At 59.1% G+C, this 132,857-nt stretch overlaps 12 protein-coding genes across 19 annotated transcripts; 4 read left to right on the plus strand and 8 right to left on the minus strand.

Annotated features, from left to right (window-relative positions):
• Window positions 1-844: 844 nt before the first annotated feature.
• Window positions 845-7,492, minus strand: ZPBP2 (zona pellucida binding protein 2). Of its 2 annotated transcripts, none has more exons than XM_074926957.1 (8): window positions 7,423-7,492; window positions 6,632-6,712; window positions 5,954-6,079; window positions 5,226-5,387; window positions 4,138-4,356; window positions 2,912-2,997; window positions 1,809-1,986; window positions 845-1,309 (listed from the first exon to the last, which is right to left on the minus strand). In XM_074926957.1, exons 1-8 carry the CDS (start codon window positions 7,490-7,492, stop codon window positions 1,212-1,214), a joined length of 1,020 nt encoding a protein of 339 aa, XP_074783058.1. In that variant the 3' UTR covers window positions 845-1,211. The 2 variants fall into 2 exon arrangements, with proteins under 2 accessions (XP_074783058.1, XP_074783057.1); XM_074926956.1 differs by having other exon boundaries at window positions 7,408-7,492.
• A 5,215-nt stretch (window positions 7,493-12,707) lies between these two features.
• IKZF3 (IKAROS family zinc finger 3) lies at window positions 12,708-49,700 on the plus strand. The gene is made up of 8 exons (XM_074926559.1): window positions 12,708-12,774; window positions 17,915-17,968; window positions 19,196-19,306; window positions 32,246-32,506; window positions 33,184-33,351; window positions 34,995-35,111; window positions 41,431-41,547; window positions 47,593-49,700. The coding sequence occupies exons 1-8, from the start codon at window positions 12,768-12,770 to the stop codon at window positions 48,294-48,296; spliced, it is 1,539 nt and encodes a 512-aa protein (XP_074782660.1). The 5' UTR covers window positions 12,708-12,767; the 3' UTR covers window positions 48,297-49,700.
• Window positions 49,701-53,816: 4,116 nt separating this feature from the next.
• Window positions 53,817-57,804, minus strand: LOC141970233 (retinol dehydrogenase 8-like). The gene is made up of 6 exons (XM_074926676.1): window positions 57,697-57,804; window positions 57,445-57,606; window positions 56,765-56,944; window positions 56,591-56,684; window positions 56,315-56,498; window positions 53,817-55,602 (listed from the first exon to the last, which is right to left on the minus strand). Exons 1-6 carry the CDS (start codon window positions 57,791-57,793, stop codon window positions 55,363-55,365), a joined length of 957 nt encoding a protein of 318 aa, XP_074782777.1. The 5' UTR covers window positions 57,794-57,804; the 3' UTR covers window positions 53,817-55,362.
• Window positions 57,805-58,760: 956 nt separating this feature from the next.
• GRB7 (growth factor receptor bound protein 7) lies at window positions 58,761-65,215 on the minus strand. Its single transcript, XM_074926710.1, has 15 exons — window positions 65,189-65,215; window positions 62,291-62,444; window positions 61,988-62,129; window positions 61,748-61,904; window positions 61,544-61,665; window positions 61,350-61,427; window positions 60,969-61,106; window positions 60,782-60,892; window positions 60,573-60,671; window positions 60,014-60,094; window positions 59,817-59,933; window positions 59,674-59,734; window positions 59,479-59,566; window positions 59,016-59,109; window positions 58,761-58,948 (listed from the first exon to the last, which is right to left on the minus strand). The coding sequence occupies exons 2-15, from the start codon at window positions 62,434-62,436 to the stop codon at window positions 58,802-58,804; spliced, it is 1,581 nt and encodes a 526-aa protein (XP_074782811.1). The 5' UTR covers window positions 62,437-62,444; window positions 65,189-65,215; the 3' UTR covers window positions 58,761-58,801.
• A 1,381-nt stretch (window positions 65,216-66,596) lies between these two features.
• On the plus strand, window positions 66,597-69,187 carry MIEN1 (migration and invasion enhancer 1). Its single transcript, XM_074926798.1, has 4 exons — window positions 66,597-66,713; window positions 67,352-67,449; window positions 67,793-67,869; window positions 68,287-69,187. The coding sequence occupies exons 1-4, from the start codon at window positions 66,640-66,642 to the stop codon at window positions 68,368-68,370; spliced, it is 333 nt and encodes a 110-aa protein (XP_074782899.1). The 5' UTR covers window positions 66,597-66,639; the 3' UTR covers window positions 68,371-69,187.
• Window positions 69,188-69,354: 167 nt separating this feature from the next.
• Window positions 69,355-79,788, minus strand: ERBB2 (erb-b2 receptor tyrosine kinase 2). Of its 2 annotated transcripts, XM_074926556.1 has the most exons (27): window positions 79,646-79,788; window positions 76,733-76,884; window positions 76,453-76,639; window positions 76,130-76,267; window positions 75,920-75,988; window positions 75,199-75,311; window positions 74,939-75,080; window positions 74,744-74,860; window positions 74,399-74,525; window positions 74,225-74,298; window positions 74,056-74,146; window positions 73,721-73,920; window positions 73,494-73,626; window positions 73,285-73,375; window positions 73,038-73,198; window positions 72,912-72,959; window positions 72,638-72,776; window positions 72,424-72,546; window positions 72,230-72,328; window positions 71,944-72,129; window positions 71,706-71,861; window positions 71,534-71,609; window positions 71,302-71,448; window positions 71,111-71,208; window positions 70,859-71,029; window positions 70,399-70,672; window positions 69,355-70,308 (listed from the first exon to the last, which is right to left on the minus strand). In XM_074926556.1, the coding sequence occupies exons 1-27, from the start codon at window positions 79,731-79,733 to the stop codon at window positions 69,965-69,967; spliced, it is 3,744 nt and encodes a 1,247-aa protein (XP_074782657.1). In that variant the 5' UTR covers window positions 79,734-79,788; the 3' UTR covers window positions 69,355-69,964. The 2 variants fall into 2 exon arrangements, with proteins under 2 accessions (XP_074782657.1, XP_074782658.1); XM_074926557.1 differs by lacking the exon at window positions 79,646-79,788 and having other exon boundaries at window positions 76,733-77,319.
• A 1,468-nt stretch (window positions 79,789-81,256) lies between these two features.
• On the plus strand, window positions 81,257-84,523 carry PGAP3 (post-GPI attachment to proteins phospholipase 3). 5 transcript variants are annotated; one of them, XM_074926579.1, is made up of 8 exons: window positions 81,257-81,480; window positions 82,296-82,393; window positions 82,467-82,619; window positions 83,027-83,089; window positions 83,245-83,306; window positions 83,413-83,549; window positions 83,685-83,889; window positions 84,332-84,523. In XM_074926579.1, the coding sequence occupies exons 1-8, from the start codon at window positions 81,282-81,284 to the stop codon at window positions 84,393-84,395; spliced, it is 981 nt and encodes a 326-aa protein (XP_074782680.1). In that variant the 5' UTR covers window positions 81,257-81,281; the 3' UTR covers window positions 84,396-84,523. The 5 variants fall into 5 exon arrangements, with proteins under 5 accessions (XP_074782680.1, XP_074782681.1, XP_074782682.1 ...); XM_074926580.1 differs by lacking the exon at window positions 83,027-83,089; XM_074926581.1 differs by lacking the exon at window positions 82,467-82,619.
• An 877-nt stretch (window positions 84,524-85,400) lies between these two features.
• On the minus strand, window positions 85,401-88,163 carry PNMT (phenylethanolamine N-methyltransferase). The gene is made up of 3 exons (XM_074926603.1): window positions 86,983-88,163; window positions 86,567-86,774; window positions 85,401-85,886 (listed from the first exon to the last, which is right to left on the minus strand). Exons 1-3 carry the CDS (start codon window positions 87,674-87,676, stop codon window positions 85,451-85,453), a joined length of 1,338 nt encoding a protein of 445 aa, XP_074782704.1. The 5' UTR covers window positions 87,677-88,163; the 3' UTR covers window positions 85,401-85,450.
• Window positions 88,164-88,538: 375 nt separating this feature from the next.
• Window positions 88,539-89,757, minus strand: TCAP (titin-cap). Its single transcript, XM_074926604.1, has 2 exons — window positions 89,576-89,757; window positions 88,539-88,932 (listed from the first exon to the last, which is right to left on the minus strand). The coding sequence occupies exons 1-2, from the start codon at window positions 89,722-89,724 to the stop codon at window positions 88,677-88,679; spliced, it is 405 nt and encodes a 134-aa protein (XP_074782705.1). The 5' UTR covers window positions 89,725-89,757; the 3' UTR covers window positions 88,539-88,676.
• A 1,091-nt stretch (window positions 89,758-90,848) lies between these two features.
• STARD3 (StAR related lipid transfer domain containing 3) lies at window positions 90,849-110,779 on the minus strand. Of its 2 annotated transcripts, none has more exons than XM_074926701.1 (15): window positions 110,704-110,779; window positions 104,929-105,208; window positions 101,968-102,045; window positions 101,606-101,683; window positions 101,461-101,514; window positions 101,241-101,358; window positions 100,068-100,166; window positions 99,353-99,408; window positions 98,476-98,568; window positions 97,114-97,176; window positions 95,983-96,078; window positions 95,365-95,444; window positions 94,853-94,957; window positions 93,388-93,481; window positions 90,849-91,596 (listed from the first exon to the last, which is right to left on the minus strand). In XM_074926701.1, the coding sequence occupies exons 2-15, from the start codon at window positions 105,142-105,144 to the stop codon at window positions 91,492-91,494; spliced, it is 1,335 nt and encodes a 444-aa protein (XP_074782802.1). In that variant the 5' UTR covers window positions 105,145-105,208; window positions 110,704-110,779; the 3' UTR covers window positions 90,849-91,491. The 2 variants fall into 2 exon arrangements, with proteins under 2 accessions (XP_074782802.1, XP_074782801.1); XM_074926700.1 differs by having other exon boundaries at window positions 101,944-102,045.
• A 356-nt stretch (window positions 110,780-111,135) lies between these two features.
• PPP1R1B (protein phosphatase 1 regulatory inhibitor subunit 1B) lies at window positions 111,136-115,090 on the minus strand. The gene is made up of 8 exons (XM_074926858.1): window positions 114,905-115,090; window positions 113,913-113,973; window positions 113,310-113,332; window positions 112,753-112,822; window positions 112,448-112,576; window positions 111,874-111,942; window positions 111,608-111,757; window positions 111,136-111,506 (listed from the first exon to the last, which is right to left on the minus strand). The coding sequence occupies exons 1-8, from the start codon at window positions 114,983-114,985 to the stop codon at window positions 111,418-111,420; spliced, it is 672 nt and encodes a 223-aa protein (XP_074782959.1). The 5' UTR covers window positions 114,986-115,090; the 3' UTR covers window positions 111,136-111,417.
• An 11,860-nt stretch (window positions 115,091-126,950) lies between these two features.
• NEUROD2 (neuronal differentiation 2) lies at window positions 126,951-129,935 on the plus strand. Its single transcript, XM_074926731.1, has 2 exons — window positions 126,951-127,494; window positions 128,760-129,935. The coding sequence occupies exon 2, from the start codon at window positions 128,765-128,767 to the stop codon at window positions 129,836-129,838; it is 1,074 nt and encodes a 357-aa protein (XP_074782832.1). The 5' UTR covers window positions 126,951-127,494; window positions 128,760-128,764; the 3' UTR covers window positions 129,839-129,935.
• Window positions 129,936-132,857: the final 2,922 nt, after the last annotated feature.

The raw sequence follows: 132,857 nt of genomic DNA on the forward strand, positions 1-132,857 counted from the left end.
GTCAAAGCCCCTGTCCCGGGAGCTCCCTGGCAGGCTGCCGGCTCTGGCGGGCTCACACAGCGCCTGCTCGGCACCTTACGGGGCTGCGGAGAAGTCAGGGTGACTTGGGAAGCTCTGGAATGCGGTCAAATAATCTTTGCTAAGAGTGTTTTGTGAGCAAACCGCCGCAGATCCAGCAGCTACTCCTCAAAAGCTGATGGGAGCGAGTCTCTTCTGGGAAGCAAACTTTCCCATTATCTCAGTGCTTTGGCAATTTGTGTCTTGACTTGTTACTCATCCGGTGAACTTGGTGGGAATTTGCAGCTGGTGTAAGAGGATCATCTGCTCGCACAGGCCAGCACCTGGGGCCAGCAGAGCTCTGCCACGAGGACGGGATGCAGCTGAAGGAGCGGGCGGAGGAGGCTCCGCAGCCGCTGCGCTTCCCCCGGGACGCACCCGCTTCCTTCTGGGGAGCAGCGGACAAGAAGAGATCCGTAAAAGCCGGGTCCGTAATTCTCCTGACTGCTGGACTGCAGAATTATTTATTAACCCTCTCTCTTGTCTCGGAGACCCGATTCCCTCTCAGCTCTGCTGGGGCCTGCTCGTCCGCAGAGCTCCCGCTGGCGGAGCAGCGGGGAAAGCCCTGAGCGGGTCCGTGTCCGTGAACGAGTGCGTTGTACAACATTGCACGGGGCAGGCTGGAGCACTTGGGACAGAGGAAGAAACGGGGCAAAACAAAGAGAAGGGCATTTAGTCTTTTGAAATCACAAAGATTAAATGCTTCTATTAATATCTGCTAGAAATTGCTGGTAGAGGTTCTGGTGTGTCGTTGTGGCACAGGGTTCCACCACAGCTGTCTGCCGCCTTCCCTGATCTGTTTGTGGCTCCTTTAGGTTCTCTGAGCAAACTGCAGCACAAAGCTGTGGCCTGTCTGGTGTCACCACCAAGAAACAGCCCCTTTGCACTAAGAGCCATGTGACAAACTTCCCTTTTTTTTTTTTTTTTATTGAGTTACTTCACCTTGCGTGAACGCTTCATTTTATGCATCATTTTTACAGTCTAAGTGGTCCCTGAATACAGAAACTCTGGGGTGCACGAGTGATGACGTTTTGTGATTGTTCGAAATTGAATGTAGGATTCCACAGCTGGCAGCTAAAAGTGAATAAAACATCACAAACCCGGTAAGGCTTTGGCAGCTGCTCCTCGGTTTTCCAGTTCCTGTCAGCAGTTTATTAGCAAGATCTCGCTCCGTACTTCTTGACTCGAGGCCTTGTACAGATCCGGCAGGTCACGTCGCTGTTCGGGCTGTAAGTTCCGGGAGCACAAACCACTGCAAAGGGAGCACAGTCGGTGTCTCAGGCAGCTGCCCTCTGGCTCGGGGTGTCGGGCAGCACCACGCGCCCTCCCCACGCTGCGGGTGAGCCCTGGGCCGCCCCCACTGGCCCAGCCTGCCCCTCGCTCAGCACCCGAGCACAAGACGGGCACTGGGTGCTGCAGGCAAAAGAGCTTTTAAAACAGCAGGGTGCTTTCTAGCAGTGCTGCTGTTCAAGTAACTGTTTGTTATTTGCTCTACATCCTGAGCAGAGTCACTCACCAGTGACCTGGAAGACAGAAACCCGCTTCACTGCTTCCACTTGCTCTGTCTGGAAATAGTTACACCCACAAACGTGTTTTATTTTTTTTTTTTTTAAATCTACGACGTGAATGTCTTTCCAAAAGATGAATGGAAATACCGTTGCTTTTGACACTGATATTTACCAAATACCCTTCAGAGAAACCCACGATCAGAGCTAATAAGCTCTACTTAAATCAATATATTTGGAATTTACCGCAGCAACTGGCGCAGTTCTTGTGGGTGAGATCGTTTTTCCCAAAACCGGGCCGACAGCTGTCAATGGGGGTGACTGAGAAACTGTTCTCCACGTAGTGTATGGTAGGAGGAGTTTGAAACTCGTGCTTCAAAGCATACGCCTGCTTGCTGAAAAACTCTCCGATTCGATCTTTTGCCTAAAATTCAGAAATGTTGGAAGGATAAGAAATAGCCAGTTGTTTTTTCTTGATTTAAAAATATCAGTATTTCAGATGTTTAATATATTGTTCGTGGTCCTGACTTCTGCCCCCCCTGACCAGGCCCCACTCGCAGCCTGGCAGCATTTATGGACAGCCAGAAGCCAGGGAGAGCAGATCTCAGAGACCAGCCGGAGTAGATTGACTTTAAATTGTATTTCATTTACCAAATCGTCAATCAAATATTTAAATTAGAGAATTGGAAGTTCAGTATACTAATATAAATACTCATGTTTATCATTCTTTAGTCTAAGAAGTAAATATAAAAGACATGAGCTGGATTTATCTTTTTTTTAAAACTGTATCAATTTGTATTTTAAAATACTAATGTTTGTCATTATTCTAAGAAGTAAGAATAAAAGAAATGAGCCTGATTTTTTTTTTTTTTTAAGCTGGATCAATTTGTCTTTTAAGATACTCATGTTTATCATTATTCTAAGAAGTAAGAATAAAAGAAATGAGCCTGATTTTTTTTTTTTTAAGCTGGATCAATTTGTCTTTTAAAATACTAATGTTTGTCATTATTCTAAGAAGTAAGAATAAAAGAAATGAGCCTGATTTTTTTTTTTTTAAGCTGGATCAATTTGTCTTTTAAAATACTAATGTTTGTCATTATTCTAAGAAGTAAGAATAAAAGAAATGAGCCTGATTTTTTTTTTTTTTTTTAAACTGGATCAATTTGTCTTTTAAACCCAGTTTTCCATCCTGAGCTGAATTATTTGAAATCCCTGCATTGTCATTTACAATGATACTAATCCCATAAAATCTGGGTGAAGCTGGGTTACCCCCAGCAGGCTCTGCAGATGCTGAGGCAGAGGTTTGTGATAATCACACAGGGAAGACACGAGGGTGGCTGACACAGAACCTCTTGAACTCGCGCGTTTGTCACGTCTTCGCAATCGTGAGGAACCTGGTGGCAAACTTCTCCCCATCCTGGTGCAAAAGGATTGACTGTGGGTGGGGGAAAAAAGAGACATGTCCATGTGTTGAAGAATATATTACCATGAAAAATACCTCAAGCTGCTATCTTCAGGTTCATTTCAGAAAACATCAACAAATAAAACGCATCGCTGCTTTTAGCATCTTACAGTGCTCACTTCCTCCTGTCGTACTCTCTTAATTTTGCCTCTCATTTGTGAAGAATTGTGATTTTTCTTTTTTCTTTCACCTTCTGCGGTTGTGATCACGTTTTGAAACAGTTCTTTTTGTTGGGAGCATTTGAATGTTGAAGAAAGAGTGACGCGAGAACAGGGGGAAAACCAGATTCGGTCCCGGTGCGTTTTGTCCAGTTACTTAAATTGTTTTGTTCTAGTAAGAGTCAGAGGGCAGCCAACAAAATAATGGAGGGGAAAATATGCCGACAGGAAGGATTCCAGAAAGGGCTGAAGTTTTATGTAAACTTGAAACTTTTGGCTCCTCAGTTTGTTCTGAATGTTTCTTGACTTTACTGAGGGGGGAAATGGCCACAAAGCTGTTCCATAACCTGTCGGATGGTCCCTCTTGGCACAGGACAAGAACAGATACAGGAGAGAATGTGGGCAAAGCACGATGGAATAACTTCCTTTCCTCAGTGATAAAACATCTCTAAATTAGGGCAGCCATCGGGGTTGATTTAACCTGTTCTGCAAGGCGATACGGCCACAGCAGTATTACCATAAGGGAACTGTGAGGCTTTTGCTTTTAACTCTGTGCAGTTTCCTAGAACCGAGTGAAACCACAGAGGTCACAGACTTGTTTAAAAAAGCAAATAATGAAAAAAAAAATACGCGACCGTTTTCCTTTTACAATTACGTTAGTGAAAAAAATGATGGCATCTTATCAGCTATCTGCTTCCAACAAGCCTTTCCAACCGCACACCTTGAAAAGTAACATTCCTTGCTAAGGCTGTAAGCACAGCACTACAAATTCAAAGTATAAACTGCATTTTAGCTCCATCTGTGGGCTAGTAAGAAAAAATACAGGGACTCTGAAAGAAAGCAGGGAAACTTCTGCAGGTATACTCGACTCCAGTGTATTTCAGGTGTTTATAGCACTTTCAGGTTGTTTATAAAAATAAATGATCCCTCCCAAACAAACAGGGAAATGTGTTACCTTGAAAACTAACAAATAGTTGGTGCGCGAGGCCTTGTTTTGGTCTCTTGAAGGAATGGCATTTGTAGGACGACTCTGTGATGTGACAGGTCAGGTCAGAGATGATGTTATTTACGATTTTCTTTAGTTCCTCGAAGAACTGGCTGTTAGCTGGGAGCTCACATCGCTTTGTAGTGTAGCGAACAAATACCTGATATGCGTGGTCAGCTTCCCTGTAGGCTTTAAGAAAACAGTTTGTGAGAGTTCTGCGGTGCAATCACAGATTGAATCTTATACAGAACCTTATCGCCTGTATCAGTGTACTTTGTATCTGAAATAGGGGCTCTTATTCAAAAGTAAACAAATAAATAAAGCTTACTCATTAACCCTAACGGGACAACTTTGTCCTTGCCAGAGCTGACGCAAATAGTAAAATACATTTTAGTTTTAAACGTGCAGGAATTCATGTGCTCATGTTACAAGGCTCCTCTCCCAAATATCAAACAAAAAAGGGGGCAAATAGTAAAATAACAGAACTGGCACGTCCACAAAGTGTGTAACTGAAATGGGTTGGGAATATGCAAAAATATTCTGTGCAATTGTGGTGTAGGAGTGAATGTTTTTTTAAATTTTAGAAGTCAGTGTTTCTCACGCGGTTTTGGAATGTTATTTTGTGGGTGGGGAGGTGGCACCGGTGAATGGGGGTTACAAAGGGGGGCAGAAGGCTCGAGCCATCGGGGCAGGGTCTGCTCCTGCCCCAGGGATACGTGTGGTTTGGTGATCTCACGGGACCCTGCTCGGACATGAGCTTCCTTTTCAGATCTTGGATGTCACTGGAATTGTTGTACTTCACTTTGTTCTTTACTAAGGGCAGAGATCATTTTATCCTTTGAGTGGCCATATATTCTTCGTAGAGGTTATTTAAAACTTTTTCCAAAACTGGGAGAGGGGAGGTGTGTTTGTATAAACAGAAAAAAAATTATTTTCTGTTCTGGCATAAGATGTTAACGATTTCTTTGAATCAAGCCTTGCAACAAACATGCACTTCACAAACCCACCAAGCTGCAAAGGCTACGTGTGTTACCTTACTAGCAAGTGAGCAGTCTTACCATATACCATGAATTTATACACCTCAACCACTTCTCTTTCTTCTTGTGTCATAGTTTCTATGATTTTGTGAGAAAGCGTGCAAGTGTAGGCTCCAGACATAGACTCCTTAAAACCCAGCACCATCAGCTTTCCTGTTTCTGTAAGATTCACATACATTTGCCCTAGAATAGAAACAGGAAATACTTGATTACTGGAAATGTTCTGTTTCTGATGCTCTGCTCATTTAGAACACTGGAAGGTGAGATCTTGCTCTTGTACATAATGACACTGATTCATGTTAGACTGAAACAGTCTAAAATTGATGACCTTTAGGACTTATTGCGAGTTTCCTTCTATCTCAAGCATTTGAAAATTTTAGAGGGAGAAGAGAAACATAGTCTAATGTCAGAGCTTGTGGAAAAACTTGACAAAGGACCAAGTGACTATTTGGACCCACCATCCGATTGAGGGTGGCATCAGCAGAAAGAAGGAAAATATGTGATTTCATGTACAGTAATCTACTTAGCCATTTGTGGTTGACTTTTTCCCTTGTAAACAGAAAACAGAAACTATTTCTCTATCTCAGCATATTTTCCTGATTGCCTCCCCCCCCCACCCTGAGGGAGAGGCTGTTTCAAAGAAGTTTGTGAAGAAGTGCTGGAAAAAGCTTATTCTGTTAGTGAGTGGGGGAAGAACGGCTAAGGCAGGCAGAGTGGAAATCCTCCGTAGTCTGAGTAAAGTGACTAACCTTCTAAATTTCTTCCATCTGGACCAATCCACAAATACTTGGGATCTATTACTTCTGCTTGAGAACGAGGCAGATCCATACATACGAGAAACGGGCTATTTGTAAACACCTTGACATACACACTAACTGCAAGACAAGAGAGTAAGGTAAATGACGTGAAATGCTCATATTGGGCGAAATCACCAAAATACTCATTTCAAAAATATATTTAAAGATTATTTCTCATGTTTGGACTTGAAAAGTGCGAGGTTAATATTTTTATCTCCAGTTGCTCGTATTAATATCATGGAACTGTCCACAGCGTGGCTGGTGCTGACTGTGCGTAGGAGGTGCTCGAGTCCCACACAAACCACCTCGCAGGGTCACAAAAAGCACCAGATTTTGAGCCTGTTGCCGACTAGGATCTTCACTGAGATGTTAAATTTTCATAAGTGCGAGCACCGTGGGACAAATGGATTTCTAAAGCCACCCCCCTTGTTTCTGTATGCCATCAGGATCGTATTCTGGTCTCCAGCATTGTGTTTAGTCGAGCCTGGTTGTGGCACTCGCCTGTGTAGCAGTGTCTACCTAATGATCACTGTGCTTAAAACTCCATTTTAATAGTAAGACATAGATAGTTAGGTAGATAGATAGATAGATAGATAGATAGATAGATAGATAGATAAAAGACAAGTTTACCTTCATGTCTGGTGTCACCGTAAATATAATTCTTTTCAATTAAATCAATATAAAGTTGCTTTTCCTGAGGTATGGCTCTCACTGTAGGGAGAAGGACTTAGAATTATTACAGAGAGAAAGCTAATTGTGTGATTGTTAACTATGAATTTTGTTCTAGAGAATTTGTCTCTTGCCTTACTTTTTCTTCCTCCCCACACCCTTTTCTTAAAAAAAGGGCTCCCACTTGTTGCTGACTTGCCAGTTTTTGTTGCTTTAGTGCCCACGTTGCAAATCTGCCTTGATATACCAGGTTCCAAACTAGCTGAGCCTTTCTCTTTACAAAAAGCCCAACAAGTAGTTATAAAATCTAACTAGAATAAGCTAAGGCTCTTCACAGTGACCCCAAGGACAAGTAGGACGGGGACAACATGGTGACCGTGGGAGGGTATCGAGTCTTCAAGCATCTGTGAGCCTCTGCCTTTTGGGAAAGAGTGGGCAGATGTCTTGGCACGAGGCGCCTGTTAGGAGAGATGTGAAAATCACGAGAATTCGTGGTGACTTTGTCAGGCCGTGGCGGCGGACGGGCTAGCCCCGCCTGGCCGCGGCTCAAGGCTGCTGCTGGCCTCACACCTTCCCACCCTGAGGGGCTCCATCGTCCCCTGCCGAAGGGGGGTCCCGCGAAGGCCACCCGGCAGCGCCCCGTCCCTCGGCGGCCCGAGCCCACCGCCGCCTCCCGCGGGGCCCGTGGCTCGGGGGGGCACCCACGGCCGCGGCCCCGCCGCTCCCTCCTTCTCTACCTCCAGCCAGGGCGCCCAGGCCCGCCGCCACCGCCGCCACCAGCCCCAGGAGGGCCCCCGGCGCCCTCCCGCCGCCCCCGGCCATGCCGCCGCACCGCCCTCCCCGCCTCCGCCGCCAACGGCCGCCAACCGCCCTCCCGGGGCGGGGGGGCAGCAACGGCGCGGCCCGCCCGCCGCCTCCCGCCCTTTTCCTCCCTCGGCGGGGGCGGGCGGCCTCTCCCCGGCCCCGCCGCGGCGCGGGGGGCAGCAGGGGGGTCCCTCCCCAGCTCCTCGCTCGGCCGCCTCGTTTCTTCCTCGCCCACACGCCGCGCTTCTTAAAAAAAAAGTTATTTTGGGTGGTTTTTGGGCTGCAGAGGCCTGCAAGGCCCGCGGGCCGCTGGCCTAGCGGAGGGCGGCCCCGCGCCCCGGGGGTGCCCGCGCTGTCGCGCCTCAGCCTCATGCTTGAGAAACTCCCGCGTCGCTCTTCCACAGCGCGTAGTGACATTTATTTTTGACTCTCAGGTGGCGTTTCCAGCTGCGTGGGCAAAGGGGAGGAAACTCCGGGGGGAGGAAGGAATGGCTTCAGGCCCGGGCTGTGGTCTGGGCGCGCTGAGCCCGGCCCGTGACCGCCCGGCCTGGCGGCTCCTGGCCCACGGTTGGAGGCAACCGGGAGGTTCTGCACATCGCCGTGTTCCTCAGCTGCAGGTTTCTGGAGCCGAGTCATTACGGGACATGTACTTTCAGCTTAAAAAAACCACCCCATTCCTGCCACTTGCTGTGAGAAAGACTGAAAATAAGAGCTGGGCATATCCTGTTGGCTCAAAAATCTGACTGCCACATTATTCGTTCGAGTACTCAGTGGTTTTTAAGTCAGTTACGTGTTTTGGAAGACTGGCTTACAGCTTTTAAACTCTTGAAAGTAGAAATATTTTGTTTCTAGAGCGAGTGTTTTAAAAATACTCAGGAAACAGCTGAACAGGGAGAGAGGAGGGTACTTGCATTTGACCACACGCATGAGAGACTCAAGATCAGGAACTGGGGTCAAGCCTTTGGTAATTTGCTAAATCGAATTTATCGTGCAGCCTCAGACCATGACAGTGTCCAAAAATGATAACAGTGATAGTATTTGCATAACAAATACGGAACCAGCCATCACAGGAATGATAGTTATTTTTGTAGACAGCTGTAAAAGTTTAATTCAATGCTTCCATGTAAAAAAAGCACTTAAGTTATGAGTTTCCTTTAATAAAGCCTACCAAAAAAGTAAGTGTGAAAAAGAAGTATCAAATTACTGATGGAAAATACTTTTACTCAAGCCTGGTGGCGTTTTGAAGTAGTGTCCCTCTCATTTCATGTCTTGCAAAACTCATTGCTCTACTAAATGTGTGCACTGCCTCACTATTTCACTTCTCTCTCTTTGCAGGGAAGCTGCCGCATTTTCTTCTGCCTTAGACCAAGATACTAACTCTCAAGTGGTTGGTTAAGGTATAAAAACTGTGTCAGGGTTTTCATTTTTAATTTCCTTGAGCTGCTGAACAATTCATAATTAGGACCACCTCAAAAGATCCAGCGTTCCCATGTGTTGAAAGTTCTCAGTTTTACTCAAAGTTAACATTTCGCGCTTATGCTGTATAGGCAAAATGATTCAGTTTTTAACGTGTCTGCTATAAACTAGTCATATTTCAGTCTGAACATCCTCTGTTCCTAAGGATGTTTATAGCCTATTGCCATGTAACTGCCCTACACAACCCATCCGTCCCCAGCTCGCTAATTCTTATAAAACAGTATCTTGACTTTAAAGTTTTGTCTGCAGTTTTGAATCTTTATAAACTTAGGCTCCTGGTCTGTGTTTTCAGTCAGATGACTCATTCCTTTTCAAGCCTATAATATTTCTAAGTTACAGACTGATAAATTGTCATGACAGATTTGTAAGATCATGAGAAAAAAAAATAAAAGCTGGTTATCTTTAAGAACAGGGTAACGGTGGGAAGAGGACCAAGTGTGAAGTCATGTATTTATGAATTGCTAGGTGTTTTTGCTAACAGTTAGAAGCTCAGTAGGAAATGGTAAAAGAGGAAAAATATCTATTGTAAACTTGGGCATGGTGTGAGTAGATATTATAAAGGCAAATATTTTATTCTAGGTGATGCGTAGAGAGATTTTCAGCAGAGGGTCACGTGAATGAGATGTGCGAAGCTCTGGAGAGATGCTGCCTGGGATGAAGGACACAAGTTTTGTCTCTGATCTTCAAGACGGGTGATCTAAAGCAGGGATAACGAAAAGGAGGGCCACGATGAACATAGTGGCATTTTTTATAGGCTGGAAAACGCAGGCTCTTTTGATTTTTGCCCTCGACATAAAAGCAGAGAGAAGACATGATTGTATCTGATGGTAAGTGTGAGGGAAAGTAAAGATTTAAATTGGAACAAATCTGGCAGTAAGGGATGGTCATGAATAATCCTGGGATGGAAAACAGAGGTTTCTGATCGTCACACAGTAGGTTCCAGGGCTTCCTTAAAGTTCATAGGGGTGAGAAGCCTTCCTAATTATTAAATGGTTCTGGAAGGGGAACACGGATTGTCTGGAATAACAGAGAATTAGGCTTGATTATCCCAGATATCCTTTTTTTTTTTTTTTTTTGACATTGTATTTCCAGAATCTTTTTCCAAGTCATGGAAAAGCATCAATTTAAGAAGCAGTCGTTGACACAACACAGAAAGTAAGTAGGTGAATCATGTTTTTATGTTGTCTTGTTATCACACACCCGAGCCATGGTAATTCGCACTTGCTGGCTTTGGTTTTACGTCCAAGTGACCAGGTCAGATCACAGTTTCATTTGCCACTTGGTTAACTTGTAAATTCACAGGTTACATGAGTATTATTACTGATTTCTGGACCTCTTTGCGGAAAATAAAAATGCATTATGCCTCAGTCAGTCTTCTTACCCCAAAGCATTCATTTATCAGTTTTAAAATACAGCCGAGTTGCAGGGCCTAAAAACCCCAACCCAAAGCCAAAGCACAATGTGATGAAATAAGTCTAAAACTGTAATAAACGGGTGCAGCACTAACCCCAAGAGTCTAGAAATGCACCTGCCCTCATCATGCTGACGATGATCAGCATCCTGGGTTGTTGTTTTTGTCTCTCTGGCTCATCGGAGTTTGGAGCTGCAAACACGGACTGTGTTGATGTCAAAGCGTGCCAGGTACGGGCTGTTCTGTATCTTCTGCACATCCTGCAGGTACAGATGTTCTGCGCTGATCTGAGATCTAGGCCAGCTATTACCTTTTTAGGCCTTTCCTTGGTAAATAGCTCTGAGTTTTGGGTGAAGCAAAATGCCATGACTAGTGCTTAGCTTGCACATCAAGTCAAGGCTGCGCTGGTCTGGCAGTGCTCACGCTTCCTCATGAATCATAGAAGGTCGGAAGGGACCTGTAAAGGTCATCTGGTGCCACCCCCCTGCCGTGGGCAGGGACATCCTGCACGAGGTCAGGCTGCTCAAAGCCATCACCAAGCCCTGAGTGAGCCTCCTTTCCAAAGTCTGTACTAGATGTACAAAAAACATTATTTAACAATTCTCTGAGTGCTGTGGAATTTATATTTTAATTTATTAAACAATTGCATACCTTGATTTTCTTCCAAATAGCAATGCTATTTGTGTTAATATTAAGGAAAACAGCTAACAAGTATTATTTTATCTCAGCCACTTAATGTACAGTCCGAGAAGTGCAATCTGTTAACGAATAATGCAAAGAAAGCAGCATTTGTTTAACAGTTGAGGCTGCCTTAGCATGTTTACGTGATGTGTAAACAGAGCCAGGACAAACTGCACACAAAAGAAATGATGCAGAAAAGTTACTCTTTCCCGTGCGTGGGCATCACAGAGCACAACTGCCACACCAGTTCTAATAAAGGCTTGGGCTACTCGGCTCTGCAGTGTAAAATAAAATGAGTCAGAAGTCTGCCAACGCAAAAGAGCTCCGTGTCACCCTGCTAAACTCTCCGCATGAATAGCTGGTGTCCCTTGGGTGACCTAGCCCAAGCTGTCGCAAGCTTTTTGACGCTATTTTAGTGCTTGCTGTGGACTTTAAAGGAGAAGGGCTCCCTAAAATGCCCGCTGGTAGTTCTGACGGGCCCGCGGCGGGTTACGGACCCATTTATCTTACTGGTGACTCTTTTGCAGACGGGGCTGGCAAACGGCTTCCAGGGGACATGGAACGTGCTGCTGCTCAGAGCCACGGGCTGCGGGGAAGAGTTGAGCTGGTTTGAGACGTGGTGGGCAGCGGGGACCGGGGCTGTCGTTGCCCACCTGCCTTGGCCTTGACCGTGGGAGCCTGTCTGAGCCCCCCGGGTGGGGTTACTCCCCTGGAGCTGCTCCCCGTGGTCCCGTTCCTGACCGTATCCCTGCCTAAGGACCTGCCACGGCTGCTTTACCAGTGGAGCCGCCTCTGATAGTGGGGAAAGAACTTCTCTCCCACGCCTGGAGAGGCTGTGGCTGCCCCCTCCCCGGGAGGGTCCAAGGCCAGGCTGGACGGGGCTTTGGGCAACCTGGGCTGGTGGAAGGTGGCCCTGCCCGGGGCAGGGGGGTGGCACTGGATGATCTTTAAGGTCCCTTCCAACCCAAACCATGCTGCAATTCTGTGATGTTCAGGACCTGTTTCAGCCGTTGGCTCTGCCCTGAGCACCCTCTGTGTGTGGCCATGCGACAGGCAGCTGTGCCCAACAAGGGATTCAGGCCATGGCGCGGGGCTGAAACGATCATCTGCAAGGTCCCTTCCAACCCAAACCTTCCTCAGGTTCTAAGGCCAGAGGGATGTTTTCTTTAAAGAAAGATGCTGGGGGAACGGGGGGGCTCCCGGCTCTGCCTCTCTGGGGTTCCCCACCCTCCCCGCTGCCCCCCAGCCGGCCGGGCCCTGCCCATCGCCCCTGGGCTCCCGGGGCTCGGCCGGTGGCACCCGCCCGCTCTGGGGACGCTCTTCCTGCCCCGATGCCATGTGTCCTGCCAGCTCGGCCGGGGCCCCCCCAAACACCCTCAGTGCCCTCAACCCCCGACCCCCCCGCCCCAAAAAAAAACCCCAAACCCTGTGCCCTCAGCCACCCCCAGCCCCGCCGCCTCCCTCCCGCGGGGGCCACCGCTGTCCCCGCCGAGTAGCTGTCGCTTAGCACGGGTGGCGAGCTCCCCGGCGGGCAGGTCGCCGGGCCGGGGGGCTAGCAGCGGGTCGGCTCCGCTCGCCGCCGCCCGGCGCCGCTCGCCGCCCGCCCAGCGCCGCCGGGCCGGGCCGGATGTGGCGATGGGGCGGGCGGGAGGGCGAGGCGGGCGACCTGAGGCGACAGTCCCCGAGCCCGGGCGGGCAGGTGGAGCCGGGAGCCGCCGCCGGAGCATGGAAGGTGAGAGACGGCCCCGCTCCGTCCCCGGGCCGGGGAGCGGGGCGGGGGGGGCAGAAGGCGCTGCCGGTGCCCGGCCCTCCCGCAGAGCCCGCACCGTGCTCCGCCTCCCGTTGGCTTCCAAGCGGCTCCTTCAGCTGCTCCTAAGGCGAGGAGGTGCGGGCTCTGGGGAGAGCTCTCCTCGCCTGTTGCAATTCAACAGGAAACGAACGGGGCTTTTTTCCCCCTGGCTATTGCACTTCAGCGGCACCTCCACGCGAATGATGCGCCTGGGGTTTAGAGCCCGCTTTACCTGCTGCTCGTACTCTGGGTTTGAACGAATTAAAGGGCGTGCTGGTTTCTCTTCGCTTGTAAAACCTGCGTGTAACTTTCAGAGCCAGCAAAAACCCAGGGGCGAGTTAAATTTGGGCTGCAGCATAACTCGCTTTTGGAGAAAAAGCGAATTACCGGTGCTCCTAAGGAGCCTGGCAGAGAAGCATTGCAGAGCATCGCTTGGTTGAGTTATTTCAGAGCTGGCTTTTCCTATCTCAACTCGTCGTTTTAAGGGCTTGAGCTTAGATTCTGCTGCGCCTCAGTGACTTGAGGTTTTTGGTTAAGTTAGATGCAGTTGTCTGTTTTAAAAGCACGTTCTCCTTTGCTAAAGGCTTTTAAAATGTTTTGTGTTTAAATAATTACTCTCATAGAATCTGACTGAATCGAGATTATCACTGCTTGAGAGACAAACTAAAGGTTTGAAAGAATGGGTCTGGCGGTGGTTCGGCAGTTTAAAATGCAGCCTCATTTCACTGATCAGGTCGGGTCCCCCGAGTGTCTTTTGTGGGAGAAGAAAGTTCTTTAGGTAGGTCGGTATAGTCTCTGCTTAGAAAATGTGCAAGTTTCTGCCATTACAAGAGAGATTATTTAAGAAGCTTCTTGTTTGTGTTCCTGTTTCTTGTACGCTTAAAGTTAACATGCAAATAATCCTTCATGTGTGTGGGGATTATGAGGATCGGTTCCTGCGCCCGGTGTTGGGGATGGGGTCGATGTGGAGGTGTTATACTGTGTTAGCTCTGGATACGGTAACTGTCTCTGTTTCCGTGGGTCTTGGGAAAATCGTGGTTCCACTGGAGTCAATGGGAAGTTTGCCACTGGGGACAAAGGGGTGACACTTCTGTCCTGGATTTTCTGTGCTCAGCGTGAGGAGGCTCGCTACGGTCACTGCCCGGAGGACGGGCACTGGCACGAGTAGGGGCTTGAGAGCTGGGTTCTAGGAAGCCAGAATCCACAATCTTTACTGGGTTGTGTCTCTCCACAATTGGTTTGTTTTTTGCAAAGTTCACGAGAACTGGCCTCATGCTGTCATTTCCATTTGCTGTACTGGGATGAACACGCTGAACGACTGGAAGATATTCTGCTGCTTTTAGAAGGTTTTGTGCTACAATATGAGAAAAATGTTATCCTTAGTTACACGCTGCTGATCAGGATTTCTTCCCAACGTGACATGTGCACTTCAAATGCCTGGGTCATTTCAGACATTACATGGCACTTAAGAGCAGCAAAATGTTAGAGACCCTGCAAAGAGCTTGTGTGGTCCAGGTACCTTCTTCAGAAAGCCACTGAGACTGTAAATGCTGAAAGTGGCCGTTCAGTGGGGAAATGAGATGGGCTTTCCCTCTTTAATAGTACAGTGCGGCGGGTTGGGGGTGAAAGATGTGCTGGGGTGAGAGAGGTTGGCTGCTGTGCATAGCCCCTGCTGCAGGTGTTTAGGGATAAGGCTGTGGGGGTCAGCCCACAGGGTAGGGACCAAGGTTGCTGTGTGGTTTATTTTGGCCTGCTGGTGTTTCTTAAGACAGCACAAAGACAAGGAAACAAGCTGGGTCTCCTCCATATGCTGTGCGAGAAGGAGGACTAAGAGCATATGGGATTTAAAAAGATGTCCCCTTCACAGCGCTGTTGGGTTGAAAACTGCAGCTGGCAGTAAAAAGGCAACGTTCTGGTTTTCACTTTGGAGGCAAACAGGTGAGATGATAACAATTCAAGACGTTCCTCCCGTTCTGCTGGCTACAGCTGTATGGATGGTAGAAGGGTGTTACTGTTAGTATTTGAAAAACATCCATTTTAGGAGGGGTTAAAATACAGGTAGGCTGTTTTGTTGCTTCTGTTAACGGGTCAAATACCAGCATAAAGTATTCATACAGTTAAAATGCCGTAGCACTTTTTTAGCAAGCGATTTGAATATTTTTGTTCACTTTGGCTATTGGCGTAGAACACAGGATGGCCAAGGATTGGTTTCAAAAGCACATGAATTTTACTTCTCCTTTGTAAATGAACATCGTGCGTCAGCTGCAACACACACCAGCCAAGCGTCTCCCTCCCATGCGCCCTAGTCAGTGCATCCCTTTGAAGCTTGGGAAGACTTAACGTGTTCTGTAAGTGATTTCCCACATTGTGCTTTTCTGAACGTTAGGTAGAAATAAGGTCTTATTTGTACAGAATTGGGGATGGAAGCTTCCTAGACCTTCTCCTTCTCGCACACTTACGTGAGACAGCGAAAGATCTGGCTTAAAACATTTTGCTTGGGAAAGAGACCTGAGGGTTAAATATTAAGAGACTGCTAAGGCTGTAAGAAGCTGCTTGAGACTAATATCATAAACCAGGTACTGATGAGCGGATGTTGGAGGCTTGAAAGTGGGATATTTCTCAACAGAAAAGAAACGTTATGTGGTGTGGCGTTGTTCTTATCTCTTCGGGAGGGTTGTACTGCCCAGCAGACTGTCCCATCACAGACAGGAGCCTGTTAGGCTCAACAAAACGTAAATAAATAGGCAGAGACCATCTCAACGTTAAGCAGAGGGGCAGGTGGGGCCGTGGCGTGGCTCAGGCAGGGCCGCTCGGGCACCGAGCCCTGGTGCCGCGGTTCAGGGGTGCTCCGGACAGGGCCTGGCTCTTGGGGGGCTGCCTGGCGCCCCGTAGGCAGAAGCTCGTGCTGATGCCGTTTGCCCACTCAGCCAGAGCAGCGTGTGCACCCTGAGGGGAGTGATGGCCTGGGGAACCCGGTGGTTTCTGAACCACTTCAGTTCTACAGGAATACATGCAGAATCATCTGACTTGAAGCCTCCGTGTAGGGGCTCTAATTCTTCATTTCAAGACCTCCTGGCAACCCAGGGGAAGGCGGAATTGCTGCAGTTTCCCAGCCACAGCGCTCCCCCCACCCAGCAGGCACCCTTTTTCCTTAATCCTGGGGCTTTGACCAGTTCAGAGCTTCATCACCTAAATGGGGCGACTACACAGCATTTCTGAATGCAATTAGAACTGGATTCAAGTATTACAGAATAACGGGGATTTCATTGTCTTGCCCAAAGCCTAATTATTTGCACAATTACAAGGGTTTGTGTAATTTAAGTATCTATATTATTGCAATGTAAAATTCAAATCAATACTAGAGAGAATTTTGTTCATGTACCGTGTATTTACTGATGTTTCCCCGTCATTATTCGCAGTATAATAAATCGGTCCGTTTGCTTCTTTACACCTCACTTTTCCCGGTATGATAAAATGAAACAAAGACAAATGAAGAGCTGTAACTATGGAGTTCCTTGATCTTGTTTATTTATTTTAAAAATTTTTAGTGAATCTTTGAACTTTTTGTCGTTTAATTCTGTGACTGTGCCACAAGACAACATTCTTAGCTCTAATAAAAGATACTTTTTTTTTAAAAAAAAAGAGCTTGCATTCGGGCTAAATTTGCATGAAAGGTTAGGAGCTCTGATTTAATTTTAGGATACATTTCATAAGTGCTATTAGCTTAACAACTTGTCTCCAGTCAGGAGTTACACCCTGAAGAGCTCAGACCAGGGCTGGATGGCTTGAATCATTAATAGTGGTGTTGTTTTTTTTTTTTTTTTTTTTTCTTGCTGCTCTTTGGTAATTGCTAGCGAAGAGTGATGGGAGCTACATGCATAATGTAACTCTGAGACCCATTATTGAGGAATGGGAGCTGAATGCTCTCGTTTAGGAAACAATCGAACCAAACATTTAAAAAACCCTTTGCTGGATAGTTCTATTGTTGCTTTGTTTCTTCTTTGAGTTTGCCTTTATTTTTGCTGGATGCGTCAGCCCCATCCTCTGTTCATGCAGTTTTTTTGGATAGCCTCATCTGATAGGAGCCTTCCTCCCTGTAGAGTTAACAGAGCTTTGTACTTTGGCGTTGCGGAGACCACAGAAATGTTCCATGTGCAGTGGTGGTAAGAGAGATAATTATGGGGTAAATGTCACTCGTGGTTAACACCTCATGGCCACGGCATCTGTATTTCTGTTATGTAACTGCCAGGAATGAATTTTACGAGCCTTGGAGCTATTCGTTTTTATGTGCAAAGATGATAAAAGATTTTTTTGGTATGTGAAAAAAAGAGGAAAAAAGTTTAGAGGAAAAAAAGGAGGAAGGAAGCAGGTAGCTGTGACACTTAAGGAAACCAGCCCTCATATCAGTGAAATAAATCTGAAGGCAGCAAGGCACCGAGCAAAGCCTCCCTGGGACAGGTCGGGGCTGTGCCTCCAGCTAAACTCGCCAGCCCTGGCGTGGGAGATGTAAATCCCTGCAGTTTATATTGTCCCAGAGCTCTGCTGAGAGCTCAGCACTTTGGAAACCAAGGCCACGTTTGTAGTCCTTTAAAATTTTTTTTAAAACTCCTGACATTTGTTCCATATCAGAATTTCTAACTGGGAATTAGACTTGCATTCCCATGAAAACCAAGCAGAGCTTGTGAAGAGAATAGTGTTTTCCCTTTGTATTGGAAAAGGCATGTAAAAATACCTTGTACTTTGTGCTTTAGGAAAATTCACTTCATATAGAGTTACTGCCACTATGCTGTGCTCACAGGGTGCAAAATGAGATGTTAAATCGAAAGTGTAAGTTACTCTGTTCTGTAATTTTTTTGAGTTAGAAAATAATACTTAATCCCTTTCGTGGGCACGTGCCAGCACTCGGGATATAAAGAAGTTGTACAGTGAAACATAACAATTATTTGGTATGTATTTCCTTGAAAATTTTGCTTTTTCAATTTTGCTTTCGGTCAAGAAAATGGGAATTTGTAAGATTGTAATAACTGTGTCATGAATGGTTCTAAATATTAAGCAACTCAGACTGCTTTTCTGTCTTTTGCAGATTCACAGGCAGGTATGGACCTAAGTAATTCTCAGGAACAGCCCATGGCTACAGGTACTGTGCTGTGCGAGTCCTTTCACCCTCGCTTGAAAATTTTAAATTTAAATGGAGAAAAAGATGTGAACTGCAGCTTGTTTAGATTCCCAGGACGTGGAATAGCACAGTCACAAAGATGGGCGTTAAAGGCAAAAAGCAAATTCTAGAATTGAAATAAAACTGTGGAAGTTCAATATATCATTGGGAAATTATACTAAAGGGAAAAAAAGACTATAGTAGGAAATGTTCTCAGAAGAAAGCTGGAAGTTTTGATTAAGGAAGCAAGAATAATGTGATTCTTTTGGTTGACTGCATTTCTGAAAATAGAAAACAAACCTCTTGTGTGAGTTGGACAAGGGTTTTACTTTGCTGTTAATAAAAAAAAAATTTATTTTTTTTTTTTTCCAGATCCAATGTAATATTTAGCTTGAGGACTGGATTTTTTACCATGCAACTGTTAATAAGTTAAACAATTTTAACAGCAATTTCACAGTGTTGCTGTGAACTTTTAAAAATTCACAGGATTGTTGATAGAAAACAGTTTTTTAAACAAAATACTGATCTGCAATTTCCAGAAATATGCATGATACTGAGTTAGGCTGTATTATGGATTTTATGAAAAGAGGCTTTATTTGAAAAACTTCACCCAAATAAATTTCACCATAGCTAAAAATCTGGCTTTATTTCAGAGAAGAGGGGCTTGGATTTCTGGGACATGCTGCTGCCCTAGTGATCAGCAGAAAACCTGACAACGATGTTTAAAGACTTATGTGAAAAAAGCAGAGGAGTGCAACTGGGTTCAAAGAGGCTTCCGATTAAACGTGCTCGAGCACTTTCCTGGCCTGGGGCCAGAATGATTAATATTTTGCCCAAATGAACGGAGTAGAGCTGTGATTCCTTTTCCCTGCTCTGAAGAGTCTGCTTGCTTACCTGCTAGCACCAGTTGTCAGAGTACATGTGATCCAGAGAGTTACATATACTGGAATTTATTCCTGTTTTGTTGTCGTTCAGAACAACCTCCAGAACAGTTAAATCTGAGCAAAAACTTAAGCCTTGGTTAAAGGTGTGTGCTCTGTGTGAGAGTTTGAAGGTCACTTTGGGAAGCAAATCCATTCAACCAAACTGCAAGTCACGCATCCACAGGAAGGACATTGTGAGCAATAACTGGGAGCGTGCGGATACTTTGAGGTAATCACCTGGAAATATTCTTGGAGCGTAACGTTAATTCTTGTGGGTTTTTTTCAGAAGGACAGGAGGTTTTGACAGACTGTAATCTGAACAAATCCCAGGAAATGGAAAGTATGGATAATGCGGAAGATATGAAGGAACACAATCAGTCTAATGAAGAAGCAGGAGGTAAAGTGGAGATTGAATTCTGGAAAATAATAGTGATATTGTTTTTTTATTAATCTGATTATGCTATGGCAGTGATTAGAAAGCTTTTTCTGGATCATGGCTCTGGTTTGCCTGCATGTCTGTAAAAGGAATAACGATGCCGCTACAGTTTAGAGCGTTTAAACATGCTCTAGAGGAGGAGCAACTGTTTTCCATCAGAGAACCTCACGTGTATTTTTATAAAGGTCACTTTTACAGATCTGTGAAACAAGGCTAGCAGGATAAAAAAGCATGTGCATATGGTGAGCTCTTTTAATGTGTGTTGTAGCATGCAAATTCTTAAAAGTAGTTTGCATATGACCGACGCCTGTCAGGACTGCACTTTTTACTGATGTTGTTAAGCTACTCTGGTATCTGAAAAATAACTTGGTAATTTTTTTATTATTTTTTTTTTTAAAGAAAAGACAAGGTACCTCAAATTCATAGCACAACTCTGCCCAGTAGAATTTAAAACTGTAGCGGTAATCCTCTAAACTGTGGGTGAACTGAAGGTTGGTCAGTTTACCTGGTTTATTGTTTAATTTGAACAGTAAACCCTTCCTATACAACTCGGAAAGAAGACACAGGTATGAATAAAATAACCAATATCTACTACTGTGGTGTTTAAGAGGTCCTACATAAATGCGTAGTTTTCTGTTTCTTTAAAAACCACTCGGCCCTCTTCACTTAATCGATAAAAGGAGCCGCTCCTGGACTCAGCAATCCTACAGGCCACAGAGCTCGGGATCCGTATGGGTGTAGATGACAGATGCAGAGCAAGAGACTCTGAATTTCTCCCTTGATGTAGAAGCTCATAAACAGAAATCACGGCGTTAATAGACATTCCTGCTGGTGAGCTGAGCGTGTTCATTTATGCCAGTTCTCAACCACAAACAGTGAAAAATGCTGCCTGGTAGAGGATGTGGTATACAGACACTGGGGAAAAGGCATGTATTGTTTTATCAGTTTCGTGTTGCCTTTCAAGTACAGCATGTCCATGGCAGTACAGGAGTGTCAAGACAAATTATGTCTGTGGCTTTGGTTAGGAGTTTTGAGGTAGCTTTTACGTATCGCATGAATCAAGTAAATCACTAAAGAATTGTCTCTGGTTTGGTTGCCCAAGTAGCCTTGGTTGTTCCCTGTAGCATAAATGGGATTACTTTATTTTGGATTGAAATGGAATGTTCAGAGGTTAAATTTTTGCATTATTAAAGATTAAGCTTTTTCTATTGATTAACAAAGTACCAGTCAACATAAAACACTGAAGGGAGCCCTGCACTAGCAAAAGAGTCCGTGAGGAGGGTGAAATGCATCTTCCGTGGGTCTCTGCAGCACTGGTGTCCAGAACTCCGCTGGTGTCTGGCCTTTCTTGGCAGTAATGGCGAGAGAGCACGCAGGTTTTCTGACCAAATTTGGGTGTCTGACTTAGTATGAAATGCCTTGTGTCCCCAGAGCAGCAGCTTCTGAGCAGGACTCCATTTATAGCCAGTGAGAGTAGCTTAGTATGGACGTCTGCGGTGTAGAGTCAGCCTTGGGCAGGTGAGTTCTGCTCTGCTTCCTCTCAAAAGAGCAGTTGAATGGTTTTATCCCCAGAACACGGAAGGCTCGAGCCTTTTCTACATCCAAGGCATCCGATCTCTCTCTCGGGTCCCACAGCACATACACTACTCGCAGCCGGAGTCCAGCTGTCTGCCCACCCCACACGCAGCAGCCCCTTGTGCCCGGGCTCCCCGGGCTCCCTGCCCTTCGCTCCTCCCAGTCCCCGAGCTGTGCAGACAGGAAGCCAGGCCAGGGTTTCTTTCACAAGCCCCTCACTACTGACCAGCCAAGAGGAATTGTCTCTTCTCCCCACCCGCCCGTTCCAGGAGCCTTGTCTCCACCGCTTCACGTGCAAGGGCCTGGCATCGAGGCTCTTTCCCTTTCCTTGCCTGTCCTGTGTCCTGCAGCCTCGGTTCCATTTCTCAGGCTCTTCTCCAGACATCTGAGGCAGGTGCAACTTAAACACTTGTGAGAGAATGTTTATATACAGCTTTTCTATACCACTCATTTTTCATATTGCTGCTGATCCCTTAAAGTCTCAGTACAATTTGTTCTGGAATGCATATTCAGAAAATTTACATCTCAAAGATATTGCTATAAATATCAATAAAACATCATTTCGCTCCGATAGACTCCCTTACCATTACAGTGTTCATTCATTATAGAGTGAGTATGAACCTACTCAGTACCATTCCTTGATTCTCGCTGTAGGGATAAAGACATGATTGCTAGGAGCAAGCTGTTTTAAATGCACAAAAAAAGATACCTACGGTATCTCCGTGTAGAATGGCACAAAATAAAATATATATGGTGTTTACTTCTTCGCTTCACATGCAGTTCTCTACAGTCATTCTGATACCGGAAGCACAACAAATCTTAAATATTTAAGCATGCTGTGCTAGTACTCTAGGCTGTGCAGATATCAGTAGGTGCATTTCAATTTCCCCCTGACAACTTTCTTCCAGTTCAGTTGGTGTTGGATACTAAAATGCAGAAATAATCGGCTTTCCTGTCATGCCTACTGTATAAATTGCAGGTCAACAGTAGCAGCTACCGTTAGTCACTGAGCAGCCCTTGCGGGCCCGTAACTCTCTGTCTTCCTTCTAGATAAGTGAAACCACGTTCTGACAGTGCTGCCCTGGTGGGAGTGTTATCGTTCGGGGATCACTAGCCCTGGTAAAAATGAATATATAGTATTCTCCAGAATCACAGAATAAAAAGACCGTCAGTGTCCGTGATGGCTCTTGGGAAATGGATTATGTCCTGCCTACACCTGAAAAGTCTGTTTAAAATAATAATTAAAAAGCTTTATTTGGCACTTTTCTGGGTGTGATCACTAATACCTTCGTTGCATATCGAATTTAAAGAGAAGCAATGAAAAAACGTTTGTGTGTTTGTCAGAAATGTTAATCGTGGTATTCGTGATCCACCCCTTTTGTGAGCGAGCAATTCCACTTCAGTAGCTTCACCATTCGTTGCTGGTGGCAGCCTGCATCACAAAAAACTCTCCTTTTAATCCTGAACCCCTGCATGATCCATGCCCACAGGGTTTGTTCCACCTCCTGAAGGCCATGGTAAGAACATGGGGCCACTGACTCATAGGGAGAGATCAGGCATTTGATAGCCAGCTTTCCACTGCCTTACTGTGTCTGTACCATGTTTTTCTTGGGTACAATTATGTCTGGTTTTTCCACGTTTCGTCAACCATAGTAAGTAGTTTCTTGGACCATACATTTGTGAATTTTGCATTACGAATGGCTGACGCTCTAAATACGTTGTGGGGACTTACTCTGGGGATTTGAACAGGAGTTGGAGCCTCGTCAAATCTAGAAGTTGTGCATCTAATTTGGTGGAGTCCTTTGTGCTAGGTCTGCAGGAGGTGGTGCGGTGATCTTTCAAAAGGCTACAGAAATTTTGTGAAGGAACTCAATGCATAGAGCTGAAACGTCATAATCGGTGCTCGTCGGGTATAAGAAAATCCACTTTTTCAGCAAACAGTTCCCTATTTGTATTTCGAGGACGTGCCAACACCCTGGCTGACGCATTGTTCCTTCTGCCTGTGTCATAACTGACGAAGGTGAGATGCCACTCCATGAAGTTCTCCTAGCATACACCCCTTTTGAAAGGGCTTCAGCTAGGATGATTGTTAAGTATAGGACAAACAATTAGGCGGAAGGCTATAGTGATATGTTAATTAAAAGCTTGATGGAGAACGAGGGGAAAAAAAAAAAAAAAAAAAAGAAAAGCCCTTTTTTTGCCTCAGGGGAATGGAAGCTGCATGCTGTGGTGCACACGGTGTACGCTTGCCTGCAACCATAAAAATACGCTGTTCCCATGGTGCTTCCTGTATCTGGTCTGAAAAGAGACAAGCAATGAGACAGACTGGGGAGGAAGCACTTAATTTCCCTTGTTTCTTTACGTGCCCCCAACACTCTTACCTTTGGTGGCCAAAGTTGAAGCATCCTTAATTTAAAAATTAAATTTAAAAAGCCACGTTCTTCCCTATGGGAGTCCCAGGCAAGCACAAGTGTTTAATTATGTCTTAATTCCCTCCTCTGTTGAAGGCAGATAACTTTTTGGGTGTTACGAATGTTACCTAGCTTTCATGGTTGTGAAATAAAAAGAAATAGAAGCCACATTTGTGGTTTATGGATGCTAATTGCTGCTGCGTTTAGGTGTGTGAAAGGGGGCGGTTAAAAGGCTGGAGTGAGGCAGGAGAGGATGACAAACCCTCGCTGAGGCGCGCACTGAGGTTCCAGTGGTGCTGCTTAGCACACGCACTTATCTGCTCGAAAAGGAAGTGCCGTTTTTTATCAGAATATTACATCTCCCAAGCCCAGATCGAGCCCTGCCGCTCATGGGACTCAGGGGTTATCTCACAACATCAGCAGTGCTCTGCTGCAGAAGTTCACTTAACAGGGGATTTCTGTGAGTGTGCAAACCAGGCAGGAGTCTGCGCTGCTTAACTGTGTCAGGGCTCGCCTCCGGCGGCTGTGCACCAACTGAAAGTTGCATCTGAGTGTTATCAACAAAAGATCCACTTGACTTTTGTTTCAGCTCTGCAGTACCGTACTAGCAGCAGCAGGAATGCTGCCAAGCACGTTCAGTGACATCAACACAGCCACTCGTGTCACCCAGGGCCGGTAAATGATTGACAGCAGCGTGGACTATCCTGCACAGCGGGGAGCCCAGAGCACCCAGGGCTGGTACAGAAACTCGGATGTTTTGAGTGCCTTGAAATAATCACAAAAGTGCGGCTATTTCTTATTCTAATTAACTCACTGTAGTCAGCCGAAAATAGAATTTGCTTTTGAGATCCCCTGACTATCAGTGTAGGCCATCAGGCAAGACAAGGTCTGGAAGGAGAGCGGATGCACAGCGTTATTCAAAAGATGATGGACTCCTTGCCATAACTTTTTAGACTGCATTTTTCATCCCTTATCCCACGGTATATCTCGGATTCATACGAAATAATCCCTTGAAATTAGAGGTGAGAGAAATACTTCTTCCTTTGGCAATGAAATAAAATCTAGTCCAGGGTAGATGTGTTGTGTTGCTTCCTCCCGCAGGAAATAAGTGAAGATGAAGAGAACGGCCCTAGGAACTCGAATCACATGTCATTGCAGAAAATAATCCATTTTTAGAAATACGTGTTGGTGGAAAGGAAATCAGTTAATTAAGATGACTCATGTTTTGCCCCCAAAGTAGGCTGTTCATTTGGCACAAAATGTGTGAGTTTAAGGGGCAGCTTTACTGCTGTTTGTGCTGCTGGAAAGGTACCGGAAAGCAGAAACAAATCCGCAAGGGTCAAAACTTTGCTAAATTGCAGCAAATAGTTCCATGAGCCTTGGAATTGATGAGGCTTGGTTTCCAGCGGGCTTCTCTCTTGCTGCTGGCTGACTTTTCATTGAACTATGCAGAGTTTGCGTCGTGTGCTGGATGCTGGTTTACTCCTGGTACCTCGGGGCAGCTTTGCCTTGTTCTCAGTCTCAGCCCCGTCTCCCATCGCGCTGCGTTCGGGTGTTCCAGTTCTCCTCCTGCCTTTGTTCCTGCTGCTGCTCTGAGGAGCTGTCAGGAGCTTTGTTTAGTTCAGAGCTCAATTCCGGGTCTTCTTCCGGAACAGTCTTGCTGCACCTCACCTGCCAAGTGTGCCAGGCACACGGAGCGCTTCTCCCGAGGCAGGAGCACCACCTCCAGGAGTGGTCTGGGGAGAGGCTCGTACTCCCAGAGCAGAGGAATTCTGAGACGCCTTCCCCCCTGCCAGACGGGGCTGGATTTGCTCTGCAGGTCTGAACTGGCTGAGGGAGCTCCCGGCGGATCCCCACGCTTCTATGGAAGACCAGGCTAAGAGTAAAACACGAGTATTTCTTGATGAAAACCTCAATTTGGAGAGAATGTACTTGCAATCTAAAACTCAACTCTTGGAATCGAGATGACATGCTACTGGAAAAATTTTTAGAGTTGAATCTAATCAATACACTTAGTTTTGTGAAGGTTGTGGTGTTCAAGGATTTTGAACAACATCTTAACCAAGCTCCTGTCTTCAGTTTATAGGTGTTAAAATTCCTTTGATATTTATCACGGATTTCCCTGTTCTTCAAATAGAAAATATTTTTATTTTTCAATATATTAATATATTGAAGAATATAATAATATTCTTCATATTTTTCTAGTATCAAACACAAGAGTACACTGCATTGTAAAGAAGATTTTTGGGAGATGAATTAAAAATGAATGAAACGACACTTTCAACTTCTCCCATTTGAAGTTCATTTGAAAAAGCAGTTGACCAGAGATGATCATGCCTAAGTGGTCGTATTAGTAATAGGTCCCTTGACATAACCAATGAAGGCGATTATCTGAATTTAACATGTGGCCTTTTTCAGTCTGACTGTTAGGTCCAGATGTTCTCTGATTAACTGTCTAATTGAAGTCTGATTTAACGGTTGTGATTGTATCTGGCTTTCTGGACTTTAGGAATGGTAATTTTAGAAATCTTTTCTGAGTGATGTTATCTTAACTGTAACAGAAGGGAAGAACTCGTACACTTTCATCTTTTTTTTTTTTTTTTTTTAAGAGGGAGGCTTTAAAGACTAAGATTGGAAAGGATGATGTTAACGGGTGTCATAAATGAGACAAAAGTCATCTGGGCCAGGCTTTGGAAAATCTGGGTGCTGCAGGCCCGGGGGTGCGGGATTGGCGTCCCGCCGGTTCTCTGTGGGTGCAGACAGGTGAGGAAAAGCAGCAAGCTCTTCACACTTTAAGAGAAAAAAATAAAAATAAAATCCCGTGGTAGTTTTAGCATAGTCCTACCATAGCTTTCTAGCCCCTAGTCATGCTGTCTCAGGTAATAACGTTCTGCTTCCCCCAATTCTGTTTGTCGTGTCCATTAAATGCATTCTTTTTCGTCGCCTTCTCTAAGCCGCGGCCCAGTTGTTGTCCTGTTTAACTCCAGCTTCGGTAGCTCTCAGTTTTGGCTGACATTTTTCCTTTGCCGCTATTTCTGTTAATACAACTTTCACATATTTTGGAAACCTTTTGAATGAAAGTCCTGAAAACCCCACTAGATTATCATTAGGTAGGAATTGGTAATGGATGGGAAGCACCAGGTGTGAAATTATACAGGAATATACATCTTGATAAGAAAATCCTTATATTTGAATAAGAAGCTTTAAGAACCAGTTACATCAAGTTTCCTGGCTCACATGAGCTTGGAGATGATGTATGTTGTTTGATTATTTTGGGAGGGGTGTGTGTGTGTGTGTGTTGTTGTTGTAATTAATTGTACAACTAGATAAATTATACTGTGTTTTAATGATAGAAAGACACTGGTATTAATGAAGTAGAAAATACACATCCGAGTGCTTGGAAAATGATGCCTGGTTTGTGGTGGTGGGTTGGTTTTTGGTTGTTGTTTTTTTTTTTTTTTCCTTTCCAATTCTCAGTGTTGCATTTCAATTTGATTTGTTTCTATTTTTGTTTCAAGTCACAATAAAAACAAGGAAACTCATTACCATAGAGCATGCCCTCCACAAAGGGGAATTATGAAAGTTTCTCTCCTATTTTTAGAAGTGAAATTTCCACCAGGTGCATACCACACGGGTTCATTTAGGAATTACCACGCAAGTTTGCTTTATACTGTATCTATGCTTGGTTTCTGTACAGAAATGGATTCTCAGCAACGGGACTAAGAAAATACTGGCAGGCACAAAGATAAAATCAAAGCCAATATGTCCAAGTAATAATTTTTAATAAGTCAAGGAAGTGAAATGTAGGGGTTTCCAGTGCGTTGCAGAAGTACTAAATGCAGTACTTGGGATTTTTAGTGCAGGAGACTGTGCTTTGGCCTGCAGTGACACAAAAAGGGCTCCTGGGCTGCGGGGCAGGTCCACGAGGGAGCGCACGTCTGTGGCCACCACGCCTTGGTGCCCGCTGCTGCCGAGCCCAGAGCTGGTTGTGCTGCTCGGTGACTGCTTCTTCCTTTGTTGGCAAACAATGATCTCGTAAAAGCATCCCTGCTGGATGAAAAAGGGAGCTGGAGCCGGTGGAAGAAACAAAGCCAGGTTGGGCCAAAACGGCTTGAACTCCTTTCCCTTCCCCAGAGCTGGTACCTGCAGTGGTGCAGAACACAGACATGGGGAAAAGTTGCCTTGTCTCGGACTGTGTTGTCTCTAGCAAAAAAAAAAAAGAATTCAATCTCACGTTGTTATTGTGTCACTTAACATTTTATCATTCCCCGTGACTTACAGTCTCCAGATTTTCAATATACACATATATGCCACATGTAATTGTTTTCTCTTCTTGTTATTTAAGGAAAAAAAAAAACTTAGGTGTAGCGTTGATTTTTTAATTTTGTTTTTTCCTCCTTCCCAGTTTATGATTTGAACAGGACGTGCTGCAGACCTCTCTTTATTCATTAAGGAATATGGGTGGGTTTTAATTCACGACATATCTTCCCCCGCAGTCTGTTAATTCCATTGTAGAGGTGTTTTTCATAAACACGCAGGATTCTGACTTTAATTTGGAAACTCCGCTGACTTTTCGGTTTCACCACATATGTCTGTTCTGTTTCAAGCTGGTTTAGGTGAAGGAATCTCACGTTCTGGGAGGGACCAACTCGAGTACGTGTGCGCTAGGCTTTGGGTTTATACCGCTGTTTCTGGGGACAGTTTGTGGAGATAACGGTGATGAATCATCGGTTAATACCTGTCAAATCCAGGTAGTCACAAGAATCCTTCAATATGCACACGTATAGACTCCCTTCTTGTTCTTCAGCATCTGAATGCTATTAACAGCTGTCAAAACCTGGTAAACTATTTATATGCTTTCACAATTTGTTTAATTGGATAGTTAGGAAATGGCATACAAGAAAAGCTTTTCTTTTTTCTTTTTTTTTTTTTTTTTTTTCTTTAGTCTGGCTGAACATCTGTAGCATTAGGGGCTCATTATCTCTGAATTGGCATAGCAAATCAGCAGCATCATTAAAATGCCACATTAAGATGATTAAGTTTCTTTGTTATCCAGTTGACTTTTTGCATGTGCTGAGGATTTCACGATTATGACCCCACTCCTTGTAAAACACTTGAGCAACATCACCCTTTTGTGCCGTTGTCTTTAATAGCTTCTGGTTTTTATTCTTTGTGCTTTTCATAACACTACTGGTAAACTTTGCTTAACAACAGTACAAAACTTATGTTATTTTCTCTATATTTGATGCCCAGGTCTTGGATTAAATATAGTAATTGGGGGTTTTTCCTTCTGAGACTTCCTCCTAGAGAGAACAGCTAAGATGAGACTTTAGCTTGTCCTAATTGTTTGCTGCTGTTGTCTTCTTTTTTTATTCATGCACTTTATAGAACAGACACAAGCACTGTTCATGTGGTGACTCAGTCTGAAGTTGCCACCACAGCTTTATTTTGGATTTTTTCCAGAACCCATTGTTTTTACAGTGTTTCAGGTGAAACAAAAATATTACTCTGGAGTATGTCTTTCATCTTGTAATCATCTCCCCAGGAAATGAAACCATGTGCATCAGCCTTAACGCATCACACTGGTACTTTGTTGTGTAAAATCTACAACATTTTGTTCTGCAGTGTGTATTACCTTCGTGAACTGCCTCAAGAAAAATAGTTACCTGGGTGGGAGACCATGAATGTTTTTTTCCTCTTACAACCTCTTTACTTTCCTAAGCATGGAAGAGATGACAGCAATTCTTTTTTTTTTTTCAACTGGGGGAACTTTGTTAATGTTGTTAGGGATAATTGTGGTTTTCCTCGGTTAAATTTCCTTTTTCTACTTGAAGTTACAGCTGCCTTCCTCTTGGTTAAGGCAGACGAGCCTGGAAACTCCCTAATCTCATTAAAATGTGTTGATATGATTTTTAAGCGACAGATACAAACCTTTCCAGGCAGCTGCCAATCTCCTTATCTCACACTATGCTCTGTGCATGCCCGTACACACAGCAAAAGTCAGGGCTGAAAAAGGAATTTAGTTGCTTCAGACCTCTGCAACACTTGGTTAATTTTGGCCTGACTGTGCTGAGGCGTCTTTTCCTCCCCCTGCTTTGTACCAAAGCTTTCTTCTGTGCTGCACTCAGGAAGGCTGAGTAGACGCGAAACAATAACAGGTGTTAGGACAGGAAAAAATCCAACCCTTCTAACATTTACTTGGTTAAAAATATCCTCTTCCCCAGTGGCTTCTGCTGACGGTGGTTCTCAATCATCAGAAGGTGAATTTTGCCGTTGAGGTTCTTCAGGTTCCAACACACAGGCCGGAAAGTGCTCGAGCTGTGGTGGGATGTCACTGGCTGCTGGAGCGGTGGTGGCGGTTCTGGGGGGAGGCAGCGGTGGAAAAGCCTTAATCAGAACTCAAGTGCATCCTTCTCTGTTACTATACGAAAACAGCAGCACTGCAGGCAGGCAGCATGCAACGTGGAAAGTGCAGAGGTAATTATTTTCCGCAGTGGAACCATAGGATGGCTTACCCAGTTTGTGCCAGTCAGCAAGGGGAGCTCAAACCAGCGTTCCTGCGCCACGTGGACACCAGCATTACGCTGTAGAAGAATAAAAAGCTGTGAGCCCTGAGCTTGTGGTGAGAAACAGTAGAAAACGGTAGAGAAGTCTTCTCAGTTGGAGGTTACAACTAGTCCACCGCCGCTAAGCAGTCGCACTCGATGCAGACAAAAGGTGGGACGTTAAGTAGAAAGTGGGAATTGAAATTGTTTCTGAAAGTACCAACAAGGTGCAGCTGCAATGTGTACTTCCTTTTACCATGTTATGCAGGATGTAGCAAATTATTTTGGAACTGCCTCCTTCTGAGAGGGAAAAAAACCCAACCAACCAACATTTTTTTTTTTTTTTTTGGAAACGAGATTCTGTTGAAAGCTGATTTCAGCAACTGGCAATAATTTTTCCTTAGAGTGATGGAAATGGAAGCGTGAACTAGTTTTGGAGGAGTCTTGGTAGCAGGGTCACCCTCGCACCCTCAGACGTGATGTTGGCAGCAAAAGGTCCCTGCAGAGGATGCCCCGTTTCCGTGGGATCCCCGGGGTGTGGAGCAGAGCTGGTGCTGAAGAAGGTGCAGATTAAAACGGCCCGTTTGTAGGTGGATCCAGACCTCCCTCTGCCGCCCTGAGCAAACACCCAAACTGGTGTGAGCCCGTCTGGGACCCGGGCAAACAGTCCCAATACCAAACTCTAATAAAACCATCTGAGATAGGGGCATAAAATCACACAATATGGGGGAAAAAAGCCATCCTGCTGTGGATATCATCATCTGGGGGGGGCACCAGGAGGAGTCTCGGAGGCTTCCAGGCTACTGGGGATTCTTGCGTAGGATGAAGAACTTATCACCCACCTGCTTCTTCCACCCCACTTCAACCCAAAGTAAGATGGAGTGGCTGGGCTTAGTGCAGTTAGGCTACAGGAGTGATTTTATCACTAAAATATAGTTGAAAATTTTGGTTTCATCAAAGTATTGGTTGCCAGATCTTTATTTTTCAGTGCTGCTTTTATGTTGCCACCTCATTTTCGCTGTCACCCATTGTTTGTTCTCGGCATTTGATGTGGTTTATTACTCAGAACCAGAGCTAATACATATTCAGCAGTCCATGTTCTGTACTTTGGAGAAAGGACAAGTGATTAAGTGCCATATTTAACTGTCTAACCCTCAGTTTGAGAGAGGAGCAGGTGGCCATGAGAACAATACTTTCAAACAGGAAACTCTGTATTTTATCTCTTTGTGCTTTTCTTCACTTGGTAGCTTGAGGCATAGCTCGGGTTTCAGCCATAGCCCAGCTCTTGTCTGGATGGAAAAGTCAGCTCGAAGCAGAACAAAAGCTGTCCTGTCGATTAGCAAGGATTGAACGCAAGTGCTGGTAATGCTGGAGTTAACAGTGGAAAGGAAATTCAGCGACATAAGTTGAGAATCATCAGCTGTTTATATAGTGTGACCAATTTGTTTATATTTTTACATGGGAGCATTATTGTTGGTAAATTATTAGCTACTTGTTACCTTCTCCTCTTGTCATGAAATTGCATTCATTTAAGGCAGTGGCTTTGGTTTTCTCTGGACATGGCGACAGGTCCTGGAACCTCTTCGAGGGCCACGGGTGCTGATCTTCTTGAGTCTGCGTTCTTTGCCACTCGCAATATGACTTCGGGCAAATCTTTTAACGTTTCTGGGACACATCTATTTATCAGGAGATCTCCACTTTGCCTCTGCTGGTTTTCCTCACATCGTAAAGTAACCTTGCGATACGGGTGTCAAGATTATCGGATGCTCCTCGCAGATTGGAGGTCTTTGGATAAAACTTGCAATTTGCAAGTGAAAATTAGGATTATTGATTGGGTTTAGCTGATGAGAATCTCTACCGTGGGAGCACTGGAAGTCTTTTACTGGGTCAGATGTATTTCTTAGACATGTTTCAAGCACCAGAGGTTCCATGGGAAGATAGATGTATCCTTTTTAATCTGTGTCTCTATTTCCAATTCACGAGAGTAGCCTGTGATGCTAATTTCTGCAGGTTAATTGTGACTTGTGGGAATAAGTATTTTCTTTTGATTCCTGAATAGTACCCTGTAATCGCAGAAGTTTGTACTGTATTAACCTTTTATAATCTGTAGAAGGAAATTTTTCATCAAAGGCAGTTAACAGGCAGGTCGATATTTGTAAAGGTTATCTCACTGTGAGTATCATCAAGTGTACATGGCCCATGGAGATTCATGTCTCAACTGCATTTCTTCATCTTTGGGGGTTTAAGTAAATCTTTTAGAAAGATTGATAATGTAATTTATGTAATTTTTTTGTGAGCTTTTTTCCTAAGATACTTCACTGTGCCTAAGATGAGCATCTTTTCACTTTTGTGCTTTGTTTTACCTGCAGATGATGTGGTTAAAGTGAAAGGTGAATACAGTGAAAGAGAGGAGAGTGCTTTAAATTCAGAGCCTATGGAAAACCCAGAAGAATCTGAAATGCCTTACACCTATCCCAGAGAATATAATGAATATGAAAGCATTAAACTGGAAAGACATTCTGGTTCATATGACAACGTCAGGCCAGCTAGTGGAAAAATGAATTGTGATATCTGTGGATTAGCCTGCATTAGCCTCAATGTCTTGATGGTTCATAAGCGTAGCCACACTGGTAAATATCCCTATATTATTCTTGTAAGAGCTGAATACTGAAAGGATAATAATGTGTAATCTAGACTCCTTATTTTTAAAAAGAGTACCAAAACGAGTATTTCCTTGTTCTGTCCTTGATGCCACTCTAGCAAGTTACTCACTTTTCTGTGCCTCGCTTTACCCACCTTTCTTCTTATCAGGATTGAATGTTAGTAAAAGCACGTTTGTGAGGCATTTTAAGAATTTTGGATGAAAGGCACTATGTCATTTAAGCGTTTCAGGCACAAAACACAAGTTAGATTGGTTTTGTGCTCCCATTTCCAGTCTGTATATGTATTTCTCTTTGTGCTGTTCTTTGGCAACGAACCTGAGCATCTTAGGTTTCGACCTGCAGTAAGATAAGACTTTTTTTTTCTCAATAAAAATTGCTAGTTTGTTGGAATCAGCCTCCTCCAGAACACTTATTTCCATGGGAGAACTGTGCAGTGTTTTCCATAGTTGTACATATGTTACAAGAAGCTCTGACACCAGAGCTGCATGTAACTCCCACTGAAGTCAACGGAAGGGCTGTCTGGGTTTCTATAGAAAGAAATTGATCCAGTATCTCATTCTTTCCTCTTCCAAAAAGGAAAGGGTATGAGGATAGCATGATACCCACGTAACCATTAAATGTCCTTTTTTGTATGTCATTTTAAGGTGAACGGCCATTCCAGTGTAATCAGTGCGGAGCTTCCTTTACTCAGAAGGGTAACCTCCTCCGCCACATTAAACTACATACAGGGGAAAAACCTTTTAAATGTCATCTTTGCAGTTATGCCTGCCAAAGGAGGGATGCGCTAACAGGTCACTTAAGGACCCATTCTGGTAAGTGACTTCAAAGACACTTCATGTGTTTGAGATGTGTGTCACTAGGACACTAGGTGTGGAAAACAGAGTCAGTCAGCAAAGTTTGCTCAGCTCTAGTTCAAGGAGTCGACAAAGAGCAGCGACCACTCGCTCTGGCTGCTGTGCTGATGGAACCCGCCCGGGACCCGGCTCCGCTCTTAGCGCAGGGAGAGGGCGCAGGGAAACCCGCTGTGGTGCAGTCTCCAAACCTGCCTGCACAAAGTGAGTGGAGCTGGCTGGGCCAGCACGCTCTGAGCTTGAGGAGCAGCGCAAAGGCACGCTTGGCTCTTGGGATGGCTCTAGGAGCATAATCCAGGACAGCGTGACTCCCCTGCCAGATAACACCTCGCTGCTGTGTAGTGCCTTTCATCTGAATGTCTTAACATGCTCAACAAATGCCAGTGGGTTTTCTCAAGACTGGTAGGGTGTTGTGTCCATTTTGCAGATGGGAGAAATGGAGGCACAGAGCTGAGGTGACTTGAGTAACGAGCCAGGTATAAACTGATTAATCTTAGTTCCCCCAGTTCTCCAAGAGCTAGGTTGTGCTTACTCTTTGACTTGGGTATATCCTGTGTTATAGAGGAGCCTAGAAAGAAAATATTTATTCTAAATGATAGATGTTATCTCTGCATCGCACTTCAGGGGAAAAAAAGTTCAACCTCACAAAGAATCAAAGTTCACAATGAGATTATCTGACATGGATAAATGAGATTCTGATTTAATCAAGACCCAGCACAGTGGTGGTGACTGTCCCCCACCAGCACAGTGCTAAAAACCTCGTGCTTCAAACACATCGTGTGGTTATTGTGACTGAAGTTTTTAAGAGCTGGCTTATTAAACAGCGTAAAGAAAATCTCTTCAAGTGAATCAATGTAAATAAGTGAACAATTGCATTAGCAGTAGGGAGCGTGGTGTTTTTGCGGGGTATGCAATGCAAGGCTAGTTCTATTTGTGCTGTAGAGGGATGATGATTTGCCCGGGTGTGTTCGAGGATCTCTGCTCACAGAACAGTTACGAGATCGTTCAGGCAGTGCTCCCATCCTTGGGTATGAGGCACTGGGAAAGGCTGTGTGGGTATCTGGAGTTCCAGACAGGTTTGCTTCACCTTAAATCAATTAGGAACATAATTCACAACAAATGCCTTTGGAAATGAAATGAACCTCACATACGGTTTTGGTTTGGTTTAAATTCATCGGTTTCATGAAATCCTTGAAAAATGCTGTACAGGCAGGACCTAGGGCAGGCGGGCGGGACGGATGCGGTCCGGTTTAGCAGCGGTGCAGTTGCTCTTCCCTGGGGAAGTGACACCAGGAGAAGTTGTCAGCTGGAGCTGGGCTCCGGGAACCGGAGCCCCTGGGAACAGCCTCTCGCTGCAGGTCCTCTGCTTTTCTGGGGCTGAGCTCGGGGGGTGAAGAGGAAGGAACTGTGTGTCCGGGGGGGTCTCACCCTTGTGTAACCCTGATTTTGTGATGATTACAGCGCTCATAAACTTAACAGAAATTTAAAGCATTCTCCATGAGCTGAATATATTCTGTTAGTAACTATATACGGGACTGTCAGGGAGCAAACTGGGTTTTAGCAGTCTCCTGGGGTTATCTCATACCGAGCTCTTGTTTTTCTAGTGGAGAAGCCGTACAAATGCGAGTTTTGTGGAAGGAGCTACAAGCAAAGGAGCTCGTTGGAGGAGCACAAGGAGCGGTGCCGTACTTACTTGCAGAATGCTGGCATGTGCGAGGCTGGTGAGTTTATCGCGTTGTAGTGGTTTTGGTTTTTTGCTGCATTACAGTGCTTAAAAAAGGGCATCTGGTAAGCTGTTAATTCACAGCCTGAGAACAGTTTTCACTACAATCATTTTCAGTAACCTGAGGGGCTGTAACATCTTAGAAAAGGGTCTGGTTTAATGCATCCCTCAGGCGACTAGTTAAGGAATGCTTTTATTTTAATCACTTTTTTATTTCACAGTTACTTTGAATAAAAGATCTAAAATACCTTGTACACAGCATTTCTGTAGGTGACACTCACAGTGAGCTAAATTATTCCTACATTAACACCATTACGTGGCTCATTTTATTGGAGGAGTTGCTGCCCACGGTTGTTGACAGCAGTTGTTCACGTGTCTCAGTCCACTTGATCCTTCCTTTAGAATAAGCACTGTAGGTCAGAACTGGTTAGAATTTGCAGAATTTCTAGTGGCATGGATCTAGGGCCTGGAAGTGGGGTGGTAACCCGACGGTCACTGGTAGATCAGCTCAGGAGGTAGTGAGAGGCACGGGACTTCTCTAAGTGTAGAGCTGTCTTTGAGAAAGGCTAAAAGTAAAATATATCAAAACACAGTTTTTCTTATTTTCCTTTTCACATCTCAGTGCTGCAGTTCTGAAAATACTTTGGTGAAAAATAGCTGCCATAATTCTTTGAGCCTGCTTCACCCGAATATTTCAAATCCTAAAATGAACTTTTATGATTTAAATCCCACAATATGCCAGTAAGGCAGGAAAAAATTACTTTTCTTATTCAGTCGGGGAGTGGTTGTGACCTCCCAGAAGATTATTCGATTAATCCGTAGCAGAGCTGAGGCTACAGTTTCAGAATTCAGGTTCCCATTCTTTTCCTTTGCAGCCTTAAAAAAAGAAAGAATAACTATTTAAGGACTCAAGCTTCCTAGTTTTGATTGTGATTTCAAATTGAGTTTTCTTTTCAAGGAGAAGGCTAAACTGAGTTTTCAGAGAAGAAAACCGAAATGTAAAATTATCGTTAGAGAGATGACAACGGTAACCAAGGCCCTTTAACAATAATGAAAATTTATTTGTCTTTAGTGATATGATTATCAAGCAATGATTCTGCAGGCATCATCACAAGCTGGGCCTGAAAACCAGTGTGAAGACCTTCGATACGTGGTGACAACCATGTGGTCACAGAGTCCTCACCCTGTGCAGAGGGAGTAGGTTGGTGTGTCAGGCTTTGTGACACAGGCGCACGCAAAAACTGCCGTGGAGAAACAATGCTTTAACAAAGTTAGAGTTTTACAGTTTTTCACGAGCGACCTTTTCAGCAAAAGACATATTTTGTAGAGCATTAGTAAAAGTAAATGGTTATCAGAACATCAGCAAGTTTTGGTTTTCATGAGAACCCATACCTATTGTAAGCGTGGGTTTATGTTACAGTACGTACTCCCATGGTGGCAGTCACTCCAAGATGTCCACCACCTGAAAATGGAAAGCCTGATACCTGCTATAGATTTCTGCTTTTAAATGCTTCTCGTGGTTTATATTCATTTCAGTATAGCACCATTTGGGTGATCCACAGCCTGCTGTGCAGCACGGGCTGCAGCGCTACAGAATGCCTTAAATTGGTCACAGAGGAAATGTAAATTTCCAGCACGCCGTGATGTGGCTGTACCCTGTGCCTTTAAGACCTTCACACTTTAAAAAATATTGCAGTGTTTTTAGTGGAGTAGTAAGTTTTATGAAAAACAGGAACTCCAGTCTTGCTGAGACGTTTCCATTCAATTCTCTGGTATCAGCACTCTGGTAGCTGACAGAGGGAGGGAAGGCTGGAAGGGACCTCAGGAGGTCATTTAATGCATTAAATTTGGGTTTTTTCCCCTAAGTGTAGCACTTTGCACTTGTGTTTAGTGAACATCATTGTTTGATTTCTCACCGTTTTCCTCCATATCCACATCACTTTGAACTTTGGTACTTTTCTGAAGCCCTTGCAGCCTTCTCACGCGGAGCCACCTTTAACTGCACGTGTGCTCTGCGGTGCCATCACCCAGTAATTAATTAAAATATGGAAAAGCATCAGGACCGTAGTAACCATTCTGGTTGCTTTTTAACATGAGGTTTGCATGTTCCAACTGCAGCAGTGTGGAAATATTTCTGAAAGAAAGGTTTTATGCAACGATATTGTTAGAGCGTTGCTCAGTCCCTGATAATCATCTCGGGTCACATTGTTCTCATTGCACAAGAACCCACCTCTCTGTTCCACTCTCCATTGTTTAGTGACCACATAGAGATGCTACAGGAAGCAATGCCTCCAATTTGAGCTGTGCTTTGGGCTTTAGGGTTTTGTTAAGGATGCCTGCACGTTCTAAAAATTGTACACACACTGACGGTGTGAGAGAAACCACACCATGGAAACAATTCGGTACAGGCTACACCATCGTGGGTTCGTGCTCTGGGCTGGAGGGAGAGTATCCACGCTCTGTACAGCTCCAGAATGACCCCATGGCTAGGTGACAGCGCTGTTTTGGAGAGGTGGCTCGTCACCACATGAACAACATAAGCAGTCAGTCATAATGGATAAATCACACTTGCACAGAAATGTTCTTCTGGCCGTGTTTTATAACCGTAAGCTCGCACCCGCAGCGTGCAGAGCGCCCAGGCAGGCAGCAGCGCGTGGAGGCACCAGCGACATCGTGGGGGGGGACCCGGCAAGGCCGTAACCCCTCCCTGGTGTCAGCTAAGCGGGAGGTGGCGACCCAAGCTTGGAAGTGGTCAGGACACCGGAGCTAAACTCCGTCCTGCTGCTGCGTGTAGTGCCGTGCTAGGAGCTTGGCTGTCCGTGGAACGCCAGAGGCACACGCGAGAGCACTGATGGATCTGAACGGGAGGCAAGAGGCTGATTTGTTTGGTCTGCAGTTTCTCACAGCATCCTTAGAGTTTTTGTTGTTTTCTGGCCACGTGGTTGAACCATCAGAAGTGTTTAACCTGCAGGACATTTCAAGGTCACAGGCTGAAGTAGGTTAAGTGCTTTGGAAGTCCAGATTTTCTTTATAATAATTCGCTTTTTCTCAGTGTAACTTTGAGCAAAGCACTTGGCCGTTGCTGTCAGCCCAGCCTGAAATTTATTTTTAGATACATGTTATAGTTAGGTAATTAGTTCTTTAAACTAATGTCACCACGTGCAGTGGAATCATCCAGTGGGCAAGGTAACTGAGGAAGAAGACAGGGCGTGATTTTCTCTCTGTTTGAGAAGTCTTTAGAAAATTTTAAGGGATTAAAAAAATGTTTCCTAAATACTAAATGTGATTTGTGGATTGTTTAAGAAAGTGATCCAGAGTGAGAGGATTTAAAGTTAGCTTTTGGGTAGAGAGCGCAGTGTTGTGGGAGAGAACCAGTGGCTCAGCCAGCAGACACTCCTGCCCTAAGGCTGTATTGCGAAGACATTGTCAAGGACCTTTTGTGGCCCATAGAGATGATCTTTTTTCTTTAGGGAAAAAAAAAAATGGCTGTTAGGAAGGAATAGAAAATCTGAATGTGAAAGAAAAGACCCTCAGCGTTAAAATAAAATGGCAGACAGACATCAAGCTGGAAGATTGATACTTAGAGCTGTCCCAGAACATATTATGTAGGTCAATAGTTAGTCTCCTCAGCAATCTCATCTGAGTAAAGACTCTTGGTACCTCTGCAGGAAGCCGCTTGTCTGCCCTCTTGACACTAATTTAATAAAGTTCCCTTGGTGGCACATAAATAACATTGACAAGACAAGTAGTCACTGATGTGCTACGTGGAGCTTGCAGGGTGTTTCTAGGGCTGGCTGAGAGGACTTGCAGAAACTTCACTCTCTGAGTTCCGTCAGAAGGTAAAAAGATTCTGAAAATGTAAAATTAAAGCTTTAACAGAACATGAGTGCAGCTCATGAAGTTAAAGACCGAGAAAAAGAGGAACTAGAAGAACAAAATAAGAAAAATGAAAAAGTGGTAGGGACCAGGAAGCTGCTCTTATGACATGGATTAATTATGTTTGCTTTTTTTTTTTTTTTGTCATTTCCAACATAAATTTTTGACTCTACAGCACCGTATGTATTATTATCTTGTTCGGAATAGCTGTGGGTTGTTAAAATTTAAATTACTATTATTAATGACTTGTGCAATGATCCTGTCAAGATTACAAGCTGGGTTGGGGATGGTTCAAACCTTGAACCCCAGTTACCTGAAGATAACATAAAGAGCTCGGAAAGCGTATTTCCACTTTTTTGGAACATGACAGTTAAACAGAAGGTTTGAAATTAAAAATCCCATAACATTATTCTCAGGAATTAACTAGAGCTTCTGGCCAAAATCCAAAGGGATGATTATGTTCTGCCTACCTAACTTTCCCTTATAGTTTCAACTTAAGCTGATGTTTTGTCTCACTTTATGTAAACTGTTACGCAGTGTCTTGGTATTTCATGCTGGAAGCAGGTGCATTTTAGCAGCTGATGAATATATTTATGTAAGTCTCTAAACAGACAGAGCGATTTGGAATAAAAATCAGACTAGAAGAGCAGTCTGTTCCTGCCTTGAAGGCAGTGTCTGTGCACGCTCCCTGTGGGTTATCCTGTTTATCATGGGGCTACAGCCTGATGAGACAGGACTCGGGTCGTGCTGAGTGGAGCCCTCTTATCCCATCCCTCCTGAGTCGTATTTGTAGCTAGTATTTGTGGCACTGAGGACTTAGGAAGCACTTTACGTTTTCAAACTGCTGAACAAACATTAACAAATAGTTCTGGCTGAGGTTTGGTGAGTCATGGTTTGTGCTGACTGAAACTCATATGGTATCAATAACAGCAATAATAAACAAGTAAGGAGAGACCGACTTTGAAATTTATAGGGCAGCGCTACACACGGAGCTGTGGAAGGATGAAACGGTGTTTTTATCACTTGCCGTACTTGACAAGCTGCAATTTAAGCCCAATACCGAATAAAACTGCATTTAGCAGGACTGAAGTGGTGCCAAAGTGCTTGTATCATTTTCCTCTGGCATTGCTTCTCTCTCATGCAGGCGATGCTCCCCATATTTAGGTATGCTAGTGCACTGGTACGGTAACACAGCAGCCAGGGTTCTTTCAGTGACATCTGACCTTTTGTATTACCTTGGGAAAGTAAATTACCTTTCCCTGTCTTTATTTTCCTCTACTTAGATACCAACTCCTCAAGGCACGGGCAGTCTCTCTAAAACGTGTCTCGTTTTCACCACCGTGGTCCCTCATGCTGAAACTCTTCGTGCTACATTTTAATTAGAAAAGCACCAGTTGTGACACTTGTTCTTCAGGCGAGAGCAAGCAGCAAGCTTTCTGGGGGGGAGGGCGTAGCAGTTAAGTTCAGTATTAGTCTGGCAGTAGCGATATGAGGTGGCAGTCCTTCGGCTCGGCTGATCCAGCTCAAAAGCCCGTGCAGCCTCCCTGAGGTGAGAGCAAGCAGAGTTTCCGTGAAATGATGGGCACGGGGGAGCACGAGCTCTGGAAAACGGTAAGATCCGTGAGAGAGTCAGTGGCCCAGTCTCGAGGGAGCGATGGCAGGGCGTGTGCACTTCTCCTAAAATTAGAAAATCTGGAGGTTGTAATGAGCTCTCAGACACAGAGTGGTAATGCTTACAAGTGTGCCAGAGAGAAAATGTTCTTCATTAGTTTTAGCTGTAGCATTTAGGATAAAAAAACGAAGTGATAATGACACCTGGAAAAAAATGAGTTAGAAGTGAATATTGAAAGGTTATATTATTTTGATTTTAATGATACACTGATACATTTCATCCAGGTTTCTTAGTGATTAGTTGAGAAGCCATCTACATATGACTGATCTCTAAAACGTGTGGCAAGAGAACTGAAGGGCTGGTGCTGAAGTTTTGAGGCACTGTGTCGGTCTGCAGGTGTCACAGTCTTACTCAGAATAAAAAAGAAAGGCCAACAGGGGTTGTATATCCTTCTACGTTTTGTAACCAGCCCTTTCCAGCCAGTTTATTTTACACTTCCTCTTGCTAATGAAGATATTGGTTTGGTATGGTTTATGCTCTCCTTGCACGAGCTCAGGACTGCAAGATTCGTGTCTGCTTCTGTGCTTGGTTCCACTGACCGCAGCTGGTGCCCAAGATGCAAAGAGCAAGAACGACAGAGAAAGCAAAACAAGTTTACATCAGATCTCCAAACTGTTTCCTCCCAGTTAGTGTGGCAAACTCCGGAGATTAAGCCATTCATCTCTTCCTTTTCTTTTTTTTCTTTTTTTTTTTTTTTTCCCTTTTCACCTACGTGTTGTTGTTTTTTGTTTTTTTTTTTGTTTTTTTCTCTTCACGTTTTCCAAACTAGCAAGCATGGAGGCAAGGCACATCAAGGCAGAGATGGGGAGTGAAAGAGCCCTTGTGCTGGACAGGCTAGCAAGCAACGTGGCAAAGCGAAAAAGCTCAATGCCTCAGAAATTTATTGGTAAGAACAAAAAACCTTTTCATGTGCAACAGTTAAATATGTGCAAGTTGGTAACCTGTAGTACAATGCCTCTGTTTATTTCGAATATCCTTCTCAAGTTTATAATCTAATCTAATACAAGAGAATATAAATAAAGTAACTAATTTTTCTGATGTGTTTTTAGTGATTTGTTGTAGGATTTTGATTAAAATAAAAAAGAATACATTCTGCTAGATACTTAAACTGGATGGAAGCTACTGTTGTGCTTTGTGTCTATTTGTGTAGGCAATTTATAAATGCATTTTATGAGCTTCCGTGTGTTGTTTTCTGTACCTGTGCCTTTGAAATGTTCTCTGCTAGGTTCTTTACAGGAAAAGAACAGGAAGGCTTAATGCTGTTCAGAGCTGAGGGCTCTTTCTAGTCAGCAGGAGTTGAAGATACTTGCAGCATGCATGTGTGGAATAAGGCCTAAAGACAGAAAAGCGTTGGATTTCTGTTAGTCATCCTGCTGCATTTGAATACGATTTAAAAATATCAAATCCTTTCTTGTGGTAATTTAAGCAACACGATGTTTCCATAGTATTTTCTTTGCATTTAATTTTATATGATCAGAGTTTTGCATGCTGGGGACCTTAAATACTAGTCTGGCAGGTTTTGTGAACGCCTGATCCTCTTGGCTAGTCTTATTTCATTAACTTGCCTTTTAAAAAAATAAAATGCAACTCTTGTGTCCTGAGTAAAGACCTGACTTAGTCAGCAGTTCTGTAGTATTAGCACTAGTGCTGCCTTCTTTGTTACATTCTGTGTGCTTCTAGAGGGTTCCGAGTGGTTATTTTTGTGCATCTGAACTTTACCTTCAGAACAGGGGCCTGTGTGGTGGCTGGTGTTCACCCACAGGGCTGGGGAGGGGAGAGGCGTGGGGCTGGGAGTGCAGGCAGGGATCGGGATGGGAGTGCAGGCAGGGGTCGGGATGGGAGTGCAGGCAGGGAGTGGGATGGGAGCGCAGGCAGGGAGTGGGATGGGAGCGCAGGCAGGGATCGGGGATGGGAGCGCAGGCAGGGATCGGGATGGGAGCGCAGGCAGGGAGTGGGATGGGAGCGCAGGCAGGGATCAGGATGGGAGCGCAGGCAGGGATGGGGATGGGAGTGCAGGCAGGGATCGGGATGGGAGTGCAGGCAGGGAGTGGGATGGGAGCGCAGGCAGGGAGTGGGATGGGAGCGCAGGCAGGGATCGGGGATGGGAGCGCAGGCAGGGATCGGGATGGGAGCGCAGGCAGGGAGTGGGATGGGAGCGCAGGCAGGGATCAGGATGGGAGTGCAGGCAGGGATCGGGGATGGGAGCGCAGGCAGGGATCGGGATGGGAGCGCAGGCAGGGATCGGGGATGGGAGTGCAGGCAGGGATCGGGATGGGAGTGCAGGCAGGGAGTGGGATGGGAGCGCAGGCAGGGATCGGGATGGGAGTGCAGGCAGGGAGTGGGATGGGAGCGCAGGCAGGGAGTGGGATGGGAGTGCAGGCAGGGATCGGGATGGGAGCGCAGGCAGGGAGTGGGATGGGAGCGCAGGCAGGGATCAGGATGGGAGTGCAGGCAGGGATCGGGGATGGGAGCGCAGGCAGGGATTGGGATGGGAGCGCAGGCAGGGATCGGGATGGGAGCGCAGGCAGGGATCGGGGATGGGAGCGCAGGCAGGGATTGGGATGGGAGCGCAGGCAGGGATCGGGATGGGAGCGCAGGCAGGGATCGGGGATGGGAGTGCAGGCAGGGATCGGGGTGCCAGACAGACCTGCCTGCAGAGGGATGCTCCCAGGACCTGGCCTGGGCGCCCGGGGCTGAGCTCCAGCCCTGGGTAACAGGATGCTGCTGAACCCAGAGGGGCATAAAAGCAACTTAATTCTGGAAGGTAACGGAGCTCTTACTGGGTTTGGTGGGTAGCACTGGACTTTCATCTGTGAAAACCGGTAACTGTTACTTCGACATCTAGCAGGGCTTTCAGAAGGTCACCTTCCTACCGGCACGAGGTAACGCCGGCACGCTCCCTCTGAGTGTCTTTGGGTGCTTAATACTGAAACTGTTGACTGTGTGACTTAGCCCTTACATGTCACGCTGTGATTCAGACAGTAATACTAATGCAAATGTGTTTGAAAATCTTTAGCTTCCTTTTTTTTTTTTTTTTTTTTTTAGCGCTGAGATCAGCCTCACCCTTTGTTGTTTTACGCTTGTTACCAGTTCAGTCTTTATGTCTTTTATTAAACACACCTGCAGCAGGACACGACCGCTCAGTGTAGGCTTAAAGTTAAGTACTAGCGCTTTTTGGTTTGTTTTTACCAGTGTACTTGTTACCATGTGGAAAAGATCCTGTTCTGGTTGTGCCTGTGCCCAGCGACAGGGTCTGCAGATGGCATGAAGTGGTGACTGCGTCACGCAGGGGTTTCTGTGGAAAAGTTGGAGGACCCAGGGCAGTTACACCTACACGAACAAAAGAACCAATTTCTGAAACGTTCTGTTTTTCTAGAACCTATGTAATTGTCATGTTTTTGTTAAGTAATGTGTGAAAAAATTACTCACTCGGTCCCTTTTATCCCTGGGAAGTATGTGTGCCAGTGCAGTCTGTCTGACCTTGATTTGACTTTTGTGACTTTCTGAACTGTACGTGGAGGAGCGCAAATCTGCCAGGACAGCTTTGTGATTTCTTGGGAAACGGCGCTCTCGGAACGGGCGCTGATTTTTCATTTTGTCAGGAAGAAGGGATAGAGATGTGTACTAACAAGGCATCTTTGTTTGGCTCATTTCTGTGAATGAAGTCTATTGATCAGAAAAAAAAAAACCCAACCCAACCCTTTATTATTATTTGAGGGCTCTGCAGAGATTCGTACGAGCGCCAGGAGTCTTGCCTGCTTTATTTTTTCACGTTTTCCTCTTCAGTAGCTACCTCGTGTGCACAAGTGTAAGTCTCAAATAAGGACACAGATCAGCAGGCCGTGTACTGGATGTTTAACCTCTGCCTAGGCCCCACTTCAAAGGCTTCTCCTGCAAAGATTTCGTCCTCAGCTTTTCCTTTAGTTACGCGGGAACGATGATTTGAAGGGAAGTTTATGAGTCTGTGTTTCCTATTTTGCTGTGGATTCCTATTTTGCATGTATATGGAGCAGAACTACAAACCTTGGCTTTTTATATACTGCCTGCTTGAATTAATAAACAGGTATTTTTAAAAGAACAAATAAAAATAGCCCAGCAGAATAGACACCTGTGCTGGTGGTACTTCACTGCTGTGTAGGACCCTCATGGGGCTGTACCTTCAAGTTGACAAAAGTCAAAGTAACCAGAGCAGTCAGCGCATTCCTGCCACCTTACACCAGCTGAGTATCTTGGCCCACAGACTTCTATTTCTTCCTTTTTACAAACAAGTTCTCCCTGAGACCAGGAGTAAAAATATATTTCTCATAGTGGTAAAAGTGCTAGTGCCGTTCTGACACAGCACCCGACCCCGCCGTCCCCCAGAGCGCAGAGGCCGACGAGAACCCGCCGCCTCGGTTAGCACGGCGGCAGGAAGCAGGGTCACTCCCTCTTTCCAGTGTCCACACCTCGTCGGGCTGCAAAAATCTACGTCCATTTTACAGCATGCGAAGAAGCATCACTGAGCAGCGCATGGGTGTGTGTCATACGCTCTGGCTCATGTGTGAATTTTGAAGGGGAAAGCTTTTGCATTGCACGGAGACAAACAGAAAAAAAGAGGAGAGGTGTTCTGCTAACCAGTGGCTGCTTTGTAAATGAACGCTGGAGAACTTTGAAATTTCATTTTTAACGTGGTGTTTTTTCCATAACTTTGTGGCACTTCGCCTGGTGTGGGTAGCAGCTTAACTCAGAATAATCCAGCGCATCGTCCTGCCGGCTACAGAGATAAAACCTCGGCTGCTTCTGGCACAGTCCATCTTCCTCATCCCCCGGCCCCTGTAGACTCCTTTCCCTTTTTCTAAATCCCTGATACCAACTTTCTCCTGCCTCGCTGCTGTCCTTTCGGAGAGAAGCACCGACCCGGTGCTTTCTCTTTCTCTCTATGGAACAGTTTACTGGATTTGTCTGGGAGGAAACAAAATAAACATCAAGAGTGCTCCCCTCATCCGAGCGATTTCGGTCTGGTGCCGCAGCTTGATGGTCTGGAGAGACAGTGAGTGCTTGCTGGGGCACTTCCATGCAGACCAGCCTGCCTGAATGTGGGCTTCTTGCTGCGGTACCCAGCTCCGAGTGCGCCGGCCGCGGGGTGTCTGCTGGGGGAGAAGCCCTTCTGTCTGTAACGCCTTTTCCTCCCGAAGGATCTCAGAAGTGTCGTGCCCTGGTCTGCAGCCAGGTTTCCTGACCCTCTGGTATGAATCTGCGTCTGATGTGCCGCGGCCTTTTAAAAGTGTCCGGCAACGTGACACGTTCCTGTGTGTCAGGAGAGCGTTTGGGGATTTGCATTTTATCTGCTGTAGCTGGTGATGTGAGGGAGACAGACAGGGCTCTTGTGGGGACTCTAAAAGGCCACCAAGGCAGTGGAAAAACAGCGGCGTGAGAGCCTCAGCGATCACACGCTGTGTTTTTTGCATCTTACCTTATGACAGTGAATCCTCACCCAAAATTTATAGGGAGTCTGGTCTATTTTTGCTTTTGTTGCTTCTTTTTTTTTTTTTTTTTTTTTAACATTTCAAATTTGTTCACGTCTTTCACTTGCCTGGAGCTGGTTTTATGAGTCATGCGAATGTGCTGTATCGTTGTGTTTCCTTCTGTGTGAAGCTGGATAGTAAGTTTTGTCGAGGGTTGGAAGCAGTTACACTCTTGTGGTTCGCTAACCTTTTTGAGTGTTTTATAAAAGAAACGTGAGCTCCTGGTTTTCTGCCTCTGCAGTGAAACCTAGTGAGTTTCATATACATTGAGTCACGGTGTTGACAGGTGACTGATAAACATCTGCACTATTCGAGTTACCGTAACTAAAAGATTAGTGGATCTGATGTTTACAAGTCCCTTGCATGTGAAACGTTTGGCCTGGTCCATTTTTTTCAAAAGCTATGAACAATTTTATGTTTTATTTAACCACAGAATTCAGCGACTTATTTCTAGGCATTCACCAAAAAAAGGGGCTTTAAGCCTTTTGGGGTGCAGTTTTATTTTCTTGCTGCACCTGGCGTAGAGAAAACTAGTTGCAGTGTGGCGCCCAGCTCACCCCCCCTCGCCTTAGTCCTTGCGAGAGGAGGCGTGGGCAGAATTGGAGGTACCTGCTCTCTCCCCCCGTCCTGTCCAGCCGAGAGCTTTCAAAGCCCCAGAGCACACCCAGAGAGGGGTACGTTTCACTCCTCCCTCACTAGCCCCATGTCAAGGGACCCTCGGGGCGTTGTTCTATACACGGAGACAGAGCTGCTGGTGTTAGATTATCTGAAAACCTGGGTAGGGTTCAGAGAAACCAGGCGTGGTGCAGAGGAGGCTGTAGCTGTCAGAGGACCGTGGGGAAAATTGACTTCCACGTCCAAGGAGACATCAAAGACTCCTCTGTCAGATGGGTAAAAGTAATGAAAAGTGCGTCAAATCTCAACTGGCACTTGTCTTCGCTTTTTCTGTTAGAGAGGGCCGCACTTCTCAGGGCGCAAGTCAAGAACGAAAGGTTGCACTCTCGGTACCAAAAATGGAGTATTTGGTTCACTTCCATTCGGTCATTTACAAGTATTTTCATTAGTGATTATTTACCTTTTTCTAGAAAAAAAAGATGAGAGAAGTTATCTATGGAAGCTTTGATAATATTCTTCCCCTTAAATTCCAGAATAATTTAAAAAACTCAACGATGATTTGTCCAGTACGTATCCTCACCACCTCCTCTATTAGATTTTTTTGCTTCCAAGCCCAAATTTAAAAAAAAATAACAAAACTCAACCCCGCCCACCCACCCAGAAGCTACTTGTGTATCTGAAGAGCCACTTTTTGCAGAGAACATTTCAGGCCTCTCTACTTTCCAGAGACTGCTGCCGTTTAGAAAAGGCATCGTAGAGTTAAGATACTTCTTTACCCACCCAGGTAATTTAATACCTCTCCTCTCTTGCAGGTGAGAAACGACATAGTTTTGATGTTAATTATAATTCCAGTTTCATGTACGAGAAGGAAAGTGAGATAATGCAGGGGCGCATGATGGACCAGGCCATCAACAACGCCATCACCTACCTCGGGGCTGAAGCCCTGCGCCCTCTCGTGCAGACGCCGCCAGCCCCCACCTCCGAGATGGTCCCTGTCATCAGCAGCCTGTACCCCATAGCCCTGACCCGCGCCGACGCGCCCAACGGCACCGCGCAGGACGCCGAGAAGAGCCACGGCCACCTCAGGGACAAAAGCCTGTCCTCCGACAGAGGCCTCTCCCCCAACAACAGCGGCCAAGACTCCACAGACACTGACAGCAACCACGAGGAGCGGCAGAATCCCACCTTCCACCAGAGCCAGATGATCCCCGCTCAGGCCCGCAACGGCCTCCCGTCCCTGAAGGATTTCCCGAGGCCGTATGACATCATCAAGCCACCCGCCATCTGCCCGCGCGACGCCTTTAAGGTCATCAACAAGGAAGGGGAAGCCATCGGGGTCTATCGCTGCGACCACTGCCGCGTCCTCTTTTTGGATTACGTGATGTTCACCATCCACATGGGCTGCCACGGGTTCCGCGACCCCTTCGAGTGCAACGTCTGCGGGTACAGAAGCCACGACCGATACGAGTTTTCCTCGCACATAGCACGAGGAGAGCACAGAGTAATACTCAAATAACAGGACTGGTTTTCCGAGGTCAAGGGCTTTGTTTTAGATCGGAGGGGAGGCTGGTTTGGTTGGTTTTTTAATTAGCGTAAAGAAATTTCTTGAATATTTTTCTATGCCAGTTTTTAAATGAGTGTCACAGAGAGGTGACACCTTTTTCAATTTTTTTAAAATTTTTTTTTCTTACAAATAATTCCGTGTTCTGTAGCATCTGTGCCTCGCTGCTGCGGTGAGTGGTACTGTATAAAATCCCAGGAGCAGAGACCGATTTTTATACGAACTTTATTTTTGTGAAAATTAAGAGCCATTTAAGATGTTTGTGTTTTTTAACGTGCATTTGGTTTGATAATGTATGCTTTAACTCAGCGCAAAAGGTTTTATGCCCTGCTGCCTGTTTCCCTGCTCGATCAGACGTCGAGGCAGAAGTGTATAGGAGAAGCTTTTTCTTGCTGTTCCAGTCCTGATGGTCTTCAAGCGGCGAATCGCCAAAACGGGGACAACACGCCTCTGGGAGGGATTATTAATTCCTCTTTAAAGGTTTTCCCCTAAGCCTTAAAGAGCGTGTGGCCCCACCACGCTTTCATTTTTCTTAGTCCTCTGTTCACTTTCTTTAAAGTCACTCCCACGTGCCTCTTATTCAGTAATAGCAAAATAAGAAATGAGACCTATTTTGGGGTTGGGGTTTTTTAGCAATATGCATTTTTGGGACACCCGCTGAGGTCACGGGTTGGCTCATCCATGCAGTCTGGGGGAAATCCTAATTTTCGCTGCTGGAAAGTCCTTTCTGATGGAGGCCACGAATGAGGATGAAACCGCGCGGTGCGTTGTGCCCCCGCTCGGCTCCAGCAGCAGAACGCACGGTCGCCCTGGCGGGTCGGTGGCCAGCCCCAGCGGGTCCGCGGCCAGCCCCAGCGAGTCCGTGGCCAGCCCTAGCACGCGGCATCCTTGCGGATGGCGAAGGCGTGGGGCCGGGAGTCACCCGGGCCTGGCAGCCGACACCGTGAGAATCTGCGTGCACGAATGTGTGGGAGCTGACAGCAAAATCACGCCGTGTCTGGTTTTACGTGGGGATATCCCTCGGAGTGAGATGTGCTGTTTTGCAAAATGACTATTTACAATTACTTTGAAGCTGGTTTTTAAAATAGTTCTTTTAATCTTAATCATTGCTCTGCAGCTGTATTGTTAGTCACTGTGCTGAAGATATGAATTTGATAACAGTTCTGCTGAGTGGATGTTTATTCTTTGCAAAAGTATTTTTGTATCATGTAGAGTTAGGTGTGTTCCGATGGGCTCTTTGCATCCATTGTATAGTTTGATATCTGCGTTGCCTTTGTACTTTTCCAGCGTTGCCGTGCCGGTGGAGATCCGTCCGCTTCCGCGAGGGGAGGGTGTGGGGCACAGAGACCCGGGTGGAGTGTTGAGGGTCAAGAAATATTGGATTTTATTCCTCCCTCTGACCTGGGCTCGTTCTTTTAGCTCAAATACTTTCTCCCTCCTTGAATTTTAAGGTACAAAAAAGAAAATTAAATTCATTTTTCCCAATAAGGGTGCGTCTGAAGAAGGATAAATGAGTCTGCAGGGTGCTTGAGTATCTAAAGTGTTGTGGAAGTGCCAGGTCCTAAACCCGGCTTGTCGCTGGGGGTGAGGAGAACTCCCGAGCCGTTTGTGTGACGTTAACATGCGTAGTTTGAAACCAGGTTTAGGATCTTTTCCAATAACCAGTTTCCCATCATGAGGCACAGACAGTGGGCGGGTGGATGTTGGTTCTTCCCCGATGAACGCCCGTGTCTGCGGCTCCACCGAGGGCTTAACCCCCTCGGCCGCTTCCCTGCGTGGCTCCTTCGGTCCCTCCAGCTCTCCCGCTGCGCTCTGGTGGGGGCAGCAATGGAGCCACGTGCCCCTCGTGGGTGATGGAGCTGGTGAAAACGCTCCTCCTCATGGTTCAAGAGAAATGGAGACGCGGTAAAACGCAACTTGGCATTTGCACAGGAAACTCCTCGCGTTGCCCGATGTGTGTCACGCAGCACCGCCGGTTTCTTTCTCCCGCTGCTACCAAATCCTTGAAAACCCTCTTCAGCTCCCCCTCCCACTCCTCCCCTCCCGCCAGGCCGGGCTCCAGCCACCTCCCCCTGCTTCCCGCGCCAGGGGAGCGATGAACCACGGCTCGAGCAGCGCTGCCAGGTTCTGGAAAGGAGGGAGGGAGGTTTTCACACCCTTTTCTCCCACCACTGCGTGGGCAGAGCCACCATTTCAAGATAGGCTGAAGCAAAAGAAGTTCCCTGTGCTGTCTGGGGTTGACGAGCGCAACCTCGTTAGGGCCCTGCTGTTGAGCAATTGTGAAATTTCAACCCAGTCATTTATTAAAATATAGAGAGGTTTTTATGAATATCTGCTGTGGGATGCTCACTGAGGGCGTGCCTGCGCCAGGATCAGGCCCCCTGGTGCAGGTGGGCACATGCCTCCCCTCGTCTCGGGGTCCTTGTCCTGCGGCGCTGCCCCGAGCACCCTCCCCATGGGCCGGGCCAGAGGCTCCTCGGGCCGTGCCCCTGCACCCAAGGGCTGCGCTGGGTGGGGGGCAGGTCCCTGAGCTCTGCGGAGCTTTGCAAATCGCCTCCTCTGGGAAAATGGAGGAGAGAAAACGGCCAGTGTTTGTTGTGAGCCTGATCCGTTCTGCTCCAGGTTTGGTTATTGTGGTACGAAACAAATTTCTGTTCGGACCGTTCCCTTTGAACGCTCCAGCCAGCTGTTTCGTCTGTCTCGCTTCGTTTCTTTATTTACTGCAGAATTACCCCCAAACGGCGGGCGGCACAGAGGAAACTGGCTCTTAGCACTACGAAACGAGCCTCCTATGCTTGCCAGTTTATTGAATTTTTTTAAATTTCCATAAACTCTCCTGCACACAATCAGCTGACGGGACCCCGCGTGCCGCGCGGCTCTCCCTGCCTGAGCTCCTTCCCTCACGAAAGCAGAACGCTGGGAGCTGGAAGGCGACAGGTGATTGTGGGCCGACGGGTGGGAGTGAGCTGCGGGGAGCGGGGCCTGGCACCTCTGGCCGCTGTAAATCACCACGATGGGATGAAACCTGCGACCAGCCCGTAGCCGTGGTGCTTCCCGCCGTGCCGAGCGGGTGGCGGTGGCCACAGGCAGCAGAACACCAAGGCGTTGCTCGGTGGAGTGCTGATGCGCCCCGAGATCCAACGGTCTGCTCCTCTGGCTGCTGAAAAACCGTGGCGGTCTTTAGTTTTCGTTCCTAGTTGGCTGATTCGGTCCAAGGAAACACGAGCCCTTCTCTGACCCGGGGGTGCCGCCGCCGTTCCTTGTCTCCCCAGCGAGCTCGGGACCCGCGTCCCGGGGAGGGGAATGGCCCGACTTTGGCAGAGCAGAAGCGATTCCTGCGGGATGTCCCCGCCGCTCCCGGCCTCCGGACTCGCTGTGTCACCAAGCGCCGTCCTCCTCCCCCCGGGGTTACCGAGCCCAGTCAGAGCAAAACCGGGCACCGGGTGACAGCGCGGGGGAGCGAGGAGCCCTGGCGCTGGCCTCGGCGCTGAGCGGCGGCGCTGACCAAGGCTCCGGTTGGGTTTTGCTCCCAGGGGCCTGCAGGCGTTGCCGGGTGCTCTGAGTGCTGCTGCCATCCCGCCGTCTTCTTCGCAGTCAGTGAGGAAGAGGCTGGTGGCAGGCGGGGAGGGGGGTGGCGGAAGGGACACGCACCCCACGAATTCCCCCAAACGCCGCCGCGCTCCGGCCGCTCCTCCCGGCCAGCGCCGGTGTCCCCCGTAACCTGCACGGGGGCGGGGCTGCTCCCCCCTGCAGAAGCGCCGGGTGAAGGTGACGCTCAGCCTGGACCCACGGGTGCAAGGGGGGAGCTCGAGGTTTCCGTGGGGTGACGGGGGCTGCGCCCACCGTGCCGGAGCACTTCAGTCAGATGGAAACATCCCGGCGGGCGGGAGGGTGGCGGCTCACGCCACCAGCCCTGTTCTAGCACCTTGTTTTAGCAGGTTGACGTTGTTCACACTTATTTCATACTCTCCTGACACCTTCTACCACAAGAAGCTGGACACGCTTACAACAACAAAAAAAAAAAAAAAAGAAGAAAGTCAGAGGATCCTTTTTTTTTCTTTTGCCTTCACTTCCTTCTAGCCTGGGTGAAACTCAGGCACCGAGAGCTGTTTTCCCCTCGCCGTGACGCTGCCAGGTGACTCTGAGGGACCAGGGGAAGCTGCCAACGCTCACAACCCCAGGCCGGCCGAGGGGGCTCGGGGGCCAGTGGACCCCCCAGCGCATCCCCAGCCCGGCTTTCCCCCGACTAAGAGCTTCTAAAAAACCCCTCGGCCCTCTTCTGCCTGGAACCAGCCCCCCTTTAAAGCACCAGACTTCTACAAACGTTGGGCTGGTGTTATGACAGAGAGATCCTTATCTGCTGATACGCTGTAATTGTGATAGAGCGGAGAGGAACTCGTTTCCCCCGTCGTGTTGAAACACGCTTTGTAACGCACAAAAAATCCTATCAAACTCTGCCGGGTGCTGAACTGCATCCTCTGAGCATCCCGGCCGGCTCCTGCTCCCCGCGGGGAGCGGCCCAGCGCCCCAAAAGCCAGGAGGGGAGGGCCGGTGGGGGAGGACTGAGTCACCGCTGCCACCTCCTCCCTGTCCCTATTCTCCGGCCTTTCACTGAGTCACGCTTCTCCGCGCCGCCAAGGACCCGCCGGCGTTTCGCCACCCTCCGCGTGGGCCGGGTGGCTCTGCCGGGCTCCCGCCGCCCCAAAATCTGAGGGGAGAGGGCGGGAAGGGTGGGGGAGGCCCCTCTGCGCTTCTCTTGGGGGTTGGGGTCTCACAAGTGGCCCCTGCACGGAGCCGCGGGAACGCTGGCGCGGCCGAGGGGGAGCGGGGCCGCTGCGGGACGCAGCCAAAGGGGTCACGGTTGTCACCGGGGCACCACGGCGGGGGCAGCGGGTTCATGTCACGCCTGCTGCCCCCCTCGCGTCACCGGGGGGGGGGAAGCGAAGCCCCCGGGGAGCCGCGTGCTCCCGGGCCATTCCCTCCGGCCGGGTTATATCTGGCACCGCATTTGCATCGCGGCAAGCCGGCGCACCTGGGCAGCCAGCGAAATCCTCGGGGGAGCGGCTGACAATTGTCACACGCGGCCTCGCCGGGGAAAGGAAAGTCCCGGCAGACGAATTTTTTTTTTTTTATTTTAAAAGAAGAATCTGCTTCCCACCCCAGCGGCTTCAGCCCCCCCCCCCACCCTGGGCAGAGCCTCCACCCCGGCGGGGCTGCAGCGAAGGGTGGGATGAGGATGATGCTCCTGGGCTCTGCCACGGTCCTCCAGGAGCGGGAGGATGCTCCTGGCTGGAGGTGTTGGTCCTCAGCCATAAGCACGGCCCAGGTGACCCCCACCGATGGATGACCCCCCCTCCATCAGCGCAGACCACAACAGCTCCTTATTTCCCCCTCATTTTGCCCGGGACCCCCTTCCCACCGTGGGCTGATTCTGTCACAGCGGTGCTGCCCTGGCCCCCCGCTGACCCCCGCTCTGCAGTGAGTGTTGAGGACGATCCTGCCCCCCCACACTTCCCCCAGCAGCAGCCCCACTGCTGCTTCCCTGGGGACTGTGGGACACCGTGGGGTTGGGGGTGTCTGGGGGGGTCCTATCCACCCTTGGCCCCCTCTCCCACGGCTTTAGCTCTGTGCTGGGGGGCTGAGCCGCAGCTGGGCCTCCCCCCCCTCCTCCTTGTTGCTCCCCAGGGCTGGGTGCAGCCCCCCCTTGTCCCTGCCCCCCAGAGCGGAGAAAGTTAGTCAAATCTGCAAAAACCACAGCGGGGGGTGGGGGGGAGGCTGCTTTGATGTCACCCCTGCACGTCCCGCAGGTGCTGCGCCGTTGCCATAGCCCCGCTGCCGCCGTCCCCACCGCCGCTTTGCCATTAACTTGTGCAGAAAGCGGGGGATAATGCAAAAATATTTCCTCTGCCACCCGCCCCCATCCTGTCCCCAAGGTGCCTGGAGCCGGCCGGGCCCGGGGAGGCCACGTGTGTGACACGGGCTGGTGCACGGTGCTGCCTCAGCCATCCAGCCCCTCGCACGTGGGGCCGGGGGTCGTGGCGGGGGGTTTTTTTTGGGGGGACACCCCGCATCCACACCGCACGGGCATCCCTGCGCACCGGCGAGGCCGCGGGGGGGTCCCCGGCTCCGGTGCAGCCGCACCGGGAAGCGCGGTGGGAGCCAGGTTTCTGAGAAACGGCCCCGCGACGTTGATTCATGTCGGGCCTCCCTGCGGTTTCCCCCCTGCTCTCACCTCCCGGGCGCAGTCACGCCAGGCACCCACACACCAGCACCCTGCACCCAGCCCGGGGGGCGGCACGGGCGGGAATCCCCCCACCATCACCCCCTGTCTCCCTGAGCTGGCTGGGACCCCCCCAAGGGGCAGCACAGGGTGCTGGGGTCCCCCTGACACTCCTGCTCCTGGCCTGCACCCATCCTGCACCCATCATGCACGCTGCGCCCTGCACCCAGCCATCGCCACACCCACCCTGCACCCCCTGAACACACCATTTGCACCCTGCTCCTGTCCCTGCACCCCCTCCTGCACCCAGAGCTGCAGCCGAGCCACCGACACGCTGCCCTGCAGCCCCCCCGCGCTCCCCCAGTGCCACAGAGCTCAGTGCTGGAGGTGGGGGGGGTGACATGGTTCCATCATGCTGGGCACCCCCCCCACCCCGATCCGTGGGGCACTACTGACCCCGCAGCGGTGACTGGGGGGGAGAAGGGTGCAGCCTGGTCCCTGGGGTGCCACATGCTGTGGGTGCAGGGGGCCAGGGGGGTGCCGGGTGCCCCCGGGGAGCGGGAGGCAGGCGGGGGGGGGCAGCTGCCAGCCCTTCCCAGCCCCGTCACGGCTGCTGCACTCTCAGAGGAAGCCGCTCGGCTTTTTCACCCGGCGCTGGTTAAAAATACCACTCCCGATTTTAATACAGCGGCGGTGGGTGCTATTTTGGGCCGGGAGCAGGAAGCGAAACCCTACGTGGGTCCCGGCTCCGCTCGCCCCCCACCTCCGAGCTGCCCCCCGAGCTGCTGAGGCCCGTGGGGGCTATTTGAAGCCCAGCAGCCGGGCGCCCTCCTTCACCTTCTGGGCCTTCCAGCGGAGCAGGCGGATGGCGCGGAGGCTGAGCCGCAGCACCGCGTCGTACTTGAACACCAGCTTGTAGAAGGCGTCGGTCATGAGGGCGCCGCTGGGGTCGGCGTGTTTCAGCGCGGCCATCGGCGTGTACGCAGCGTTGGTCTGGTGCCGGAAGGGCGGCCGGGCCGCCTCGATCACCCGCAGCGTGTGCTGCGCATGGGGACGTCACTGTCCCCCTCCTGTCCCATCCCCTCCTCAGCCCCATCCCATCCCCATCCCCTTTCCATTCTGGCTGCATCCCATCCCCATCACGAATCCCATTCCCATCCCATCCTGTCCCCATTCCTATTCCATCTCCATTCCCATTCCATCCCCTTCCCATCCCATCCCACCCCACCCCTTCCCATCCCATCCCACCCCATCCCAATTCCCGTCACCAATCCCATTCCCACTCCATCCCATTCCCACCCCATTCCCATCCCATCCCACCCCATCCCAATTCCCGTCACCAATCCCATTCCCACTCCATCCCATTCCCACCCCATTCCCATCCCATCCTGTCCCAATTCCTATTCCATCTCCTTTCCATCCCATTCCCATTCCCATCCCATCCCATCCCAATTCCCATCACCAATCCCATTCCCACTCTATCCCATTCCCATCCCATCCCATTCCCACTCCCATTCCCATTCTATCCCCATCCCATCCTTATCTCCATCCCATCCCATCCCCATTCCCAGCCTCATCAGGATGGAGCTCAGGGGGGGAGAAGTTGTTGGGGCAGGACCCCCACCCCGCTGCCAGCCTGGGGTCGCTGCTCCTCGTTAGGGTTAATTGAGGTTCCTCTGGAGAGCCCAGCCCAGCCCAGCCAGGGGCTGCCAGGCCGGGGGGTGGGAAAAGGGGCCACCCCCCACCCCGTCACCTCCGCGATGTCCTCGGGACTCTGGCCCAGGCTGGCGAAGACGTCCTTGGAGTTCCTCAGGTAGAGGTTGGTGAAGATGTTGGCCGTCTCGGGGTCGGTCCGCGAGTAATCGGCGCGTTCGGCTTCCTCGTACAACTTCGCCTCGAACTCCGTCGTCACCGGCCCCGGCTCCACCAGGCTGATCCTGCCCGGGAACGGGGCGCTGGGGACCTTGGTGCCCCTCGACCCCCTCCAGCCCCGGGGGGGGCCCCGCCGGCCGCCAGCCCCCGCACTCACGCCACGTTGAAGCGCAGCGCCTGCACCACCAGGCTCTCGCAAAAACCCTCCACCGCGAACTTGGAGGCCGCGTAGATGTCGTTGAAGACGATGCCTGGGTGAGCGGACGGGTCCTGGTCAGGGCTGGGGGGGGCGGGTGGCTGATCCCACCGGGGTGCCCCATCCCCCCCCTACCCTGCAGGCCCATGATGCTGCTGATGACCACGATGTGGCCCCCGCGGCGCCGTTTCATGTCGGGCAGCACCTCCTTGACCAGGCGGACGAGGCCGAAGAAGTTGGTGTCCATGAGGCTCTGCATGGCCGCCAGGCTCTGGCACTCCAGGGGACCCGCCATCCCCACCCCGGCGTTGCTGACTGTGAGTGTGGGGTGTCAGTGGGGTGTCCCCCTACGCAGGGCTGGGGGGGGCTCCCACGACCCATGCACAATGTCCCCAGTACTCAGGGGGGTCCCCAGTATGGGATGTCCTGGGTGGGAAGAGGGTCTCTGGCACACGGGGGGGTCCCCAACACAGAGTCCCCAGTGCTCAGGGGGTTGCTGAGGGTGCACGGAGGGTCCCCAGCATGGGACATGTTTGACAGGGACAGTCCCCAGTTCCCCCCAGTGCACAGGGTGTCCCCAGTATGGGATGTCCTGGGTGGGGAGGGTCCCTGGCACACGGGGGGTCCCCAGCACGGGGGCTCCCCAGCACAGGATGTTTTTGGCAGGGACAGTCCCCAGTTCCCCCAGCACACGGGGTGTCCCCAGCACGGCAGGTGCCCAGCACAGGGGGTCCCTGGTGTTGGGGGTCCCCAGCACGGCGCGTCCCCAGCACAGGGGGTCCCTGGCACTGTGGGAGGGGGCTCCCGGGGCTCACCCAGGATGTCGACGTGGCGCCCGGGGATGCTGTCGAGGCAGGCGCGGATGGAGCCCTCGTCGCACACATCCAGCTGCTTGATCTCCAGCGTCCGGCCCAGCGCCGGCCCCGCCGCCGCCGCCAGCGCCTCGCTCCTGCTCACGTTCCTCATGGTGGCGATGACTGGGGGCAGAAGCGGCTCAGCTCACCCCCCCTGACCCCTCCCCAGGATCGGGGGGTGTCCCCCGTCCCCCCCCACCACACCCCGCTCACCTCGGAAGCGGCGCTGCTTGTCCTTTGCCAGCCGGACAGCCAGCGCCAGCCCGATGCCGGAGGAGCAGCCGGTGATCAGAACCGTCTTGGGAGCCATGGCGCAGCCGTGACCCCCCCTCCCTGCCCCCTCCCGCCTTTAATAGCAGCTGCCGCAGCCCTGGGCCCCCCCAAATCCAGGCCCTTAATCCTGCCCCGCTAATCCCCCCCGCTGGGGATTTACCGGCGGCCTCGTGGCTGAGCCACACGTGGTGCCCGGGGCGCACAGAGGGGCCTTTGTGCAGGATCTGGGGCTCCGCGGGGACACGGTGGAACGTGGGGACCCCCCCCCGCCCCCCAGCACCCCGGATTTTCCTTTAGAGGGAGCGAGGCGGGAGCTCTGAAAAAATAACCTTTATTGTCACTGGTATAAAACACGTCACAGTTCAACTGGCCTTGCGGGGACGTGGGGGACGCGGTGGTGGGTGCCCCCGTCACACCCCCCCCCCCTCCCAACCCAGGACCCCGCTTCTGGGGCTGGGGACCCCCGAGCCCGCCTGGCCTGGGGGTGAGCAGTGCCAGGCCCCCACTGGGACACTTGGGGACACTCGGGGCTGGTGGTGGGGGCAGGGGGGGAGAAAGTGCTTGAGTGAGGGGGGGGGCCCGGCAGCGCTGGCACCCCAGGACCCCGTGGGCAGAGCTGGCACCCGGGGCACCGGGCGGGTGGTGGAGGAGCCGTTCTCAGCCCTGTGTGTGCTGCGCCAGGCTGGGCCCGATCCTGCTGCCCTGTGCCAGCCCGTGCCAAACCACCCAGCAGGGCCGGGCTGTGCCAAAACGTGTCATATCGGCAGGGCCAGGCTGTGCCAGGCTGAGCCGGTGGTGCCGGGCTGTGCCGGTGGTGCCAGGCTGTGCCAGTGGTGCCAGGCTGAGCCGGTGGTGCCGGGCTGTGCCAGCGGTGCCAGGCTGTGCCGGTGGTGCTGAGCCGTGTCAGCAGTGGCAGGCTGTGCTGGCGGTGCCAGGCCGTGCCGGTGGTGCCAGGCCGTGCCGGCGGTGCCGGGCTGTGCCGGCGGTGCCAGGCCGTGCTGGTGGTGCCGGGCTGTGCCAGCGGTGCCGTGCCGGCCGTGGGGGCTCAGAGGGCCACGCAGGTGCAGTAGTGCCGCAGCTTGCAGGGCAGGATGCCGCGGTTGATCTGGTGAAACTCCACGAGCTGGATGAGGTCGGCGAAGCGGGTCTGCCCGTCGTCCATGGTGAAGTAGAGCCGTCCCTCCTCCTCGCTCTGCAGGGGGGGTGCGGGTCAGGGCCCCGCAGGCAGCCCCCAGCCCCCCCGGCCCCCCGGCACTCACCGGCAGGATGAGATAGTGTTTGACTCTCTGCAGGTGGCAGAGGGACAGGACGAAGCCCTTGGGGTTGCGTTGGCTCTCCCGCACCAGGAAGACGCTGTGAGCCCCGGGGGGGGGCGTGGGGGGGTGTCACCGCTGGCTCCAGGCCCCCTCTGCCACCCCTGGGGTCACAGGTACCCCCCTCCCCGACGCCCTGGGGTCCTGTATCCCCCTGGGAGCCCCGGGGGCCTGTCGTGTGTGTGTCCCCCCCCCCAACCCCAGGGTCCCCAACCCCTGGGAGCAGATCCCCGGCAAACCCTGGGGGAGCCCCAACACCCCCGGGATCCCATGACCCCCCCCGAAAATCTCCCCCCATCTCCGCAGGTGTCCTGTATCACCCCATGAGCCACAGGACCCTATAACACCCCAGGGGTCCCCCCCCCATGACCCCCAGGGACCCCAAACCCCCCCGGGGGGGGTCCCCTACCCATCCACCAAGCCCTGACGGCCGATGAGCTGCTGGGTGTCCTCCCGGGAGATGCGCCCGTGGAACCAGGGCTGGGTGCGGTGGATGGCTGCGGGGAGACGGGCGTCAGGCTTGGGGGGAAGAACCCCCCCGGGGGGCAGGGCCCCCCCCGCCCCGGCTGTGCCGGATGGGAGCCCGCGGCCGGGCGCTGCTCACCGGCGCTGAGGGGGGAGCTGTGGCAGGCTGCGGGCAGGCTGTACCGGTGCGTCGTCTTCTTCTGGGCGTGCGAAGCAAGAAGCGGGAGTGAGGGTGGGCTCAGGGGGGGACCCCCCCCCTCGCACCCCTGCACCCCAACTCACCCTCCAGGCCTGCGCCTCCTCCAGCGCCACCGTCAGCACCTCGCTGGGGTTCTCGATCACTCGGCCCGTGCACCCTGAGAAGTCCATGGCCACCAGCGCGTTGTCCGAGACGCTTCGCTGCGGGGAAGCGGGGGGTGACCGGGGGGGGGTCTCCTTGGGATGGGGGCTGTGGGGAAGGGGGGGGGGCCGGCACTCACCAGGGGAGTGGGGCCGATCCAGGAGGGCTGGCTCAGCCGCGCCTGCGCTTGCTGGTAGTTGCGGTAGAGCTGCATGCCGTACTGGGGGGAGCGGCCCCGTCAGCTGGGGGGGGGGGACCCGCGGGGCCTCCGTCCCTCAGCGGGGTGGGGGAGCACCCGCCCGCCTGATGTGGGGACAGGGACCTCCACATCCACCCAGTGTGGGGACGGGGACACCCACCCTGAATCTTTTCTAGCACAGGGATGGGGACATCCCCCCGGCATCCCCCAGTGTCCCCCCAGCATCCCCCTGGCAACCCCCAGCATCCCCCAGAATCCCCCCAGTATCCCCCAGCATCTCCCAGCATCTCTCCAGCACCCCCCCAACATTCCCCAGCACCTCCCAGTATCCCCCCAATATCCCCCAGCATCTCCCAGCATCCCCCCAACATCCCCCAGCATCTCCCAGCATCTCCCAGCATCCCCCCAACATTCCCCAGCGTCTCCCAGCATGTCCCAGCATCTCTCCAGCACCCCCCCGGCACGGGGCCGGTCACACCCCACCAAGGCCGGGGCTCACCTTGAAGAGGCGGAAAGCCGCCATCCAGCAGCTCCGGCTCTGCTCGTCCTCGCTGCAGAGCAGCTTCAGGCCCTTCGTGCCGCTCCGCACCTTGTGGGGCTGCGGGGAGAGGCCGGAGCCGTCACGGGGCAGCCCCGGGGGGGCACAGACCCCACGGCAGGGGGCAGGACGGGCACCCCCGGCCCCCAGCCTGGCGGGGCCATGCCCACCTTGATGCAGAAGCCGAACTCGGTGGGCGTCCCGTAGAGCTTCTTGCCCTGCGTCACGTAGTAGATGTTGGACTCGGTGAGGTCAGCGAAGTACTGGAGGTGCCGGGGGTCCTGGGGTGGGGCGGGGGGGTGTCAGGGATGGTCCCACCGCACCCCCCCCGGGCCGTGCTCCCCCCCACACCCTCACCTTGGAGGTGCCCTTGGTGGAGTAGTAGAGCCCTGAGCGGCGCAGGGAGAAGTAGAAACGCTTCCAGACCTTGCGCCCGGCCTCCCGCAGCTGCAGGAAGCCCTGGACCTCGGGGCAGCTCCCGGAGTTGAGGAAGTTCTTGGGGGGGGGGGAGTGAAAACGAGGGCTGAGGGACACGGTGGGGTCCCCATGGCACGGTCCCCATGGCACGGCGGGGTCCCCCCAACACACAGTTGGGTCCCCCCAGCACAGTGGGGTCCCTGTGGCGTGGCAGGATCCCCACGGCACAGTGAGGTCCCCATGGCACAACGGGGTCCCCACGGCTCAGTGGGGTCCCCCCAACACACAGTTGGGTCCCCCCCAGCATGGCCGAGCACGTACCTGGATGAGCTCGGAGTGTGCCATGTTCTTATTTGCCTCCAGGCAGCTGGACACCATCACCTCGGGGAAGAGGGACTGCTGGGGGGACAGGGGGGGTCAGGGGAGACCCCCGGGGTGCTCGGGGTCCCCGTGGGACCCCCAGCTCACCATGGGACACCCGTGTCCCTGCGGGCTTTGCCCTGGCAGCCACGTACCGCGTTGCTCTTGAAGAGCTCGTACTTGGCGAAGTTCTTGCGGAAGACGAAGCGGCTGTCGGCGCCCGGGGGCCACGAGCTCTGCACCTCCACCACCGACTCGTGGTCCTCCAGGCACCGCTCTGGGGGGGGGAACGGGGTTCAGCGGGGTGGCCCGAAGGGGGGACACCCCCTCCCCGCCTCAGTGCCGCGCCGGCAGCTCACCCAGGGCCAGGTGCTGGTGCAGCTCGACCAGGGCCCAGCTGTGGTCCTGCAGCGCCCGCGTCCTCCGCACCAGCGTCTCGCAGAGCTGCCGCGCCGTGGTCCCCGCCGACGCCTCCAGCGAGCGGCACGCGCCGTCCTCGCCGAACACCTTCACCACCTGCCAGCACGCACCAGGGCGGGCGTCGGGGTGGGAGGGGACCCCTCCCTCCCCTCCCTCCTCCTCAAGGCCCCCCAACTCACGTGGGAGGTGCCTTCTCGGGGGGGACCCTGCCCCAGGGCCGGGCTGCTGAGGATGGGCGAGTTGGAGGGGCTGCAGAGCTCGGGGAAGGGGTTGGGGATGGTGGGCAGCGACGAGGCGCGTGGCTCCTCCGGCGGCGGCCGGCTGCGGGCAGAGAGGGGCTGAGCTCCCTCGGACCCCCCCGGCACCAGGTCCTGCGCCCCCATCCCCACGGTTGTGCCCCCCCGCCTCCTCAATCCACTGGAACCCCCCCCACACCAAAACCCTCGCAGGAGGAGCCCCAGCATCTGGGCCCCCCCACCCACCTGCTGCCGTGGATGAGGAGGGGCTGGGAGCGCTTGACCTCGGGGGGCCCCTCGCCCCCGTCCCACTCATCGGGGACCCCCTCCTGCTCCGTGCTGCCCGGCCCGGGGGGCTCCCGGAGGCTGCTCTGCTGAGCCCCCCCGTCCATGGCATTATCTGGGGGGGGGGAAAAAGCGAGTTCTGCACCACACGAGGCTCCAGGTCCTTGTCCCCGGGGCCGGAGGGTCCGGGGCCACACGTGGGCAGCCCCCACGGGCCCCACGCCGCCGCCAGCCCGGCGCAGGCAGAGCCATGGCGCTGCCAGGCGCTGCCCACCCCTGGCACCCGCCCGGGTGGTGTTTTGCCGGCGCCCAGACGAGCGGTGAGTCAGCGTGCAGCGGCGTGACTCAGCACCGCCCCGCCTGCCCCCCCCGAGCACCCCACGGGGGTCCGGCCAAGTCCCGAGTGGCTGCCAAGGGTTGGGGTGTCCCAGTCCCTCCAGCCCCATCCCAGTGCAGGAGCTGGGGGGCAGGGCAAGGGGCCTGGTGGTGAGCACAACCCCATATGAGACAACCGAGAATCCCCCAGCGCTTCCATGTCCCACACGGGACCCTCTCCTGTGCCCCCAGGTCACCGCGGAGAGACTGGTGGCACTGGGAGACACCGGCTGAGCTGGGCTGGGCTTGGTAGAGCCCAGTTGGACTGAGCCTAACTGGGCCAAAGTAAGCTGGGCTGAGCTGGGCTGAGCTTTGCCAGCCTGAGCTTTGCTGGGCTGAGCTGTGCCAGGCTGAGTTTTACTGGGCTGAGCTTTGCCAGGCTGAGCTTTCCTGGGCTGAGCTATTCCAGGCTGAGCTTTCCTGGGCTGAGCTATTCCAGGCTGAGCTGTGCCAGGCTGAGCTTTGCCAGGCTGAGCTGTGCCAGACTGAGCTTTACCAGGCTGAGCCGTGCCGGGCCGAGCCGCGATGGGCGAGCACGGCGCCGGCGGGAGCAGGAAGCGGAGCGTGGCGGCGGCCCAGCCCAGACACCTCCTCGGGCCCGGCCAAACCAGTTCTGGCGGCCGCTCCCAGCTCCACCTCATCGCGCTGGCATCCGGGCCGGGGCGGCCGCGCCGGCGGGCCGGGGGCGAGGGAGCCGGCGCCCGCCGTGGGAACTGCCCCGAGCCCGGTGCCCGCCGGCGCGGCCCCCCCGTACCGCGGCGTCAACCCTCGCCCCCGCCCGGTGCCCGGTGCCAGCGCCCGCGCGGTGCCGCAGCACTCGGGGAGGGGGGACGCGTGGACACCGGCCAACACTCTGGTTTTGGCCCCAAAAGGATTCGCGACGACCTTGGGTTGACTCTGCCGTGGCATGGCGCGGCTCAGCGCGGCTCAGCGCGGCTCGGTGTGGCCAGCCCCGCCGCGGCACAGCCAGCCCCGCTGCCGGTCGCCTGGGCCACGCAGAGGCCACCCGGCACGCGGCACACGTAACACACGCACGGCGCCCACAGCCACGCCGGTGGCACTCGGTGGCCACGGGCACGCGCACGCTGGGCCCCGACGTTCCCGGGATGCCACGCGGGGATGGGTTAATTATTCACCCGCGGCCTCCCGGCCAGCTCGGGGTCCAAGTCCATGGCCAGGCAGGACCGATGTCATCGCGCGGCTGCCACCACCGTCCCCATCCCTGTCCCTGCCACGTCCCCGTCCCCACCATGTCCCCGTCCCTGTCCTGGCTGTCCCGTATGGATCCTCCGCTCTGTCCCCCCTCCCCTGTCCCCGCCGGGGTCTCTCTGCCTGGTCAGGACCCGGGGTGAGCCTGGGGACACGGAGGGACAGCCAGGGGTCATGTGGGGTGATGCTGCCCACAGCGGGACGTGGTGCAGGGTCACCCCAAGCCATGCAGGAGCCACCGGAGGGGCTGATGGGGCATGTGACAGACAGGGACCCCACAGGGCCCCTGGGCAGTGGCACAGCCCTGCCACCAGCCTGCCAGCCCATCACCGTGGCCTCAGGTCACCCCAAAGCCAGCCCTATCCTGGTGGCCGTGACAGGGCTCTGACGGGGTGGTGATGATGGGACGCACACACGGGGTGTCCCTGGGATCTGGGATAAACAGGGGGACCAAGGCCTTGGGGCTATGGGGCAAGGGGACCAGGGCCACCAGGACTATAGGGTGGGGGTCTGGAGGGTGTCACAACTATAGGGCTGGGCCCCAGGGCCACCAGGCTTATGGAATAGGGGGTCCAGGGCCACTGGGTTTAGGGGACAGGGTCCCGGGGCCAACAGCATCAAGGGACAGGGTGTCAGGGCCACCAGGTTTAAGGGATGGGGTCCCAGGGCCACCAGCACTAAGGGCAGGGGTCCCAGGGGCCAGCAGGACAGTGGGACAGGGGGACTGGGAGATGTTGAGGCTACAAGATGTGGTCCCAGGGCTACCAGGGCTATGGGATGGGGTCCCAGGGCCACCAGAGATTTAGGGCAGGGTTCCTAGGGCCACTAGAGCTATAGGCAGGGTTACCAGGGCCACCAGGATTAGGGGACAGGGTCCCAGGGCCACCAGGGCTATAGGACAGGGTCCCAGGGTCACCGGGATTAGGAGTCAGGATCCCAGGGCCACCAGAGCTAAGGGACAGAGTCCCAGGGCCACCAGAGCTAAGAGAGGGGGTCCCAGGGCCCCCAGCTGTGGGCAGGGGTGCTGGTGGGTGCCGAGGCAAAGGGAGACGGGGGCTGCAGGACCGGGGGTGCGGAGGCTGCGGGTGGCAGCGAGGCCGAGCCGGGGCGGCAGAGGAGGAGGAGGAGGAGGAGGAAGAGTCGGGAGGAAGGCGGGAGGGAAGGGGCGGGGGTGCAGCGGGGGAGCCGGGGTCATGCCGGTGGGATGGGGCCGACATCCCGGGATGGCCAGTGGCCCCACGACGCGGGGGGCCCCCACCCCGGTCCCGCTCCTACCTGCAGGCGCCCGCCGCGTCCCGCCACCCTCCCGCCGGACCGGGGATTCCTGTTCTCCCCGGCTTTATCTACCTGCGCCAGCTCCCGCCCCCGCCTGACATCATGCCGCCCCGGGCCGGCCGCCCGGCACCCAGCCCCCCCACGCCACCCAGGGGTGCCCCCCAGCCCCCCCGGCCCCGGGATGGGGCGTCCAGACAGGCCCCGTGCCAGCACAGGGGGTCCAAGCCCCCCCAAACCCCCATCTCACGACCCTACGGTGGTGATGGGGAGTTTCCCACAATGCACTGGGGTGACCCCCAGGAGTGCCTGAGCCCCGGGTGGGGGGGCAGAGCCTGGTGAGGGGACACAGGACCCCTGTGGCTGTCCTGGGGGTGTGCGTCATGTGCACCCAAGCCTGGGCCCCCCTCGGGGCGTCCTCGGCCTTACGCTGTGGGGTTTGGGTTGGGACCCCACACGTGGGGGGGCTGGAGGGGTCCCGTGGGGTGGGGGGGTCCTGCAGGGTCAGCCCAGAGACTGGGACAGGCGGGGACGCCGGGGGGTGTGTGTGGGGGTCTCATGGGGGGGTCTCACGCAGGTGAAAGGTCCCCTGGGGTTTGGAGGGTTGCGGGGACGCCGGGGGGTGCCCTGTGATATTGGGAGGGGGGGCAGTGGGACATGGGGGGGACCCTTAGGGGGGCTGTGGGGGTCACGCGGGGGACAGAGCGTAGCGTCTCTTGTGGGTGCCCCTATAAGGGGTGTGGGTGTCCCCATGGGGCGCTTGGGGTCCCACGGGGGGACAGACCCCCCAGGTGTATCCCCATGGGGGGCTCAGGGGGTCTCCACGGGGGGTGCTGGCGGCTCCACGGGGTCCTATGGGTCATCCCCTGGGGGCTGGGGGTGCCCAAGGCGCCCATGGTGGGGGGCAGTGGGGGTCCTATGGGTCTGTGGGGATCCCCGTGGGGCTATAGAGGGTCGCGGGGGTCGGGGGGTGCCCCGCGGGGGTCGGTGCGGGTCCCTCGGGGGTCGGGGGGTGCCCCGCGGGGTCGGTGCGGGTCCCTCGGGGGTCGGGGGTGCCCCGCGGGGTCGGTGCGGGTCCCTCGGGGGTCGGGGGGTGCCCCGCGGGGTCGGTGCGGGTCCCTCGGGGGTCGGGGGGTGCCCCGCGGGGTCGGTGCGGGTCCCTCGGGGGTCGGGGGGTGCCCCGCGGGGTCGGTGCGGGTCCCTCGGGGGTCGGGGGGTGCCCCGCGGGGTCGGTGCGGGTCCCTCGGGGGTCGGGGGTGCCCCGCGGGGTCGGTGCGGGTCCCCGTGCGTGACCCGGCGGGCGGGGGCGGCCCCACGCCGCGCGCTCCTCCCGCCAGCAGGTGGCGCGTGCGGCCCGCCCGGAGCAGACGAGAGGAGCTGGGCGGCGCGGCCGGAAGCGCCGAGTCACGTGGACAAAACCCGGAAGCGGCGGGAGAGCGACGGGACCGGGGGCGATGAGCGACGGGTCTGAGGCGGCGGCGGTGGCCGGCGGGGCCGAGCGGCGGGTCCGCATCGTGGTGGAGTATTGGTGCGTGCTGGGCCTCTTCCCTCGGTGCCGCTCCGCCGCCTGCGGGGGGGCACGGCGGGGCCGGGGGCGAAGAACCGGGGGAAGTGGGGGGGCCGAGGGGCCTTCAGGGTGGGAGGGACCCGGAGGGGGCGGTGGGGTGGGAGGGTGCTGGGCAAGAGGGTACTGGGGTGCCCGGAGTGGGAACTGGGACGGGGCATGTGGGGCACTGGGGGGGATTTCAGGCACTTGGGGGGGGCCTGGGGATGGGGGGGAGGGGGATGTCCGGGGTCTGGGGGTGCTCTGTAGAGTGAGGGGGCGTTGGGGTGCTGAGGAGTGGGTGGGCCGTAGGGTGATGGGATTTGGGGGGGCTGAGGGGTGTAGGGAGCTGAGTGGGATGCGGGGGGCTGGTGGGGAGGAGTTGGGGGGTGCAGGGGGGTAGGAGGGTTTGGTGAGGGGTGATGGATGGGGGGTTGTGGGGATTTAGGGGGGCGGGAGGGCTGGTGGGGAGGATGTGGGGGTACAGGCAGTAGCAGGGGAGGTGGATATTGGGGGGCTCCTTAGTTCGGGGTGGGGTTGGATGGGGGTGTCTGGGCGAGGGGTGCTGCTGGGGGGTCCCCACACCGCGGACCCAGCTCTCACTGGCTTCTCCCCGCACCCAGCGAGCCCTGCGGCTTCGAGCCCACGTACCAGGAGCTGGCGAGCGCCGTGAAGGAGGAGTACCCCGACATCGAGATCGAGTCCAGGCTGGGGGGCACAGGTGAGGGCCCGTGGCAGCTGGCAGCATGCAGGGGTCACTGCTGGGGTGCGCTGGGGTTGGGGTGACCCCAGCCTGCCCCCGCTGCGTGTTCTTGTTGGGTGCAGAGACTCCAGAGCCTGCGGGTCTGCTGGGAGCAGGGCAGGAGCCCCCCCAAGCTCTCCAGAGGTGCCCTGTGTGCTCTGCCAGCCCGGTCCTGCTGCAGGGGGTACGGTCTGGGGGTACCACCGGGGGGTTTCTGCCTCCCGGACGCGTGTGGCAGGAGCGGCTGCAGGACGGGCAGGGGGTGGGTGGTGCCACGCGGGGCAGGAGCAGGACTTACGGCTCAGCCCCACGCGCTTTTCAGGTGCCTTTGAGATCGAGATCAACGGGCAGTTGGTCTTCTCCAAGCTGGAGAACGGAGGTTTTCCCTACGAGAAGGACGTGAGTACCCGGCCCCGCGCGGTCCTTGCCAGGCTGGCGGCTGCGCGGAGGTTCGGTTTTGCAGCGAGTTCCCCTCTGACTTTTTTTCCCTCGACGCCTCCGTTCTGTCACCCGCCAGCTCTACCCGAGCTCCGCCGAAGCCTCGCGATCCCGTCGGGTGTTGTTCCCCTTCCTGCTGCCCTGCTGGGACCCGCTCCCGGTCCCCTGCTCGTGTGGGATGGGGCGGGGGGGAAGGTTCTTGGAGCTCCCCCCTCAGCGTGGCTGTAATTTGGGCCCGTGGCACTGCCCACATGTTGCACCCAAGTGCTCCCAACCGCTGCGTGTGTCGTCCCCCCCCCGAGTGTTCCTTACCCCTCCCAGACCTCGCAGTGAGGCCGGCCTGAGGTGTGACCCCCCCCCTCCTCTTTGTCTCCTCAGCTGATCGAAGCGATTCGCAGAGCGAGGAATGGGGAACCGCTGGAGAAAATCACCAACAGCCGCCCCCCCTGCGTCATCCTGTAGCCCCGTGCCCTCAGTGTCCCCCCCCTGCTTCACTCCTCGCCGCCTTCGTTAGCTTCCTGTACGGCTGGGGACCTCGGAGGGGACCGGGGCTGTCGGGGGGGAAGGGGGGGGAATGCGAGAGCGTAAGGAGCCTCCCGGGGGGCGAGAGCTGGGCAGGGCAGAGCTGTGGTACTGGTGTCACTGGGTTGGCCGTGCTGGGGGGCCGTTCTGGCCCAGCCTTTGGGGCTCATTCCTGCTGTGGGGTGTAGCTGCAGCGTGGCGGGGGGGGCGCTCCCCTGCCTGCCTTTGCCTTCCCCCTTCCTCTGCGCTTGCCTTCCCGCAGTGCAGGGGGGGCTCCCCCCTCCCTCAGCCCCCGCTGGGGATTTGGGGTCCCCTGTGAATGCTCTGCCCAGCCCTCAGGGGAGCCAGGCCAGGCGCTGCAGGGGGGACAGTGGTGGGGAGGGGGGGGATCTTTGCCGCTCCAGCCCTCCCAGCAGGTTAATGCAGAGCAAAAACCACTCGCTGTAAACTTTAGTGCGATTCGTTAATGATTAAAGTCTCTCCTGTCACTGTTTAAACCAGGGCGAGGGCAGCGGGGGCCCCGGCCGGGCCTGGGAACCCCGGCTTGGCTCCGTCCCCACGGCCAAGAGGTGGATGGAAGGGCCGTGAGCTCCCCCCTCCCTGTTCTCAGCTCTCACTTTCCGCCTGTAACGACTCTGCCCTTCGCCACGGGGCAGCTGAGCCGGCGGGGGGGTGAGGGGGGGGGCCCGATTTATTCTATACTGTGTATAAACCCAACGGCCCGGTGCTGAATAAAGGACAGAGGAGAACGTGGCCCCTCTCGTGTCCCTCGAGAACTGGGGTGGGACGCAGGCCCCCAGGTGTGAAAGGGGGGGTTAGATCGGGCCCTGCCTGCCCTGCCCTTGGTCGGGGGCCAGGCAGGGGCAGGACTTGCACCCCCCTGGTCCCCAGGAGATGGAAGCGGAACCACACGGACAAAGGGAGTAGAAAAAAACCAAACCAATGTACAATTATCAAATATACATCTCGGTGCGGTAGAGTCGGCTTCAAAAGAATCCAGGAGGAGCCGGGACGTGAGCCCGGCCTCCGCCTGCTCTCAGTGCAAGTCCGTGTGTCCGGGAGGAGGGCGGCGGCGGCGACGGCCACGGGCTGAGCCGGACCGGGACAGCCCCGGCGAGGTGGTGGGTGGCGGAGGAGCCTTTGGGGTGACGGTGGCCGACGGCCCTTCTCCAGGCCGTGCTGGGGCCGAGCTCCCCGGGCTGCTCCCGGGCGCAGGCTGAGCCCCGTCCGGCTCAGCGCGGTTTGTGGGTCACCCCCACCGGTTGCTAGCTCTTTGGGGGGGGGGTGTTCCCCAGAGCAGCACCTGCCGCGAAGGGCGACCCCCTTCTCTGTCCCCACACATGCTGTCCCACAGCGTCCTGGGCTCTCCCAGCCCTCCGTGGCCCGTGTCACTCCGCAGCGTTAGCCTGGTTGCCCCTGGGCGGAGGGGGTGGCCGCCAGCCCCGTGGCCGCGGCTCGCCGCGTGCTGTCCCTCCCCAAGCTGCCTCAGCGAAGTTGAGGGGGGTGGGGGGGTGTCTCCTTCCGTGGCCTGATCCTACACGGCCGCGTCGTCGGGGCCGGCCAGGCCGAGGTACTCGGGGTTCTCGGCCGTGGGCGTCGTGCCGGGGCCACCCTCGGGGCCGCCGGCCTTGGGGGGGTCCTGGTTCCAGTAGTAGGGGTTGTCGAAGGCCTGGCTGAAGGGGCCGGGGGCGGGCAGGCCGGGGGGTGCCAGGTACTCGGGGTTCTCCACAGCGTGGCCAAAGGGCCCCGGGAAGGGGTGCTTGGCTTCCTTGATGAGCCCATTCTTGCCCTGGTGGCCCTTGGGCTTATCCGGCGGGGTCGGGGGCGCACGGGGATGCCGGGGTGGGGACAGTCGCTCCCCAGCTTGATTCACGTACTCTGCAGGGACGAGGGACACGTTAAGGGGCCACCGTGGCCCGGCAGGGTGACGGGGGGGTGGGTGGGGGGTCCCTCCCGTCCCCTCCCTACCTGGCATGGTGGGGCGGGGGGCCGGGGCGGTGAAGCCCTCGGGGTCCAGGACCTCGCTCTCCTCGGGCGCCGGCCCGGTGGGATCCTCGCTGTACCGCGGCAGGGTGCCGGGCTCCCGCCCCCCCGGGCTCTGCAGGGCCACCTTGGCCCCCCCGGCTCCCTCCGGCCCCTCCACCACGGGGCCCTCCGGCTCCTCCGCCAGGCCCGGGCTGGGGAAGGGGAAAGAGCCCAAGCCCTCGCCCTCCTCTGCGTCAGCCGGGGTCTCCGCCGTGCTCTGGGTGCAGGAGAGGGCACAGAGTCAGAGACAGGCTCCCCGACGGGGGGGGGTCTGCACCCCACATCCCCCTCCCTCCCCCCTGCAGATACGTGGCGGCAGCCTTGCCCGGCCCCGGCTCACCCCACGTCTCTGCCAGGGAAGCGGGGCTCCCGCCTGGCCCCCCGCACCCCCCAGCCCACCTACCCGCGTGGAGGAGATGCGGCTGCGGTAGGTGGTGGAGGTCTCGGCGCTGAAGAAGCCCTGGTGAGGGACCAGGTACTCCTCAGCGTCCACCAGGTCGTCCATGTCCTCCTCCTCGAGCAGGGCGCGGTAGAAGGTGCTGTCGATGGAGCCGGGCAGCCCCGCCATGTCGTTCTGGGGGTGAGGGCAGGGCTCAGCACCCGCACCGGGGTACTGGGGGGGGGGGGAGGACAGGACCCCCGGGGACCCGCGTACCTGGATAACCACAAAGCGTTGGGGGTCTCTGGCCATGCGGGAAAACTCGGTGACCAGCTCCCGGAATTTGGGTCGGCACTCGGAGTCGATCATCCAGCCTGGGGGCAGCGGCGGGTGCTGTCAGGGCCAGGAGCGAGGTGCCAGCGCGACGCCCCGTCCCCGCACCATGGCCTCGTCCCCCCTCCCCGTACATTTCACCATGATCATGTAGACGTCGATGGTGCAGATGGGCGGCTGCGGCAGCCTCTCGCCCTTCTCCAGCAGGTCGGGGATCTCCCGGGCAGGGATCCCGTCATACGGCTTCGCCCCGAAGGTCATCAGCTCCCAGACGGTGACACCTGGGGGGGGGACACACATAGGGATGGGGGTGAGCGGTGCCCCGGGCCTCCCCCCGAGCCTGGGGACGGGGCCGCCCCGACGTACCGTAGCTCCAGACGTCGCTCTGGTGCGTGAAGCGCCGGCGCAGGATGGACTCCAGCGCCATCCACTTGATGGGGACCTGGGCGGGGGCAGGACGGAGAGGTGATGAGCAGGGCGAGGCGGGGGGCGCTGCTGGCTGTCCCCGAGGGGGAGCCCCGCGGTCCCCACGCCCCACCTTGCCGCCGTCAGCGTGGTACTCGGTCTCGTCGATGTCGAGCAGCCGGGCCAGCCCGAAGTCCGTGATCTTGACGTGGTTGGGGCTCTTGACCAGGACGTTGCGAGCGGCCAGGTCCCGGTGCACCAGCCGCACCTCCTCCAGGTAGCTCATCCCCTGGCGGCACCACGGCTCAGGATGGCCCCAATCCCTCCGTGGGTCCCCCCCCAAAGTCCCCCCTAACCCCTCCACGTCCTACCTTGGCGATCTGCACACACCAGTTGAGCAGGTCCTGGGAGCCGATGCGGTCCTTGTTCTCCCGCACGTAGTCCAGGAGGCAGCCGTAGGGCATCAGCTGCGTCACCAGCTGCACCGTGGAGGTCAGGCAGATGCCCAGCAGCCGGGACACGTAGGGGCTGCCCACCCCCGCCATCACGTAGGCCTCCTGCGGGCAGGGTTGGGGCAGGGGGAGGGGGTGCGTGATGATCAGGCTCAGGGAGCCGGGGGGCTGTCGCCAGCACTGCCCACCCCCCCAGCACACTCACGTCCAGGATCTCCTTGTTGGCTTTGGGCGACGTGTTCTCCCGCAGGACTTTGATGGCCACCGGGATCTTGACGCTCTCCCCGTCGGGGATCCAGATGCCCTGAAAGGGAGCGGGGCGGGGGGGGGACATTGGTGAGAGGGTGCAGAGTGGGGAGGGTTCCAGCCCACCGGTGGCACCCCCCCCACCCCCCTCACCTTATAAACGGTGCCGAAAGCACCAGAGCCCAAGACTTTCACTTTCTTGAGCTCCGTCTCCTTCAGGATCCGCATCTGGGCCTGGTTGGGGAGGGCCCCGCTGGGCGTCAGCGGCTCCACCAGCTGCGGGGTACAGATGGGTGAGGGGGGCCGGGTTCCTGGGGGTCCGTGCGTGTCCCCCCCTGCCCCATCCAGGGGGTCCCGGCCCCCCCACCTCGGTCTCCTGGAGCAGGCGCCGCATGGTGTGCTTGCGCTCCTGCTGCCGCCGGCGCTTGACGCAGACGACGGTGATGAGCAGGAGGACGATGACCAGCAGAGCCCCCACCACGCCGGCGATGATGGACGTCACCTGGCTGCAGGGATCGAGGGGGGAGATGGTGATGGGGTGTGGGGGGGGTGTCCTGGCTGGAGGAGCTCCCCCCCCTCGCCCTGCCAGCACCCAGAGGGGTGCAGAGGGTCAGGGTGGCCCAGGGCACCCACGCTTGTACCTTGGCTTCTGGTCCACGGGGCAGCCGTCCTCATCCCGGATCGTGCACCTGGGGGACACAGCGTCAGCAACCCCCCCGCTGTGACCCCATGCCCAGACAGCCCCCCCGCCCTCCTCCCCGACTCACGAGTGGGTGCAGTTGGTGGGGCAGAGCTGGCAGACGCCGTCTTCGTCCGGGTATTTCCAGACGGGCACGAAGGAGGCGTCGGCCTTCACCCCGCTGGGGCAGCGCCGCACGCACTGCTGCGCGTCCTTGTAATGGGCACAAGCCACGCACTGGTCCGCCTCCTGCGGGGCAGGGGGGGCTGGGTGTGAGGAACCCAGGCGTCCAGGGTGACCCCCCCACCCCTCGCCACGTCCCCCCCCATCCTCACGGAGCCAAAGCAGGTCTCGGTGCCGTTCTGGGGCTGGCACTCGGGGTGGCAGGGCAGGCACCGCGTCCCGTTGGCGTGCTCCCGGATGGCTCTGCAGGGCGAAGGCGCTGTGAGGTTGGGGTGTAGGGAAAAGGGGTCCCCTCTGCAGAGATTTGGAGGGGGTGTGGGGGTGTTGTGTCTGCCTGCTGTCCCCAAGACTCGCCGCTCACCCTTCCAGGAGGTTGCAGGAGGCGACGCACTCCTGGCCGCGCAGGAACCGCTCGCAGGTGACGCACTGGGTGGGGCCGGGCCCCCAGCAGTGCCCGTGGGCGCAGAGGTGGAAGCAGACCAGCCCCTCGCTCTCTGCAGGAGGAAAACCATCAATTACGAGGCCCGGGGGGGGGGTGTTGTTGGTTCACCAGCTCTCCCCCCCCTCCAGCCCCATCCCATCCCTTACCGCACTGCTCGGGGGGTTTGTTGTGGGTCTGGAAGAGGCGCTGGCGGGGGTTGCGGAAGATGCTGCCCCAAGGCACCTTCTGAAGGAAGCAGAGCTGGGGGTTGTGGTGGACGAGCACCATCCCGCTGCTGATCTCCTGCAGAGCCCGGAGCCCCAGCGCCCGCACCGCCAGGTCCCGCAGCGTCAGCGAGTAGGCGCCGCTGCCGAGACAGCGCCGGGTGAGTGCGTGCGGACGCACACCCCCCACACACACCCCAACACACCCCCCCCGTGTCCCCATATCGCCCCCCTCCAGCGTAGTCCCCACCCCCGTGTCCCCCCCCGTCCCCGCTCACTTGTGCAGGACACGGCCCCGGATGACCCGCAGGTTTTGGAAGACGCCCAAGTCCTGCAAGGCGGGCGGCCAGGCGGCGATGTAGAGGAAACCTGTGGGGAGCTGAGTGTCACCACCCTGTGGCCCCCCCCCACCTCATATCCGAAGCCCCCGGCTCCCCCCGCTCTCACCCGTCAGCTCCTCCAGGCTCTCGAAGATCCGCAGCAGTTTGGGGTCCAGGGGTGGTGTGTTGGTGCTGGGGTCCCTGCCAGGGATGGGAGGGAAGTTGAGGAGGGGGGTGGGGGTCGTGAGGGGGGGTCCCCACGGCCACCCACAGGCTCGAGGCGGGGGGTCAAGGCGCTTACCCGGCGAAGGTCTCGGGCAGGAAGGCCAGGCTGCCGAAGATCTTGGTGCAGCCAGTGAAGTGCTGGATGTTGGAGGCGTTCACAGCGCGGACGCCCTTGAGGAAATCCACCCCCAGCCCGTAGCACACTGCGGGGGGGGCACAGCAGGGCTGGGGACCCCCACTCCCTCCAAAGCACTCACTGCTCCTGCCCCATCGACCACGGAGGGACCACCCCACCAGGACACAGCATCCCCCACGCCCCCCCTGGGGTTCCCAGTGTCCCCCATGCCCCCCCTGGGGTCCCCAGAGCCCCCCCCATGCCCCCCCTGGGGTCCCCAGAGCCCCCCTCCCCGAGGCTGCTCACCCTCCGGGCAGGGTTTGCTGCACTTCTCACACTTCTGGATGTTGTTGACCGTGACCTCCTGGCTGTTCTGGGGGCACACGAGGGTGCAGGACCCCACCTCGGTTGCGAGGTAGTTATCTGGGGGGGGGCAGACGGGGGGTCAGGGCTGTGGTGGCTCGGCACCGGGCCCCCCCCCGCCGCCGGCGCGGTGCTCACAGGGACACTGGCTGACACAGCTGGCCCCGAAGGTGTAACGCCCGTCGCGGTTGGGCACCGACTCGAAGGTGTCCGAGTTGTAGATGACGAGGGGGGGGCAGTGCAACTCGCAGATCCCGCTCCGGTTGAAGTTCAAGCACGCCTGGAGCCGGGGTTGGGGAGGTGGGGGGACACACACAGAGCTGGTGTGAGACTCCAGCATCCCCCCCCGGCCTTTCCCGGGGCTCCCCCCGTGCTGCCCCCCCAGCCCCGGAGCGCACCAGGCAGTCGGAGTGCTTGGGGCCGGTGCAGCCGGCGGCGCACTGCTCGTGGCAGCAATCCGTCGGCTTCGTGCCCTTGCAGCGCGGGCAGCCATGGCAGATGCTGTTGGTCACTGAGGGGGGGGGGACAGAGCGACACGGTGGGGACAGGGACCCCGATGATCCCCCCACAAAGGGGATGTGGGGTCCCCAGGATGAGGAGATGGGGGGTAGGAGTGTTCCCAGGGCAGGGATATGGGGGGGGGGGGGGATTTGGGTGCCAAGTAGAGGCAGTGGGGCAGGGATCTGGGGGGGTGAGTGGGGAGCCCCAGGGTAGGGATTTGGGGGTGTCAGTGGAGGTCCCCAGGGCAGGGATTTTAGGGGTCTCTGGGGCAGGGATGTGGGTGCCAAGTAGGGATCAAAGGGGCAGGGATTTGGGGGGACAAGGAGGGGTCTCCAGAGCAGGGATTTGGGGGTGTGGGTGGGGTCTCCAGAGCAGGGATCTGGGGGGGCAGGTGGGGGTCTCCAGAGCAGGGATCTGGGGGGGCAGGTGGGGAATCGGGGGACCAAGCAGAAGATCCAGGGGGGTCTCTGGGATCAGGATTTAGGGGGCAAGTAGGGGTCAACGGGGCAGAGACATGTGATGGGGGGGGGGGAGGGGATCCCCAGGGATTCCGGAGGAGCCCACGGGGCTTTGGGGGTCCCTGCGGGGGGGCAGAGCCGGCTGCACCCCTGTACTCACGCGTCTGGCAGTCCTGCGGCCCCTCGCCCCAGCAGTGCCCCTCGGGACACAGCGCCCGGCAGTCGGGACCTGCGCCGGGGACGGGGGGGGGGAGAAGCTGTGAGCGGGTGATGCCACAGAAGGGGAGGGGGGGCTGGCAACCCCCAGAGCCCCTCCTTGGGTTAAACTCCCCCCCCCCAGCACAGCCCAGCCCGCGGTGCCGGTGCTCACAGCTGCGGCTGCGGGCGCTCTCCACCCGGGTCTCGCCACGGAGCTCGTTGTGCCGGTGGACGATGTCGGACCAGAGGATGGTCTCCTGGAAGCAGAGCTGGGGGTTCCTCTCGATGCGTACCCCTCCCTTCAGGATCTCTGTGCCGGGACAGGCGGGGAGGGGGGGGGATCAGCACAGTGATGGTGGGGTGGGGAGGGGGGGCCCTGCAGCCCCGTGGGGACTCCGGCAGCCCTGTGCGCCCACCCCAAGCAGGACCCAGCAGCTCCCAGCCCGGGGAGCGGCAACTCGCAGCCCCGAGCGCCCCGGGGGAGGGGTCCCCGACCTGTGAGGTGCCTCATGCCGAGCTGGCGCAGCCCCGGCGTGCCGGCGGGGCCGGCGTTGCCCACCACGGCCAAGGCGTAACGCTCCTGGAAGAGCTGCGTCCCGCGGATGATGCGCAGGCTCTGCAGCTCCAGCCGGCTCACTCGGTTCTCGGCGATCAGCACGTAGCCCTGCACCTCCTTGATGTCCTGGGCATGGGCGGACGGGGGCGAGGGGGTGGTCAAACCCCTGTCGTGCCCCCCCTGTCAGGGTGTTTCCCCCTTCCCTGCCCTGCTGCTCACCTTGAGGAAGGCGGTGTCGGCGTCGGGGGGCAGGTAGGTGAGCTCCAGGTTGCCCTGCACCACCTGGCAGCCCTGGTAGAGGTGCCGCAGGGTCTCGTAGTGGCTCTCGGGGCTGGAGGGACGCAGCAGCTTCATGTCGGTCCCCGTGCAGACTGCGGGGATGGAGCGGGGGGGGCTCAGCGGGTCCCCTCGCCCGACCCGGCCTCGCCCCCGTAGGAAACCGAGTCGGTGGCGGCACCGGCCTCCGCAGGAAACGCTGCGGATCCGGCGGCGGCCGTTTATCTCCGGGGCTGCTCCCAACAGCTTCCGATGGGCTTCCTGGATCACCGCTCGCCCCGGCTCCCGCCCCGGCACGCGGCGAAGCTGCTCCCGCTTTGGCACCCGGTTCCGGCCCCGCACGAGGGACAGCCGGGGGCCGACGTCACCCCGAGCCCGCGGTGAGCGTCGGGTGCTGCCGGGGGCCAGGCTGGGACCCACAGACCCGGCCGTGCCGGGGGGCCGGAGCGGGGGCCGTGGGCAGGAATGCTCTGCCCACGCCGGCGGGGGGGCCACGCCAAGACAAGACCCGATTGTTGAGCGGCGACGGCTGCCGGAGCCCGGCCGGCCCCATCCCTCGGGGGGCTGCTGGGCGTGGAGGAGGGGGGCACCATCCCCGGGGGCATCGGGGTGGGTGGGGGGTGCAGGGTGGGGGGCAGGGGAGCCCGCCCTGGGCCCCGGGCCGGGTGGGTGAGTCACGGCCGCGGGTGGCACGGGGCCCCCACCGCCCGCTCCCGGCAGGAACCGCCTTTTCAGGTCGGGCGTGTTTGGGGAGCAGCGGTGACGCAGGGCTGGCGGGCACGGCCCAGCCCCGGCGCGCCCGCGGCCCCCGGCGCCCCGCCACCGCGCCGGGACGACCCCCCTCCCCTGCCCCCCCCCCCCCCACTCCAGACCCCCAGCCCGGCTCCAACACCCACCCCAGCGCGGCTCCGGCGTCGACTCTGGCACGGCCCCAGCGTCGGCCTTGGTGCCACCAACCCTGAGCCGCCACCGTCCCCTCCCCGGGCGTGGGGACACGGAGGCGCGGGGGGGGTCGGGCAGCCGTGCCCTCCGCCCAGGGCAGGGGTTTGGTGTCCCGGTCCCCGGCTGGAGGGGGCTGCCGGCTGCGCCGCGGCTGAGTGACAACCCCCGGTGCTGGCAGCTGCCTGCACGGCCTCATGGCGGGGGACCAGCCTGGCAGCCGCCTCCTCTGCCCGCGCCAGGGCCGCTGAGCCGCCGAGACCCCCTGAGCGTGGCCAGGGAGGGCGAAAGCCCCCAGATTTGGGGTTCAGCTCTCAGCCCACCGCCGTGGCCTCGGCTGTGAGGTGAAGGGTGTCCCCCCCACCACCCCCAGAAGGAAATCACGCCAGCGCGACGGGCGGCCAAAGCTCAAGGTCTGCCCTCCACCTGCCCCGCGGCGTGGGCAGAGGATGCCGCAGGCTCTCCCGGGGCGAAGGGCAAGCGGGACGGGCGAGCGGTGCCAGGGCCCGATCCCGGCAGGATCCCGGCTCTGGCCCCTGGGCTTCGGCCCTGGTGGCTCCTCCGGGTCCCTGGGAAGGACAATCCCTGACCCATCCTGGCTGGCTCGCTCCGGCGGGCAGTGCCACCACGGATCGCCCCGTCTGCCCGCAGGTGGCCAACGAAGCCCACGGCCACGTGCCCACGGGACTGCCCCGGGGCTGGTGCTCCCCGAACTGGGGCTGCTGGGTCACCCCCTCCCAGCCAGCACAGGATCCAGCCCCAAGGACGGGGTTGGGGCTGTGGGGACACGCCGGTGTGTCCCCAGCCCGGAGCCCCCCCAGCACAGACCCTCTGAGCGTGGGGTGCTGGGAGCAGAGGGCACCCAGCGGGTCCCCACATCGCTGCCCCACGACCCTGAACCAGCTCAGCCCCACCGGGCATTTGCTTCCCAAACCCACCCCCCTGCCCCCCTGCCCCTGGCGCTGGACCGTGGAGGCAGCGGGGTCAAACCCAGCCGGTGGCTTTTGGGGCTGCCGGTGGCCACCCTGGGGCCACCAGCCTTGTCCCCGTCGCCTGCCAGCGCCGTCCCAGGCCTCGGGCCAGGCAGGGCTCCTGTCCAGGCTGCTCCCGCTCCCTCCCGGCCGCTCTCCCGGGCTGGGCAGGGTGCGGCACGTCGAGAATGTGGATGGGAGCGACGGGGACGCACCCACCCACCCACCCGCCCGCTCCGTGGGGCACCGCGCCTGCCCCAGCACCCCGCGGCTCCCTGCCCTGCACCCCGAAACCTCTCTCTGGCTGCGGGAAGGGAACCTCGGGGAGTTTGGGGTCCCGTCCCCCGCCTCCGGTCCCCGCTTCCCCGGGCGTTACCGGAGCTCTGGGAGCGGCTGCAGCCGGGGGTGGGCGGGGGGGGGGTGGTCCGCGCTCGGGGCAGCACCACGTCCCCCCAAACGCCTCCCGGGGCAGCGGACCCGCGGCTCCGAACAGGGCAGCCCAGTTCGGCCCAGCGCTTCCCAGTCCAGCCCAGTCCGGCCCCCAGCCCCTGCGGGGGGATCGCGGCGCGGGGCCGCGCTGCCCGCGGCGGAGAGAACCGGGGAGGGGGGGACCGAGGGGGCACCGGGGTGGGGGGACCGGGAAGGGACTGAGGGGGACGGTCCCATCGCTTTCAACCGAGCAGTCCCCGGGCTCACCGAACCCCGCAGCCCGGTGCCCCCCGGTCGTCCCCCCGTCTCCTCTCCCGGTTCCCCCTCGGTGTGCGTGTTCCCCCCCCGCCGCCCCGGTGCCGGTCGCTCCCGTGCAAAACTTTGCGCAAAGTCCCGCCGCCGAAGGGACGCTCCCGCGGGCCGGTGTCCTCCCGGTTCCCGGTGTCCTCCCGGTTCCCGGTGTGTGTCCCCCACCGCCCCCCTCGGTGTCCCGCGGTCCCGGTCCGGTCGGACCCACCTTCGGCGGCGGCGGCGGGGCAGAGGGCGGCGAGCAGGAGCCCGGCGAGCAGGAGCCCGGCGCAGCAGCAGCCTCCGGCGGGGATCATGGTGCTCAGCGCGGGCCGCGGCCCATGGCCCCGCCGGCCGCTCCGGGAAAGTTTGCGGAGCGGAGCCGCCGCCTCCCGCCGCTCCCGGGCTCCGCCTCGCGGGGCCGCGCCGCGCTCCCGGTCCCGGCCCCGGGCGAGGGCGCGCCGCCCCCCTCCCCTCCTCCCGCGCTCGCTCCCGCCGCCCTCGACCCCCCTCCGTCCATTCCCCGGGAGCACCGGGGACCCCCCACTCTTGCCCCGGAGCTGGGGGCTGCCCCGGCTCGGTACAGACCCCCCCGAGCTGCCCCCGGCCCGGTGCTCCCTTGTCCCAGGGTCCCGCTGCGGCCCCGAGGGGGGGGCTGCACCGGCTGCAGGGACGGGGGTGCGGAGGCTCTGCCGTGGGGTGGCCCAGATGGAGCGGGGGGGAGCCCCATCCCCTCCCCTCCCCTGCCCGGCTGGGGCTGTGACTGTCACCCGTGCAGGGGAAGGGGGACGGGAATGACCCTCCCGGGTCTGGGGACGAGGGGGGACAGTCCCGGAGGTGGGGGGCACAATTCTAGCACCCAGGGATGGTCCTGGGGTACAACGACAGTTCTGGGGTACAGGGACAGTGACAGCCCAGCAGCATCCAATGGGTCCCCAGTGAGGTGGCCCAGAGCTGGCATTTGCCCCCCACCCCGGGCACAAGCCACTGTTGCACCTTCATCCGCTGCCCTGGGTGCACGGGGGAGAACTGGGACACGGGGCCCCTCCCCAGAGCATCACAGCCCGGGATGGGGACCCCACACACGCCCAGCGCCATCCGGACCCCCCAGCCGGGCCATCGCGGGCAGGACTGGCCGTGCTGGGGGGACTGGGACGGGATCCCCTCACGGGGCTGGTTCTCCCCACTGTGTCCCCATCAAATGCCCCATCCCGTGCTTCCACACGTGCCACCGTGGCCACCCGCAGCCCCCCAAGAGAGGAGCCAGCACCCAGCTGGGCGGGAGATGGAGCCCCCAGCGCTGGGGGGCCGGGACCCCCTCCTGCCCACGGGTGACGGCTCCGTAGGGAGGGGAGCGGGGAGCCAGCCCAGCCCCGCCACCCCACGCCAGGATGGCGGCCAGCTCGAGGGAAGGCCCAGGGGGGCCGGGGGCAGCCCGCCGCCCCCATCCCCAGCCACTGGCACCCCGCGGGTGTGGGTGGCCACCTCGGGGTCCTCGCCCCGCAGTCCCCACCCAAGAGTCCCGCGTGGCCGGGGCCTGCGCGGCCCACCCCGAGGCGGAGGCCGACCAGGCTGTGCTGCCGCCGGGCCCTGGCCTGGCCCCGAGCCCCCCCCAACCCCCGGGGTCCCCACAACCCCCCCGGGGCCCGGCACCCCCCCACGACACGCTGTGCGCGGGTGGGGGGATATATCCCATGAGCCTCTACGGAGGGTGCCGCGGGGGGGGATATATCCCATGAGCCTCCCGCTCTGGGGGACTGTATCCCATCATCCCCGTGGCCGGCGGAGGCGCTATATCCCATGATGCCCCGCGCCGCCCGCACTTCCGGGGTGGGCCGGAAGTGGCGGAGCCGGGCCGGGCGGCGATGGCGGCCGGCGGCGCGGCGCGGGCCGCGCTGCTGCTGCTGCTGGGGGCAGTGGCGGCGCCGGGCCCAGCCCGGGGCTCGCAGGGGGACCGGGAGCCGCTCTACCGCGAGTGCCTGGGCCGCTGCGAGCGGCAGAACTGCTCGGGGGCGGCGCTGCGGCACTTCCGCGCCCGCCAGCCGCTGTATATGGGCCTGACAGGTACCGCCCCCCTCCCGCGCCCATTGGCTGCCGGCCGGGACGCGCCCCCGCGGCTGGCAGGCCCCGCCCCTGGAGACCGCTCGGGGGTCACGCCCCTCTCTGAGGCCACGCCTCCTCACCGGGTGTCTGGGAGGGCGGGGCCGGGGCGTGGGGCCGGACTGGGAGGCACTGGGCCGGACTGGGGCTGGATTGGGGGGCACTGGGCTGTCCTAAGGCCGGGCTCGGCCGTACTAGGAGGCACTGGGTCCAGCTGCGGCCGGACTGGGCGGTGCTGGACTGGACTGGGAGGCACTGGGCCATGCTGAGGATCACTAGGCCATGCTGGTTTTGGACTGGGGGTTACTGGGTTATGCTGGAGGGGGCATTAGGCCGTGCTGGGGCTGCGCTGGGGGGAACTGGGCCATTCTTGGGTCGTGCTGGGAGGCGCTGGGCTGTGCAGTGGGGTACTGGGCTGTGCTGGGCCACGCTGGGGATCACTGGGCCATTCCGGAGGACACACTGAGTCATACTGGGAGCCACTGGACCTTGCTGGGGGAGGTGCTGGCCTCTTGAGCCATTTTGGGAACTCACAGGACCATTTGTGGGGGACACTGGGCCATACTGGGAGTTGCTGGGCCACGGCGCTGGCAGCCACTTGGGGAAGGCCCTGGGTCCCCAGCAGCGCAGGGTGAACCCCACCCAGCCCCCCCTCACCCGAGTCCTGGCACTCCCAGCATCCGACCATGCTGCCTGATGGCCCGTACTGGGAGGGAAGGACTGGGATGGACTGGGATGGACTCAGTAGCCAGGGCAGGGGCTCGTCTCCCCGGCTGCAGGCTGGACCTGCCGCGACGACTGCAAGTACGAGTGCATGTGGCTGACGGTGCGGCTCTACGTCCAGGGGGGGCACAGGGTCCCCCAGTTCCATGGCAAGGTGAGCGCTGGGGGGGCTGGTTGGGGGGCAGGGTGTCCCCCCCGCCCTCTGACCCCGCCGTTTTCCCTCGCAGTGGCCCTTCTCGCGGTTCCTGTTCTTCCAGGAGCCGGCCTCTGCCTTCGCCTCCTTCCTCAACGGCCTGGCCAGCTTCGTCATGCTGCTGCGCTACAAAGCCGCCGTCCCCCCCGCCTCCCCCATGTACCCCACCTGCGTCGCCTTCGCCTGGGTGAGCCCCCACCCCCCTTTCCCCTCCCCGAGGGGGGCTGTGCCGCACCCCACATCCTCACTGCTCTGTCTCGGCGGTCTTCTTGCAGCCCTCAGGGTCTCCCCTTGTTGCGGGGACAACCCCCGCCCCCCCCCAGGGTTACGGGGTGGCTTTGGGGGGGCACAGCCTGCGCCAGCAGCACTTCCCGGGCGTCCCGTGCCGGAGCGTGGGGCCTCGGGGGCTTTTCAATAACCAGCCGGTGCCTCTGGGCGATTTTCAGGGTGTTCGTCCTCCCTGACGAGGCTGACGAGCCGCTGAGGGGGGACCGTGACCCGTGCGGGGAGCTGGCCCTTAGCTGGCAACAGGGGCCACTGGGCTTCTTCCCCCCCCCGGTCAGGTTGCCGCCTCTCACGCCGCCTCTCCCGCAGGTCTCCTTAAACGCCTGGTTCTGGTCCACCGTTTTCCACACGAGGGACACGGCTGTGACGGAGGTGAGTGGCACCCCCAGAGCCAGGGTGACGGCTGGGTTGTCACCGCTCGTCCCCAAACCCGTGCTGGGGTCCTGGCGTCGCGCCTCGCTCACAGCAGGGGGGTCCCTGGCCCCCCTCAAGCTGCCAGCGTGGCTCACACGGCCCCGATCCCACAGAAACTGGATTATTTCTGCGCTTCGGCCGTCGTCCTGCACTCCGTGTACCTGTGCTGCGTCAGGTGAGCCCCCGCCAGCGCCGGGGGGCACTGGGGACACCGGTGGTGGCCGGTCCCCGAGGCTGTGAGAGCCCCCATCCTCCTTCTCCTCCTCCCCCTCACCCGCTAGGACGCTGGGGCTGCAGCGACCAGCCTTAATCAGCATCTTCAGGGCCTTCCTCCTCCTCTTCCTCGCCTGCCATATCTCCTACCTGACCCTCGTCCGCTTCGACTACGGCTACAACATGGCTGCCAACGCGGCGATCGGTGAGCCTGGGCCCGGGGGGGGTGGTGTGCCGTGCCCACGGGTGGGTGCTCCCCGTTCTTTGTATCGTCGCGCGTATGCGGGTGTGTGTGTGTGTGTGTCCCCCCGCCACCCCCCGCCAAACCGTTTCTCCCCAGGGCTCCTCAACCTGGCGTGGTGGCTGCGGTGGTGCCTGCGGAACCGCCCGCGCCTGCCCCACGTCTGGAAGTGCGCGGCCGTGGTGCTGCTGCTGCAGGCGCTGGCGCTGCTGGAGCTCCTCGATTTCCCCCCCGTTTTCTGGGTGCTGGACGCCCACGCGCTCTGGCACATCGGCACCATCCCCCTCAACGTCCTCTTCTACAGGTCAGTGCCCCCCCCCTTCCCCGGCACGCACCCCCCCCTCCTCTTGATATATGGGTGCTGAGCACCCCGATCTTGTCCACAGGGTGCTGGGTGCTCTCCTTCTTGAAATTGGGGTGCTAAGACCCCCCCCCTTTGGTCCATGGGATGCTCAGTGCCCCTCCTCTCTTTCCTGTGGGATGCTGCGTGCCCCACTCTTGAAATTGGGGTGCACGGTGCCCCCCATCTTGAAATCAGGGTGCTGGGGGCCCCCCCACTTCTTGCCCGTGGGGTGCTGGAGGGACCCCACTGCTGCTCCCCAGGAGTCCTGGGGTGGGGCTGCGCCCAACGAGGGGTTCAGGGCTTCCCCAATCTCCCCCCCACCCCCCAGCTGGAGGGGGGCCTCCCTGCAGGCCCCCCCCGGCCCCTCTGCAGCCCCCACCTTTCCCCCCCCCGCTCCCCACAGTTTCCTGGTGGACGACAGCCTCTACCTCCTCAAGGCCAACTCCGACCTCTTCAAAGTGGACTAGAGCTGCTGAGGGGGGGGGCAGAGCCACGGCCCTTCGTGCCCCCCCCCCTCCCCCAGGGGTCCTACCCTGTGCCAAGCAAACCCCCAGCCCCCCCCGGCCCCAGGCTCCTTCCCCCAGTTGCCTTCTGAGGTTTGAGGTTTGCTTTTCTCCCCACGCACCCCCACACCCCCCATCTCCCCTCCCCGGGGTGCAGGGGGGGCCGGGCCCCCCCGGCTAGCGGTTGCACAGGGGCCAACAGCAGCTGAGTGCCCCCCCCCCCCCGCCCGGTGCTGAGCTCCCTGCCGTGAGCCCGGCAGCCGCGAGGTGGCAACGGCTGCTGGGGCCCGCGGTGCCGCGGGGGGGGGAACGGGACGGGGAGGGGGGAACGGGGGGGGCCTGTGTGTGCACGGTGAAGGCGGGGGGGGGGCGGGGGCTTGCTCGGACCTGCCGGCTGGCTTCTGCAGGGGGGTGTCGTGTGTGGGGCTGGAGCGGTGCCTTGGGGCTGGGGGTGCCCCCCCCCCAGCTTCTGTCAGAGGGGCTGTGCCCCCCCCCTCCCCCCGGGACGTGCCCCCCACCCCACCCTCTTTGCCTGAGTGTGTTGTGGGATCTGAATAAAACCGAGTTTAACCTGGGCCGTGCCTGGCTCTTGCCTGCCCCCCTGTACCCCCTCCCTGCCCCATGGGCACCTTGCGCCCCCCTCCACTCTGTGTCCCCCCCCCCCCAGCCTCACCTTGCACCCCGTGTCTGTTCTGTGCCCCCATTCCTGCCCGCCCCCCCCCGCAGCATGCCCCTTGCTGTCACCCCATGGTGCACCCCATTTCCTACCCCCCTCCACTGCACCCCCCCTGTCCTGACCCCCCCATCCCAGCCTCCCCTCTGTGTGTCCCCCCCCCCATCATGTCCCTGTGCTCCCCCCAGGATCTACAGGTGTGTGTGTGTCCCCCCCCCATCCCTGCAGCGCCAGGCTGGGCCGTGCAGCTCGAGCTTTATTGGGGGGAGCGCGGGCAGCGACGGGGCTCTGGGGGGGCTACATTCCAACTTTTACGGGGTGGTGGCGGGGGGGGATTCGGGGTCCCTCAGGCTTCCAGCGGCTTCTGCGCGTGGGCGAAGAAGACGCCGTCGACGTCGTCCACGGCGGTGCGGAGGGCGGGGGGCATGGCGTAGGAGCGCAGCGCGCGAAGGGCGAACCCGGCACCGGCCAGCGCCGCCCGCACGTCGTCCTCCGCCAGCGGCACCACGGGCAGGCGGGCGGCCCCCGCCAGGTAGAAGGATTCCCCCAGCGCCCCCAAAAGTAAAAAGTGCCCCCCCGGGCGCAGGAGGGAGCCCACGTGCTCCAGCGCCCGGGCGAAGGTGGCTCGGTCGGGGCTGACGGCCTCCAGGCAGAAGGCCGAGAGCAGCGCGTCGGCCGGGGGGTGCAGGGGGGTGCCCAGCGGCTGCGGGCGGTGCACGTCGATGGGCAGGATCCGCCGCAGCCGGGCCCGCAGGCGCCGCTCCTTCTCCTGCCAGGGCTCCCTGCAGGGAGCGGGGGGGTCAGCGAGGGAGGGGGGATACCCTGGGGAGCGGGCTGGCACCCATGGGGATACGGGGATGGGATCCCACAGGGAACAGCCCAGCACCCGCCAGGATACGGGGATGGGATCTGCAGGGATCAACCCAGAACCTACAGGGATGGGATCCACCCTGGATCAGTCCAGCACCCCGGATCAGTCCAGCACGGATCAATCCCCAGCACCCACCGGGAGACAGGGATGGGATCCCGCAGGGATCAGCCTGGCACCCACTGGGATACGGGGATGGGATCCCGCAGGGATTAATCTGTCACCCACGGGGATACGGGGATGGGATCCCGCAGGGATCAATCTGGAACCTGTGGGGCTGAGATCCCACAGGGAGCAGCCCAGCAGCCATGGGGATACGGGGATGGGATCCTGCAGGGATCAACCTGGCACCCACGGGAATATGAGGATGGGATCCCCCAAGGATCAGCCCAGCACCCCCAGGGATACAGGAATGGGATCCCCCAGGGATCAGCCCGACACCCACGGGGATACGGGGATGGGATCCTACAGGGTGGGGCTGGGATCAGCCCTTTGGGGACACGATCCCGCAGGGACCAGCCCAGCACCACCCCCCGGCACGGGGGCACCCACCCCCCGGGGGGCCGTGTCCCCCCCCACCCCCTGCAGCCCTACCCGCGTCCCTCGATCTTGCAGACGTGGCGGATGAAGGGGCTCCAGTCGAAGGTGTCGGGCTCCCCCCGCACCCAGCGCCCCAGCTCCTCCCGGTTCACCGCCAGGTAGTCGGTGGCCACGATCTCCTCGAAGTGGTCGCAGGCGCTCAGCAGCTGGTAGATGGTGGGACCCGAGCCCACGTCGAGCAGCGTGTGCCCGCGGATCTCACCTGCGGGGGGGACACATGGATTGAGGGGGGGGGTCCCACGCCGAGCTGGGCACTAGAGGGGGGACAACAGGGGAGGGGCGTCCCCCCCTGCGAGGGGGCTGGGGAGCCGGCAGGGTGGCTGTTGAGCTGCTCTCCCCCCACCCCTGCCTCAGTTTCCCCACCCTGCCGGGTGGGGGGGGAGGAAAGGGGCTTCCCCGTGGCCCCTCACCACTGGCGAAGGTCTCGGCCAGACATCGCAGCTTCCAGGGCACCACGAACTCCTCGGAGGAGAAGTCGGCGCGGGGGGGCAGGTAGTTGTTCTGCAGGTAGGCGCGGGGGTCGAAGCGCTCGTAGCCCTCCCGGAGGGCGGCCAGGCTGCTCATGGCCAGGGGTTGCGGTGACGGCGGCCGTCTGCCCCCCACCCCCCCAAAACCCGCCTTATATCCCCAGCCGGGCTGGGGGGGGGCAGCGTGAGCGATGGCCGCGTGCGGGCGGGGGGACGGCGGCCATCCATCCTGGCTAACCTGGTTAGTGCCAGCGCCCCGGGGCCGGGGGCCGTGGCCGGGCGCCAGCGTGGCCGGATCCAGCCCCGCGCTGAGCGATGGCGCTCGGCTGCCCCCCCCCGAGCCAGGAACTGTGGGGCCGGGCCCTGCGCCCTGAGGCTTTTGGTCCCCCCCGAGGTGTGGGTGTCCTCGCTGTGACAGACCCCCGGCCCCCCCATTTCCATGTGCTGCCCCAGAGGGGGGGCTGCTCCTGAGTGTCCCACGGGATGGGGATGGAACAGGGTGGGATGGGGAAAGGGGAAAGGAATGGGATGGGGTGGGAGGGGGAAAGGGATGGGGTGGGAATGGGATGGAGAAGGGGAAAAAAAATGGGTCTGGGCTGGGGATTGGGCCTGTCTGCCATCTCCCTGCTGCCTCCATCACCAGTGAGCTGAGCGTGCTGGACCTCAGCCATCAGGAGCCGACACCATCAGCCCTGCCAGCTCCCAGTACTCCCAGTGCACTCAGCACCCTGGGTAAGGGGCAGGATGGGACTTGCTTATGGGACTGGGGAGAGGGACTGCGGGGTGGGGGGGGCTTTAAACGTCCTGACTCCTGCCTGTGCGGGAGCTGCGGGTGGTCGGAGGTGGCGGGGATGGGGAGGAAGGGGCCGGGCTCAGGGAGGGGACAGGGACTGGCGGTGGCCCAGGGACAGCGGGATCCGGCCGGGCGGGAACAGCTAATCTGGGCTCTGGCGCTGGGGCCATCCCGGACCCTGGCACCGGCCGGGCTGGCGATGGGGGGGGTGGGGGGCAGTTATATAAGCTGAAGGTTACCCCCTCCCCCAAGCTCCCCCCAAAACCTGGGGGCCTGCAGGACGCCGGGTCCCTCCAGCTGCCGTCGAGGGACTGTGCCTCAGTTTCCCCCATCCTCCAGCAAGGACCTTTCCCCGCTCCCCACACCCCTCGTACCCCCCCTCCTGCCCCCCCACAATGACGCCACGGGGCCAGGCCGGGCATTTTATTGCCGTACAAAGACCATCGTTTGTACAACTCTGCAGAGCGACCCGCCGCAGCCCCCCCACCCCTCCACAAGCCCCCCCCAGGGCCCCTTTTGGCCCGGAGGGGGGAGTGTGTGTGTCAGCGCTCCCCCTCCTCGCACCCCCTTCTCTTTGCCAGGGAAGCTGAGTCGCACCCGGTGCTGCCGGGAGCCCCCCGAACCGTGGGCACCCCCTTCCCGCCGGCCTCCACGACGCCCGCTGCAGGGTGGGGTCCCAGGCGAGCGGGAGCCCACCCCCACCTGCCCCCCCATCCTGCGCTGCCTCTTTGGGGCGACTGAGCGGACCAAGGCATCAGGGTCCCCCCGCCGCCCCCCAACATCAGCCTCCCGCTCCCCCCCACCCCCCTCCCTTAGCCCCTTCCCCTCGACCCCAGCACCACGCTCAGCCCCGCTGGGCCTCGTGGGAGAGGGAGCGGGAGAGGGTGCGGGGGACCCCCGCCTTGGCACCGCGGAGGTCCGGGGGGGCGAAGAGGGGCAGGGGGAGGGTGCGGGCGTAGGGCAGGAGGTGCTGGGCCAGGGGCTGCCCCAGGAAGCCGAACTGCAGTAGCCCCCAGGGCGAGCGCTGCTCCAGCACCCGCATCTCCCCGCGATGCTCCACCGTCTCCCGGTGCTCCTCGTCCACCTCCCGCCGGCACCACCTGGGCACGGGGGGCTTAGGTGGGGTGGGAGATGGGTTCCCAGCACCCCACGGGGACACCCCCCACATCCTGCTCTGCCCCACCTGGGACACTCCACCCTGCGGGGACCCTTGGAGACCCCCCATGTCCCACCCTGTGGGGGCCACCCATCCCTCAGGGGTCCCCATGTCCCCCCTGACACTCTGGAGACCCCCCATGGCCTCACCAACCCCATGGAGACCCTTGGAGACCCTCCAGGACCTGCACAGCCCCACGGGGACCCCCCCACCCCATAGGGACCCTCCCCACATCTTCCCTGGCCCCATGTGGATATTCAGCCCCCCCCCCCATCTCCCCACAGAAATCCTTGAGACCCTCCCAGCCCCTCTTGGACACCCCCCCACACCCCACAGGGACCCTTGGAGCCCCCCACAGCCCCCATGACCCCAGAGGGACACTTGAAGCCCCCCCACAGCCCCTTGGGGACCCCAGACACCCCCTGCAGCCCCCCCCCCCAGCCCTATTAGGACCCTTGAAACCCCCCACAGCCACAAGACCCAACAGAAACCCCCCCCAGCCCTTGGGGACCCTCAAAGCACCCAGCACCCCCAGGTCCCCCCTGATCCCCCCCCCCCAACCCCTTGACATCAGCAGAGCCCCTCACCCCTCCTCCGGCCGGGTGCTGAGCTCCAGGTCCAGCCACTCGGCGCTGAAGGTCTCGCGACGCCCCACGTCCTCCTCGCGCACGTGGCAGCCCAGGCGGGCGCCCGAGAGCAGCCCCCCGCTTCGCACCACCGCGCGGGGCCCCAGCATGGTGTCCCCGTGTGTGTCCCCCGCTCCCAGCCCGCCCCGCTTATATGGCCCCCGCCGGGGCTATTTTGGGACGTGTCACTGGCACCGTGGGGACGGGACGGTGCCAAGGGCCCCCTCGGAGCAAGCAGGGGGGTGGCACTGGGAACACGTGTGTCACCCCATGTGCCCGCCGGCTGCTTGCCACGCCGTGATGGCACCCCCAGGGCCGTGTCCCCCGTGGGGACGTGGGACAGACGCTGCCAGCAACGTGATGGTGCAGGCAGGACCCCCCTGGCCCCCGCCCAGGGCACGTCTGGCCTTTCCCTGCCCTCTGCGGCGCTGGCACCGGCCCCCCCGGGGGTGGCAATGGCTGTGTGGGTGCCAGCGCGGTGGCCGTGCCACCCGTGCGGTGGTGGCCCTGCTGCTGCCTGCAAAGGGACACTGGGGTCCTGTCACAGCATCCCCCGGGGATGGGCAAGCCCAGGCCCCCCCGGCCAGGCTATTTGGGGGCTATAAACAGGCGGGAAGTGGCTGGGGCTCACGTGGCCATGGCGGGGGGCCACCGGTCCCCAGCCCCCCCAAGCCACGTGGGCCATCGCCCCCCAGCCATGGTGGTCCCGCTCCAGAACAACCCGGGGCCGGGGGACGGTTGGGGAAACGCGGTTGTGCCACCACGGGCTGGGGGACAGCGACACCCACCCAAGGAGCCTGGAGGCCCCATCCTTTGAGGGTGGGGGGCTTCAGGCTGGCCCTGGCCCCCCCCGGAGCTGCTCACCCCCCCTGTCACTTTTACTCTCCTGTTACAAAGACACCGTGCTGCAAACAGTGCAAGGCTTTTAATTCTGACCGGAGGCATCGCCCCGCGCAGGCACGGAGAGAGAGGAGGGGGTGGGCCGGACCCCCCAGGACAGAGTTGGGGGCTGCAGAAAGCCCCGGAGAAGGGGGGGGGGGGGCTGGCGTGGGCGCTCCCCCCTCGCCGCAGCGCTGCCGGCGTGTGCCCCCGCGTGCGGGCGGCTCCGAGCTGTTTCCCTTTATAGCACAGAACACGGCACCGGCGCTCACAGGTAGAAAAGAAGGCGCAGTCGCCCCCACATTATCCCCCCCCTCCCCAACCCTACACCCCCCCCCCCCCCCCCACCCCCCCCCAAGAAGGATAAAAGTCTCTGCTTAAGGCAAATCGCACTCTGCCTCCGCGGGGAGCTGGGGGGGACACACACACGTGTGAGCGCCGCCAAGCTCCGAGGGGAGACCTGGGCAGCCCCAAAAGCACGAGGGAACAACCCGGGAGGGGTCCCCTGTGCTGAACCCCACACCCCGTCCCCTCCCGCAGGGAGTAGGGTGGGGGGCACAGCCCCAAACTGCAGCTTTACCCCCCCACGCAGAGCCTGGCCCAGGGCTTCGTCCAGACAACGAGCAGCCGGACCCGTGTCCTCACCCCAGCGTGGCCTTCGCCTCCAGCCCCTCTTTCTCCTCCAACTGGGGCACAAGTAGAGGAATTTGGGGGTCCCAGATGAGCCCCCAACCCCTGCGTGAGGGGCAGGGGGGGTCAGAGGGCAGGACAGGGGTTTGGCACACAACAGTCAGTGGTTTCAGGGCCCCGGTGGTGGGAGAAGGACCTAAGCACACCCCCACCACCCCCCCGCTCTCATCTCAGCACTGTTGGCATGGGGCAGCTTCCCGGGGGGGTCGTGGCGAGGCCCCGGGGGCCGCAGGGTCCTCTCCTGGCCGTCCCCCGGCCGCGGAGGAGAGAGGGCAGAGGAATGTCCGGCGAGGGCAGGTCCCCGCTGCTCAGGGCTTGCCGGAAAGCTCGCTGACCCGCTGGCGGAGGTGGAAGGTGAACTCGAACATGGTGGCGGCCAGGCTCTGGTGGATCAGGTAACGGGGCAGGCGACCCTGCGGGGAAAGCAGAGAAACGGGGAGCTGTGAGGCAGCGCGGGGCTGAGGGCTCGGCCCTGCACCCCCAGGCCGACCCGAGGGAAGCACGAGCGGCGCCGCGGGGAGCTGCCGCTGTCAAGGAGCTTGCTCCGGGGGAGGAACTGAAATGCGTTTTGATTTCTCTAAAAAAGCCCTGCACGACTCAACCCGAACCGCCTCGGTCTGTGCTCTATTATGTGAGATGCATTAAAAAAAAAAAAAAAAAAGAGAATAATCCTTGTTTCTGCGGAGGAAGGGAGCTGAAGTGGGGCTGGGAGCAGCGCCGGGGGCTGCTGCAGGGTCCCAGGGCAGAGAATCAGGCCCAAGTGCAGGTAGGGCTGGGCAGCCAACAATCCTGGGGGGTCAGGTAGGCAGAGGAGGACCCCCTGCTTTAGATTGGGGTGTTTCAGCAGGGCAGGAGGCGGAGGCTTTGCCCTGGAGCAAGTTTCCTCCGCAACTCAGGGCGCAGGAGATTGTGGGACTGTTGGTCCAGGAGCCATTTCAAACGCTTCCCTGAGACGAGCTCTGGGGCGAAGCTCCGTCACGGACACAAACACACACACGTGTCTAATTCTCACCCTTCGTCGCGGGAAGGGATGAGCCATGTGCTATAAATACTTCTTCAGGGCCAGAGGAAATAGCGAGGCAGCGCAGGAGAGGGCTCTGGGCACCAGCAGGGCCCTTCAGGAAGATGGTGGAAGCAGTCGCCGGGCGGGTTATTAATAGCTCGGCCGCTACGACATTTCTTCCAGCAGCGGCCGTGGGCGAGCGCTCTCCGGCCCGGGAAGCACAAGGAACGTTTTTCCTTTCTGAGCCCCATCTTGCACAAGCAAAGGGGTTCGTTATCCCTCCAAACCCCCTCGTTCCGGCGGGGCGGGAGCCGGAGCCGCGAAGGCAAAGGGCTCCAGCGCGAAGGGGCGCGGGGCCGCGCTCGGCTCTGCCCCGAGCGCTTCTGCAAACCCTCTCCAAAGCCTTTCCCGAGCAGGCGGGAGCTGCTCTGCTCCGTGGGGAGGGAGGGGATGTGGGAGGGGAGGGGGCCGCGCAGCTTTGCAGCAGAGCGCTGATGAATGGAGCCTTTGTGCTCGCTGCTGCAGCACCCGTTACCACGTCAACCTTCAGCGGAGGAAGAAAACGGGCCAGCTCGGCTCCCCCCTCCCCGCCTCATCCGCCCGACCCCGGCTCCCTTCGCTGCCTTTTGTCTGGGCCGCCAGCGAGGACTCGACACGCAAACAGCTCCAGACCTGGGGCAGCTCCCAGGGCCGAAGCGCCTTTCCCCGGGCGCGGACGCAGCCCCCCGCGTGCTGGGGGGGCCGTGCCGGTACCAGGGTACGGGTACCGCGGGTGAATCACCGCTTCGGCGGGTTCTGGGGAGCAGCAAACAGCCAGACAACACTCCCCGTGCCCCACTGTTTTCAGCCCCCAAAGAGGATAAAAATCTCCTCTCTCCCCCAGTCACGGAGAGGTGAAACCCCTAAACAAGATCTCTGCCAGGTAAGGAAGAGCCTCCCCACCCCGCCTGGGGCAGCTTCAGGGGGCAAGAGGGTGATTTGTCTAGTCGCGTTCAACCTCCACCAGTAAAACCCGAGGCCCCTTAGGGCAGCTGTTGATAACGAGCCGCTTTCAGGAGCGGGGCTGGAGCTGCTGGGAGCGGAGAGCGGGTCCTCAGCACGCAGCCTGCGCCGCGCGGGGGATGCCGGAGCCCGCTGCTGAGCTCTGCCGGGGACGGGAGGCGGCCGCAGCGCTGGCACATCAGCAACAAACTGCTTTTACCTTCAGGTCCGTGTTGAGAATCCAGATGAAGGTGCAGACCCTGGGGTTGCTGGGACATTTCAGCACGATGAATCCTCCGGGCCCGTTCTCACCCCTGCGGGGAATCGAGAGCGCACAGTCAGAGCCGGGGCCGGCTGAAAAGCCGTTTGGTTTTGTTTTTGTTGGGTTTTTTTTTTTTTTTTTTTAGCGCTCTGGGGTGCGCCGCGTCAATCCTGCGCTAGTTCCTGCTGCAGCAGCCACCCCCTGCGCCTGGCAGCGAGGCCGAGCGCCCAGCGGGGCAGGAGCAGATGCGCAGAGCACCCGGGAAGGGACCTGCTTTGGCTGCGGGCACACGAGCGAGCGCGGCGGGGCAGGTTTCCCACAGGTGCCTTGGCAGCAGCGGTGCCAGGGCCGCCGGCTGAGAAGCTGCCTCTGCCTCCGGACCGTGCCAGCCCCGCCGACGCTTCGCCGCGGGGAAGGTTTCCGAGGCACAACCCCTGTGGAAATGGGTGCAAACAAGAGGTCCCAGGAAAAGGCGAGCGGCCAGGGAAACCCTGGGCGGCCGGGACAGGCTCGGCACAGGGAGCCCTGTCGCTGCAGCCCCCAGATCCTTCCTCGCACCATCTGATCCGTCTCAGAGAGAAGAGCTGTGCTCACACACACAGCCCAAATACAGATTTCCCTTCCCTGTTCAGGAACATGCTATTTTTGCTGCATACATTTGTAAAAAGATTTTTCTAGGCCCTGAAGTCCCCAGCACTTAAATAGACTGAGGCAGCTATAACGGCTCTGAGTTAAAATGTCAATTACTTTAACCAGATTATTAGGAAAAACAAAGTCAGTGCGTGAATTGGCACAGCTGGGCCCCAGGCACCGGAGCAGACAGTAACAAGGAGTCCTTGTTTGATGAAACTAACCCCGCTGAGATCCATCACCAGCCGGGCAAAGCTGTCCCTTCAGAAGGGGAGAGGCCAGGGACCTGCCGACACTCCGGGAGCTCGTCCATCCTGACGCAGCTCGTTTCGCCCACGGGACCATCTCCCAGTGTCCTCAGCCTTTAAAGTCAGTAAGCGACTGGCTTACGAGCAGCAAAAGGCATGTGAGAAGCTCAAAGCGAGCCACAGTCAGCTGTTTACTGCCCCTCAGAAATGGCAGCTGGCCCTGTTTGGGAATTAACTGTTACATAAACAGGATGCGGCCTGGGTTGGGGTTTGTGCTGTTACTGGTCGGCACCTCCACTCCCCTGAGCTGGGAAACGCCCGAGCAACGCTGAACAGCACGGAGAGTTTCTTTAACAAAGGAAGAAGAACAAGGGAAGCAAGGTTTAGTTCCACAAATAGATTAGCTTCCTGCAAACGCTGCCAGGAAGACAGCAGGGTTTTCATTTAAGTGGCTCTTTGCCCTAAGCTTAAGCAAAGCGTGTGTGTCAGATACCAGCTTAAAAAAAAAAAAAAATTAAAAAAAAAAAATCAAACCTGCCTCTTACCTGACATACTTGGAGAGCGGAGGCTTGAGGCTGTGCGTGGTCGACATCCCTGAGGAAATGTACCTGTCTCTTCTCCTCTCGATCCGGCGCACGTTCACGAAATCCCTTAAGCAAAGAAATAAAGAAATGGCACCGGCCGCTCTAGACCGCGCGCGGGACTCTGGAGGAGCAGCTCCGGCTCTCCGGGCTGCTGGGAGAGGCCGTGGCAGAGACACAGCCCACAGGGACAAAGCCCCGCACCCCACTGTTAGGGGGAGACCAACCCAGGCAGATTTTGAGCTCTGAGGCTCCTGCCAGAAACATCTGGAGGAGATTTAGGGGCTCCTTGACTTTGGGAGCGTGACCCGCACAGGCAGCCCTGCCCCGCCGACACCGGGAGCTCCCGGGCAGGGAAGGGGGCAGAGCTGGGTGGGGGGGGAGCAGAGCGCTCTCACCACAGGCAGACGCTTCTCTCCGTGTTTTAGGAGAGCGTTCAGGGGCTCAGCACAAACGAGACAGTGGAATAAACTGACCTTGGGGAGACAACACCGCCTGCAGCCCCAGCTGCCACGTCGTAGGAGATGATCGTGTTGTCTTCAACCCGCTGCAAGATCTGGGGAGGGGGCGGGAGGGGGAAAATGAATAAAAAGAAGAGAGATTTCCTCAGACCGTGCCTGCAGGTCACAGTTGCCAACAGCTGGACCCTCCCCTAAAACAGCAGCAGGATTCAAAGCAACCAGAGTGTCTGATCCGGGGCCGAGGGGGACGAGCCCCTTGGCAGCGGGCGCACAGGTTTGTCCCCTGCTCTGCGACTGGTCCCTCCGCCCTTCCGGGGACGCAGCCTTTGCCTCCGGATCCCCGCCACGGCAACGGCACAAACCCCACCAAGCAAAAGCAGGTTTGGCTCAGCCGCTGGCCCGTCTCCCTGCCCACCTCATGGGCTTTTGGATGGGCACACGCATGCAGCTGGCTACCGCGGAGCATTCGGATCGTACGGATGAGCGGCGGAGATTTAACGCCTCGGTGACTCGGATCCAGCTAAGCTCCAGTAGGGCCTGGGCACCGCCGACAGCCGGTGTTGGACTGGGAAGCTCCAACTCTCCGCTCCAAGGAGCTCCTGTGATTAAGCCATCTTTGTCCGGCACGCTCACCTGGCAAGCTGCCACTGTTCTGTTCCACAGGATCATCTTCTCAGGCTGGAGAATAACCTCCTGGTAAACTGTTTCAGCAGAGCACTGCAGGAAAGCCTGAGGACAGAGCCAGAGCAGTTAGCCAGTCCCCCCGCTCCACTTTGCTAAGATTATTTTTAAGGAACGCGGGGCAGCTCACAAAGAACAACTGGAATAACACAGGAGGGGAGCAAAGCCACGGCTGTCACCCCCCTGCCATGGTGCTGTCGCTCCAGGAGGGGCCTGGAGGGCACATGGGGAGTTGGAGAGAGCAGACCTCAGGCTTCAGCAGTCGCCGAAGCGCTGCCTGACGTCCCTGCTGCTGGAAGAGAGGGCAAGTGTCTGTCTGTAACACGGCCAGACAGACGGACCTTGGGGCTGGCTCCTCTCCCACCCTCACCCCGCTTTTATCAGCGGTTCTGCTGCCTGCGTGATTGCTTCGGGAAGTTGCTGAAAAGCCCTTTCTGAGCTCCAGCACAGACAAGATTCATTTCTCCACGTCCCGGTGGGACGGGGGATCTTTGGAGGCAAATGGTTAATGCAGTAAAGTGGGACCATCCAGCTTTTCCTCGCGGATACAGAGCTGCTCCATTGGCAGCTCCTGCCAGCGAGGCAACATATGCACTGGAACAAAGAAAAGCCACCGCAGCACCAATGCTTCATTAAAGCATGGTTTACAGCCAAGCCACTCCAGCGAGGGCACGGAGCAAGGCACTTCCGAGCAGCTCTTCTCCATGCCAGGCAGCAGCAGACGCACGCTCAGCCCTGGTCTTGCTGGCAATTAGTTCCAATTAGCCTCCTTGGTCAGATTAGTCCTAGATGCTGGGGTTGGAAGCGAGTCTTGCAGTCACCTGCTCCCACTTCTACCAGCGGAGACTGGGGCCCAGCATATTTGCTGGGGAGTTTGTCTGCCAGCCAAGGGGCTTTCCTGGAGAGATTCCCTAGAGCGCGCAGAGCAGTTCATCTGTCTCGAGCAAAGAGAGCGTGCTCTGCTGCCTGACCTGTCCTGCCAGGGCCAGGAGGGGTGTGAAAGCTGAGCTGGGGCTCTGAGCAGAGCTGTTGCTCCTCGCCCAAACCACGCAGCCTAAGGAAGCGATCTGGGAAGGGTCTTACCTTTAAAATAAAGGTCTTGCCGTGGAAAGGTATTTCAAAAGTGTAAACAACGTCCCCAAAGTCCTGTGAGAGAAATAAGAAAGTTACATTTATGTTAGCAAAAGGGAGAGCTTCTGTCTGGGGTAAAGTCAACTGCAAACGCTGCGGCTGCAGGAGCAGTCCCGCCTCGCGGTGTCGTCCTGAGGGACCCTCGCCAGCCCTCACACGTTCCCCCCCGTCCCCCCGACGGTGACCCCAGCACGTGAACCGCACCGAGCACGTTTCAGATGCACACACGCACAAATTTCCATCAACAAAACAATATCCAGAGCGGCAGCAGGGATGAGACAGAAAAAGAAACCGCCCCGTGCCAGCCTGCAAACTCCACGTCAAGGTCAAATTCTCTTTGTAGCAAGCTACCAGCACCAGGGTAAGAGAAAGGGGCGAGTTTGCCAACACTGCTGTTGTTACCTACATCTGAGAAGAGGTTCCCTGGAGGGGTTAGGGATGGACAGATGATAACCTTTCATCATTAGCCCTGTGTTAAACTCTGATTAGTCTATTTAAATCCATCCCCCTTTGGATAAAGAAAACAATCTGCCCAGCTAGTTTGGCATCAGACAATGGATCACTTGACAGGGGAATTTTAACCACCAGATGAGACTGCAGTTTGCAGGACTCTCACCCCAATCGCACTGAGCCCGCAAGCAGAAAGCAAGGCTGGGTTTAGAGGGCAGAGAGGCTGCCCCTTTCTCTCCAGCCTTCAGAGAGAGGAAGGGGCTCTAGGTACCCCAGAAAACTCTCCTGCAGTTCAGGGAATGAACCAGCACGGTGAGGAATGAGGCAGAGCAGGGTCTGCTTTGCTTTGTGTGCCTCTGTGCTGCCCGAAGGGGCACAAGGGGCAGCCAGAGCCCTTTGGCAAAGCCACCATGGAAAGACGTAAGGAAGAAACACATTCCTGATTTACACTCCAGCACCCACAAGGTCCCTGTCCTGGGGAAGGGGGGACACAAACAGCTTTGAGGGTGGCAGGAGCAGGTTGTGCCCCACTTTCCTGCTCCCAGGTGGGCCAAAGCTGGCCAGAAAGGTGTGGCCTCCCAAAGGTGAGCCGCCCGCCCCTGCCCGCCCGCCGTCCAGAGGGAGGAGTGATGGGCTCTCTCCTGTCAAACAAGAAGGCAATTAAACGTCTAATTAAATAAGAGGGGATTTTACATTTAACTGAACTGGAATAGATTCCTAATTCAATCAGGTAATTGTAACGCTTGTTAATTTTTCATGTCGCAAGGAGGTTTCAAAAGCCTCATTTGTCCTCCCGTTTTTGCTAAGCCATCCGTGCTCTCTGCCGCCAGCGCTGCCCGGCAGGTGGGGCGGGGGGACACTTGCATTGTTTTTCTCGAACTTCCAGTTCTCCTCCTGGGCGAGGATTTGGTCCACAACCTCCATGGCGTCTTTGCCTTGTCGGACATACTCCTTCTCCTAGGAGGGGAGGGAGCATTTCATTAGCTGGGTTTGCAGAAAGCCCGAAGCGCGTGCACAAGGCTGGCGAACCCCCCTCCCAGGGCTGGCAGAGGGAAGGGGGATATCTCCCATCACCACACTGCAGAAATCTCTTAATTTGGGTCACAGAGGCCTCATTTTGGAGCTCAAAGTCACGCTCCCCGCCCTGGCTCGTATCCATGCACCAGCTGCGGCTACCAGCGAGTCTCCCGCCTTAACGTGAGGGTTTCCAGCAGGCAAAGGGTGATGGGATGCGTGGAGCTTCCTTCTGTGGAGGTGCCAGAGCTGGGGCTGAACGGCAGCAGAACCGCTCAGAAAAGAGCAGAAAGCAGCTTGTGCCCAAGCCAGGCTTTGGGGAGGCGAAGCCCCACGAGCCACAGTTCAGTGGAGGCGATGCCCACGGTACGTGACCCTGTAACCAGGGACTGGAGAGGGGAGGGGGACAGGCAGAGCTGGAATCTCAGCCCTGTGGGATGCTGTGGGGGAGAGCATATGGCCCTGGCAAGGGTTTGTGTTGAGTGTTGCCCAAAGGACGGTGCCACCGGTCCTGGGGCACACGGGGAACGGCCTGGTGCCGAGGGTCACCCAGAGCTCCTCGGCCACACGTCCCCAGAACAGAAGGCTGGGAAGTGAGGGACAGCAGCCTGTGGTGCTCTGCAGGTCCAGCACCCTGACAGGGCCCACAGGATTGTCAGAGACCCTGGATCAGCCTGAAGGCACCAGGCAGGGTCAGCTGGCCGGGGGCCACGCTGCCTCTGCTTACCTGAGCTGTCAGCGCCTTCCTCCCTGCGCCTTCCTCGTCCGACTCGTTGTCCGAGCCTAGGGGGGAACGCACACAATTAACACACAGGTGATGAAGACCCCGCTTGCATCATCTCCCTGGGAGCTTCTCGTGGGGGACAGACAGCATCCAACGGGAAGGGCTGTGAGGAGGGAGGACCCCGACACAGCCCAGGCCCTGCCTCCCCGAACGCCTCCGCGGCGCAGCCGGAGCGCGGCCGAGCAGGAGCAGGGTGTCAGCGACACCCAGACAGCGGCTCCGGGCGACGTCTCCTCACTCCCGAGCTGGGGAGGTGTCCGGAGCCAGCACGAGGCAGTGTCACAGCACAGGGGCACGCTGCCAGCTCTTATCCTCACCTGCTTGTGGCAACTTGCCCCCGTGCCCTCATCCCGAGGGCAGCATTTTTCCGAGTACTTCAGCCGCAGTTAAGAGCATTTAATCCCAAAACCACAAAAGGCTCCAGTTTCCCACAGAGCCGCAGGCAGGAGTGCGGGGCTGAGCCCAGCCGTGCCCTCCCTGCCCGGGCACAGCACGAGGAGAGGGGAGCCCGTTGTGCAGCGTCGGTTCTTGGAGGCTCTGCCACCCGCCACGATAACGAGATGGAGCTTGGGGAGGAGGCGACTGCGGAGGTGAGGAGACCCAGGAGGAACAGTGAGGGGAACAAGGAGGGGAAGCGAGGTGGGAGAGCACATCTTACCTGCGAAGGACTCTGGTGGGGAGTAGAACTGCCCCTCGGAAAGGGCCCCGGGGTAGAGCAGGGAGCTGCGAGAGGCCGCGGCCTGGGCTGCCAGGTACCCTGCGAACCAGAGCACGAGGTTTTACACCCGCAGCAACCCGGGGGGTCCCAGGGCCCCCACCCCATCCACCCTCCCAGCCACTTGCTTCCAGATACAGCCGGTCTTTTCGCACTGACACCAGCCAGCCCACAAGCTTTTCAGCTCCTATTGCCTCATCTTTTGTTTCAGACATTTTATCTGCATGGAGATCAATGGGCTCTTCTGCCTGTCAAATCCAAAGGCGATTAAGCATCTAATTAAATAAGAGCTTCCCCTGGAAGCAATTTGGAACCTGAGCCTAATCCAATAGAGGCATTAAACACTTGATCATTTTTCATCTTAAAGCCTCCTTGCAAGACCCAAACATCCCCTGGTGTTTTCCAGTCAGTCAGTGCATTTCTGATCAAGCCCTGCTTGACAAACACCCCTTGGTTTACGTGCTGTCAGCTAAGCCTGGGAGAGCGACAAACTCCTTTTCCCGCTCTAGGATCAGGCAGCCGTGCCAGTCCAGGCCGAGCACCTACTCCCTAGAAGGCTCTCTGGAAGTTACAGCTGCCCGGCACTGCAGGGTAATTTGTAAAGCATTAGGTCAAACTCAACCTCTATTTAGTTTTGACCTCAGCGACCGGAGGCTGTAAAATTTCACACAGCGTAACTCACGCCGCGCCCCTGTAACGTGTCTGCGACTGAAGGAATCCTCCCCGAAAGGTCTCCAGCCCAGATCTGAAGACAGATATCCAGAGACAGAGAGTCCAACAGCCCGCCTGGCATCTGTCCCACTGTTTCAAAACATTTTCTCCGATGTGGAGGTGAGCTCTGTTTCCAACACGTCTGGCTTCAGGATCCAGGCATTGGGGAATCTGGCATGTTTTCCTCCACTCAATTAAAAGATGCTTTTTATAATCTGGTATTTTCTTCCCCTGAAGGGACTTATATACCATAACAGAATTGAGTCAGGCACTTACCATCACAGCCAGCCTAGAGATCACTTCTTTATAAATGTCAGATCTGTCAAGGTGCTGCCAAAGCAGCAGAAACCCCAGGCCTGGTACTCTCATCTGCCAACTCCTACCAGAGGGGAGCAAAATACTCACATCGTTCCTCTTCTGCTTCCTGAGTTAGGACTTTAAAATCCAGGAACCAAGTCTCCAGCCAAGCAATGACAAACGAGACGATAGGAAGTAAATAGCCGAAAGCCCCTTTGGTCAGAAGCTGCGTGGAAGAAAGCAAAAACCACAGGGAGTTTACACAAACGGGAAAACAGCAGCATCAAGCAATCACAAAGCAATCCCCTGTGAGCCCAAGGAAACCAACCTCGGAGAGGATGACCTTCACAATCAGGAAGGCACTGGATACCAACGTAGTGACCTGAAAAATAAACGTACGTATCTCAGATCCCTGCAAAGTCCAGGCAGAGAGGGAAAACTTAAAAACAGGAAAGCAAAAATTGCCTTCTTACCGCTATGACCCACCAGTGGCGCAGCTTTACGACTGCATAGGCCAGCAGCAACACAAAAAACCGAAAGAAAGCCAAGACCTTTAAAAACAAAAAGCCATCGACACTAGTCACTGCCCTTGTCCCTCTGCCAGGTGCTGGGAGGACACAGAGAGGGGCCAGCCCCCGAGCAGCTCGCTGTCCCAACAGTCGGGGTCAAGGCTGTGACCTGCCCAATTCCACAGAGCCAGGCGAGGGGCAAGGCTGCAGGGAGACCCCAGCTCCCCTCCCAAAGCACCCAGCTCCTCCCTGCCCAGCCTTCAGCCGTGCCACCCCCTCCAGCTCCAAAGCTGTTTCCTCACCTGCAGCAAGCCTGGGATACTCACAAATATATCAAAGAAAGAGGTTTTGAAATTGTAATTGATGATTTCGTTCTTCAAGTTCTTCTGAATGCCATCCTTGGTCTGAAGGGGAGACAGGAAAGCGAAAAGCTATTGAGTGCACTGATAAGAAACTAATGGTAGAAAGAAACCGGCCAAGCGGTGCCCGGAGGTTCCCGCCAGGTCAGGTTATGCACCAGGCATACAAATGCCTGCAGCAGGCAGGACCCCGGGAGGATACAACAGCCCATTTCACCCTCGGTTTCACACCGAGGAGCACGAGCCGGGGAGCCAGAGCAGCACGAAGGTACATTAAAACTTCTACGTGGGGGCTTTCCAACGCCGAGAAGCCGCTCCTCTGGCTCAGCACATCCGGCACCACCAGATCACAACGCTCACCGCCTAAAGCGCTCGGTCGGACACCACCTCCCACTCGTGCCCACCTCTTCCCTGTGTGGCTTCAGGTGACAACTTCAGCTGCACGGGAGGGGAGGTGGAAAAAAAAGGAAAAAACACAGGAAAATGCTTCTCTAGCACCTTCAGTAACGCGCTGGACAATCAAAACATCTCCCCCGCAGGGCTCTCAGGGGTCACTGAGCAAGCTGGAGGAATTTAAACTGCCATCGTCCTCGTGCAAAGCACCGAGGGGTCCCCTCTCCCTTCTTCCAGGCCAGCTGGCTTCCCAGGGCTCGCAGCAAGGCTGAGCTGCCCTCCAGAAAACCCAACGGAGGAAGTCAACCAGCGGGTTCAAACGTACTGGCAAAGGGGAAGAGGGAGGAGAGGAGGACAAGGGACATGCACAGGCACAGAGAGACTGCAAGGAAATCTGAAAGAGGCAGAACCGCTTTCTGGGATATCGTAGGGGAGCACGGAAAAAGCTCACAGAAGAGCTCTCTCTCTTGCCTCAACCCGAGACAATCTGGGGCCTGACAGCCCTGGTACTTTTGACACCATAAATCCTGCTCTCGGGAGCCTGGAATCGCTGTTTATGAGGAAGCGAATGGCTCAGGTAACTGGAACAAATGCTTCACCTTTAGGCTATTGGTTTGAACGCAGCCCAGCTGGCCTGGAAGCTGGTATAGGCTGACAGCTGTTTGATGATCTGTGAGAAACAAGTTGGTGGATCTCAGGCCAGTTCTTGGCAGCCTGGTGTCCTGGCACCCTCTTGTCAGACAGTCCAAGGACAGAAGAGGCAGCCACCGGGAAGCGGTCCCTCTAGGTCAGGGCTGGTGCTTAACATTCAGGGAGAGGGGGGCAAAGCAGTTCTGCACTATTGCTTTATCCGATCCGCGGCTCCAGGACTCGTGCCAGGCAGCTTTGCTGAGCCGCCACGGAAAGCCTCTTCCCCACACTGCTATGAGATGCTGCAGGAGGAACGAGACACGGGGAAGGATTATGGTTTCTGGGAGGTGTTTTCAGTTTAAATACAGGCCACTGCCATGGACAGGGAAGAAGAACCATCTGAGGCATCTCTCTGAGAGCACCAAGCTCGCAGAATTACAGCTTGCAGGCAACAGACATTTAACGAGGGACAATTTGCTCAGCTTATCTTGCAGCAAAGGAAACAGTTTGATAAAAAAAGCATTAGTCATGATATAAAATCGTTGCTCTTCATAACTAGGCAAATAAGCTGTCCTAATAGCTTTAAATATGCAGCATCTCAGCTCGGGGCCCAAATATCAGCAGTTAGTCACTCATTAATGGCTACCTGCAAGACCTGGGCTCAGAATCACCCTGGTGACCGTGCTGGCAGCTTAGCTCCCCGGGGGCTGGATTTTTTTTTTTGATTTGTAGACAGCATTTTGATTTGTAGACAGCACGTCTCCAGACAGCCCAGTGAACAGGGACACGAGCAGGAGGCCGGGGTCCCAGCCGGGCGTGCAGGACACCATCGGCATCGCTGGAATGCTGGCAGAGAGGGGCTTTTTCCCAGGCGGGGGGGAGCAGGGGTCTCTTCAGGCTCTCGACACTGCATGGCCTGCCGGCAGCGGGCAGGGTGAGGGAGCTGCTGGCCACGACAATCTGTTAAGTGCAGCCACCCAGGAGATAAACAGGGCAGAGATAAGAGCCGCTAAGTGAGTGCAGGATCTAGTGCTGATAAATAAAGGCCAGACACCGGCAGGGCTGCCCGCAGAAGCACCGGGGTCTGTCTGTTCATCTTGCCTCTCTGTTCAGGTTGTTTCACGGGAGGACATGTAGTACCCTAAACCCGTCGTCACCACAGCAGAAACCAGTCAGGACCAGTTCAGGAAAAATCAAACCAAAGTACAGCCCAGGGAGAAACTTGGACCCGATGGGGCTGAGGTAAATAAACTGGATTTCCCTGGTCATTGCAACAGTTGACACACTGAGTAAACACAGCAGCCTGCAGAGGTGTGGCAGCCACTTCGGAGAGGACCAAAGCCCTCGTGTTCCCTTCACTAGTCCCCTCTGAGGTGGAGCAGCACCTCCAGCTCTTGGAAGCTGAGATTAGTGTCAGTACGCCAGGACCAAAGCTCAAAGCCCCTTCTGTCTTTGCCCAACAGCTGGGCGGGTGAGAGGAGGGTCCACGCATCCCACCCCGCTCTTCTGAGAACAAGACACTGCACAACTGGCAGCTGCTTGGCAAACACAGTGAGCGGCTTCACTTGAGGCAAGGGGAGCAGGAGAGAATTTCGGCCAACAGCTCAACCTGGCGATTCCAGGGGCTCCAGATCTTGTTACACGACAACACAGAGCATTCCACGTGACGGCGTTAACAGCCCTGGAGAGCCACAAGAGAGCCCGGCTGCAGGAAACGAGCTGGACTTTAGTTTACACTAAGAGCAGCGCCTTCTCGGCCAGCACAAATCACCAGAGCGCTGGGAAGAACAAACAAAGACTTGGCCCAAGACTTCTGAAACAGAGCAATTAACGCAGAGGGAACTGCGTTAAAAAAGCACAACTTAAAAGGGCAAAGGCTCCACGGATCTGCTTCCCCCAACTTACATTCAATTCGATTATCCACAATAAAGAGATGAAGAGCAGGTCGAAGGTGACGAAGAGGCAGAAGGTCCTCCTCACGTCCGAGATGGCTTTCCTCTTCTCCGGCGAGAAGTAGCAGTAGGGGGAGAAGCCCTGGCTCTGGGAGAACGAGGTGCTGATGGACGCGATGGCTGGGAGGCTTCGTTCCAGGTCGTGCTGCAGGTCTGTCGGTTTGCTCATCCTCGGCCCAAGCCACTTGGGTCCTACGTCAAGCAGGGCAACATCTGCCAAGTCAGTGCGTCACCTGTGGGGAGACACAAAGGGCACCCTCAGGCCTCGGGTCTCTGGATACCCCTTCTCCTCTGCCCCTCTAAAGGTAAATCTTCCTATTCCCAAATGAGATCCTGTCTGTTTGATACAGTTCTGGAGGGAAAACTGGCTTTTGGGCTGGCAAAGAGCCTCCCTCTCTGAAGCGAAGACACCCAGGGCTCCCCCCAGGGCTGCCCCATCCCACCCTGGCACCCCACGTTCACCAGCACAGGCAGAGACTTTCCTTCCCTCTTGCTCACTGCAGAGAAGGAAGAATCAGCTGCGGAAGGCTCAGAGGCACAGGGGGTCACCAGAAAGTGTCCCCAGGACCCAGCGGCAGCCACCCAGAACACGCTCGCAGCACGGCCAGCCAAGCTGGTGGCTACAGCCAGCGGTCAGAGCAGCAGATGGCAAACCCCCCGGAGGAGCCATGGCAGCAGGAACATGGGCCTGGGGGTGTTTCCGTGGAGGCCCCTGCTCCGAAAAGGAGCACTCCCCGGGACCCCGGAGCCACCCCAAGCTGCAGCAGGCTCCCCGCAGGGGCGCGGAGGCAAAGCTCCCGGGAGCTCCGTGTTTTGCACGAGACAAACCACCAAACCTCGGGAGCCCGTCACCCCGTCGGATCCCATCCTGCAGGCCGAGGGAGGAGCCGGCTCACTCCAGGAGCAGGACACTGGGTTCCACGCCCGACTGCGGCCAAGCGGGGCAGCGGGATGGCAGCAGGGGCCAGCGCTGCTCTCCGGCCCGGCCGCGGCAGCTGGCAGTGCCGGGCACACAACCCCGGCGCGAGCGAGGTGTTGAGGTCTGAAGGCTGTTTTCACACAGCTCGTGCCAACCATTGTATTAAAATTTTTCCTCTCCGTCAGCACCGCACAAGGAGGCCACTATGTTAATGCCCCGCGCAACTAAAACACGCTGGAGACAAACAAGGAAAGAGGATGCCAAAACAGGTCAGCCCAGGGATCTGCCAGTCCCTGGCTCCGCCACCTCCAAGTCACCCACGGCAAAGGCACAGCTACAAACTCCTTCTCTGCAAAACACTCCTGCTCAAGGACATTTGGCCTCCAAGGAAGCAGATTCTTTGCTGCGTTAGCTACTGCCCCAGCAGTTCTGCATCTCTAGGATCTGGGTGAGGTTCTCTGTCTACAATAGATCATGCCTACAACAACCAGGAGGCTGCAGTCATGCAACATCTGAGGAAAAACACCCTGAGACTGCGCCCAGACCTGTGGGAAGGGGCGGCCCACGGGGCACACGAAGCCAGGGGTGCTGCTGAGCCCCACCGGGCACTGAGGCAACTGCCAGAGCTGAGCAAAACCTGATTTGGGGCGATTTGGGATCCCTGCACCAGCAGCTTCTGCATTCCAGCCCCTGGGGAGCAGCACGGCTGGAAAGGGAACAAAGCTGGACTCCTGTCAAGTCCCTGTTAGTCTCTCTCGGAGGCACTTTGGAAGGAGCTGGAAGACTTGTCACTTTGGATCAGCCGCAACGACCACGGCCCTTCGCTGCTCCGAGCGAGGGACCCGTCTCAAACTGAGAAAAGTTAAAGACATCTGTGAGCGCTAAATAATACATCACCTCATGCACGGGCTGCCTCCTCCTCTCCGGCAGGGTGTCACCGCCTCCTTCCCTCAAACACCACTTTGCACTTAGGCAGCCCCCCGCAACTTTCACAGCGCTTTAAAATCACCCTGCGAGAGTCGCCAGCCCCGCTCCCCCGACACCGAGGGGGCCACGGCAGAGAGCGGCTGCCGCTGCGAGCCCTCACAAAGCTCAGCCAGCCTAAACCCACCCGTCCCTAAAGCCCAGCCTTCCCGGTGAGGTTTAACACAGCTTCATTAGCACGCCCATCCCAAAACAACCAGCAATAACCAATTTCTGGGAAAGAACCAGTGACAAGGGCTTTACCTCAAGCACTGTGGGACAGAGCAGGGTTTGGCAGAAATATTTTAAGCCCAGATGAGGCCCCTCGCCTGGGACTGCTCCCTCCAGCAGGAGAAAGCCCAGAGCAGAAAGAGCAGGGGCTGGATCTGAGCGTGTAGAAATGTGCCTTTTTCTGGGTGACAGATAAATTATTGAGCGCCCCGGTGTTGTATTATGCATTCAGACATCCTCCGCAGCGTGAGCCGCACCGGCTGCCGAGCCACGAGCCGCTTTCGGGGGCTCTCGAGCAGTGCAGCCCCGACAGCCAACACTACAGGGGAAGCACGAGCGGCACTCGCTGCCCAGAGGGACACCCCGGGTGACACTGACGCAGCCCGAAGAGGCAGCCGCACTGGGGACCCCTCAGAGCTTTTCTGGTTTAAAAAAAAAAAAACAAAACCAAAAAGGGGGGGGGGAAGCTCTCAAGACTCTGAGGAAAGATTTCGTTTCTTTTTTCTGGTGCAACCTCCTGTTTTGAGGACGAAGCAGGAGGTGAGAGGTGCAAGGACTAAAGGCGATGCTGCCATCAGCAGCGAGCCCGCAAATCCCAGTGGGAAGCAAACGTTGAGCAGGGGTGCCCCGAGACAACACCGAGAACTAACGCCCAACGAACTCCATGTGGCAGAACACCCGCAGCCCAGCCCAGCCCCAACTGGCACCAGAACAGACCCCGGGCCTGGGCCAAGGCCCAGCCTGGCCCTGTGAAAGGCCAGAGCAGCCCCTGCAAAGCTCCAGCATCACCCTCCCCAGTGTCACTCCCACCCCAGTGTCACCCTTTTCCACTCTCAGCTTTCAGATTCAAATCACAAGCTTCTCATTAGCACATGTTTGCATGTTAATGACATGTCTTACAGTAAGAAGCCTTTCCATCTTGTGACATTGCTTCTCCTTTCCTCCCGCGCCCCCGACTTCCTATTAATGTGTCTTCTCAGCTCACATGACGACTTCAACAGCTAATTCTCATGTCACCTCTTCTGAGAGTTACAGCCTTTGCACCAAACGCTGCACCAGGAGAGAGAACACCTGGAGAGCGTGAGGGACGGGGCCTTTTAGAGACACCAACCGCGGGTGTTTCACCAGACGCTAACACGCGTCCGAGCTCCCTAGCAGGGAGAGGCGCTTTTAAAACAAAAACCGTAAATATTAAGTCAGACACTAAACCTCACTCCAAAAAAACCCATGAAGTGATCCGACTTCAGCAAACCACTGGACAGGCCCCGTCACACTCACAGGGCCGAGACCGTTTGGTTTCCGAGCGCGCCCAGACGCTGCCGTGATCCCGCAGCAAGGGCACAGCGCGGAGCTCCGCGGCGAGCTGTCCTTGTGCCGACCTGCAGCTTTCCCTAAAGCATCTTCCAGGGCTAATCCCAGCCCATATCTACGCTCAGAAAGGTCACCCTGCCAGGCACCTTACGTGCTGGCTCCCGGCAGCGCCGGTGGCACGAGGGACGGCGAGCAGAGGCGGCACGCTGACAGGCAACGGCCGTGGTAAATCAGAACAACGAGGGGCACCGGGGCTCAGGCTTCAGGCTGTCCGTGAAGAGCCACTTGCTCAAAAAACCAGGAGCCGCCACTGTCTGGGCACAGAGACCCCCGGGGAGCCCGTCCCCTCCCCAGCACCGCAGGCGGAAAGGGGGAAACTCCAAGAGCCACATTCCCTCGGAGCCAGCGGGGCAGCCCAGCCCTGGCCACTCCCAATCCCGTTGCCCCGGTCCCTCTGCTGCCCCAGGGAGCCCGGGGAGGCGGCTCCCGGTGTGCAGGGGCCCGGGGAACAGGCAATGCTCAGCCGCCGCCGCTCCGAGGGCTCGATGCGTGCGGGGAGCGACCTGCAACCCCCTGGGGAAGCGCCGCTGCCCGCCAAGGGCTGAGCCAGCCCCGGGGCCTGGTCCTGCCTCTCGCCGCAGGCAAAGGCATCCCCGGGGCTCCTCACAGCCAAGCCGGGTGCTGCCTCCCCCCAGCTGACCCCTCTCTACACTCAACGTGAGCCGCAGCCCCCCCAACCCACACCTCCACCCCACGCACCCTCCTCCTTAGCACTTTGCACCACCACACCAATCTTCAGCAGGCTTCGGTGGCAACGTGGTTGCCTGAACCCCCAGTTGGCACCAGCTGAGAGTTGGGGCCCGGCCCCTCTCCCATCCACCCCTCAGGGTGCCCTTGGTGGGTGTCGGCCCCCCCAGCTCGAGGGGGCAGCGAGAGGCAAAGCCTGCCTGAACATTTGGGTGGGCTCCTGTCCCCGAGAGCTGCTGCGGGACCCTCCTGGCAGCGTCTGCTGTCCCCGTGCTGTGACAAAACCTCAGCCAGGTCTCGCCCGGTCCCACGGGCCCGCTGCTGGGTTTGGGGATGCGGAGCTGGACCTTAAACGCCCGGGATGGGGGAGGCTTCACCCGCCTCACAGCAAGAGGAGGGTCTCTGGCAGAGGGCCGCGATGGCCACCAGCCTCACGGAGCGTTGTCCTTCCTCACACCTCAGCCCCACGCTCGAGCCCGCCAGGCGATCGGTCCCTCACAGGAGGGGGACAAAGCTCGGGGTCCCTGCGGAACCCCCGGACCCGAATCAGCGAGGCCGTGTCTGTGACAACAGCACGACCAGGAACCTCCAAACCCAGAGCAGCCCCCCCCCGAGCCACCACGGGCTGCAAACAACAGTTCTAGGAGCACCAGGATCGCCGCGGGATATTCCCGATGGAACCGTCCAGGCCGGTGTTTGCCGAGGGGGGAGCGGCCCCCGGACCCCCGACAGCCCCTCCACACCCCAACAACCCCTCGGGGGTCCCGTCCCCGGGCAGGAGCCGATCCCTCCTCTCCGGAGGTGCCGCGAGTTTCCCAGCGCTCGTCCTCATAAAAGCACCCGAGGTCCCCGCAGCTTTGTCACAGCGATGAGCGAGGGGCGAAGCTTCCAGCCGCCCGTATCTCCGGTGCCGTGAGCTGCTCGGCGATCGATGCTCATCCTCCGGTCATCCCACACCCCCCTCGCCCCGGTGCCCGAGCACGGAGCGGTTTTAAACGCGGAGGTGCCCGTGGGGGTCAGCGCAGAAGCGGCTCCGGGGGGGATACGACCGGGATCGGGCGCTGCTCCTGCCCCCGGGGCCCGGCGCCGGGCGGGGGTTCGGAGAGAGGCCGGGGAAGCGCGAACGGCTCCCGGGGAGAGCCGGGGCCCCGGTCCCGCCGGTGAAACCGGGGGACAGAAAACACGACAGGGATCCGAGCCCACCCGGGGCTTCCCAGGGAAAGGTGCCCTTGGGGGAGCCCGGCCCACGGGACACCCGGGGCTCCCCGGGCCCCAAAGCCTCCGGGGAGCCGGTAACGGATTAAACCTCAGTATCGCGGTAACTGCAACCCCCGCCTGCCCAGGACTGAACCCGGGACACCCCCCCCAAGGAGAATCGTGTCCCCCCCCGCCCCGGCGGCCGCACTCCCGGGCCCGAGGACGGCACCAAGGCCCTGCCCGCGCCGGCGCCCCCCGGAGCCGAGCGGCCGGGCCCCGCCGCCCAGCGCACAGCCCGGAGTCGCCCTCCCCGGGAGCGGGGCCGGGTGGCCGCCGAGGCCGCGGTCCCGCCCGCGGTACCTGCCGCCGCCCGGTGCCGGTCCCGCCGGAAGCCGACCCCGGGCAGAGCCACTTCCGGCCCGGCGGCGCCGCCACCTCTGACCCCGGAAGGGAAACGCCAGAGCGAGGCTGCGCCGGCGCCGACCATCCCCGGCTGCGGGGGGGGGACGGGCCCGCGGGGGGGGGCAGGGAGAGACCATTCCCCCGCGGGGGGGTTGAGGTGTCAGCGGGGCCGGGAGGGACCATTGCCCATGGCGGGGGGGGGTGTCCATGGTGGCACCTGGGGGTGACCCCGCAGTCCTGTCCCACAGCCCCCCCCATCCCCTAACACCCCCCCCCCGGCTGCCCCCCCCAAACACGGGGGTCAGGCCCCCCCCCCCCCCCCCCCCGGCCGCAGCCCCCCCCAAGCAGGCTCCAGCCTCTCTGTACAGCCGTTTATTGCGGGCGGGGGGGCTCTGCTCCATGGGGGGGACACTGGGCGGGGGGGTCCCAGCCCTGGCTCCTGCCCCGGTAGCCCGGGGCGGGGGTGGGGGGGGCGCTCAAGGCCTCGCCGTCCCCTCCGCGGGGCTCCCCGGGGACCCCCGGCACCGGAGCGGGGCGGCCGTGGCCGTGCGGGGGGTGGGCACGGCACACGAAGCGCAGGCAGGGCAGGCAGCGGGCGAGGGGGGCAGCCGCGGCGAGGGGAGGGGGGCACAGGCGAAGCTGCGGTGGCCGGTGGCCGGTGGCCGGTGGCGGCTAACTGGTGCCCAGCGGGAAGGTGGGCGAGTGGCGCTCGGTGCCGATGGGGCGCGAGGGCACCTCTGCGAAGCCGACGTGTCGCCGCTCTGGGGACGGGAAGAGGCGGCGGGGTCAGGAGCCGGTTGGGGGGGCAGACACCCCCCCGTCAGCACCGGAGCCACCGGGGACGGGGTGACACCCCACGTACCCCCGGTGCCGCCGTCCTCCTGCTCCCGTCCCGGCTCCTCCTCGTCACCCTCCGCTCCCTCGGGGTCCTCGGGGATCTCCGACACCGTCAGCGACTTCAGGTCCTGCCCGCGCTCCTCGATGCCGCCGGCGAAGGAAACCTTCTGCCCGCCTGCGGGCAACGAGGCCGGTGGCCTCGGGGACCCTGAGCCCCAGCATCCGCCCGGCATCCCCGGGGCTGGGCTGGGCAGCCGTGTCCCCCCGCCGTCCCCGTCCCCGTGCCGTTACCTCTCCGTTTGTGCGCCTTGGGGCCGGCGGGGAAGAAGCTCCGCTCGGCTCTGGCCTGGCTCCCCGGGGCTTCGCGGGCGGGCGGCGACGAGCCGGGGGCAGAGGAAGGCACGTGTGGCACCGGGGCACCGCCGGAGTGGGCAACCGAGCGGCCGGGGGTCCGGCTGGCGTCCGCACGGCCCCGGCGGGGGACGGAGACGCTGCCCGGTGCGGGGGGATGTGGTGGCCCCCGCGGGACCCGCTCAGCCCGGGTGAGGGGGCAGCAGGTCCAGGCAGCGCTGTCAGCACCAGCCTGTGTGTGTCCCCCCCCCAGGCACCTGGCCTGTCCCCAAGGGCTACAGGGGATGGTGGCACCCGTCCCTGCACCCCTGGGCTCCCGCAGCCCTGTCCCCATCTCCCCATGTCCCCAAACTCCAGCAATCCTGTCCCCATGTCCCCTGGGCTCCAGCAGCCCCGTCCCCGTGTCCCCACATCCCCCAGGCTCCAGCAATCCTGTCCCCATGTCCCCTGGGCTCCAGCAGCCCTGTCCTCATGTCCCCCAGGCTCCAGCAGCCCCGTCCCCCGTCCCCCTCACCAGGCTCGAGGGCACTGTCGGGGTCGCAGGCGTGGGCCAGCTCATGCTCCGGGTCATCGGCCTCCCCGTCGGAGCTGTCACCCCCCGCCAGGCCACTCTCCAGGTGGGACTGCACGATGCGCTGCACCGCTGCGGGGGCACCGGCCTCAGGACCCTGCTCCGGGCACTGGGAGCGCTGGGAGCACTGGGGTGTCCCCACAGAGCCACACAGCACCAGAAGAAGCGTGGGGGGGTCCAGCATACTCGGGTGCCCCCAGGCCACCCCACTCAGCCCCCGTGCCTCAGTTTCCCCGTTCGGGTGGTACCTTTGAGCGAGGGCGGCGTGTAGGCACACGGGTTGGTCCTCTTTGGTTTGAGCAGGCAGCCCTCGCCGCGCTGTGGGACGGAGCAGAGTTGGGGACGGGGTCCCAGTGTCCCCCCCATGCTGGGGGGGGCCACCCACCATGACCCCAGGGGATCCACGCACCCCCCTGGGGGGCTGAGTGCTGTAATGGGGGTCTCGCGCTGGGGACCCTGGGATGAGGATGCTGCCATGGGGGTCCCACAATGAGGACCCGAGGGTGACCCCTCCCCAAGGACGAGCACCCCGCCGGGGGGATCCGGGGGGGGGGCGCTGGGGTGGGGTCCCCACGACGGTCACGAGGCGGTTTGCACCGCGGCCAAACCCCACAGGCGGGCTCGGCTCCGCGGCCCCGGGCCTGGCGCCATGTGCCCGTGTCGGGCAGGGAAGCGATAAGCGTCGGGGCCAGGCTGGGACAAGGTGGCGGGTGCCCGGGCCGGGCCCCGATAACCCCCCCCCGGTGCCCGGGGAGCCGCGGGACGGGGGAGCGGGGCTGCCCCGGGGGTCCCGGCGCCCACTCACCTGGTAGGGCAGGGACTCGTCCTCTGGGTCGGCAGCGCCAGGGAGAGAGGGGTGAGCGGGACGGGGGCTGCCGGCACCCCACGGAGCCGGGCAGGTCCCTGCCCGCCCCCGGGCCCCCGCTCCAGGGGGTCACCCTGCCCGCCAGGGACCTGCCACCACGTCCCATCCCTGCCACCACGTCCCAACCCTGCCACCCCGGCCTTTATGTGACACCTCGTCCCCTCCCTGCCACCAGGTCCCATCCCGGGCATCTTGTACCACAGGTGCCACCACACACCCCCCCGCCACCATGTCCCCTCCCTGCCACAACGTCCCATCCCTTCCACAACGTCCCATCCCTTCCACTCCATCCTGTTGGTGACACTGCGTCCCATCCCTGCCACCATGTCCCCTCCCTGCCACCATGTCCCATCTCGGACATCCCATCCTGTGGCTGACACCACATCCCCTCCCTGCCACAACGTCCCATCCCTGCCACGCCATCCTGCTGGTGACACCACGTCCCACCCTGCCACCACCTCCTGTCCCTGGACCAGACGTCCCCTGCCACCAAGTCCATCCCCACCCCGTGTCCCGTCCCCGGCCGGTCCCTGTCCCGCTCACCTGGGGAGGAATGCTCGGAGAGCTGGAAGAGCATGGCCGGCGTGGGTCTCCGCCGGCGGATCTGGGGCACAGTGGGTGTCACCGGCCAGGGACACCCGGGGTCCCCTGTCCCCTGCCCCTGCGCCCCAGGGCCGAGGCCCCCTGCACGTGCCTGCTCGCGTGTGAGCAGGAGTGCAGGCAGGGAGCTGTGGGGCCACGTACCCCCCCACCATGGAGGGGGGGCCCCCAGCCCGGGGCCACCAGCAGGGGACGGGGACACCCAGCTCCGGCCGGGTCCCTGCTGAGCCAGCGCCACTCAAAGGCTCAGTGTCCCACAGAGGGGCTGTGGCCCCATCCCGGGGTCCCCACGATGTCCCCAGTCCCTCCCAGCCCCGCGACAACCCCAGCGCCTCCCGGCCCTTCCGTGGGGGCTCTGGGGCTGGGGAATGTCCCCTCGGGCTGGGGACAATCTGTTGGGGGTGGCTGCACCGTCCCCCAGCGTATCCTGTCCCCTCTGTCCCTTCCCTCCTGTCCCATCCCAGTCGCCATCCTGTCCCCTCCTGTCTCTGTCCTGTCCCAGTCCTGTCCCCTCCTGTCCTGTCCCCTCCATCCCTTCCCTCCCGTCCCCTCTGTCCCATCCTGTCCCTCCCCGTCCTGTCCCCTCCTTGTCCCTGTCCCCCTGCACAACTCTCCCTCAGCACAGGACCGCAGCTCACGCAGGCACCTCGGACCTTTCTCGTCCCCTCATCCCATCCTGTCCCTCCCTCCCCAGCCCTGTCCCCTCCGTCCCTCCTGTCCCCTCTGCCCCCCCCCACCCCTTGTCCAGCTCTCCCAGTCCCATCTGTCCCACACTGTCCCCATCCCAATCACAGCGGTAGCGGAGGCGGCGGGGGGGGGGGGGGGTCCCTCGTCACCCCGAGGTCACCGGCAGCGCTGGCCAGCGCTGCCGGTGACCTCGGGGTGACGAGGGACCCCCCCACAGTACAACCCCGTACCCCCAAGTCCACCCTCACCATCTCGACAGCGCGGGGGTCCAGCTGGCTGGGGGGGGCCGGCACCGAGAACTGGATCTTCTTACGGTCCTTGGGGTCCATGGCCTTGACCAGGCGTCACCGCTGCTGCCGGAGAAGGGGGGGTGGGCGAGGTGGGGGGGTCGTCTCTGCCTCCGGTGCCGAACGGAATTCGGTAGCACCCGGGGCTCGGTACGGTGAGGACTGAGAGTGACGGGAGGTGGGGAAGGCAGAGCCGGTGAGGAGGAGGAGGAGGAGGAGGAAGGAGAGGGAGGGAGGACACATCTCCTACCAGGCACTGAATTATTCATCCCCCCCCCCCCCCAACCTTCCCCTCTCCCCGGGCAGGGAGGCTGAGGCCGCGGTAATGAGCCCTTGGGGAGCCCCCGAGGGGGTTCAGCTAACCTGAGGGGGGGGTGGGGGGGGCGGCCTTAACCCCTTCCCTGCCGGGGGGTGTCCCCCAACTGCGGGGGACAGTTGAGACGGGACAGGGATGGGAGCGGGTGCCTCCACATGAGTCCCTCAGCCCTCGTGCCTCAGTTTCCCCGCGGAGTCGCAGGTTGGGGCGGGGGGGGCAGGGTCACGGGTGGGCAGTGGGACAATCCCCCCCCCCCGGCTGCTCTGTGCCACACGGGATAGGGACACTGCTCAGGCAGGGACAGGATCCCCCAGGGGACACCGGCGGGGACGCGGGACCCCCAAAACTTGCCATCGCCTCTGTGCCAAGGGCCCCCCCCCCGCAGCCCCGGGGACACCGGCGTGTGCCAGAGGCAGGGACTGTGCCCCCACCCCCGGCCGTGCCCGGCTCTGGGGGGTTTTTCCTGCTGTAAAATTCCACCAAACCCAAAGTTTCCCCCACGGGGAAAGGGGGGCCCGACCCCCCCGCCCCGGGGCACAACCTCCAGCCCGGGCACCGCTCGGCGCTGTGTGTGCCAGGCTCTGCCGCGGCCCTGCCGGGGGGGGGGGGGCATTGAGGACACCTCCCCCAGCCCCACCGGGGGGGGCACGGCCGGGGGTCCCCGTGTCGGGGGACAGTGGGGTCATGGGCAGCCGGAGCGGTGGCACCTCGCGGGGTGTCCTGCGGGGAGCGGGGCGGTGGGGCTGAGCAGGAACGAGGAAGGGGGAGCCGGGAGCTGGCTCCGGCCCCCGGATCTCCCGGTGCTCCAACGGCTGCGGGTGGCCGCGGGCCAGCAGCCACGGCTCCAGCAAAATATTTACCCGAGTGGCACCGTGCCATGGACCAGCCTCCCGCCCGCCCGGCCCCACGCCGCAAAGCACGGCTCTGCACGGCAAAGCGTGGCAAAGCCCGGCTCTGCACGGCAAGGCTCTGCTCTGCAGGGCAAAGCGTGGCAAAGCCTGGCTCTGCATGGCCAAGCCTGGCTCTGCGCGGCAAGGCTCGGCTCTGCATGGCCAAGCTCGGCTCTGCAGGGCAAAGCGTGGCAAAGCTCAGCTCTCAGTGGTAAAGCTCGGCTCTGCATAGCAAATCATGGCAAATCCTGGCTCTGCAAGGTAAAGCCTGGCTCTGCATGGCAAAGCTCGGCTCTGCACGACAAAGCCAGGCTCTGGGCAGCCAAGCTCGGCCCTGAGGCACAGCCCACCCCATGTCCCTGTGGAGGGGACTGTGGGGCCGAGCTGGGGGGCCGGGGTGAAGGGTCCCTCGGTGACCCCAGGCCCAGACCAGCCCCACGCTGGGGTCCCCGTGCCAGGCGCTGAGCATCATCCCAGGGCCCCGAGTTGTTATGGCAACAGGTTCCCGGGCTCCTTCCCGCTGCCATTCCCGCTCCTCCCGCCCGCGAAGGCGCCGTGCGAGGGGGTGGCCAGGCCCCCTCCCCTCGCTGCGGCAGCGGCAGCACCCGCAGCCCCCCGGGATCGGCACACGCCGCCCGCACCCGCACCCACGCACCCACACCCACGGGCAGCACCCGCAGCTCGGCGCTGGGGGGTACCACGGCGTGCTGGGGAGGGGATGCTGTGCCCCAAAACCCCCCTCTCCGTGCCACGTGTGCCACGCATGGCCCCGCTCCTCGCCGGGCCGGCCCCATCCCGGCACCGTGGGCACCCAGGCTGCTCCGTGGCAGAGCCACCGGTGCTCGTGCCGTGCCCGTGCCGTGCCGTGCCCGTCCCCGTGCCGTGCGGCGGGGGCTGCAGCTCCGAGCGGCAGCGAATCCTCCCGCAGAGAGAGTAAAAATAGCAGCAGGTTCAGGGAAGCGGCGCTCGCCGCCTCGTCCCCCGCCAGCGGGCACCGGCGAGGAGCGGGAGCGTCACCCGCTGCCGGAGGAGCAACAGCGGGGCCGGACACGTCGGGGGGCACGGGGGGGCTGGGGGGCCGCTGGGGCGTCGAGGTGGATGGGGCAGCACGGAGGGTGCCGGAACGGGGCGCCCTGGGGCTGCGGCACCGTGAGGATGGAGCATCGTGGGGACAGGGGACACTGGGGATGGGGCATCGTGGGGACGAGGTGCCCAGGGGACAGGGCACCGTGGGGACAGGGTGCCATGGGGACCGGGTGCCCTGGGGATGGAGCATCGTGAGGATGGAGCGTGGTGGGGACGGGGCATCGTGGTGATGGGGTACACCAGGGACGGAGCATCGTGGGGACAAGGGACGCTGGGGACAGGGTGCCCAGGGGACAGGGCGCTGTAAGGATGGAGCATCGCGGGGACAGGGGACACGGGGGACGGGGCACGGCGGGGACGGAGCATCGCGGGGCCAAGAGGCCGCGGGGACACCGGTTACTCGGTCTAAACGGTGAGTGTCGGGGGGCGGGGCCTGTGCGGTGGAGTGGGCGTGGCCGTGCGGTGGGCGTGGCTCTGTGGGGGGGTGTCTTTGGGGCCAGGGCCCCCCCCGCCGGTGCCCCTCACCCTGGGTATCCCCCTCCGGACATCTGCGTCGCCCGCCCGGCCCTGCGGGAGGGGGGGGCCCTCCGTGGGTCCCCCCATGATCCCCCCAAGGGTTGTGCACCCCGAGTGTCCCCCCCCCCGCACCCCAGGACCCCCCCGTAGGTGTAGCCTCCCCCCCCCCCCCCCCCCCCGGAGCTGCAGCGGGGGCGGCCGGTGCTCCCCCGGGCGCAGAGGAGGTGTGGGAGTGGGAACACGCGTGGCAGCACGTGTGGGAGCCCGAGGGGGCGTCAGGCGGGGGGGGCCCCCCCTCACCCCACCCCCGGGGGCCTTAACCCCTTTCCTGCTGCGACACCCCCCCCTCAGCGACAAACCTGGGGCGCTGCAGAAGGGAAGGGGGACCTGGGGCGGCCCCTCCCCAAGGGGGGCTCTATGGGGCGGGGGGGGCCTGGGGACGCGGCCACCCCCACGGTGACACCCCACTGCCAGCGAGCAGCACTGAGGGGGGGGGGGGGCTGGCACCCCCTCTGTGCGAGGGGAAACTGAGGCACTGAGCAGCGCCGGCAGCAGTGGGGGGGCTGCAACCCCGTAACCCACCACGCAGAGATGGGGGCGGCGGGGGGGGGGGGGGGGGGCTGCAATCCCGCATCCTCGGCACCATGGGGTCCCAAACCCCGCATGCTGGGGCCGGGGGGGGGGGGGGGGGGCACAACAATGGGGGGGCTCCCACCCCACTGCGAGGAGGGGCCACGTCCCCGTGTCCCCAGTGGGACTGGGATGGGGGGGGTGTTGGTGTCCCTGGCAGGATGAGGAGGGGTCCCATGTCCTCGTGTCTCGCAGGGTGGTGGCGGAAGGGCCGGGGGGAGCCCTGTGTCCTCCTGGCCCCCCCCTGGGCTAGGCCTGGCCCCGGTGGCCTGGCCAGCACGGCCGTGGCCGTGGGCGCTGTGGCACGCTGCCGGCAGATGTCATCCCCTGGCGTGGCACGGCGGGGCTGGCACGGCGGGGCTGGCACGGCCACACGGCCAGCGCAGGCCCGGGCACGGGCTCAGGGGCTTTGGCACCGGGTGGCCACAAGCGCAGCCGCGCCTGGAGCCGGCCCGGTTGGCAACCGCCGGCCGCCGGCCCACGCCAAGCCTCGTGCCCACGCGCCCCGGGTGGCATCGGGGGCTACCACGGGGGTTGGGGGGACTGGGGTGTGTGTGTGTGTGTGTGTCTTGAGATAACACCCCCCCGGGGTGGGCATCGCACCTTGGCACCCCCAGGGTGGGCACCCACCTGGGCAGGGGGATGCGCCGGGTTGGGGAGGGGCGTGCTGGGGTCTGTCTGGCGGGGGGGGGGGGGGGGGGATTAAAAGGGTTAAAACCGGGGCGGGGACACACACACACACACACAGAGCTGGAGGTCGCAAGGAGCAGGGGGGGGGGGCCAGGGGGTGCAGAGACCGGGAGAGCAGAGGCCGCCCCGGGGGTCTCCTCAGTGCCGGCCGTGCCTCAGTTTACCCACCTGTAGCACGTGCCCTCTCCAGCCCGAAGCCCCAGCGCCCCCCCCCGCCCCGGCGAGCTGTCACCCCGGGGGACCCAAAAGCCCGTCCCGGTGCCCCCGCGGTGCCCTGCCGGGGGGGGGGGGCTGCCAGCCCCGCTCCCCCCCCCCCACCCCCCCTCATCGATGGGACCGGGCCCGGCCGCCAGCACAGACCAGTTTGCTGCCGCCATTCCCAGAAGAAAGAATAAAGTTAAAACATCTGTTAATTTATAAACCAATTTAACCATGACTGGTTAATAAATAGCTACCAGCTGCCAACCCCCACCCTCCGCCCGGGCGAGGGGCGCGGGGGGAGCGGGGCACGCGCAGCCGCCGGGGCTCACCCACTGCCCCCCCCCGTGTCCTTGTCACTTGTCCCAGGGGGTGTCACCGCGGGGATGCCCAGGGGCTGGGGGGTTGCCCGGCACGGGGGGGGGGGGGGGGGTGGCATGGCCGTGGCCCCCCTGGAGCGTGGCCTGGTCACGGGGGGGGCTCAGCACATGGAGGGGGGGGACGGGGACATGTGGGGACACGGGGGGGGCTGCCCGGCTCGGCGGGGGTGTTCGGGGGGGGGCTGGGGGTGTGGGCACACGCGTGTGCAGGGGATGTGCATGTGTGTGCATGGGGGGGGGCAGGGTTATACGTGTGCACACACACATGCGTGTACACACACACACATCCCTGGCACATGCACACACGCTCCTGTGCACGTGTGTGTGTGTGTGTGTGTGCACAAGAGTGTGTGTGTGTGCGCGCGTGCCAGGGATGTGCATGTGTGTGTGTTTGTGTGCACGCGTGTGCGTGTGTGTGTGTATGTGCCGGGGATGTGCACGTGTGTGCATCCATGTGTGCATGTGTGTGAGTGCATGCCTCTGTGTGTGTGTGCACAGGAGTGTGTGTGTACACGTCTGTACCTACCAGGGATGTGCACGTGTGCGTCTATGTGTCTGTATGTGTCAGGGAGGCATGTTGGAACAAGTGTGCGCGTGTGTGCATGTGCTAGGGACGTGTGTGTGCATGTGTGTGTGCCAGGAATGTGTGTGCATGTGCCAGAGATGTGCACGTGTGTGCGTCCATGTGTGTATGCATGTGTCAGGGAGGTGCATGTCCGCACAAGTGTGTGTGTGTGTGTTTATGTGCCACGGATGTGTGTGTGTGTGCACGTGTGCCAGGGATGTGTGTGTGCACGTGTGTGTCTGTGTGCATGTGTGCCAGGGATGTGTGTGCGTGTGCCAGGGACATGTGTGCGTGCGTGTGTGTGCCAGGGATGCGCATGCGTGTGCATCCATGCATGAGTGCACGTGTGTGAGCGTGCATGCTATGTACACATGTGTGCACCAGGGCCGTGCGTGCGTGTGCATGTGCCAGGGCTGTGCACGTGTGTCCACGCGTGCGTGTGCATCCGTGTGTGTGTGTGCCGGGAAAGCACGCGTGGGCCCGAGCGCGTGTGTGTGAGCCCGCAGCGCGCACGTACACGTGTGCGCACACCCCCACGCATGTCCCCCCGCAGTGGGGACGCCCCGGCCCTCCCGGGGGGGGGCCGCTGTCCCCAGGGGGCCGGTGCCGCGTCCCTCGGCCGTGCCGGGCCTGCGTGTGGCGCGTCCCCACGGATCCGGGGCGGCTGCGGGGCGCAGAAGGGCCCAGCCCCGGCCAAACCGGGGACGGTTTCCCCTCTCCTGGCCCCCCCAAACCCCCCTCCCAGCGCCCCCAGCCCCTCTCGCCCCCCCTCACGGGGTCGGAGGGTCGCGGTGCCGGGGCACGAGCCCCTTCCCGGCCGCGCGCGCCCCGACACGTGTCGCAATAGTAATGTAATTTGTACGTTAACAATGGGCAGCTTGAGGTTTATATTTAATTACAACGTTTGCACCAACCTGAACTCACCCTTATTCATCAATAATGCATGGGTTTGTGTTTATCGCTGCTTAATTAATCTGTGCTTACGACAATTAAAGGCTTGCAAAATCCCCAAAGGTGGCGGCGGGGAGCGGCTGCGCGGCGGTGGCGTGGTGGCAGCGTGGTCACCGTGCCAGCGCCGGCAGGAGCCCGAGCAGCCGCAGAACGGGGTGTGTGTGTGTGTGTGTGTGTGTGTGTGTGTGTCCCACCCCTGTCCCCACCTCCTTGGGGACCTCCCCATGGGTACACCCTTGGGTGCGGGACGCTGGTCCCCAGGGGCACCCCACTCCGTGCCTCAGTTTCCCCAAGAGGACAGAGCGCGGCTACGAAGCCACCCGGGGACCAGCCCCCCATCCCTCCTCCCCGTTGCTTTTTTGCTTCGTTTTCCCTTTTCCCTCCCCGTTGTGCGTGCCCTCGCCCCCTCCCGCACCGCGGGGCCGGGGGGGCCGGTGCCCCCCGAGCCGGGCAGCGCGGCCAGGCCCAGCTCTGCGCCTTTAAGCGCGGCGCGGCGCGGCTGTCCCGGATCAGCCCGAGCGCCTATTAAAATTTTATGCGAAGTGTAAATGGGCCAGGTCTCCAGCTTCCCGCTCCCTCCGAATGATTTATTACTCGCAAATACCACAGAACTAATTAGTATAGTAATTAATTAATACGAATTTGCATATTTGCATGTGCAATTAGTGCAGTGGAGTGATTACTCTGAAAATGAGAAGTTGGGCCTGTCAGATGGCAGAGTGAACTGGAGTGGAAAAGCCTCGTGCAAATGAACCCGGGCGGCAGCGGGCACGCGGCGGCACGCGGCGGCAACCGGCCCCACGCCGGCGGGGCGCGAGGCCCCCACGTGTGGCGGAGGGGTGGGGGGACACACATCAACCCCAGGGGGGGGTTCCCACCACCCACCACCACCACCACCCCCCCCCCCAAAAGCCTTGGCCTGGCTCTGGGCCCCTGCCATGGGGACCGCTCCATCCCTCGGCCATCTCCATGGCGACTCGTCGTGCCAGGCGCATCGCCATGGCAACGGGCCGGGCCACGCAGCCTCGCCATGGTGACTGTCGTCATCGGCGCCCTGTCGCCATGGAGACTCCCCCCCCCCCCCCCATCCCCTCCCCAAATCTACTCCCTGCCGGCCCCCCCCCCCCCCCCTTCTCCCCATCCCAACCTCGATGGCTCAGGGTGTTGGGGTGGGGGTGCTGCTGGCCGGGCTGGGGGTCCCCAAAGTCACCCGGGAGGTGGGATGGGGGTCACTGATGTCCCCAGGGATGGGAGGGCCCCAGAGCACCCCAGGATGGGGACAAGGGCCCCAAGGTGCCAAACGCCGGGGGGGGCCCCCCCCAGCGCCCTGGGGCTGGCAGGAACGGCCGAGCCCCGTGATGGCGGCACCGGCCTGGATCAGGACCGGGGGTGTGAGAACCCCCCAGGACAGGGGCCTGGCACCCCCAGTCCCCAGTGTGGCCCTTCGCCTTTGTCCCCGGTGCCACCCCAGTCCCCCCTTTGCCCGTGGCCCCTGTGCCCACCACCCCCGCTGAGGCCTGACACCACTCAGTGCGTATCTGGGAGGGTCACCGGCCGCCTTCCCCCTGGTTTGGGGACACGGAGGGGCACAGGCGAGCGGGGCGGGGGGTTTGGGGAGGGGGGGGTGTGATAGCGGGGGAAGTGGCTGCGGACAGCCCCCGCCACCCCCACGCGCCGCGTCCCCCCGCCATCGCGCCCCGCCGGCTCCCTGAAACGGGCCCAAGCGGACGCCATCTGCCGCGGGGGGGCCGGGGGCCGGTGCCAGCAGCGCTCGCTCATCCGCGCCGTGCCCACGCCGGTGGCACCGCCGGGCTGCGACGGCCCCCTGTGCCCCCCCCTCCAATCCCCCCCCCCCCAAAGCCAGAGCAGCCGTGGAGGGGGGGATGCCGTGACCACAGGGGATCTCCTGTCCCCTCCCGGGGCCGTGTGACGTGGCAGGCCGGTGGGTGTGATGTCGTGGCCCGCTGTGACCTCACCAGGTGGCCTTATCCCCTCAGCAGCTCCTCTGGTGGCACCATGGCACCCCCCTCCAGGCCTGGACCCCCTGTCCCAGCCCCCCCGCCGTCCCCAAAGAGCATCTGACCCCACCAGGGGTGAACCCAGCGGCCGCTGGGTGACAAAGGACCAGGGCGGCGGGGCCGGGGGGGGGACACACAACACACAAATCTCCTGGGACCATCCGTCCCCCCGCGCCGGGACCCCCCAGCCCCGCAAGCAGCCGCGGCTCCGGCAGTTTCCCGCTGGACAATTCCCAGGGTGTCGTTTGCTTAATTAACAGCGTGTGTCAAAAAACCCACCCGACAGGGCCCCGGGCCTGCGAGCGGCGGCGGGGGGAGCGGGGGGGGCACAGGCCGGGGGTCCGGCTGCCCCAGGGTCAGGATGCGGCCGGGGCGGGTGAAGCCAAGGTTGGGGTTACGCTTGGCACCGGCCCAGCGTCTCCCGTCCTCCTCCAGCAGAGAAAATGGGTTTCCCTTAAGCCCCCCCAGTCCTGGCTGAGCCAGGACGGCCCCTTCCCTCCCTCCCTGCCTCAGTTTCCCTCCACTGTCAGCTTCCTCCTCCCAGGCTCCCCAACCCACCCGTGACCCCATTGTGGGGACCTTTAGGGACAAGAGGGACGGGCAGGGCGCACGCACACACACGCACCCCCCCCCCCCCCATCCCCCAGAGCCCCCCCCCGGGCCCTGCTCACCCGGTGACCGGAAGGTGCCAGGGACGGGTCCCACGAGGGAGAGCTGCTCCCTCCACGAGGGCCGCTTCGTCCCCAGAGGCAGCGGGGCCGGGGCCGGGGCCGGGGCCGGGTTCAGCTCCCGCTCCCGCCGCTCTCCTCCCCTGGGCTGACATTCCCGGCGGTGGCTCCGCCGCGCGTTACCGCATCCATCTCTCCCAGCCTTCACCTCCCAGAAATATTGCAGCGCGGAGCCAGCTCCATCTGGCAGCGCGGCCCCCGCCTCCCCCCGCCGCCGCTCGCGGGGAGATGCCGGAGCCGGTTCCTCCGCTTGGGCCCCGGATGGCTCGACCCCACCGAGGGGGGACGGGGACCCCGCTGATGAAGGGGGGGGCCAGCTCGGGTGCCCCCCAGCCCACGTCGGGGAGGGAGGACACGGCCTCGCCGAGGCCGCCGGCTGCGGTGCCGCGCACCGGCCCCACGCTGGGGCTGCGGCAGCCGGCTGAGCCCCGGCAAACTCGCCGCGCTCGGGGCCCCTCGGGAGCTGCCCTGGGCCCAGCTGGCTCCCAGCCGGGTCCCGGCACCACCCAGCACCCAGCGCCCACCCCCGGCTCCGCCGGTGCCGACCCGCTTCCGACCCCCGGCACATCCCTCCGGCTGCCACGCGTGCCCTGGCGTGCCCTGGCCTCACCTCGGTCCGGCCGGCCATTGCCTTCCTGCCAGGGGGAGGGGAAGGGACACGGGGGATGAATTTTGGAGGAGGAAAAAGCTTCGTGCACCCACTGAAAGCGCTGACAGGCCCCCCCCGTGGGCAGGGAGACCCCAGGGGACCTGTCTGGGGTGGCCTGGGACCAGGGGTGACAGTGCCGGGAAAGCTGGTCCCCGCACACAAGGACCAGAGCCCTGGGGTCACCGGGCCCAGCTCCCCCAGCTCCGACCTCCTGAGGCAGGAGGACCCCCCCCCTCATCCCCTGCACCCCAAACACCAGCACCCAGCTGTGCCCGGGACGGGTTCACCCTGACCTCGCCTCCTCCTGCTGCCCAGAGCAGCCCCACGTCCCCAGGGGCCCGATCCTGCCCGTACAGCCCCCGTGTCGTGACGCAGGGACCCCCACTCACCACCCTGGATGTACCCCCCCCGCTGAAGGCACCCGAGGACGGGGCTGGGGCTGCCCCCACCCCGCTTTGCCCTGGGCCATCACCCGCCATGGGCATGAGGGGACGGGGACGGTACCAGGCCCCCCCCCGCCTGCACCACGGGCTGTGTCCTGGCACAGGCTGGCCCAGGGCCCCGGCGCCGCCCCGGCCGCGGCACAATGCAGCGGTTTGGGTTTTCATCTCCCTGTTCCCCTTTCATCTCCTCTCCCCATTTCATGTCTCCACTTTCTTCTCCCTCCAAGCGCTGTGCATGCTGATGAGGCTCACGCCGGCGCCCACCCTTACCGCTCGCCGGCTGCTAATTAGGCTCTAACGGACACACCGGGCCGGGGGCTTGTGGCTTCCCCCTGTCCCCGCTCGGGCCAGCCCGGCCGCTCACGCCGTGGCATGGCCTGGGCCTCGGGGCAGCCCCGGTGCTCCCCTGAGCCACGAGCCTGGTGCTGGGGACCGGGGCAGCACCGGCTTGGCCACCCCGACGCCGGGGGTGCAGGGGGGCTGGAGCGGAGGGCTGGGGGTGCCCTGGCCTGGGAACCGAGGGCAGTGGAGTGGGGACTTACCCAGAGCTGGCAGGAACGGGCCGCGGGCACCGGGCAAGGGTGGGCTGCCGGGGCATGGTGCCGCCTGCCCGGCACCCGCCTGCAAAATGAAGATGGCAACAACAGAAGGAGCAGAACGGTGCTGCGGGGAAGGGCTGCGCCGGGGCCGGGAGGCTGCCCAGGAACCGGTGCCCCGGTACGGCACCGGCAGGGCTGGGGTGGGCCCTGCCTCCCCGCGGGCCAGCTCCAGCCCAGGTGCCATCTGCTCGGCCGCAGCCGTGAGTGACAGTCGGAGGGTTCGGCAGCGGGAGCGCGCGGAGGCGAAGGGGGGGGGGGGACGACGACACACACACACGCTCGCCGCCGGTGGAGGCCCCTCTGTCACGTGCCAGCCCCGGCACCTGCACCGGGGGAGTGGGCGACGCCGACGCCGCTGGCACAGACCCGGCGGCCGGGCACGACCGGCCCTTTGTCTGCGTGTGGGCACAGCCCCGGGCACCGTGTCCCTGCCGTTCCCACGCCACGGCCAGCACGTACCGGTGTGCGGTGGCCAGCACCTGCCGCCCCTTTCGTCACCCGCACCCCTGGAGCTGGGCAGGTCCCGGCCATCCCCCACCCCAGGCCTGGGGGGACAGAGGGATACGGGGACGTCCCGTGGCTCAGAGCAGGCCACTGGGTGATGGCATCTGGCTCCCAGGGCCCCAACGCCCCGGTGACAGGCCCGCCGCCGGTTTGAAGACACAAGGGACACGGCAGCAGCGATTTCTGGCGGCGCGTCGTGCACTGTGGTGGGGACAGATCTGAGGCCGAGGGGTGACGAGGTGCTGCCGGGCCAGGCCGCGGGGCCACGGCAGGTGAGGAGGGACCCGGCAGACAAAGGCCCCACCAGCTGCGCCACGGCACGGCCGGGCCTCCGCCGCCGCCACGGCGGGACCCGCATCGGCACAGGCCTGGGACCGAGTGTGTGCGCCGGGGAGGGCGTGCGTGTGTGCGCGTGTGCAAGCGTGCGTGTTTGTGTGTGCACGTAGGAGTGTGCCGGGGGCTGGCTGCATCTGCGCGCGCCGGGCTGTGCCGCGGGGCTGCCGAGAGAGGCTGGCGGGGCTCTGCGGCCCAGGGGGTGCCGGTGGGGGCCGTGAGGCAGACGGAGGGGCCATGTGCCACCCGCGTGGGGACCATGTGCCACCCGCGTGGAGACCCACGGGCCCGCAAGCCACCAGCCAAGCCCACACCCGCACCTCCAGCCCCCTGCCCGCGCTGGTGCGGCCAAACCGGGCACCGCCACCGCCACCCCCCCCAGGCCCTGCCCGGCCGCAGCCCCCAGCCCGTGCCAGGCCCTCAGCGCCGCAGCCATCCCCGCTCGGCTGGTGGCTGAGGGTGGGGATGGACCCGGGCAAGCCGCCGCGGTGTTTTGTGGCGAGCTGCAGATGCCAGCTCCCGGCGAGGGTCCCCACGGCGTCTCCCCCCTCGCCCTGGTGCCCGCCGGCTGCCCCCGACACGCTCGGCCCGCCCGGGATGGCCGGTCTCCCCCGCCGCCCTGCCGCTGGCTCCATTGTTCAGCCCGGCCCCGCCATCGCCTGCATCTCGCCCGGGTCCCATTTTGCGGCGTGTAGGCAGAGCTGTAGATTTGGAAGAGGTTTTTTTTTTTTTTTTCCTTTTTTTTTTTCTTTTTTTTTTTTTTTTTTTTTGAGTACAGAGTGACAGATGGCGAGTCCTCCTTCCCCAGAGAGACAAATCTCCCTGAATGCAAGCGCATGTCAATCATTAGCTCTCATGTGATAGCTCTCGCGCATGACGTGCCAACCATATGGCACTGGCAGCAGAGCTGGTACCCCCTTTGCTGGGTAGAGATGCCACTCTCGCCTCCTTTTGGATAGAGGACTGCAGGAGGCTGGAGCACCTCAAGGAGCCGCGTCCCGGTCCCAGAAGATGCTGGGAACAATGAAATAAAAATTCCTCCGGTCCGCCCGAAGGTGAGTTATGTAAGAAGTGGAGGGCTGGGAGGGCAGCGGAGGAAACTTGAATGGAGAAAAGGCAACTTCCATGTTGATTTTGTTTCTCCGCCACGTCTCGCCCTTTTTTCCCCCCGTCTTTCGTTCTCCCCCGGCCCTCGGTTCTCCCGCTCTCCGCTGGCCTCGCTGATGGGGTTTCCCCCCCTTCCCGCACCGGCGCTCCCCCCCCCCCCCTCCTCGCTCCCCCGGGGGGGTTGTTGGGGCTTCGTGTGTCGTGTCCCCCCCCCCTCCGCTCTCCCCCCCGCCCCTCGCCCCGCGGCTGGGCGCGCCCGGGGCGGCGCGGTCCCGGCGGGACGGAGCGGGCAGCGGCGGCCGAGCGGCATCAACGAAATCGGCGCGGAGCCACCGCGCCGCCGCCCCCGGGGGCCCCGACCCGGCGGAGCCGCCTCCCCGCTCCCCCGCGGCGCCCCCGGCCCCCGCCCCGGGCGGTGCCCCCCGCCCCGGCCCCGCCGCACCGCCCCGGCCCCGGGGGGGGGGCGACCCCGGCGGCGCCGCCGCCCGCGACCCCCGCGGTCCCCACCCCGGGGCGGGGGGGGGCCCGTCCGCGGCCGCCCCCGCCGCCCCCCGCCGCCCCCCGCCGCGCCGCCGTTTGATGCCGCCGCATTTTACGGGCCGCGCTCCGGCGGCCGGAGGGAGCCCCGAGGCGGGGAGTGGGGGGGGCCGGGCGGGGCTGACCGGGACGGAGGGGGTACGGGGAGCCGGGGGGGGGCGGTGGGGGGGGCGGGCGGCGGCCGCGCCTCGGCCCTCCGGCCCCGGGACGGCGGTAACGGAGCCGCGGCCGGGGCCGCTCCGCGCCCGCGGCGGGGAAAAGTTGGAGGCGTCAAAGAGGGGCCGGCGGCACCGGGCCCGGCCCGCGGGGCACCGGGGGGGGGGCACCGGCCGGGCCGAGGGAGGGGGGCGCGGGCGGGGGGGCCGGGGGAGCGGGACGCAGGCGGCGGCCGCGGGGAGCCCGGCGGAGAGTGTGTGTGGAGGGGGGAGAGAGGGGGGGGTCGTCGAGGGGGAGGGGGGTCGCCGCCGCGCCCCGAGGGAGCTCCGGTGCCCCCGGGGGCGGGTGACCGGGGCGGGCGGCGGCAGCGGGCGGCCCCGCGCCCAATTCGTTTTCGCCGGTCCCGGCGCCGCGGAGCCGCTCCCGGGGTTTGGGGGGGAAGGGGGGAGGGTGAGGGAGGGGGGGGGGGGGGGCGCGGCGGGGCCGCCGGTAACGCCTGGCTCTTTGCCCCCCGCTGCAGCCACCATGTTGACGCGACTTTTCAGCGAGCCCAGCCTGGTCCCCGACGTCCCGAAATTCGCCGGTTGGGCCGAGGAGTGCGAGGACGATGCCCGCAGCGAGAAGGAGGAGCGGGCGGGGAAGGGCTGCGCCCTCCCCGAGGAGCCGCCCGAGGGCTCGCTGGGGGAGAGCAAGGAGGAAGGGGAGCTAGGAGGGGACGAGGAGGAGGAGGAGGAGGAGGAGGAAGGCTTGGAGGAAGCCGAGGGCGAGCGGCCCAAGAAGCGCGGCCCCAAGAAGCGCAAGATGACCAAGGCGCGGCTGGAGCGCTCCAAGCTGCGGCGGCAAAAGGCGAACGCCCGGGAGCGCAACCGCATGCACGACCTGAACGCGGCCCTGGACAACCTGCGCAAGGTGGTGCCCTGCTACTCCAAAACGCAAAAGCTTTCTAAAATCGAGACCCTCCGCTTGGCCAAGAACTACATCTGGGCTCTCTCCGAGATCCTGCGCTCGGGCAAGCGGCCCGACCTGGTTTCCTACGTGCAGACTCTGTGCAAGGGGCTGTCGCAGCCCACCACCAACCTGGTGGCCGGGTGCCTGCAGCTCAACTCCCGCAATTTCCTCACGGAGCAGGGGCAGGAGGGCGGCCGCTTCCACGGCCCCAACGCCTCCTTCGCCGTGCACCCCTACCCCTACCCCTGCTCGCGGCTGGCCGCGGCGCAGTGCCCGCCCGCCGCCGGCCCCGGTTCCCACGGGCTGAGGACACACAGCTACTGCGCCTCCGCCTACGAGAGCCTCTACGGCAACGCGTCCCCCGACTACAACAGCTCGGAGTACGACGGGGGGCTCAGCCCCCCGCTCTGCATCAACGGCAACTTCTCCCTCAAGCAGGACTCTTCTTCCCCCGACCACGAGAAAAGCTACCACTACTCTATGCACTACTCGGCGCTGCCCGGCTCCCGCCCCGCCGGCCACAACCTGGTCTTCGGCTCGGCGGGGATGCGCGGGGGGGTCCACTCCGAAAACATCTTCCCCTACGACATGCACCTCCCGCACGAGCGGGGCCCCATGTACGAGGAGCTCAACGCCTTTTTCCACAACTGACCCCTCCCGACAGGCCACAGCCCCAAAACCCCCCCTCCCCGCCCGGCCGCCCCAGCCCCGACGTGTGTGGGGGGGGACACGCACCCAACCCCCCCAACACCCCCCCCATCACCCCCCCCCCCCACCCGCGGCGGCCCCGCGGACCGGCCCCCGGGGCTCCGCCGTGGGCTTTGGTGCAATATGGGGACCCGGCCCCGGCGGCGGGTCCCCGCGCCCCGTGGGGACAAAGTGCTTTTTTGGGAGGATTTCCCCTTTTCCTTAAGTTATTATTATTATTTATTAGTTATTTAATTTTAAAATTATTATTCGTATTATATTCTTATTCTTATTCTTTTATTCTTATTCTTATTTTATTCTTATTATTCTTATTCCTATTCTTATTCCTATTCCTGTTCTTATTCTTATTCCTATTATTATTACTGTTATTATTTATTAATATTACTTATTATTATTTATTAATATTTTTATTTAATATTATTATTATTTTCCCCAGCGCGGCCCCGGCCCCCCCGGCCAGCGGCGGCAGCGCCCGCCCGAGCCCCCCCCCCGGAGCCCTGCCCAGCCCGTTGGGTCGAGCCGCATCGTTTCCTTTTTAATTCGTTTTCATTTAATTTGAGATTTTTTTTTTTTTTCCTTCCCCCTCTCCCCCATTTTGAGCCGTTTCTCCCCTCCACCGCCGTGACCCACACCCCCCACACCCCCCCCCGGCATTGGACACCCGCTGCCCCGGCCCGTGGGAGCGAGAGGAGCCCGCGCTGCGGCGCGGAGCGCAACTTTCCGAAGCAATAAAGAGGCGAAGGGAGGAACCCACATTTTCTATCTATGCAAGCAGGCCCGGCCCGGCGGACGCTCAGAGATGCACTTTGCTTTGGGGGGGCCCCGGCCCCGCTCCTGGCCCCGGGAGCTCCTCTCGCAGCGCGTGTGTCAGGACGTTTTTTACCTGTTTTAAAAACTTGAAACGGAAAACAAACAAACAAACAAAAAAACAAAAAAAAAAAGGGAAAAATAATAATAAGAATTAAAAAAAAAAAAAAATAACCCCCAACCGCGCGGAGCTGCCCCCGGTTTTCCCGCGCTGGCGGGGCCGGGGCCGGGGGGCGGCAGCGCAGCCCGCAGCTATGCAAGCGGGGCTCCGGGGGGGATGGAGGGGCTGCGCCCCCCCCGCGGCGCCCGGGCCCGGCCCGTGTGTCTTCGCCCCGGTTTGCCACATCCCTTCGGTCGGGAGACGCCGTAAAGCCGAGATAACGCTTTTTATTTTTAAAATTTTTTCTTTTTTTTTTTTTTCTTTTTGGTTTTTTTTGGTTTTTTTTTGTTTGGAACCTGCCCGCACCACCTTCGAGAAACCAGCATTTTTAGAGACCAGGGAGGAGGAGGAGGATGATTTCTGAGAAATGTTTTCAAAACGAAAAAAAAAAAAAAAAAAAAAAAGTTTTGCAAAAAAGAAAAAAACCGGGAAAAAAAAAAAAAAAAGAAAAAGAAAACAAAACAAAAAAAACCCAACAACAACAACAAAAAAAAACAAAACCACAAACCGTTGTAGCAAAGGGGACCCGCCTGTCCGACACCAGAAGTGCTTTCGTGTTTCTGTTCCGTTTCATTTCGATTAATAAATATTTATGGCCAACGATATGCAAGAGCCCCCCCGCGCCGGGAGCCGCTCCCCGCTCCCCGCTCCCCCGGTCCCCGCCGCCGCGGACATTTGCTTGGCGGCGGCGGAGCGCGGGGCCGCGGGGCCGGGGGGCCCGGCGATACTGCATGCATCGCCCCCCCCCCCGCCCCCCGGGGCCCCCCCCCCCGGCCCCGCTGGACGCTCGCAGCCCGGTCCCCGCCGGGGCGGCCCCGCCAGGACTCGTCGGCCGTGACGAGCCGCCGCCGGTGCGATTCGCGGCGAACCTGTAATTACCGAGCGTCCTTCGACGGCGATTAATAAATATTCAATGTTGACTCCGCCGCTTTCGCCGCTTTTCCTTCCGCCCCGGGGCACCGGGGGGCAGCGGCCCGACCCCCGCCCCGCGCCCCCCGCCGCTGCCGGGGCCGCCCCCCGGTACCTCTCGGTGGTGCCGGTGCCGCCGCCGCTCCCGCCGCCCGAGTGCGCGGCCCGCGGTGGGGCGGGCGCTGATATAACGCGGCTCTGCCCCACGGGTGTCCCCCCCGGGACCGGGGAGGCGGGTGTGTGTGTGTGTGTGTGTGTGTGTGTGTCCCACACCCCACCTCGCCAATAAAGGCACCGGGAGCCGGAGCGGCGGCCCGGCTCGGTCCCGGCCCCGCCGTCACGGGCGAGCCGCGGCGGTGACACCGCTCCGGTCCCCCGGGAACGCTGGCTCGGAGGCTGCTGCCCGGAGCTGGCACCGGGCCGCGGTGCCGGTGGCTTCGGCGAGGGTGCCCGGTGCCAGTGGCCAAGGCCCGGTTCCTCGGGGGCGGCCCCGGTGCACGGTCGGCTCCCGGCGCGGTGTCCGCTGCCTGTGACGGTTCCCGGTGTCGGTGCCCGTTGGAGCCCCGGGAGCCCCGGCGCGGTGCCTGGTTCTCGGTGCCGATGCCCGTTGGAGCCCCGGCGCGGTGCCCGGTGCCCGGTGTCGGCCGCCGGTGCCGGTGCCCGAGGGAGCCCCGGCGCGGTGCCCGGTGCCAGTGCCGGTGCCCGGTGCCCGGTGCCGGTGCCCGGTGCGGAGCTGTCCGCGCGGCGGTGCTGAACGGGCTCCCGGCGCCCCGCCGCCTCCCCAGGCAAACGGGCATCGCTCTATTTACCGTCCCCGCCACCGGGGCTCATCACAGCCCGACCGCCCCGCGCTGCGGGCAGAGCCCCGGGGCCCCGATCGCGCGGGGATCGCGGGGGGCCGGTTCCCCGCGGGAGCGGCGGGCGCTGGGGCAGCACCGGCGCTGCGGGGACGGAGCCTCCCGGTTTCTTCCCGGGTGACGGGTCGCGGCTACCAGCGCCCCGCGGCTTTTGGGGAAAATCTGAGGAGATTTGGGGTCGGGACGGGGACTCCCGCTCGCCCCCGCCCAGCCCGGCCGGGCCCGGGGC

The sequence above is a fragment of the Athene noctua genome, chromosome 25 (genome assembly GCF_965140245.1).
Source record: "Athene noctua chromosome 25, bAthNoc1.hap1.1, whole genome shotgun sequence".
NCBI classification, from domain to species: Eukaryota; Metazoa; Chordata; class Aves; order Strigiformes; family Strigidae; genus Athene; species Athene noctua.

Bases quoted from the DNA above. Each gene is read 5' to 3' on its own strand.
- PPP1R1B (XM_074926858.1), bottom strand. From the start codon at position 114,985: ATGGACCCCAAGGACCGTAAGAAGATCCAGTTCTCGGTGCCGGCCCCC. The intron at 112,823-113,309 runs GTGAGTGGGCGC...TCCGTCCCACAG, and splicing joins ACGAGTCCCTGCCCTACCAG to CGCGGCGAGGGCTGCCTGCT. The intron at 111,943-112,447 runs GTGAGGGGGACG...CCGCCCGCGAAG, and splicing joins CGACAGTGCCCTCGAGCCTG to CCCCGGGGAGCCAGGCCAGA.
- PNMT (XM_074926603.1), bottom strand. From the start codon at position 87,676: ATGGAGGCAGCAGGGAGATGGCAGACAGGCCCAATCCCCAGCCCAGAC. The intron at 86,775-86,982 runs GTGAGGGGCCAC...TCCCCCCCGCAG, and splicing joins GGCCGAGACCTTCGCCAGTG to GTGAGATCCGCGGGCACACG. The intron at 85,887-86,566 runs GTAGGGCTGCAG...CGCTCCCTGCAG, and splicing joins TGCAAGATCGAGGGACGCGG to GGAGCCCTGGCAGGAGAAGG.
- ERBB2 (XM_074926556.1), bottom strand. From the start codon at position 79,733: ATGATCCCCGCCGGAGGCTGCTGCTGCGCCGGGCTCCTGCTCGCCGGG. The intron at 74,147-74,224 runs GTGAGAGCGGGG...AGCTCCCCACAG, and splicing joins GAGCCTGGAGGAGCTGACGG to GTTTCCTCTACATCGCCGCC. The intron at 71,030-71,110 runs GTACGCGGGTCC...CCTCACCCCCAG, and splicing joins AACGCTTTGTGGTTATCCAG to AACGACATGGCGGGGCTGCC.
- GRB7 (XM_074926710.1), bottom strand. From the start codon at position 62,436: ATGGACGGGGGGGCTCAGCAGAGCAGCCTCCGGGAGCCCCCCGGGCCG. The intron at 62,130-62,290 runs GTGGGTGGGGGG...CTCTGCCCGCAG, and splicing joins CTCCTCATCCACGGCAGCAG to CCGGCCGCCGCCGGAGGAGC. The intron at 59,567-59,673 runs GTGAGCAGCGCC...GTCTCCCCGCAG, and splicing joins CAGCTCCCCCCTCAGCGCCG to CCATCCACCGCACCCAGCCC.
- STARD3 (XM_074926700.1), bottom strand. From the start codon at position 105,144: ATGAGCAAACCGACAGACCTGCAGCACGACCTGGAACGAAGCCTCCCA. The intron at 101,684-101,943 runs GTGAGGAAACAG...TTGTTTTTAAAG, and splicing joins GTATCCCAGGCTTGCTGCAG to GTCTTGGCTTTCTTTCGGTT. The intron at 99,409-100,067 runs GTAAGATGTGCT...GTTCCCCCCTAG, and splicing joins CCCACCAGAGTCCTTCGCAG to GCTCGGACAACGAGTCGGAC.
- MIEN1 (XM_074926798.1), top strand. From the start codon at position 66,640: ATGAGCGACGGGTCTGAGGCGGCGGCGGTGGCCGGCGGGGCCGAGCGG. The intron at 66,714-67,351 runs GTGCGTGCTGGG...CCCCGCACCCAG, and splicing joins CGCATCGTGGTGGAGTATTG to CGAGCCCTGCGGCTTCGAGC. The intron at 67,870-68,286 runs GTGAGTACCCGG...TTGTCTCCTCAG, and splicing joins GTTTTCCCTACGAGAAGGAC to CTGATCGAAGCGATTCGCAG.
- PGAP3 (XM_074926579.1), top strand. From the start codon at position 81,282: ATGGCGGCCGGCGGCGCGGCGCGGGCCGCGCTGCTGCTGCTGCTGGGG. The intron at 82,620-83,026 runs GTGAGCCCCCAC...CCTCTCCCGCAG, and splicing joins CCTGCGTCGCCTTCGCCTGG to GTCTCCTTAAACGCCTGGTT. The intron at 83,550-83,684 runs GTGAGCCTGGGC...GTTTCTCCCCAG, and splicing joins GGCTGCCAACGCGGCGATCG to GGCTCCTCAACCTGGCGTGG.
- NEUROD2 (XM_074926731.1), top strand. From the start codon at position 128,765: ATGTTGACGCGACTTTTCAGCGAGCCCAGCCTGGTCCCCGACGTCCCG.
- TCAP (XM_074926604.1), bottom strand. From the start codon at position 89,724: ATGCTGGGGCCCCGCGCGGTGGTGCGAAGCGGGGGGCTGCTCTCGGGC. The intron at 88,933-89,575 runs GTGAGGGGCTCT...CCCCGTGCCCAG, and splicing joins AGCACCCGGCCGGAGGAGGG to GTGGTGCCGGCGGGAGGTGG.
- IKZF3 (XM_074926559.1), top strand. The intron at 35,112-41,430 runs GTGAGTTTATCG...TTTCCAAACTAG, and splicing joins TGCTGGCATGTGCGAGGCTG to CAAGCATGGAGGCAAGGCAC. The intron at 41,548-47,592 runs GTAAGAACAAAA...CCTCTCTTGCAG, and splicing joins AATGCCTCAGAAATTTATTG to GTGAGAAACGACATAGTTTT.
- LOC141970233 (XM_074926676.1), bottom strand. From the start codon at position 57,793: ATGGCTCCCAAGACGGTTCTGATCACCGGCTGCTCCTCCGGCATCGGG. The intron at 57,607-57,696 runs GTGAGCGGGGTG...TTCTGCCCCCAG, and splicing joins CAAGCAGCGCCGCTTCCGAG to TCATCGCCACCATGAGGAAC. The intron at 56,685-56,764 runs GTAGGGGGGGGA...CCGCTCACCCAG, and splicing joins CAGCATCATGGGCCTGCAGG to GCATCGTCTTCAACGACATC.
- ZPBP2 (XM_074926956.1), bottom strand. From the start codon at position 7,492: ATGGCCGGGGGCGGCGGGAGGGCGCCGGGGGCCCTCCTGGGGCTGGTG. The intron at 6,713-7,407 runs GTAGAGAAGGAG...TTCTCCCTACAG, and splicing joins CCTGGGCGCCCTGGCTGGAG to TGAGAGCCATACCTCAGGAA. The intron at 1,310-1,808 runs GTAAATTCCAAA...CTCCCTTTGCAG, and splicing joins GAACTGCGCCAGTTGCTGCG to TGGTTTGTGCTCCCGGAACT.